Source organism: Sorex araneus, chromosome 6 (assembly GCF_027595985.1).
Source record: "Sorex araneus isolate mSorAra2 chromosome 6, mSorAra2.pri, whole genome shotgun sequence".
Taxonomy (NCBI): Eukaryota; Metazoa; Chordata; class Mammalia; order Eulipotyphla; family Soricidae; genus Sorex; species Sorex araneus.
In genome coordinates, this window is record NC_073307.1 from 116,458,622 (window position 1) to 116,601,952 (window position 143,331).

The 143,331-nt window shown below is 40.0% G+C and overlaps 1 protein-coding gene and 1 long non-coding RNA gene across 5 annotated transcripts; one reads left to right on the forward strand and one right to left on the reverse strand.

The window, feature by feature from the left end:
• Positions 1-1,137: 1,137 nt before the first annotated feature.
• On the reverse strand, positions 1,138-108,380 carry LOC101554146 (vitamin D 25-hydroxylase). 4 transcript variants are annotated; one of them, XM_055143409.1, is made up of 8 exons: positions 108,286-108,380; positions 107,706-107,797; positions 107,194-107,305; positions 103,152-103,248; positions 10,041-10,182; positions 6,259-6,891; positions 5,326-5,655; positions 1,138-4,069 (listed from the first exon to the last, which is right to left on the reverse strand). In XM_055143409.1, exons 4-8 carry the CDS (start codon positions 103,185-103,187, stop codon positions 3,894-3,896), a joined length of 1,317 nt encoding a protein of 438 aa, XP_054999384.1. In that variant the 5' UTR covers positions 103,188-103,248; positions 107,194-107,305; positions 107,706-107,797; positions 108,286-108,380; the 3' UTR covers positions 1,138-3,893. The 4 variants fall into 4 exon arrangements, with proteins under 4 accessions (XP_054999384.1, XP_054999386.1, XP_054999387.1 ...); XM_055143411.1 differs by lacking the exons at positions 107,194-107,305; positions 107,706-107,797; positions 108,286-108,380 and adding exons at positions 76,829-76,947; positions 79,340-79,453 and having other exon boundaries at positions 103,152-103,176; XM_055143412.1 differs by lacking the exons at positions 107,194-107,305; positions 107,706-107,797; positions 108,286-108,380 and adding an exon at positions 76,829-76,947 and having other exon boundaries at positions 103,152-103,183.
• LOC129405824 (uncharacterized) lies at positions 56,415-57,594 on the forward strand. Its single transcript, XR_008630779.1, has 3 exons — positions 56,415-56,520; positions 56,962-57,143; positions 57,402-57,594. It is a non-coding gene; the product is annotated as an uncharacterized LOC129405824 (long non-coding RNA).
• Positions 108,381-143,331: the final 34,951 nt, after the last annotated feature.

Here is a 143,331-nt window from a genome sequence, read left to right on the forward strand (position 1 = left end):
TGTCTGTCTCCTTTCTAAACACTGGGGCCAAGGGTGATCTAGGCATCCCCATTTTACCACAAAACATTTCCTCATCCAGTATTCTATATTACACAGATAAGTAAGATCATCCTGTCTTTCTTCTTCTGGCTTACTTCACTCAACATGGTATCGTCTAGTTACAACCACGTTGCTGCAAATTGCATGGTTTAATCATTTCTTGCAGCTGCATAGTATTCCATTGTGTATATGTACATCTCCTTTGAAAAATCTTCAGAGTGTTTCCGGAGTGGTTGCAACTGTTAATATTCCAACAACTGTGTAAAAATGCTCCCTTTTCCACATCCCTACCAACACTTAGCTGCTTTATTTTTGATAAGAGCCAAATAGGTGTAGGATGATATTGCATTGTTTTTATTTATATTTTCCTAATAACAAGGGGTAAGAAAAGTGATAAGGAACCTCTTTTCCATGTCTGTGCCTGTGTGCTTACCTGTGGAGATATATCTATGCAGATCCTTTCTTTTAAAATTAGGTTACTTGATTTTAGGGTGGGTTATTTTTTTTTTTTTGAGTGTGAGTGCTTTACATATTGTAAGTATTTAACACCCAAACACATTTTGGATGTCCCCTATTCAGAAGATTAACCGCTTTGTTTTGGGGGCCACAGCCAGGATGCTTAGGGCTCATTCCTGAAGGTAATAAAGGGACCTGCGTAGTAACAAGGATTTAAACTAGGGTTGGCCATGTGTAAGGAAAACACTTTACCCTCTATATTACCACTCTGGCCTGGTTTAACTTAACTTAGTTTTAAAATTTATTCAACTCCAATTGAGTTGAATCCACAAAGTCATCCATGACCCCTTGACACTGGGGTCAATGTCAAGGAGCTTACTGCCTGTGTCTTTCTTCTCTGTATGTAATAGTTTGAAACTGTATATCTAAGTCTTCATTCTGAATCAGTTTTTGCGCACAGTAGAACATAGGGATCCCATTTTATTAATCCGTTTGTGTCTGTCATGTAATCTCAAAACCATTTATTGAAGAGACTTTTCTTTCTCCGTTGCATCATCTTGGGTTCTTTCTTATAAACTGCATTTCAATGTATGTGTGGGTTTATTTTGGGACTCCCAATAATACAGGCCTGTATTACTGGTCTGTATTTTCATCTCTATGTCATTTTTATTTCAATAGCTATTATTTCATTTATCTCTCGTTTTGGGCCTCTTGGCTCTGTGCTCAAGTGTCCATATGAAGTGCCTAGGAACAAATGCAGATTATACAGCATGCAAACCTTCCCTGCTGTACTATCTCTCTAGCTCCAGGATTTTGATAAAAATTATTTCAATAAAGTATATTTCTAACTCAGGGACCTTACACTTCCATTTTTGTTCTTTCATTTTTCAGATTGGTTTGGCTATTTAAGATTTTTACCCTTCATGTTTATACTCTTAAATATGCATAAGCTTCTACTATTTGAATTTGTTTTATATTCCCTGCCTTCTGTTAAACATAATTTTTTCCTACATTTTACCCTTTATCACCTTACATTTTTTGTTGGATACTTTATTTCTGCATTCTCAGAGTACAAAATATTTAAATATTCTATCCCACTTATTCCATTTTGTTGTAATATTAGATCTAGTTAAACATATTCAGTTCTCTATACTACCCTTTCTGATATACCAAATCATCACTCCATTGATTGAAATCTATCCTTATACCTGACTAAGTTTAGATGACAGAGAACTTTAGGTTCAAATTCAGAACAAATGAATGGTTACCAATCCAGGTGCTCAGGCCTTACCCCTGACTCTGTGTCACAGATCATTTGTGGCAGGGCACAGGAGACCACATGTGGTGCTGGAAATCAAACCTGGATGAGCCACATGCAAGCCAAGTGTCCTCTCTGTTTTACTTACTCTCTCACCCTATAAGAGTATGAAATTTAAAACAATGTTTTTGTTGTGAACTATAGTCATCACTTTCCCTGTCTGGTTCCCTATTCTCTGGGCTGTAACATGAGCATACTAAGATGAAAGTTTTCCTGAAACAGTCTGAGTCTACATTTTAAAATTTTTGTCAGGTTGACATTAACTTAAGGAGGAAAAATACTTCCTTAGATACAAGGTAAATAAATAAATAGCATTTTCCCCAGTTTGCATAGGTTTGTGGAGTTCTTAATCATCCTAAAAGTTAGGTGTATTCCTGAACAAAATTAGGGCTTCCCATTTTTTACTATATTTTACGTGTCAAAATACATTATTTTGCTGAAAAAGACAACCGAACCTCTGGATAAGTCTACAGAATTCAACTTAGACATTTATAGGCAACATGGCAATAAGAAGGAGTTTTTCTGGATCTAAGAAAGAGTAAATATGAAGAAACAACTTCAATTTGTTGAGAGTCAAGGTGATAGATTAGATGGTCTTATCATTTGCTTACAGGAAGTGGTCAGGGGACAGTGAGACAAATACAGTAATGGGTCTTGTTGGGAGTTTCTCCTCTCTTTATAACAGTCCTTATTTTTGTTTAAGATAACTCCACCCCAATGGAGTACATACACTTTTGGGGAAGTAAATTACATCACTGTCACTATTAGAACTAGATGAACCATAATCCAATAGTATTAATGGATAGCATAGCATTTGGGAATATTTCAGATATGCAGAGTGTTGATTTAAAGAGCCTTGGTCAGAGTGTGGTATTGGAACCAATTTATGTATGAAACCTATCATTAACAGTATTGTAAGACACAGTGCTTAATTTTTTTAAGGTGCTGATTTATCCAAAGAAACTTGAAAATATTTAACAATGGAGTCAAATTAAGATCAAATCCATTATGTATATTTACTCCTGAGGCTGAAACTATTCATAAACTAAGTCGAAAGACCATGAACCTTTGATGTACAACTTCAGAGGCAACAGTGTAGAAGAAAATCTATAAATGGGCAAATATATTGACCAGTTTGCTCAGGGCAGTCACTGTTTATACTTGTTTTCCTAGCATTAATATTAATAGTACATCGTCTTGCTTAAGTATGCCAGCATATAGTTGCCCTGACACTAAAGCATATTGTTTTGAATAGTATTAGAGATAATAGAAATAACTAAAGATAGAAAAATAACAGTAATAAAAGGGTATGTCTAGAAATCTCTAGAAGATAAAATGATTCACTCTTGAAGCCCTATGACTGATTTGGGGGAAAGTAGAAATGTCTGTGTCTAAAAAATTAGCAATCTTGTGTCATTTTAATTTCAAATATATTATTATAATATTTTATTTACTATCTTTTGGAGGATAGATGCTCATGGGTCAAAGGGACTTTATTTATAGGAATAGTAACATAACTTTTATGACACAATAGACAATAGAAAGCCAGATTTGAAAGCTCCTGTAGGCTCACTTTAGATATTTTTTTCTATCATTACCACCATATCTAAATAATTTATTTGGGTCCAAATTATTTCACTTTTCTATTAAGGTGGATGAGTACCACACAATCTATTAGTGTTAATACCCAAACAGAGGGTGCTGGATATTAATAACTAGAACAGAATACCCAGGGCAGAAGCAAAATGCATGAAGGATCAAAAGGGTAAAGGATCAAAAAAGAGGCCAAAATGTCAGGCTCTGCTTAGGGCATTCATGGACCCTTTTTAATACCCTAAGCAACAGTTGTCATCTCTACCTTTGTTTTCTTTCAGACAATTCTACTTCAGAGGTCATAGAAAGTTGTGGGAAAGAGCACAGGCAATGCTTGTTATTGCTGTAGTCCTGTTTTTAAAGACACGTGTTCATTTGGCTGCATGAGTCTTGTGAGTTCAGTCTTAACACAAATATTAATTAGATTAAACAAGGTTCATGGGTAAGGCAAATATATAGCCTTAATTCACAAAATATCCATAAACTTTCATCGTCTTTCAACACAGATGAGGTAGGGCTGGGGTTGCAATGTCATGCCTAACCTGGGCTTCAGATTTGGAACCAGTTCATTAGGGAAATGCAAGTGAAATCGCTGAAGCAATGTTGTGAGAAACAAGAACATTTCCATCCGCGCAAGCTGTTCTCCAAGACAATGTCTTCTCCCTGAACAGGAAAATGCAGGCAGAATTGCTTTTTAAAATCCTTAACAGTTATCAAAATCAATGTCTTAGTAGAGGGTGCCACCTGGGAAACTTGAAACTTAAAAAATTTAGAGGAGGTGGGGTTTATTCAAGGCATTTCTAAAGCCCGAAAGATAAAAATCACAACAGCCCCCAGAACCCATTTCTTCACCTTTTGTCATATCATGTAATTTTGTAAGCTAAATTGTTGCTTCTCCATTTGTACACTACAAGAAAGTCTAAATTATATCTTCAAAGATATCATCTGAAATTTGAGGGTTTCTCTCTATAGACTTAGGAGTTCGTTTCAACAGACTGAATGGATAGCCTTCCCCCAAGAAAGGAAGTGTCCCATCTTCCATGAACCTTGCACTTTTTCAGAGAAATGAAAATATTTTTTGAAGAGGAAATAAAATAAACTGTAGGCCAAGATAGTTCGATTCCAGGGCTGCTGCAAATTATCATTTTATTCCCCTTTCTCAGAACTGATACAGCATTGATTATTACTGCTAGAAATCTTCCTATGAGTTTGATTAAATGCCTTAAAAAAAACCAAAAAACATGGGGCTGGAGCGATGCCTTGCACGCGGCCGACCTGGGTTCGATTCCCAGCATCCCATATGGTCCCCTGAGCACCACCAGGAGTAATTCATGAGTGCAGAGCCAGGAGTAACCCCTGTGCATTGCCAGGTGTGACCCAAAAAGCAAAAAAAAAAAAAAAAAAAGAAAAAGAAACCACATGATTTTGCTCCCGGGGTTTTGGCACCAAAAAATAAATATATAAAATAAGGAGAGAGAAAACACAACACAACAAAACAAAACCAATTAAGAAGCCAAAGCTTTAAAGTGCTGTAGTGACAGTACAGTGGTAGGGTATTTGCCTTGTTCGTGGCTGACCAGTTTTGATCCGCAGCATCCCATATGGTCTCGATTACCAGGAGTAATTCCGGACTGTAGAGCCGGGAGTAACCCTTTGTACCACTGGGGGTCTGGGCAAGGAAACCAAACCAAAAAAAAAAACCCAAAAAACAAAAAACAAAACAAAAAATCCAACGCTTCCAGGGTCAGAGAGATAACTCCAAGGGCTAGAGCACATGCTTTACTTCATTTAGTCCTGAGTTCAATCCCTACTATCACTACAAACAACTCCCAAGCACTGCCCTCTGCCCCTACACATATTTATAGAAGACGAATCTTAAACTCTGTTCTAAAATTAGGCCCCTGTGAAAGTTTTCTTACCTAGGGAAAAAGGTACCAAAGCTTCCTTTTTGGTAAAACATCCACTGCTGTTCAGAAATCGCTCAGGATAGAATATTTCTGGGTCTTTCCAGTATTTTTCATCAAAGTGTACAGCATAAAGATTTGTGATTACTGTTGTACCCTTAGGAATGGAATAACCACGAACAACTGCATCTTCAGAGGTTGCATGAAAAATACCTAGAGGCACTATATTACAGAATCTTAAAACTTCATGCAAAACTGCCTCAGTATAAGGCATTTTACATTTGTCGTCCCAGGAAGGCTTCCCACTTGGACCCATAATTAAATCAATCTCTTTCTGAACTTGTCCTGTCAGAGAAAAAGTGTTCAAATCACTACATAATTCTTAGAACTGTAAGTAATTTCCCTTTAAAACAAAGGAGAACCTATAACAAGTCAAAGGAACAAGTTTATCCGAATTTGGATTTTTTATTATCTGGAAATTTCATTTAAATAATTTAGATAATTTCATTTAAACTAAGTGCTATGTATGTTATAATTAGCCACAGCCAAAGCTCTGAGTGTCTTTGTTGTGAAAGACACATTAAAAATGGTAAAAATTAAACAAATGCCAAATTGGAATAATATCACTCTCAGTAAGAAAAATAGTGAGGTATAGATGTGAATTAGTAAGACTAGGGTTCAAGTTTCAGTTCTGGCCACCAGAACTTAGACAAGTTAATTACTCAGCCTTTTCCCTCATTCATAAAACTCATTAAGTTCTAATGCAGAAAATTTTTTTCACATAAATTAAAATAATATATTTGAAAACTCTTTACAAGTATAAGGCATTTTTTGTCTTGGTATTACAGCAAGAATTTCTAAATGAAACATTTAGTACATGCCATAGATTTTAAAAAATATGTAACCCCTAAATTTAAGGTGGGCCACTGAAGTTAAGAGACTCCTTACCTTGAATATTAGGATAAAGGGCCATGAAAAGAATTGCCCACCGCAGTACATTTGTTGTAGTTTCAGTTCCAGCAATGATGAGTTCACCCACAGAGAAAATTAGGTTTTCTTTGGAGAAAGTAGATGATGGGTCATTTTTACTTTGATCCATCTCATCTAAATAAGCATCAACAAAATGCTGAGGTAACTGAGGTTTTCGGTTGATAGACGCTTTTTCAATAAGTCCAGAGAGAAAATCATAGACAACAGCTGCATTTCTAAACAGCTGTTGATGTTTTCCAAAAGGTAAGATGCCAATCCACGGAAAGGCATTATACAGGAACACAGAGGCACTGGCAGCAAGTTCCACATTTTCACTAAATAACTCGATCATATGCTGAAAATCAGTGTCTTCATAACTGAATCGTTCACCAAAAAGAATCAGGTTGGTTATGTTTGAAACAGCACTGGTTATTAATTGCTTTAAGTCAAATGGTCTACCTTTGTATGTTTCAACAGCATCGATGAAAAATTTGGTTTCTTCTAAGATTTTAGATTCAAAAGACTTTTGACCATATCCAAAATAGCGAAAGCTATTTACAGCTAATCTTCGATGATCAACCCATCCTCGACCATACCTGGAATTGAGTAGGCCTAGAGGAAAAAATATACATTAAAAAATATTGTATTACAGACTGGAGAGATAGTACAGCAGATAAGGCACTTGCCTTACATAAAACCAACCTGGTTTTGATCTCCGGTACCCCATATGGTCCCCTGAGCACCACCAGAAATGATTCCTGAGCGCAGACAGAGCCAGAAGAACCCCTGAGCACTGGAGCATCACTAGGTGTGGCCCCCAAACCTCTCTCTCTCTCTCTCTCTCTATATATATATATATATATATATACACACACATACATATAAATATATATATATATATATATATATCACTATCACTATCATCCAGTTGCTCATTGATTTGCTCGAGTGGGCACCAGTAATGTCTCCATTATGAGACTTGTTGTTACTGATTTTGGCATATTGAATATGCCACGGGTAGCTTATCAGGCTCTCCAAGAAGGTTGGAAGAATTGAACCTGTGTCAGCTACGTGCAAGGCAGATGCTCTACCCGCTGTGCTATCGCTCTAGTCCACATACATATAAATATATATATAGAGAGAGAGAGAGAGAAAGAGAGACAGAAAGACTATATATATACAGAGAGAGAGAACTGAGAGGGGGAGGAAAGAGAGATGGGAAGAGAAGTAAACATGAAGTAATATGCACTATTTTGTTAAGTGAAATTATTTTTACTCACATTTTCACTAATACCTGGCACACTGGTGTACTTATAAAAATGTCATTTTCTCTTATATAAATGGGGTACCTGTGTAATTCACATTCCAACAGTTTTATTTGAGGGCCACACCCAGCAGTGCTCAGGGATTACTTCTGGTTCTGTGTTCAGGAATCACTCCTAACTGTGCTGGAGATCAAACCAGGGTTTGATCTAGTTGCAAGTTAGGCACCTATGCCCTGTACTATTTATCTGGCCCCCAACAACTTGATGTTGCTGTTTCGTTCAGGGCAACACCCGGCAATGCTCTGGTGCTACTTCTGGCTCTGCACTCAGAAAGCAGCTATCCAGAGAAAGATCACTAGTGGTAAAGGAAACAGAGCAAAAAGCTACTGAGAGAAGAGGAAATTTTACAGAAACATACAGAAAATACATACAAGAGAGAGTAATGGAATTTTGCAATAACCCTACACTGAACAAGTTGAATACCCAGACATGAGCTGAATTATGCACAAGGCAACCTTCCCCTAATCAAGCAATAGGCAAATAGTGGCTCCAATTTCTCAGTTCAGAGCACATAAATTTTCAAATGAACATTGTAGTTTTCTACCTATTTTTCTTTGGCCAATTTTTGGAAATTCAAAGTTTGATACTTTCTTATAAAGAGTCTTACAATTTACAGTTTTGAAAAAATGTGAATCCTTTACCCCCAGTATCATTCTGACCAATCATCTTTCATTTTCATAGGATCTTTATATATTGCAGTATAGTTTCTTCTTTATCTTATTAGTATTAATTAAAGGTCATTATTTATGAGATTTAAGATTTTTTTTTTGCTTTTTGGGTCACACCCAGCGATGCACAGGGATCACTCCTGGCTCATGCACTCAGGAATCACCCCTGGTGGTGCTCAGGGGACCATATGGGATGCTGGGATTCGAACCCGGGTCGGCCGCGTGCAAGGCAAACGCCCTACCCGCTGTGCTATCGCTCCAGCCCCAAGAGATTTAAGATTTTTTAGATTTACATTATTGAATTCAAGCATGATATACTCTCGCCTGAAAATGTAACCCTTAACTAGTGTTTTTTGTCCGTGGATTTAGTTTATAATTTGTAGTTCATTTTATTTTTTCTTACAAAACATCTTGAGTCTTTATAAGCAAGATATTTTAAGTTTTTACCTAAGCTTAAGTATGAGGGACTCATAAAAGTTAAGACTGTTAGAAATCATTTTGTGAAAATTTATACTAAGTATTAAAAGCAATATCTGATTTTAATATTCTTAGGTTTTATGTTGTTACTTTCTTCTTTGCACCTGTTCTGTTAATTTTCCCCTTTCTCCTCTGTTGAATATAGAATCATCCAATACTCAGCAACATTAAACCATATAGAATCCTAGACACAATACTTTATTTACAGTGTATATTGACTACATGAAACGTTAATATAAGTTAAAAGGAATTATACTTTGTTAAAAAAAACTTTAAAAGAGTTAAAAACTATAATATAAGTTAAAAGGACTGGGTAAGTTCTAAAGTTTATAAGCAAAATTATAGTAAAAATGTCACGAAGTTTTCAAAAAGGCCTTTAAAATGCACAATTGGAGCTGCCTTGTTAGCACGGAGCTGTGAGTTCAATCATCGAGGCTGCCCTAATTGCTGAGCGTGATCCTGATGCTCTGCTGTTCATATCTAGCATCTCAGTTGTTAGTTCTCCCCAAATTCCTTACAACCAGTGCCAACCACTGCAACTAAAGGGGGCAACCCCCAGCAAACACCACAACTAGAGATGTATAATCCCCATCGTCAGGAGTATGACACCCAACAAATATCTGTGTAACCACCACAATTCAAGCATGTGACCTCAGCAAGCACCACAGCACAGTGTACAACAATCTGATGAGACTTCACTAAGTACTCCAACTGCATGTTTAAGTACCACAGACATACATGTGTGCAAGTCCCAGCCATTGCAACGACAACATTAATAAGAGTGAAGGGATGTGGGGAAGGTAATTTTGGTTCAAGTATCTGCAGGGGCCAGAGTGATAGTAAAACAAGTAAGGTGCTTGCCGTACATGAGGCCAATCTGGGTTTGATCTCTGGCTGGACCATATACAGTCCTCCAAATCCTGTAAGGAGTAAGCCCTGAGCGTAGAGCCAGGTGTGACTCCAAAACAAAACACACAAACAAAAATCAAGGGTCTGTATACTTATAAAATTTCTTTGTTTCAGAAAAATTGCACATATTATCAAGTGATAATTATGCAAAACATTATTTACAATATTAAACAAAGTGGATTATAACATACAAATTAACATGTGTTAAGTTAACCTTGAGTGCAATGTGGCCAGAAAGGTTCCCATGCAATTGGTTCCGTAAGCTTACATAACATTTTTGTATTAATCAGTGTAACATAATCCAACTCTATGAATGAGGTTTGCATAAGAATGTTTTTAAAAATAATTTAATCAATCACAAAACAGAAGAAAATAAACATACCTCCCATTTTTGTCATCTTCACAAATAAAGGAAGACAGGGTCGATCTGCAAAAACTTCGCTTTGATAAACAAGGCATTCCTTCACTATATCATAGCCATTTAGAACCACAGTTGATATGCCGCCAAGATCTAAACTGAAAATCTTAGAGAAGAAAAGATAACAGTTAAATGACAAAAATCTATCAAGAAATATAACCGTGTAAATCAACATATACTAAATCTACCTTTCACAGTATTTATTTCCTTGAAAATGTAGGCATTTATCACTCAGTTGGCAATCTGTTAAGCATGCTTCTCTATAAATGACACATTAAATGCTATGATTTCATTACAATTTATTGCCAAAAGACCATAATTTTACACATAAGAAGTGTACCTGACTCAAGGGTCTTGGGGTTCCAATTTAAGCTTTGCCACTTAACCTAACATAGGACCATGGGCAGAATTTAGGACCATAGGACAATAGGTCCTATGGTCCTAAATTTGAAACCCACACGGTCCTTGAACCGTGTGGGTTTCAAATTTGCCATTAGAAAACTTATTTGATTTAGGTGCTCTTTATGTTCTTTCCAACAGAAAACACTCAATATATAGGAATCTTTATTTCTGAGATAAATGAGAAAACTGTACCATTTGTTAGTATATCATTAACCACATATCTAGTATCTTTTACTCTTCTGGCTTTAAATGTAGAAGGAGATTGCCAAATCCTCAGTGAGCGTGCCAAAGAATAAGCATATAGTAGGTAGGTTAATTTGGGTCCCTGAATTTCATGATGTGAACCAAGACTCTAAGGGAATCTGAATTTTGAGGAAACATAATTCACGGCGTAGGCTCCCTGGCTCTCCTCTCAGCTAAGGGGAAGGTAAAATAGAATCGCCAATCTAGCCTTGTTGGCGCTTACCTTGTGATTCACCTCAAGCTCATTACAGTGTCCTATCTCTTGTTGTCTATCCCAGCTAACCCCAAATAAAGGTCTAGTTTAGAGAGAGAACAATGCTGCTTTTTCAGTGGGATGCCAATATTGCTTATTCCCATGCTCTGGGGGAGTCATTGAGACTTCTAGAGTTAAAACACTCAGTCAAGTCTCATCTCCATGGATACAAGCAGAACTGATTTAGTCACAGTTTACACAACTTGAGAAAAACAACACAAGAAACAGGAGGTTTTTAGCAGGGAGCGTAAGTTCATCAGGAACAGTTACGACAAGCAAAGTGATGGAAATCTCAATGGAGTAACAGAATTAGCTAGATGTGCAATGGAGTATTTGGAGCACAGTGAACTCTACCAAATCCTAGATACAGCCAGGACTTTAGGTGAGAAGCATCAATTGTCAGATCCCAAGGCAGGCTGCCCAAAATGTGCCAAAGAAGTCATTGGCTGTTTTTTAAAGTCTTACTGTTCATTGATTTGCTTGAGCGGGGACACCAGTAACGTCTCCATTGTGAGATTTGTTGTTACTGCTTTTGGCGTATTGAGTACGCCACGGGTAGCTTGCTGGGCCCTCAGAGAGGGACAGAGGAATCGAACCCGGTTAGCATTGCTCAAGGCAAACGCCCTGCCCTACCCGCTGTGCTATTGCTCCAACTCTATTAAGCATAGTAGGAGCCCTATTTAGCATAGTAGTTATTTTAAATTAAAAAATTGGTGAATGAGGATATCCTAACTCTTTTCCATAAAAGCAGGTATTTTTGTTCTGTTTTGTTTGGGGGTCATGCCTAAGTTGTTCAGGGCTTATTCCTGGCTCCAGGCTCAGAGATCATTCCTATGGGGCTTGGGACATCACATGAGGAGGCAGGGACTGAACCCTGGTCACCTTGTCTATTATACTATTTATCTGGCTCCAACAAAAAGTAATTTCAAAACTCATTAAAAATTCTGAGCGCATTATCTGGAATTATGAAGTCAAATCATGGGAAATAAATTTCTATGTATAAAAAAGCCATAAACAAGGTTCTCCAGAGTTCCAAGATGTGCTGCCTCCCACATCCAAAGCAAGTATAATATTTAAACAACCTATACTAACTCTGAGTTAATGTAAGAATTGGGAAATACCTCTTACACAGGGAGACCTTCAGGTGTTTCACAACTTGTATAAAGATCAAAGGTCCAGCTGGGAATATAGCTCAAAGGGCTGGAGCACATTCTTTGTTTTAGGAGCCCTAGATTTCATTCCTAGCACTGCATGGATATCTGAGCGCCCAGTCAGGAATAATTTCTGATAATCCTCCACCAAAATGAACAAAACTTGGTTTTTCTTAAAGTGATGATGTCTGGTGATTTTCAGATTAAGCCTAAGGGTAGGCTCAAAACATATGCTCTTCAAGGCATACTTCATTCTAATTTTTGATATTTCTTTTTCCTCTGCTCTTCTTGCACCTAATATCACAGTTCAGCCTATTTTATCACCTTCAATAACAAGTCTCTTTGTACATGGTTGTAATGGAAATAAAACCAATGATTCATGCCAAATTCATATATAACTTACCACACCTACCAAACCCAAGATGACAGGGTCCAACATGTTTGTAACTTAATTTTTAAACTGTTTTGTTAGGACACTTAGGTTACCTACTTCCTGAAAAGTATGATCTCAGCATAGTTCTAATTCAGTTCAACACTTCCATATAAAAACTTAATTTCCATTAAGAAACCATTTCAAATAACTTAAAAGTATCTTTAATTTAAAGGCCTCATACATGGTCTTTAATAACCAGGAACATTTGAGTAGCACTTAACTATGCAGTTATTATTCTCCTTATGCATCACAAAATGATTCAGAGAAATAAAGGTCAAATTTTATCTGACTAATGAAAACTAACCTCCCACTTCTGTGCTTTTACATTTTATCACATCTCTAAATTATGATACTGGTACCAAATATACCAGAAAGCAAATATATATTAAATGGAAGTCATGGAAATACTTCCAAGAGAACAAGAAGTGAAAAGGTATACTTAATAATTATGTTTTCCTTACCTACATCCCTCTTACCTTTTGCAGTGCATAGTGAGCTACACAAATGTATGGTAATTCTGATAAAAGTGGGGCTACGTAAGGATGTACCTCCCACCTATAATACAATCCGCTGCCCTACTGTATGTTAGCTTCCAGCACCTACAGTTTTCAATTGATAATTAGATTAAGTCACTCTCTCTTCACCACCCGCTCTCTCTGGCCTACTTCCAATGCTTCCTCCCAGGCCATTGACAGAAGCCTGGCTGCTGAAGAGAACGGAACAGTGTCAAACTACAGGTGAATTGAGCCCATGCCAGTGCTCTAGAAACCTGGGCCACCGTCCCAGTCCAGGGCATGTTTCCCAGCACATGTGTTGTCCCCTGCCAGATTCTGCAGCAGCGGGTCTGTGCAGCCTTTCTGTTCCCTCCCTGTCAATGGGAAGACCCTGAGCACCCATCCCCATGCTAGCTGACTAGCAGAGGGGCCTTGTCCGGGTTGGCTAGGAGGAGCCCAGGGCCACTGCACCCATTTTCTTTCAGTTACTCATTCACTCTTCTCTTTCACAACCACTTTCCAGAATCCACTCCCCCACCAAACAGGTCCTTTTTTTTTTAAATTTTAAATCAGCGCTTTCTAACCCTTAAAAGGCTGGCTGAACCAAATGCAAACACCCAAGAATGTCCTATTAACCATTAACTTAGCTTCGAGCCTTCTGTCGCCCGCTTTTCTGCACAAGCCGTGAGCAGAACCTAATCCTACACAAGCCGGCTTGCGTGCTGTCGGCGGGAACCCTGAGACTCAGTCCCGGGTTCTCATCCCCTCGAAGGCAGCAGCATCCTTGGGCAGTGCTCCACGGGGACTCCGGGAGGCGGCAGGTAGAGTCGGGGCGCGGCGACGAGGGCGTTTCCCCACGCACTGGGAAACCGGGTTCCCTCCAAAGCGGCCGGCACACCCCGAGTGGAGACCCCCATCCCCGCATCCCCCTCGCCCCCAGCCCCCTGCCCGCGGCCCGTCGGGCTGTACCTCGCCATACACCTGGCTCTGCTTTCTCATGTAGACATGGGGGAGCTCGGCGGACGTGGCCAGGGAATAGATGTTGCCGATAAACGGCAGCCCCGTGGGCCCCGGGGGGAAGCCGGTGGGCCGCCTCTGCTTCAGCAGCTGGCGGACCCCCAGCGCAAGCAGCAGCAGGAGGCACAGGCCGCCCAGCGCCACTGCGCACGCTTCAGCTCCGCGAGGCTCCCACATGGCCCTGGGCTGCCCAAGGCCCTGCAGCTCGGGGACCCGGCCTGCTGGGCTGCCCCGCCGCACTTCCATTGGCCCGCACCCGGAGAGCCCGCCCCAGTTCCGAGCCTACTGGCTGGGTGCAGGGCCCCGGGGCACGCGGTCCACTAGACAGCAGCACCAGGGCTTTTTCTGTCCAGCTCAGAGTCCACCGAGAGGAGACAGAGGCGGCTGTTGGGGCTGGGTCTTGGTCGCCAGGCCTGGAAGCCTGTTCCAGGGCTTGCCCACACGGCCCATCCCCTGGACTAGGCCAATTCCGTATCGCAGGAGGCAAGTGATTTCCAGACTTTCTAACTAGGGACCGTTGGATCGGGAAGACTGCAGTCATTCTCAGCCCTGCAGGCTTTGGCTGGACTCGTTAGCCTCTGCTGCTCTCAAACAGGTGACTTCTTGGCAAGTGCTGAGGATTTTCTGGTTTGCAGTTGGTCAAGGGTAGTACTTACTCAAGCTTTCTGCAACTAATTATCTATGTGTCTATTTAACTGTTTCTGTTTATCCTCCTGTTAGCCATTGGGCAACTCCTTGCAACACAGGAGCTGTGGGGCATAGGAGCCTGCTAACAGAGGTCTTTCAATCGTTAATACAGCAGTAGCTAGACTGTTACTGTCCTCATTAGCTTACAATTTATTCATACAACATAATGTTTATTGAATGCCTAAAGCAAAGGAGATACAGAGGTGAATAAGCTACGGAAATCGAAGTCCTACCCTCCTAGGCCTTTCATTCCTGTGAGACTGAAGATCTTAAGTATGCGCGAGCGCTCGCGCACACACGCGCACATGCGCGCGCGCGCACACACACACACACACACACACACACACACACTTTCAATAATGATAAGCAGGTGAAAGTAAGTTAAAGAGAAGGACGGGGGATAGGGAGCTATCTTTTATATATGAAAGGTATCATGAAAAGACTTCTTAAATTACCTTTCACGTGAGAGAAAATAATGAGGGCTGTTAGTTTTTTAGTATACTGTAATAAATTATAGCAAATAATGGGTTAAAACACCGCAGATTCTTAGGTTTTGAGATCAGAAGTTCAAAGTGTATCTTTCTTGGATAAAGGCCAGGCCTTGACAAGGCGGCATTCCTTCTACGTATTCCAGAAGAGAATCAGTTCACTTTTTTTTTTTTTGGTGTTGTTGGTGGCGGTAGTGGTGGCGGGGGGTGGGGGGAGGGGGTTCTTTTCTTTTTCCACCTTTTAGAAGCTGCCCACATTTTTTTTTCACTCATGTTCCCATTCTTTCATCGTCAAAGGCAGCAGGATCAAGCTGAGTACTTTTGCACTGCCATCTTTATGATTTTCTCTTTTCATTTTTGCCCTCTTTCACAAATAACCTTTATGACTGCAATGGACCCACTTCAATAGTCCATGAACATGTCTCTATCTTAGAGCTAGCTACTTAACAATCTTAAGAGTATTTTTTGCCATGCATAGTCACAGGCTCTGATGTTAATTAAACATAGACATTTTGGAGAGGGGGTGGGGCATTACTCTTCCGATTCCAGTGGAGAAACATGAGTGAAATATGGAGGGAAGTATTTTTAAAAAAAGAATGTCTAGAATGAAGGACAACATTTATTAAGCATTTGTGATGGTATTGGAAACTGGGGAATGACAATATGCAGTGCCATGAATCTAATGGGGGCTGGCCATATGCAAGGCAAACATCTTAGTTCTTGTACTATATCTGACCCCAGAATGCACACTCCTAAAATTTCTTAAAATTCTCAGCACCAAAGTTTGTTTTAGTGAAGGTTTTCCACAGAAGCAGGACCAACCAACCAAATATTGTCAGGGTAAGGGGGAAATCTTTCACTCCTCTGGGTTTCTCAGCTAGGATGAGTAAAAGAATCAATGTCAGAGAGATCAGTAAAAGAAAAAGACCAAATTTAAGCATGGCAGTCATTTCTAAAGTAAACAGAACAGTGAGGTGTGGTAGAGGTTACATTCTTTCCTAAGAAAAGAAACAGAAGTCTGGAGTGATGAACAGATCAGACAGGCTCTCATGTATTAAGGAATGACTTCATATGACAAAATCCTGTCTCTAGAAATTGTGCCTTCACTTAAGATAGTTTTTTCTGGGCTGGAATGATAGTACAATGGGTAGGGCACTTGCTTCACATGTGACTGACTGGGATTTGATTGCTGGCATCCCATATGGTGTCCTGAGCACTGCCAGGAGTAATTCCTGAGTGCTCGGGGCACCATATGCTCAGTGCAGTACCAAGAATAACCCCTAAGCATAGCCAGTTATGTCCCCAAAAATACCTTTTGTGGCTAATGATTAGTTTTGAGTGCTGGAACGATAGGACAGCGGGTAGGGCGTTTGCCTTGCACGCAGCTGACCTGGGTTCCATTCCTCCATCCCTCTCAAAGAGCCTGGCAAGGTACCAAAAGTATCCCGCCCGCACGGCAGAGCCTGGCAAGCTACCCGAGGCATATTCGATATGCCAAAACGGTAACAACTAGTCTCACAATGGAGACGTGACTGGTGACCACTCGAGCAAATTGATGAGCAATGGGATGACGGTGATACAGTGATTATTTTTGAAGATGGCTCTAGATTAAGGTAATTTGTTCTTTAAAGCTATGGTAACATTTTTGCCCCATGGTTCAAAAGGTTTCAATTAATCTTGAGGACTTTTTTTTTTTGCAGGAGGGGGGGGAAGGAGGAGGTTGGAGGTTGGATCACACCTGGCAATGCTCAAGGGATACTCCTGGCTCTTTACTCAGGAATTATTATTGATGGTGCTCAAGGGACCATAAAGGATGATGGGGACCGAACCTGGGTTGGCTGAGTGCAAGGCAAATGGCCTACCTGCTGTACTATCACTCCAGCCCCAGTTTCAATTGATCTTACACCACATCAACGTGACACTGCAGAGCTATTCTGCAGAGCTGAAAAAGCCTATTCTGCAGAGCTGAAAAAATTCAATCCAAGGCCTAAGAACTGGAGGTCACAGGTGGATAAGGTGCATTAGGAGCTCAGTCAGACGGCTGGAGAAGCAGGCGCGCCGTCCAAGGCAGCTGATGATGACTGCCTCGGCCCAGTAAGAGATAACTTGGTCCTTCCTCTGCCCTCTTATTCTCTTCAAGCCTTCATTAATTTGGATGATACTGACTCAAATTAGTGAGGGTCAATTTCTTTTTTCTCTTTTGACTCACTAGATTCATCAATTTGCTCGAGCACCAGTAACGTCTCCATTGTGAGACTTTGTTGTTACTGTTTTTGGCATATCGAATACACCACGGGAAGCTTGCCAGGCTCTGCCGTGCGGGCGATACTCTCTCGGAAGCAAATCGATGAGCAATGGGATGTCAGTGACAGTGACAGTGACTCACTAGATTGAGAAAGGATACAATTTAAGTACAGCCAGACGGAAGTGCTGGACAGAGCAAGGTGTGGGTTAAGAGGAGGAGTGAGTACAACATTTCCTGGCACACCATCCTTCCCAAATGTCCACCAACTCCAGGAAGGTAATGTCAGAGTAGAGTTACATTGTGAAATACCCAAATGGTGTTCCAGAGAATTATTTAGTGGTGGTGTGGAGAACCCCACATGAGTTATCAGAGTATTATAACTGTGATAGCAGTGTAAGAGTAAATATAGCACTGTAGCACTGTCGTCCCATTGTTCATCGATTTGCTCGAGCGGGCACCAGTAACATCTCCATTGTGAGACTTGTTGTTACTGTTTTTAGCTTATCAAATATGCCACGGGTAGCTTGCCAGGCTCTGCCTTGTGGGCGGGATACTCTTGGTAGCTTGCCAGGCTCTCCAAGAGGGATGGAGGAACTGAACCCGGGTCGGCCATGTGCAAGGCAAACCCCTTACCCACCGTGCTATTGCTCCAGTACAAGAGTAAATATATGTGAAAATAATTACCTTTAAATTTTTTTTCTTTACTGAGGTTCTGTAATTTATAATACTGTCATTGCTGGATTCCTGTGTACATAATTCAAATACCACATCAATCCCCAAAGGGCTAAAGGCAACACAGTAACTGCCTTTTTCTTTCTCCCTTAACTTACACCTACACTGCCAATCATTAAGGAGAAATTCCTTATAGGTCCCCTGCTACCTTGGTTTCCTAGATACCTAAGGATAAATACATTGCTTTCTCTGAAAATATCCTAATATATAGCAGATGAGCAAGCATTTTATTTCTACTTTCTTTCACAATAGGCTTTGGAAGCCGGCTTTTGGCTCTCTCCTTTAAAAATTATAATCTTAGAGTAGTTTGGAAGAACACCCATTGAATATCTTCAGACTCTGCCAAGATAGAAGACATGCCAAGTTGGAAACAATATTATCTTGCTCATTCATGGATTGGTCCCAGAAGCAGTAATTCAATCCAAGCTCTGGAATATAGTTTTTTAGTAAATATTTCCTCGGGAGAAAAAATTTTGAAAATATATTTCAGCTACCTACCATGATTCAATTTCACAACTTGGTAATAAACTCTTAGTTATAAATTCAGGGACTGCCTGGAATTTGCAGATTTAAAGTCAAATTAAAACCACTTATTTTATATCAGTAAAATTGTGTATACACTTGCTCGATATGTCTGTGAATATGTGTTTCTGAGCCCGGCAGGCTACCAAGAGTATCCAGCCCGCATGGCAGAGCCTGGCAAGCTACCTGTGGCATATTCGATATGCCAAAAACAGTAACAACAAGTCTCACACTGGAGCCCGCTCAAGCAAATCAATGAGCAACAGGATGACAGTGATACAGTGATGGTAATGGTATTTATTTTCCAGAGAGAAATAAAATTTTGTTTTTATATAATTTACATTCTCAAACTGTTTTAGACTGTATTATAAAACAGACCTTCTATTTTATAACTAAAATTTGAGATTTGGCTGTTATTGCCTCAATAAAAATAAGGAAAATAATACATACCAAAGTACAGGTAAGAGAGTTACAAAGGCAATTCTTCACAATTGAAAATGCAAAGTACTTAAAAATGTCTAAGAGAACATTTAAAATTCCAAGAAATTATTAAACAAAGGTCATGAGTAACTATTTCTTATTAGAGAGGAATTACAAGGCAGGATAGGACAGCCAAAGATGTCTAAACAGGTCTTCCCATGCATATCATTTGGGTATAAGGTTTATTTTGAGCTAAGGTGAATCTAGGACCATTAAACGTCAAGAGAAAGTAAAAATAATTTTTTGGTGCCAGAGATTAAACCTAGGCCATGATACACGTGAGGAATGCACTCTATCAGTAAGTTCATCCCCTGGCCCCTTCAAGAAAAGCTTTTACCATTACCTTAACTACTTAGAAGAATGCAGACTGAGGAAGGTATGTTCACTATTTAGGGTTATGTCCAGAAATAACCTTTCTGTTAGAAAAAATGTATCTATAGTGGCAGGGCTAACATTTAGTTGAGAGCATCTGGCTTTTACTGTATGAGTCACCCTCTCCTCATCTGTGAGGAATCATGTGGGAATGCACTAAATGCCACCACTCCTCAAAAGTTATCTGATGATTTTGAATATTATCCCAAGGGCCATACAGTCTTAGAAGGCTTGTTTGGGGGTTGGGTGGGGCGGGGGCATTGGGGGTGGCTGTGGGCCATACCTGGCTATTCTCAAGGATCACTCCTGACGGGGTTCAGGGCACCAGATGGAGCGCCAGAGACTGAAGCTGGGCCAGCCAAGGCAAACACCTTATCTGCTGTATGATTTCTCTGGCCGCATTCTTGGAAGACTTTGAAGTCAGTAAGAGAACAGACCTGGTTCCCTGGCTGCAGAGCTGACAATGGGTTGGAAAGCAGTGTGGTGTTAATCTTGTAAAGCTTAATAAAATAAAGCTTCCTTTCTATCTTACATGATTGGGGTGTGGATTAAATAAGGCAACACATGTAATCCTCTTGGTCTGATGTTTGGCACATGACAATTTGGAAAGACGGTGACTTGTTCAGTCCAATAATTTTTATTCTTTTTCAGTCATTGTCATTTTTTCTTCCCTGATCATCTTTTGGGTGGAAAATTACCTTTAGTTTTTGTTTAATATATGGTAAAAAATAGATTACTATACTAGACACAGTGAACAAATATGAATTATACCTGGTCATTTCCTTAAGACATTTGCAACGAGTCCTAACAATGTCATAGGGAATACGTTAATGTGAACCAAAGGTCTCAGAGGCAAGCATGGCATCCTTATCTTCTCTGCTTAATGTCAGGGAAATATTGGCATAGAGGACCTGAACACTAAGTTCTTGATCAAATGATGCATGTTCCAGGAGCTGAGAGAATAGAGCAGGAAGCTTGGATGCACTCAAAGTTTCAGTCCTTAAGACTTCATACAGACCTCTAAGGACTGTGGCTTCCATTCTATATATTTCACTGGTACTGTTTGAGGCTACTGATAGTATGAGCTGTTTTATTTTTTGAACATTTAGTCAGAATGATTGTTTCATGACATATTCAAATAAAAACTTGACTATCATGAAATGTTGTAAAACATCAAAACATCAAACCTAAATCAAAATGTCTGGCTTAAGGATATTGAATTCTAATTATCTAGGGCATTGCCACCTGAATCACAGACAATATGAAGCAAACTTCATTTGCTACTTATGCATTCTGCCTCCGCTCACTTGCTCCCTATCCATATAACCTAACTTTTGCTGACGTATGTTTGTAAAATCAGAGTAATTTTACCTTTATCCTGAGCAATTTACCAGTAAAATGGTAATGAAAATCCTACTGTATATAACATCAAATAAATGAAAGTAGGATCATAACTAATATGATTCCTCATATTAACATATATACTTCTCTCAAATTTTATACTAATATGTTTAATTTCTGTAGCAAGTTGTAAAATGAAGTGAATAATTCTGTTGGCTGAGGGAACATAGAATTAATATGTGATGATTTAAAACTGCTTAATTTCTCAGTTTAGTTTCTCAGCTCCTTAGTTTTTTCTTCATTTTTTGGGGGAAAAGCACACCCAACTGTTCTCAGGGTTTACTCTTATCTCTGCACTCAAGGATCTCTCTTGACAGTGCTCTGCAAAAACCATATGGAGTCCTGGAATCAAACCCAAGGTATATGCAGCCCCTTCAGTTTCTTTTTTTGGGGGGTGGGGGTTATTTTTGTTTTGGGGGGCCATAAATGGTTGTGCTAAGGGCTCTTTCTGGTTCTGCACTCAAATGATCACTCCAGAGGACCAAATGGGATGCTGGGGATTGAATCCAAGTTCACTGTGTGCAAGGCAAAGCCATGCCCACCATCCTATTTCTCAAGCCCCTCTTACCCTCAGTTTCTTAAGGTGAAATTGAACTTGGTAACACTGATTTTTTTTTCTGGAAGATTATTTTCTATTCCATATGAATTCCATGGTTACCTGTTCTTAAACACAATGGAATTGGTGGGACCAGGTGTGATACCTGTCAATCACCAATATCAACTCCCAGATTCATTTACTATAGTACAGGTGCCCCTCAGATAAGAAACTTACACAAGAAAACTCAAAAAATAATTCTGATATTCTTTAGAAAAAACATTTTATTTTTATTAACTTGAAAGCATTTTTTAAAGCCTGCTCTTCATTTATGTTATTGCAACTAAAGGAAATAAAATAGTTTGAGCACTTAATATGCACCAGGCATTGTGGATTACTTAATAAAATTCTCCTATATAATATGGAAGTATTTTATTCTAAAACCCAAACTTGGGGTCAGAAACGATGGTATAGCAGGTAAAGAACTTTCCTTGTAGATGACATCCTGGTTCAACCACAGCAATAGAGAGAGGAAAGGAAGGATGGAGGGAGGAAGGGAAAGGAAGATCCAAAAATCTTTCTCCTACACAACTAGATAAATGAAGTATTTGTAGCACATTTTACCATAAGTGCTTGGATATACATTACACAAACCATAATCTTCATTTTACCTTTTTTTTTATACCCAGAGGCACTGCAATGAACATCCTTCAATATTTTATCCCCAAATATAACCAAATATACAAATTCCAACTGGGTGTTTTAGAACTGCTTTGAATAACATTTAAATGATATTAGGTGACTGAATACTGGGATTTTATATTTCAATTCTTTTGCTCTTCTGGTGAACTCAATATCTGATTCTATACGGAAACATAGCCTGTAATATTAAGATAAGAAGTAGGGCCCTGGGAGGGCTCAATGTATAGCAATCCACAACATTGGGAGGTGGTTGGGAGTAAGAAAAGGGAAGAAGAGAGGAAGGGAGGGAAAAAACAGACACACAAAATTTGTGAGAAAGTTAAAAAAAATCACAAACACTTTTATAGAAAGATTACCTTGTGAGGAAATTTTTTAAAAGGTACATTTTGAAGACTGATAGGTTAGAACTAGTTTTACAAAGTGGCTGTAGATTAGAATCACCTGAGAAGGGTAGTTACTAGTTAGTGCTCAGACCTAAACCCTGGAGACTCAAATACATCTGGCACAGAATGAGGCCTGGGAGATGTTTCGTATCAATATTCAGATGGTACGCTAGCTATACGCTTTCAGACTTTATTTCTTAAAAACAAATTTAAAGCACAGTTCACAAAGTATTTTTCTTTTTAAATTCTTTTTTTTTCTTTTTTTGGGTCACACCCAGCAGTGCACAGGGGTTACTCCTGGCTCTGCACTCAGGAATTACTCCTGGCGGTGCTGGGGGACCATGTGGGATGCTGGGAATCGAACCCAGGTCGACCGCGTGCAAGGCAAACGCCCTACCCGCTGTGCTATCGCTCCAGCCCCTCACAAAGTATTTTTTAAACTTCAGTCTTCCGTGTTTTTTTTTTCCCAAGCTTGATATCATTCTCTCATGTCAGATTTACTTTTACTTTTTCTCAAAACACCAGCATGACAGTGTTTTTTCTTTCATAGAAATAAAGGTTTTGACTCAAAACCTCTGTTGTTTGCATATTAGGTTAATGGTAGTATCTCTTCTACTGGACCAGATGAAACTCTATTCCTGCATCTTTATTTCTGTTTTGTTTATTTTGGAAGCAACCATGCATGATGGTGCCCAGGGGTCACCTCTGGCAGCGCTCAGAGCACCATACTCAGTGATGGAATTGAGCCCAGAGTCCTCAAACCAGGCAAGTATTACTTTATCTCTCTGACTTTAACAAAACTCTATTTCCTATTTCACTAGAATAAAAATTAAAGTAAAACTTCGAGTATGATTATGGGATAGTAGATCTATAAATAGGGGCTGGAGCAGTGGTACAGTGGGTAGATAGTTTGCCTTGCACATGGCCTGGCCTTGCCTTGCCTTGCAGGTGGCTGACCCAGCACCCACTATAGTCCCCTAAGCCTGCCAGGAGTGATCCCTGAGTGTGCAGAGCCAGGAGTGAGCACTGGGCACTGCTGGGTGTGGCCCCAGAACCAAAAAGTAAAAAAGTGAAAAATACATTGGGGCTGGAGCGATAGCACAGCGGGTAGGGCGTTTGCCTTGCACACGGCCGACCCGGGTTCAAATCCCAGCATCCCATATGGTCCCCTGAGCACGGCCAGGGGTAATTCCTGAGTGCAGAGCCAAGAGTAACCCCTGTGCATCGCCAGGTGTGACCCAAAAAGCAAAAAAAAAAAAAAAAAAAGAAAAACACATATATTAATATTTGTTTGTTTGTTTTAAATATCAAAGTTTGTTGTCACTGAATGAAACTAGTATAGTGTTTGGCTGATACTTCCTTCTTAGTTCAGAAATGGCTAACTTCTAAAAACAGCTTTTTTTTTCTTTCAATGTTTGCTACTATTTTGAAACGTGGATAAATAATACTTCAGTGAGTCACCAAAATAATTATTTCTCTGAAGAATCAGCTGTTGGTACTTGGTATTCATCAAAACTTTTGGTAAGTATCTAGAAGACTTTCAGTTCCTGCCTTCTGTAATTCAATTTACAAAGAGGAATTCCCCACAACTACTACTGAGAAGGTTTGTTTATTTTAGGGGGGGCACAACCAGTGGTAAATGGGACCGTGTGGTACTGGGTACTCAAACCCCAGCCTCCTGCATGCTAAACATGTGCTCCATCCAGCTCTTTCAGGTCTCTCCTTGACCCTATATTATGTGTTTTTCTATTAGGTTTCTTTTCTTTTTTTGTTTTTGTTTTTGCTTTTTGGGTCACACCCGGCAATGCACAGGGGTTACTCCTGGCTCTGCACTCAGAAATTACTCCTGGCGGTGCTCAGGGGACCATATGGGATGCTGGGAATCGAACCTGGGTTGGCCGTGTGCAAGGCAAACGCCCTACCTGCTGTGCTATTGCTCCAGCCCCGCTTTTCTTTTTTAATCTCAGTAAGAAAGTCATTTTCTTCGTTCACTCAATAGATTCTGAGCATACACTATATTTGAGGTCTTATAAATGCAAAGGTGAACAAGACTGATACTATTCCTGGTTTCCCCACTTCCACGTCCCCCTCACCCACCCCTGCCCCCAGTGCCCCACCCTACATTGGAGATCTCAGACCCTGGAGTTGGAATTTGCAGCTTTGTGCTGTCTGTGCAGGCACTTTAAGCCACTGTCATATTCTGGGTCCCTTCCTATGTCTCTTCTTTCTCTTTCTTTTTGTGTTGGGGCCGCATCCAGTGGTGCTCAGGGCTTGCTCCTGGCTCTGTGAAGAGGGATCATTCCTGGCGAGGCTTGGGTGACCATATGGGGGCAATGGGACTCAACCTGGGAGTGCAACGTGCAAGGCGATTGCCTTACTCACTGTATGTTCTCTCCCTCCCATCTTCCTGTTTCTTCTTCTTTTTTGCTTTTCGGGTCACACCCAGCAATGCACAGGGGTTACTCCTGGCTCTGTACTCAGGAATTACTCCTGGCGGTGCTGGTGGACCATATGAGATGCTGTGAATCAAACCCAGGTCGGCCACGTGCAAGGCAAACGCCCTAACCGCTGTGCTATCACTCCAGCCCCACATCTTCCTGTTTCTTAATGTTATAGTTTGATTTGAAAGAACACATCATTGAATAATCTGACATAGTAATTGCATCAGTATTCTATCGGTGATAAAGAAATCAAGGAATGCATAGACACGTTTACTTGTATGTATGCACATATAAGAGAGTTCATAGATAGGCATTATTAAAATTCGTTCACACACAGGGCTGAAGAGACAGCAGAGTGGGTAGGACATTGCCTTGCACACGCCTGACCCGGGTTCGATCCCTGGAATTCTGTGTGGTCCTCTGAGCACCATCAGGAGTAATTCTTGAGTACAGAGCTGGGAGTAACCCTTGAGCATCACCAGGTATAACCCCTCCCCACCAAAAAACTGGTTTACACAATTATGGGGAATGGTTAGTCAAGTCTAAAATTTCTTGGGCAAATGAGGAAAGGGAGCCTATATAGACTCTCAGATAGAAATTGACTCTGCAACTCACTGGTGAATATGGAATGGGTCTGCTCTAATATCAGAAGATGTACTTTATGTAAAGTCAACTGACTGCAGATACTGACTGAGCCTAAACTTCTTTCACAGTAACAGTTCAATTAGGGTCTGATCAAGTAATTCAGTCACCTGACCGAGTTGAGGCAGGGGACACGAGAGATGGCTATTAGATTTAAAGGAAGAGGGGCTGGAACGACAGTTCAGTGGGTAGGTCTTGCACAAGGCTGACTCAGGTTCGATCCCCAGCATCCCATTATGGTCCTCCAAGCACTGCCAGGAGTAATTCCAGAGTACAACACCAGGAGCAACCCCTGAGTATTGCTGGGTGTGACCCAAAAAGCAATAAAATTTTTTTCAAATAGATTAAAAGGAAGAGAAAATTTCTGGCTGTTGGAATAGTGTAAGCACAGTTCCAGAGACTTGAGAAAGAATGCTAGAGATGTAATCCTCTTGTTTTTAAAAATAGTGTTTTGGAGGGGTGGCAGGCAGAGAGATACTACAGCAGATAGGGCATCTGCTTTTCTCATGTCCAATGTAGATTCAATCCCAACACTGCATATGATCCCCTGAGCACTGCCAGCAGTGAGCCAGGAGGAAGCCCTGAGCACTGTTAGGTGTGGGCCCTGTCATCCTATTATCCTGTCATCCCATTGCTCATTAATTTGTTCAGGCGGGCACCAGTAACGTCTCCATTGTGAGATTTGTTGTTACTGTGTTTGGCATATCGGATACGCCACAGGTAGCTTGCCAGGCTCTGCAGCGTGGGCGAGATACTCTCGGTAGCTTGCTGGGCTCTCTGAGAGGGACAGAGAAATCGGACCAGGGTCTGCTGTGTGCAAGGCAAAAGCTCTACCACTGTGCTATTGCTCCAGCCCAAAATAAAAAAATAGGTGCGGACACAAATAAAAATAGGTGCGGGCCTAAAATAAAAATAAGTATTTTTATTTTTTAGTTGAAATAAATTTATCACCTAAGTTTCAGGTGTGAATCTTTATATAACAGATTTTTTTATACTGTTAGTTCACCAGTAACATAAAATCCTATTCCTCATCATTTAACTGACACCATTTACACATTTACCTGCCCTCCCACTCATCCTGCTTTTCTCTGGTAATCAAGTACAGATTTGTGCATAGCACTGCACTGTAGTACTGTCATCTCTGCTGTTCATCAATTTGCCAGAGCGGGTACCAGTAACATCTCCATCGTGAGACTTGTTACTGTTTTTGGCCTATCGAATATGCCATGGGTAGCTTGCCAGGCTCTGCCATGTGGGCGGGATACTCTTGGTAGCTTGCTGGGCTCTCTGAGAGGGACAGAGGAATCGAACCCGGGTCAGCCGTGTGCAAGGCAAATGCCCTAACCGCTGTGCTATTGCTCCAGTCCATTTGTACATATAAACTAAAAATTTATTTTCATTTATTTAGTTAGCCTGTAAGACAAGCACCCTAAATGCTGAACTAACTCTCCAGTTCTGATTTTCGTTATGTAACATATATGAACGAACTCATATGGTGTTTGTCTTAGAATTATTTCACTTACCCTAAGACCCTTTAGGTTCACTCATGTTGGAAATAGCAGCATTTCTTTTCTTTTTTTTTTTTTTTGCTTGCTTTTTCTCCCCTCCCTCTCTCCCTCCTTTCCTCCCTTCCTACTCCTGCCAAGGTTAGGACCTAGGGCCTCACACAAGTGAATTACTCTACTGCTGAGTGACATTCCTGGCCAGGGTTTCATCTTTTATTTTTTATAACTGAACATTACTTCATTGTGTGCATGTGTGTATGTTTGTGTGTGACCTATATATTTCAGACCTACTCATCTGTTGGTGGGCACTTAGGTTGTTCCCAACTCCTGTCTATTGTGAATAGTGCTTATGATAAACATGAGGGTGCATCACCTGTCCATATGCTAGAGTTTTAGTATTCTTCATTTAAATTCCCAGGTGTGGGTAATTCTCTCTTTTAATCAGATATTTTTCTTTTACTGGGGAGGGGGACGTGCTTATTCCCCCCGCCCCAATATCTAAGATGGTGATGGTGGGTAGGGCACTTGCCTTGCATGCGGCTGACCCAAGTTTGATTCCTCTGCCATTCTTGGAGAGCCGGGCAAGCTACTGAGAGTATCCCGCCCGCACGGCAGAGCCTGGCAAGATACCTGTGGCGTATTTGATATGCCAAAAACAGTAACAAGTCTCACAATGCAGACGTTACTGGTGCCAGCTCAAGCAAATTGATGAACAATGGGACGACAGTGCTACAGTGATGGTGTTCTCTAATAGATGTTATAAATTGATTCTTTTTAAAAAATATTCTGGCTTATTATGATGTCCTTCGGTCTGAAGCAGATAAAATTCTAATTCCCATTTTAATTCTTGCCAATAAGCAGTGAGATGAGACAAGTTTTTTTTTTTAATGTATACTTGACCTTTAGCTTTTTCCTCTGTAGATTACCTGTCTATAGCATTTGCACATTCTTTTATTGAGTACTTTCCTTTTTTCTTATTGGTTGCATCTGATTTGAAAGTCTATGTCTTTTAATGTATTGCAGATACATCTCCAAGAGATAGTTGAAATTGGGAGCAACTTTTTACCCTGTAGTTTGTAAGTGAGTAAAAGGTACAGTGAAGGTGAGTAGGGTGAGTAAAAGGTGAGTAGCACTGCAGCACTGTCATCCCATTGTTCATCGATTTGCTCAAGCGGGCACCAGTAACATCTCCATTGTGAGGCTTGTTGTTACTGTTTTTGGCATACCGAATACGCCACAGGGAGCTTGCCAGGCTCTGCCGTGCGGGCGGGATATTCTTGGTAGCTTGCCAGGCTCTCGGAGAGGGATGGAGGAATTCAACCCAGGTTGGCCGCGTGCAAGGCAAATGCCCAACCCGGTGAATAAGGTGAGTAAAATGTGTATCAGACATGTTAGGGTATTTTCAAATTCAGGACTCAAGTCTCACCTCTAAGACAGAACTCCCAGACTGAGGAGGAACACTGGGGACAAAGAATTAGAAAGGGAAGAGACCAGCACATATCATAAAACACAGAATTTATGAAAAATTCCAACAAGTGACAGAAGAGGGAGCACTAGAACCTTGAAGCTGGAAAGCGACAGGGCTCACCTAGTTGTTCAGGCTAACTCCACTAAAACATAACAGAAAAAGAAAAGTATTCAAACCGATTCAAGATGATTATCGGGGGGAAAAAAGCAAATAAGGAATAGTATAATATTCATTCAAGTAATGGAAACAAGCTTGAAAATCATGCTTCACAAATAAAGGAACACTCTCTTCTAATATTTTTGTTAGTTTTGTTTTGGGGGGCCATACCTTGGTGGTACTCAGGGCATTTTTCTGACTCTGGTCAGGAATCAATCCTAGCAGGGCTCAGGAGACAATGTGTGATGCTAAGGATTGAACCCGGGTCAGCCATAAAAAAAGGCAAAATGCTCTATTTTTTGCTGTATTACCTCTCCAGCCCTTCTACTCTAATGTTGTCAATAAGCAAGCTGGAAGAAATTATAAATACTAGAAACAATAGTAATAGTATTATGAAGTAGCAGAAATTATAAAACAATTTAAAATCAAAAACAAGAATAATATTATAGGAGAAAAATATTTGAAATGGATTTTGGAAAACCAAGAAGTAATAGAAAAAAAAACTGTTTCAGAAACAGACTAAACTAGAAGCATTACGTTAGCTATGAATTGTACATATATAAAACAGAAAATGGAAAGACCATCATAAGATCGGCATTTTGTGGGCAGTGTAAGGTGGCATCATGAGTGATAGTTTCCTTCACTTAGGCCACAACATCCATGGAATTATCTTAACATGACCTTCTAAGTCTCCACTTTGTGGTCATGAAAATGCTGCATTGCCCAGAACTACAAATATTAAGATATAACAATTCCAGGGATGACCATGATCCCGGAAGCCAGCTAAACTACTTTTGGTACCAGCAGCTTCTTGCAGAAATGTCTCTAGACTGTGAACTTAGCCACGGCCCCATGCCGCCCCAGGAGGGGAAAGGTTTTTCTCTCTCAGCTTTTCCTTTCTGGGTGGGGAAGGCGTGGCGACCGCCATCTTATAAGGACCACTAAAGAGAGGTAAGAGCTTGCAATGATGAAATTTCTGGCAGAAATTTCCCTAGACTTGGTTACTAATATACTAAAATACAGAAATCCAAAACCGTGCGGCCCCTATTCTGGCCACGCGACATCATATCTTTTCATTCTCAGCAATGGAAAACAAATTATCAAATGCTTCCTTTTCAGCGGGTCTGATTTTGGGGCGGAAACTTCAAACAATAATAGTGAGTTTTTTGTGGAAATATTAAATGTAATCGAAGTGAGGAGATAGTAAGGTGAAAACTATAAGCTACACAGGCGGGTGATGGGGGTGGGAGGGGAGGTATACTAGGGTTCTCGGTGGTGGAATATGTGCACTGGTAAAGGGATGGGGATTCGATCATTATATAACTGAGACTTAAGCCTGAATGCTTTGGAACTTTTCACATGGTGATTCAATAAAAAATATATATATATATATATATAGGGGCCGGAGCGATAGCACAGCGGGTAGGGCGTTTGCCTTGCACCCGGCCAATCTGGGTTCGATCCCCGGCATCCCATATGGTCCCCCAAGCACCGCCAGGAGTGGTTCCTGAATGCAAAGCCAGGAGTAACCCCTGAGCACCACTGGGTGTGACCCAAAAAGCAAATATATATATATATATATATATATATATATATATATATATATAACACACACACACACACAAGATATAACAATTCTATACATGAGCTTCATTCTGCTTTAAAAATGTGAGTTGTAACCACAAGGGGGGTGGAGTGGGACTGGATTTGCCTTGCACATGGCTGACCCAGTTCAAGTCCCTGCACCCCATGTGGTCCCTGATCCCCATCAGGAATGATTCTTGAGCGCAGAGCCAGGAATATCCCCTGAGCATCACTGCCTGCAGCCCCAAAACAAACAAACAAAAATTTTGGAGTGGATTCTATTTCTGAAAATAAATAGAACAGTCATATATCAATTTATTTTCCTGCTGAGGAGACTAAATGAAGCAATGTGAGGGAATAAAATTCATCATGAGGGAATGAACATCAAATAGTGGGGGGGAAACCAGTCTCATTTCATATTTGAATAAAAGACTTTCTTTGAATACTGCTTTTTTCTGAGCAACAAAAAAAATTATTATCAGTATCTCCTAACTTCTAAGTAAATCCCACAATATTCTTTAATTTTTATGTTTTCTAGATTTACATCTTTTGTTCTCCCCATTTTAAAAAATAAATGTATAAGACTAAACCAGAATTGATGGGAGAATTAAACAGATCTACATAAAGAAACGCTATGTGAACAGGGTAATTTGCTGCCTTAAACATTTATGTTTTAAAAAAAATCAAAGGTATTAACTTGCCAATTTAAGACACTTAAATACTAGAAAAAAAAACTAAACCAAATCTCTTAGATGAAAGAATATAATAATTTACCAAAGGTAAATGAACTAGAGAACAGAAACAAAAAGAAAATTAATGAAACCAATTTTGGGTCTTTAAAAAGTCAAGACTTTGGGTCAGAGAAATAAATAGTACAGGGATTAAGGTGCTTGCCTCGTATGTGGACAAACCCAGTTCAATCCCCAACACAACATATGGTTTCCCCAAGCACTGGGAGGCGTGACCCCTCAGCAGAGCCAGGACTTACACCTTGAGCACAAATGGATGTCTTGAGCCTCAAAATCAACCGCCCCCCAAATTTTTAAAAAATAAATTTAAAAAATTGACAGTTAAGAAAGGAAGACTCAAATTACTACATCAGAATTCAACAAGCAGGGGCATTACAACCAATTCTACAGAAATAAAAATAGTAAGAAAGAACTAGAAACACAAAACCTACCAAGACAAAATCATGAAGAAATAAAAAACCCAAATATAAGTAAACCAGTAAAGTGATTAAATCAGTAGTAGTAGTAATAATAACAATAAACAGTTCTAGTAAGTATCTAATGGTAGAGTTGAGGCTGAAGATTCATTCCCTGACACCACATACCAAGTGTGATCTGGTACTATTGCTGTTTGTTGGTCACCAGTGTCACAACAAACAGTGTTCAGTGTCTGGTACACCAAGACCAAATATCTGCAGGCATCTCAACTAAACTGTGTGAGTACCATCACAAAGTGTGAAATTCTGATCATCAGCTGTACCAACACCATAATAACAAGGGAAAGAAAGAGAGGAGAAGAGTTTTTAAATATATCTACAAAGAATAACTTGGGAATTAACGAGCTAGTTGCTTCAATAATGAATATTATCAAGTATTTCAAGAAAACTGATACAATCCTTTTTTCAACTGGAGAGGAACAAATTCTAATCTATCCAACCAGCACTGCTATCACTACAAAATCAAAGATACTCTAATAAAAAAAAAAGTGTAAAATTCCTCAATAAAATTCAAGGAAACAAGCAGAATATTAAAAATACTATAGGCTATGACCAAAGTGGAAGTAATTCCTGGGACGCAACAATGGAACAAAATGTAAGTATTTTTAGTATTTTATACCATTATAGCAGAATTAACCCCAAATGATCATCTTAGTGATACAGAAAATACACTGGACAAAACTTATACCTTTTTATTTCATAATGAACTCGTTTATCAAACAGTCATAGACAAAAATTATCTCAACATAGCCAAAGTCATATTTATAAACCAAGAGCAATATCTTAGTCAATGATGAAAAATTCAAAGCTTTTTTAAAAATTGATTTGAGATTCTGTGATTTACACTACTGTTAATGATAATTTCTCATGCACATAATTCCAACACCATACCCATCACCAGAGTACCCATCTCTCTACCCCAAGGACTCCCATCTCTTCTCCCTATTAGTTCTTCCTCCCAACAACTCAACTGGGTGGATTAGTTCTCCTGTTGTGTTGACTTTAGCCCTTTATTACTACCTTGATATATACTTTTGAGTCCCACACGAGAGTGAACATTCTGCATCTAACCCTTTCTTTCTAACTGAATTCACTCAGCATGGTATCTCTAGTTCTCTCTGTGTTCCTGCAAATTGCATGATTTTGTTCTTTCTTAGAGGTGCATAATATTCCATTCTGCAAAAATGCCACTTTTTGATCCATTTATCTGTAGATGGGCATTTCAGTTATTTTTTGGCTACTATACTAAGTTTGGCAATGAATGCAGGAAGGCATATATCCTTCTCAATTAATGATTTTGTGTTTTGGAGATCAATGCCAAGTAGTATTGTTGGATCATTTGGTATTTCTATTCCCAGGGAATTTGGAACAAAGCAACAGTAATTTAACTTTCTAGGAATGTTTTAGGTTTTACAATTAATTAGCTATCATTTTCTCCAATAGAGAGATTATTTGGATTTTTTAAAACTTGGAATTGAATTCTAAAAAATTATTCAAAAAACTTTTACCTTAAAATTTATGTTCACAGCACTTTTTAAAGACTGATTGTTCCACTACAGCAATATACTCAATCCCCAATGTGGGTAAAGCAAAAGTCTCGTTTTAATTTTGCCAGTTTTTTTTTCTTTTTGGGTCACACCCGGCAATGCACAGATGTTACTACTGGCTCTGCACTCAGGAGTCACCCCTGGCAGTGCTCAGGGGACCATATGGGATGCTGGGAATCGAACCCGGGTCGGCCGCGTGCAAGGCAAACGCCCTACCCGCTGTGCTATTGCTCCAGTCCCTGCCAGTTTTTTATAATAATAAATTTTGCCTTCTAACAGGGCATAAAGAATATATAAATATGAAGTAAGAATAGAAATAATGCATTTTGTTAAGTCATTCACAAAGTCATTCTTGTTCTTTGTGTTGATGTTGTACTGAGCCTGAGAACTGAGGATAACTGAAAATGTCGTGAACTGGGCTGATGAAAGGTGTGGGCCACTGAGAGGGAGTAGCACTCACTCATGGAAAGGTGGAAGCAACAGATAAGGGGAATAATGTTTTCAGTGGAAAGCAACCACTTGCTTATGAAGCCTCCGATAAACACGCATGCTCAAAAGGCCAGAGATCCTGTTGTGTGAGAATTCCTGCCTCAATTAATGTGAGCAGATGATCCTGATTTGAAACCTTGAAATATGGCACAAATTTGGATACCAAATTGGGCAAGGGCTTAGACACTTTCTGAACTCATACTGGGGGGGGTGGGTACTGAAACCTTCAGATGTTGGTTGGTAGGGGGTTCCCTGCTGCTCTCTGAAGGGACAGTTACAAGGCACTCTCCACTTGGAAGCAAACTTCTGTCCTTAGAGTTTGTCATCTCCCCGTCAGGGCCACTTGAGTAGTTTGTTTATATTGTGACAATGGGCACTTACTCCCCTCCAAATTGTGTCATTAATAATGATCGTCGTAATAGTGAAATTAAAATGACAACTGCTGAAAACCACCTCAGCACCCTCTGGGTAGAGACCCTGACTCCTAGCCCACTTTGCAGTCCCCTAGGATCTTCAACCCTCAGTGACTGCAGAGAGAGGAATGAATGTGGAAGACTGAAGCTTCAGATGGCAGCCAGGATGTGAGTCTATTTTTTATTTTGATATGGGGGCTTTACCCAGAGGTGCTCAGGGTTTATTCCTGACTATGAAGTTCAGGGATCAATCTTGGCAGGGTTTGGGGGAATCGCACAGGTGCCAGGGATTGAACCCAGGTCGGCAGCATACAAGACAAGCGTCCTGCACCCTGCACTGCCTTCCCAGCCCAGGAGGCTAGTTTTGAACCCACTGAGAACATGGCATTCATCTGCTCCCAAAATAATTTCTTAACTATTAGTACTGCTGAAAGATATGGAAGTCTCCTAAGAAAGTCTACAGACACACTTACAAATGATTCCAGAGAGACATTTTAATAGTTCAGGTTTTTTAGATGAAGTCACTTCCACTCGGCACCTGAGAGTGAAGACCCAGAGGCTCAAAAGGGCAGAGCCCAAACTGCTCTTCTCGTGTCCTGGCCCAGATTGACCTGCCAAGGCTGGTTAATCGGCCAACTGCCTGCAACTCCAGGTGGAATTCAAGCGGAGGCCATGGCTCAGCGCCCCAAACTGCCAAGCCCCAAAGTCCCAGACAGGGTCTGAGCAGCAGTGGGCTGGCCTTGAGGCTGCAGAACACTCTGAATCTGGTTCACCCTCCTGACTCTTTCGGTATTGTCTCTGCTCACCATTCATTGCTTTGTGCCTCATGTACGCTGCCCCACCAGTTCACTCTTTCTGAGAAAACCATCCCACAACATGGTCCCCAGTCCTGAGCTTTCATTCCTTCTCAGCAGAGAGTCCTGGGGGTTATGAAAGAGCAGGAACCTTAATAAGGGTTTTCCTGAGACTCAGATCCCGATCCTGGAGCTACCAGTGGGGGTCAGGGGCTGTGGAGGTGCCACAAGACCACGTGTCCCAGAAAGTACCACAGTAGCAATTGTTGGGTTGCTACTCTATGCCTGGGAGGATGCTGGTGGGGGTCCTCGCTGCTCCCCCCAACCTTTTCTCTCACTGTTAAAGCTTGCAGCCTTCATCCATGTAACACTGCCAGCATCTGTACAGGCTGCTATGGAGGGCCCTGTGCCCACCCCATAGATCCTGGGGCATATGACATCTTCTAGGTGCAACCGAAGCCCCAAATTCAGACCAATGGGGTCTTGACATGGATGTACAGAGTGTGTGTGGAGCATCAAATGGAGTGTACAAGTGGGGCTCAAAGAGCGCAGCATTAACATGCTGGGATGTACGGGAGCAAACAAGCCAGGCACATTTGGGGGGTTTTTGATGCTGACACCATCTTAGTATTTTTTTCCCTAACTCTACTTTTTGTCAGTCATGAAAGAGCACATGTTTGGAGACAACTGAATTTGTTTGTGGAAAACTGTGCCAGTGGTGATGGCCATGTAAGCAGCAACAACCACTTTTGTCTCAGCACCTTCAACCAGCCATGCTGTCCAGTGAGAACTCAAGTGGAGATGTGGGTGTTGCTGGAACACATGGCACCGGGACATCTTAGCAAACAGCAGCAGGAAGCAAAAGGCAGCTGGGTAAATGGCTGGAACAGGCAGTTAACAAGAGGTGATGGATGGAGGAGAAGAGGGGGAGGGTTAAAGGTATTCCTGGAGGCTTGGGAGGGATCAGCGCTTTAACCTCCCTGCGGGGGCTCAGCGGGCCATCAAGATCCTTCTTCCTACCAAGTTTCAGACCACCCAGCTCAAGGAGGGAGTATCACTAAGATGGGGAACCAAAACAGTCTGAACCCAAAGTCCTCTGGAATCCCCTGGGTGGGCCAAATAGCTCCTTTAGTTAGCAAACAGGCACACAGCAACTACTGACAACATTCCTTCAAGGAACATGAAGGGACATGGTTCCCACTGCAAAGACACGAGTACTGAACCTCAGAAGTTCAGGAGTCCATAATCCTAACCACTGGAGCTGGAGAACTGGATTGAGTTCTTTCCTTCAGCTCCTGCTTGCCACCAGCTGTCCAACGCCATGAAATTGTCACTCTGTAGATTTCCAGATCACCCCAACATGCATTAACCTTCCAAACACCAGGAGAATGGGTGTTTCGATTCAGACACGGGGTAGCAAAAGTTTCTGAGTCTGCAATCCAGACCCTACTTTTCAAGACGGAACTTCTGGGGAATGGAGTGGGGTACCCACTCAAAGCTCTCCAAAGAAAACTGTTGACATTCTCCAGGAGAACAACCTATATTCAAGTTTCTGTCCGCTTTCAGCTTTTTTTCTTGGTTCATACTGTCCACCTCCTGTCAATGATCTCAATGCAAACACGAGGAATGGTCCCACTGAATGCTCCACTTGTGGACATAAGTGGGTGACTCAGTCTGCGGGGAGCAGGATCTTAATCCTCATTGGCTGCCTGGAGCTCATGGACCACCTCAGCCCCGAGGAGGCAGGAATAAAAACTGCTGCCTGGTGCTGGGAGGCATCAGAGCCATCGCCAGGCTTCCAGCTGCAGCTGCTTCCTGTCACCTGAGCTGCCACCTTTGACTGCGCCTCTGCTCCCAATCACTGGCTGCCAGGTGCGTCACGGAGTTTTTGGTTAGGTGTGTGATTCTTTCACATCTTTCTCTCTCTTCCCTTTAGACTCTTTCCAGGTATTCACCTTGCCAGTCTCAGAGTCTCTGCTAACTTCTGTCCGGGTCTACTCATTCATTTCTACTAGTTTGATTCCATTCAGGCGCCTGCAGTTGACACTGGACAACCTCAGCCTGCGGGCTCCTGCTCCAGCCCTCCAGTGCTGAGGAGGCCCAGTTTCCCCATCTCTAGCTGTATGTCCGCTTTTTTCAGGTTTGGGATTCCTAAGTTCCTCTGAACATGCACTCCAACTGCATGTTCAGAGTGGTTTGCAGGTGTAAGTCTGCAGACTGCAGACTACGCACTTGCAGGAGTAGCTCTCCGCAAATGGTGCATTCCCAGATCTGATTCCTGCCAGTGGGACAACCATGGGAGATTGATTCTCTGGGAATAATGGAACTGAAGGCAGAGGCAGTACCGGAGCAGAGATCTGGGGGTAGTTAGGATTCAAATAGTGCAGGTGGTGACTTTATTCTTCCCTTACAGTAAGGTGCCATGGGATTCTGGAAGATCACCCCCTTTCTGGCTCTCAGCATTCTGGTCCTGATCCAGGTGGGGATCCTTCAGGCTGCACCTATCAGGTAAGAAAGAGAATCCACTCCCTTCCCACGGGCCCAATTATCTGCTAGGAATTGTGATGTGCTAACAATGAGATGAGGGCAGGAAATTGGGGGGCATGAGAGCTTTCCAGATAGAGATACGTTAGCTCAGAACTGACAGATAGTAATGCTATACAATGCTCTTTGATGGAAAACCAGTGAGACTCACTGGAATGCCTTTGTTATTTTTTAAAAACCAAACTCTTCTATCTGTGGCAAGCCTTGTTATCTAATTATTCATGATGTGAGAAATAAGTTGCATACTAATTGGCCTCCTATGTTGCAAATATATTTGTGGTCACTCATTTTGTTAATTAAACTGAAATCTATTTTATTATTCATCACTCATCTTTTAATTTTTAATTTCAAATGCAGTTAAAACCACAACGACCAATTTTTAAATCTATTCTTTCAACCTAAAAGGTCTACATCCTTTACATCACTGCTTTGAGATCACACCTTGTTTCCAATGAGTCAGGGGAGAAGTTTTTTTGCATTTTCTAGTAGGATCTGGCATGGCTTAAGCTCCTGAGAAACCCCAAGAACCCAGAGGGCTGTTTATTAGTCCTGAGGAACGGGTATATAGAGTGTCTGAGCACTGACTGGATTTCTTCTGCAGCACTGACACGGAGAGTCGCCACTACCCTGATCACTCCCCTAAAGAGGAATCACGACTTCAACTTGCTGATGTAGTAATGAAAATCTATGCTTTGAAGATGAAGGCTACTGGGCTGCCACAGAAGAAAGAAGTCACTCGGTGAGATTCCAAACCTTCAACAAGAATTGTTGGGATAACACCTGGCAGTGCTTAGAACTTACTCTTGGCTCTGTGCTCAGGGATCACTCCTGGCGGGGCTTAAAGGACTCCTGCCAGGATATGGGGGAAGGGGGGCAAGGACTGAACCCAACAGGCTGTGTGCAAGGTTAAACACCCTACCCAGTATACTATCTCTCCAGTCTCGGCTCCAAACCTTTCCAGCACTCAAATGTCTCCTTGCTCCTCCTCTTGACACTATAGAAAAGTATATCACAAGAGGTGGGAGAAACACAGGTTCTTCATATTAACCCTACCCTAGGGCCCAGGTATTTACACCTGGTGATGAGTTAGTTCATGTGGTGAGACTGTTTAATCTCCAAAAAGATCCATTTCTGAAAGCAATTAGGCAAGGTATGGAATTGCCACTCTGGAAAATGGGCAGGAGTTCTGAGGCGGCAGACCTTCCAGCAATGGAAGAGTTAATTCGCGAAAGAATCAAGCTACCAGATGGGCTCCACAAATAGCAAGAGACTGTAGAAGTGTAGTCCACCTGGGGGTCCTACATATGGCATCGCTAGACTCCTATTAGATTCCATCATTATACACTTGCAAGGGAAGCCATCGACTTGTAGAGGGTGGCCAGGTAGAGCGATCACACTCTGCTTTAGATGGAGGATCTGTGCATGTGCAGTGCATGTTGTCACAGGTGCAAGATGAACATCTGAGTTCCATATCCCTGTGCATCCGAGCTTAGAGCACACACACCAGCTCGGGCAGAGCAGCTGGTTGGAACTGCATCCAGAGATCTCTCCAGAGCATGAAGACTGAACAGCTTTGAAGAATCACAGTGGGGTCCCCCGCCTCACTGGTCCCCTGCCCTCACCTGTCTCAGTTCAGCCTGCCCCTCGCTCTCCTACTGCAGGATGTGGGAGTGGCCCACCTGCCAAACCTGCACCGTGTGCCCCCTCCCTGGCCTAAACAACTGCATGAAAATACAAGGGGGCAGACTTGGTGATCCGCATGGAATCATTTGGTATCTTTCTTTCCCTTGCAGCCTGGACGTCTCCAGAGAGAAGCGGTGCAGTAATCTGAGCACGTGTGTGCTGGGCACGTACACGCAGGACCTCAACAGGTTTCACACGTTCCCTCAAACTGCAGTTGGGGTTGGAGCACCTGGCAAGAAGAGATTCATGCCCAACCGCATAAAGAGAACCTGGGGCTCTCACACCGGCAGGCTCCAGAATGTCTATTAAGCCTTCCCTCTCCTCATCCATTTTGGCTTTCTCTGGATCTTGATGCATGCGGTCCTCTGGTTCTTTTTGGACAAGTCAATGGCTTTCTTAAGAGGCACTAAAGCCTCAGACGGGAGGAGGAAAAGGACTTAAGAGTCCAGAAGAGAATCACCCAGTTAAGAAAGTAGGGAGGGGAGCCCTATGAGTTCCCTAAGGATTTCACAGCAGAGCCTCATAGTCTTGTTTCTGAGTGTAGTGATCCCCGGGGAATAAAAAGATCTTTCTAAAATGTTCTTGCTATGGTGGTTATTGCTGTGGTTCACATCTTAGTCTTCATGGATTCAGGGGCGTCTCCTTAGAAGTGTCTAAACAGTGCAGCCCCTCATAGGGCATGGCAGGCAATCCCTGAGACCAACCTCAGTCTGCAAGAATAGTTGGGCGAGGAGCAGAACTCCATGCAACAAACTATATTCCTCTTCCAGTGATCCGGAGAATTTTTTTTTCTTAAGACTGAGTATTCAGGTATATGAGAGCATTTGGTACATGTGAACATTTTATTGACTCAGGAAAGGTAAAGACAAGATAACTGCAATGGATCCTTAGTATCCGGTATTCTCAGACCCTAGTGAAACACTGGCATTGGTATTAATCCTAAACACCAATCCCAGCCTTAGTGATTATGTGTACATTTCTTCTTGACTTTGGTTTCCCCTCCCAATCCCTTTCTTTCTCCCCATAAGCAACTCCCTCACAAGCACCTTTCTCCAATCTGCAAAGCCTTTGATAATAATGTGTCATGATTTTGAATAGGGTCATAGGCAGGCAGACAGACCTAGAAAGGCCATCAGTAATCATACAGTGCCAATATTTTTCTTTATCTGAGGTTCAGGGAAGCACCTTACTCATATCCTGCAATAACTTTCAAATATTTATTTCACAAAAACGTATGGGGTGTGTTTGACACTAAGCATGAGTCTAACTGCTGAGAATAGTATAGTTGACACAAGAGACATAGATCTCTGCTCTCTGGAGCTCACATTTTATGTGAGGGAAGTTGAGGTGATAAATGCTTGGATCATAGGTACTGGGACTGGGAATAAACCTGGGGTTTCATAGGGTTCAGTGCCTTATTTAGTGTAGGATTTTCTCAGCACCAGTATCCCTATATTCTGCTAATGACAAGTTGAGTATAATTTTGGGCTGGAGCGATAGCACAGTGGGTAGGGTGTTTGTCTTGCACGCAGTCGACCCGGGTTCGATACTGAGAGTATCTCGCCCACACAGCAGAGCCTGGCAAGCTACCTGTGGCGTACTGGATATGCCAAACACAGTAACAAGTCTCACAATGGAGATGGTACTGGTATCCGCTCAAGCAAATCGATGAACAAGGGGATAACAGTGCTACAGTGACAGAGTATAATTTGCAATAGGTTAACAGTAGTTTCACAAGAGATAGTTTACTGAGGTTATCTAATCATCCCATCATACCCACAGACCTTAATCATTTCTTAAGGAACACGTACCTTGTTCCCATTATGAGGTACCAAACTGTACTGTAAAAGGTAGATCAGACCATACCCACCTTCTGGCAAACTATCCCCATTGACTCTCATCTGATGAACTGAAACCTTAAAGTACTGCAAAACACCAAGTGACCCCTGAGCAAAATGCAGGGAGTGAGTCCTGAGCATCACCAGATGTACCCCTAAAACCGAAATAGGAAAGAAGGAAGGAACGAAGGGAGGGAAGGAGGAAAGAAAATGCAGTCACTCTGTTCTATGAATAGGGGTATGATTTCAGCAATACTAAGCAAAGGTAATGAAACTATCAAAATATAATTCAAGATTATAAGTCTATATGCATGTTTGTAAAAGATTATAAAACTTAGTTTTAGTGTGCTTTCATAAACATGAAAAGTTCAAGTGTTCCCTTATACTGTGTGTAAAATTTTAGAGAAAGTTAAGACTTCTTTCTGTGTCTAAATGTATATAATTATTTTTGTTTCTGCATGGATTTATTAAAACATCTGGCCCAGAAATAGTTATGTATTAAGATAATTGTAGCAAATAAAAACTAGTTTGAAAAAATTAATGGTTTAGTTTTAAAGTACACAGGTCTCTCTAGAGTCATGAATTCTAAAAAGAAAGGCAATGATTTGATCTTGCAAGATTTTTTGACTAATATGGAGTTAAAACGTAGTTTATACTAATGATTTTCAAGTCATGATAGGAGGTAAATGAGTAAACCAAAATGTTAAAATATCTAGGAATATTTGGTCTTGGAACCTTTTGGTTACTTAAATTTCTAGAGCTACTTAGCGATAGTTAATGGACAATTTCAGACACCACCATAGCAATCTGAAGTCACAGCCCTATACCTTGATAAAAGCTTAGAGGATTATTACAAATCTACACATAGTTTAAGTAAAATGGTTAATAAAGGAAAATCTTTGTCAACAAATATATACCAAGTATTACTATCAGAATCCCTGGAGGCTTTTCTGACCCTCCCATCCCTGATATGTGTCCAGCCCAGGGATCAATCTCTTATTTACTTATCATTCTGCCCTAATACTCAAGGAAAAATAAAAAAGCAACATTATAAAACACAAGTGATTAAAATATATCCTTTTTGGTACTTACTGAAAAAACTGAGTAGTCAGATTTTCCAACTAAACAATGTTATCATTAAAACTCAAGAAAACTCAGGCCAGAGAAATATTATAGCTGTTTCTTGCAGACAGCTGGCCCGGGTTCAATGCCCAGCACCCCATGTGGTCCTCTAGGCATCATCAGGAATGATCCATGAGTGGGCCTGAGTACAGTCAGGTGTGCCCCCCAAGCCCAAAAATACACACACACAAAATCTCAATATAAAGGGAGAATTAAATTACCAATCCAAAGGCACTCATAACTATTTTCTTATAAATAAACAATACAAATATAAAATCAGTCCTACTTGGTATGTTAAAGTATCATAGGAAATACTGTTGCTGAAAACGCTTACCTATGTATATACATCTAAAGACTCTTATATGCTCTGGTTGCTTCTGGGTATTTTAGAAGCTGCTTGTACCAATCTAACAAACTTACATAGGTCCCAATGTGTTATAAGGAGATCCCTAAATTTTAACTGCAGAATTGCTCTAATACTCTTATTCAACAAAGTCTATAAAAAAGATCTTTGATGCTCCAGAGTACAACAAACAAAACTGGAGAAAAAATAAGGCACGTACATGACAGAAGACCGAGATCTTCTATATGAAGCCAAATAAACTAAGCATATAATTTTTACTACTTGAACTGTGTCTGTACATTTTACTTTTCACTCTTTCCTCTGACCTATGACACGCAGTGAACAGGTAAATTGCATCGTATCATGAGTAAAAAGATAAAGCATTTGCTTTTCTCTCCTTGACATTTAGACTATAAATATAAATATATATATATATATATATATATCACACCAAAACTTTGTATGCATACATGGAGGAAAAACTGATTGTGTTATTAAAATTTTGCAAAGGGTTTGGGTCTAGTAACAGGACAACAAAATGGCCATATAGATAGATACTTGGAAGCCTCAAGTAAAAAGTGATAAACTCTAAAATACAGAGGTCATACCCAATGTCTATTGAGACAGAGAAGGAAAGAAATCAAGGGTGGGGGGAGATGAAGGGGAAGAACAGAACAGGAAGTAATAGGTTAACTAGCATCAGGGCTTCAGTTATACCAGTGATATGAGAGGTAGAGCCATATATCCAAAACACAGATTCAACAGAACTGAACATATGACATCTAAGTCTCAACCACAGAAACTGTGCGTTATGACTGTCAAGTTGACAGGCTGGGGTGGAGTGAGGGTTGGGGCTGGGATGGGGAAGGAATATGGGAACAATGGTGGAGGGATGTTGATGTTGATGGTGGGACTGGTACTGAATTATTGTTTGCCTAAAACCATCAGTAACTTTGTAAATCGGGGTGCTTTAATAAAAATTTAAAAACAAATAAAAGAAAATATAGAGGTCACAGATGGATCCAGTAGTAGTATTCCGGGCATTTGACTCTCAGTTGCCCTAGAGTTCTGGATTGTTTTATTCCTTAGCACCCATCACGGGTTCCACCAGGGGACTCAGATAGATCTGAACCAGGGAAAATGCCACTCCAGCAATGACAGCGAGAGCCCTAGGCCTCAAGATACACTGGTATGTATCGGTATACGGGCACTGTCTTAAAAGCCTCTGACCAAAAGAAAATGTACTTGTGCCTCCTTCAACACCTAGAAGAACTCTCTGGGATTAAGTGAACTAAAAGTGACTGGCCTGAGACCTAGAGTTGAAAAATGTGATCCAATTCTTCCTGGGAAAAGCTGCCTTGCTCTAATTCAATGAGGTCTAAAGTTATACATTACTACCGCTGTACTTTACTGCACCTATGCAAAATAACTAACGTGTTTACTGAAAACAAGCTTCATTTGTTACCATAATTATAAAGCTGGAGAAAAAAAATGCTTGTACGTAAAAAAACAAATTCTATGTAAAAAAGCAAACTTTATCCCCATAGATGGATAATACCTTTCTGTTAGAATCCAAGATAAAATCAGCTTGCTTTTATCCCTTTAAAATCATTCAGTAGGGTTGGTCCTAGGTACCCAGGTTTCAGTCAAGCTTTTAACAGTGGTCTTGTTTACCTACCTATAATTGCCTCGCTGGAAAGGACCTCTCCTTCTCAATACTGCCTCCCCATCCCTCACCTCCACCCCCGCCACTATCACAACCTCAGTCTGGGTCAGTTCTCTCCTTGCGTTGCCTTTGGCCCTTTGTTAGTACTTTGCCATCTAGCTTTCAGTCCCACATATGAGAAAGATCTTTCCACATGTATCCCTTTCTCTCTCCAAACAATTTCATTTAGCATGATGGCCTCTAGTTCTATCCAGGTTGGGGCAATCTGCATGATTTTGTCCTTTCTTAGAGTTGCATAATATTCCTTTGAGTAGATATACAGCAATTTATTGCTCCATTCAATTGGGCACTTTTGTTGTTCCCTTATCTTGGCTCTTGTGCTACATACTGTGATAAGATTAGAACATATCCTTTCAAATTAATGTTTCAGTTTGGGGGATAGATGCCAAGAAACTGTATCTTTAGGTTATTTCTATTTCTTGTTTTGGGTTTGGGGACATGCATGGTAGTTCTCTGGGCTAACTCCTGTTTTTGTGCTCAGCCATCACTTTTGGCACGGGGGAACCACATAGGGTGCTCAGGATCAACTGCCAGATGGCAATGTAGAAGGTAAGCACCCTGTCTGCTGTCCTATGTCTTTGTCCCCTGTCCTACTCCTAATATTTGGAGAAATTTCATTTTACTTTCTATACAGGCTGAACCAGAAGACATTCCCACCAACAGTGGATGGGGTCTCTTTCTCATCAACCTCGGCTACACCCGGTCATCTCCGGCCAACTAAGGCTTGACCCTTTTCCGAGCGCGCCCCCTGCTGCCCTTGCAGCCCGGAAGGCCCTGCTCGCTGGCACCTCCAAGTGAGCTCTGGGTCAGCTTGCAGGGTCACTACTGCCTGGTGGGGGAGCTGAGCCCCTGCTTTCACTCTGTCATCTTTGTTTTATATATATTTTTAATCTTTTTATTTTTTTGCTTTTGGGGTCACACCCAGCGATGGTATGGGGTCACTCCTGGCTCTGCACTCAGGAATTACCCCTGGCCGTGCTTGAGGGGACCATATGGGATGCTGGGAATCGAATCCGCATCAGCCGCGTGCAAGGCAAACGCCCTTACCCGCTGTGCTATCACTTCAGCCCCTCACTCTGTCATCTTTGGGGGAACAGAGCTCCCCTGGTAATTTGGGGGTGCCGAGGGTAGCACCATGTTGTAGGCAAGCGCCTCAAAAAACAATTCCCGGGGGCAGAATTACTGAGTGGGTAACTGAGAACTGCAGACTGGGGATAAATAAAAACCCCACCAACACCCAACCAAAGACTCCCCGCAGAATCTGGCACTCCCTGCCTCTAGTACTCCCTGCCCTCCCCTCTCTAAAAGCTGAGGCTTAAGTCAAAGCTTATACACACGGAAAATAATTTTTGTCTCCCGCTGCTCTCCACATTAGATAAGGGGTGCCTGCAGTTATCAGGGGCCCCCTTTGCAGGCCTTCTCACAAATGTGATTACCCTCTTCCTGTGTGTTCACAAAACACCATCTACCCACACTTTTCCAACCCCCCCCTCAACGTTTTGGTTTTTTTTTGCTTTCAATGAAATTTTATTTGAACACTGTGATTTACGAAGTTTTTCACAGTACACATACTGTACTGTGTATTCAGTAAGAATGCAGATATTCAGTATTCCAACACCAGCTTCACCACCACCAAAGTGCTCTTTCCTCCATCAATGTCCCCAGCTTCCCACACACCCCTCAATTTTGCTCCCTTAGCAGGCACAAAATCATTTATTTTATATTGCATGTTACGTGTATCTAGTAAAGGTGTTGCTAAAATCATGGTCTGAGAATTTATGGAGCTGCTAGGTGGTGCCCCGAGTTTTCTGTGTTGTCATTTTCACTCATTAAGCTTAGTACATTACAACTCAATTTTCCCAATTTTCATTGTGTGTTTGTTTCTAGGCCACATATGTGACCCTTCTGGCTCTGCACTTGGGAATTAATTCTGGTAGGCTTCAGGGAAGCTGGAGATTTTTCCCTGTATGGATGCATACAAGGCAAGCACCCTACGCACTGTACTATCTCTCTGGTCTGTCCCTTCTAATTTCCTGTGTTTCTGCTAGGCTGTGAAGTCTGGGAAATGTGGAGGTGTTGTGGGACCACATCCTTCAGCATCTTTGGAGCTGGAACAATCAGTTCTGTGTCTCTCTGGGATCTCTCAGAGGTCAGTCGTGAAGCTGAGCCATCCTTCTGGCAATGGTGGGAGCCAGGCGTGGGTGGGTGGAGCACTGAGACTTTGGCAGGTCTGGTCTGTCCCTAAGCCCCACTAAGGTTCTAGGAATCTGTATCCAGTGGTGGCCAGACCTACGTGATATAGCTCAGCTGTTGACATCTCTCCAAGATTAGTCTTGAAGCTGAGCCATTTCTCCCACCCCAGAATTTTACTAGCTCCCCCCTTCAGAGAGCATGCCCGCCACCTAATTGGAATATCTTAATTGGATGGTCATTTGTCACTTTGGGGCCTGTCTCTTCGTGGGGCAAGTTTCCCTAGATCTTATTCCTCAATGGGGACAAGGGGACAAACCCCACATCAAGTCCCTTGCCACCCTTGATGGGTCAGAGAAACAGTTTGAGTAAATCCATCGTTTGACAATGTGTGTGCGTATGTGTGAGTGGCCACCACTACGTGTGAAGTCAATTTACTTTGTCTGGAAGCCTGTGTCAAAGCCAAGTTAGGGTCTGGATTGGGAACCACCATACTCAGGTCTGTTTTCACTTCTAATCTACCAGACATCCTGTTCAAATCTATTTTTAACTTACAAAACAAGCTACATCATCATTAACTTATAAGACAAGGTACTGGGGATCAGAGCAATGTGCAATCTACAATTTAAAAAATCTAAGTGTCCCTGAGCTGGAAAAGTTGAGTTCTGCCCAACTTGTGACCCTCCTCCCATGACTCTGGGAGGGCAAGGTAGTTAAATTATTAATGGGGTTGTGTAGTATATAATGTGATTACAAGTTTGGGAAATTCATGTGTGGCATCTAGAATCTAATAATAAAATAACATCATAGGTCTATCAATATTCCTTGGCTCCAGGGAATATAAGGCCTACTTAAAACTGTTAAAATGTTCTTTTGTTTTGTCTTATGGTGTGTGACCTGAATCTTTTGAATAAAAACAAAAACAACAAATGTTTATTCATGTGTTTGTATAACTATTTAGAAGATTTCAAAACTTATTATGGAGTCCATAAAAGTAATGGAGCTTTTATTCTAAATTTCTCATAAGTGCTAAATGTAATAAAATAATGGTCTAAAAACTATTGAGTAAAAAACATTAAAAATAGCAGAGCTTTATCTTATAGGTGCAAACCCATTTCAATCAGAAATTAAGTTTGTTTCATGAAAAGAAGTATAATTTCAACAACATAAAGCAGAGGTATGAACTACGTAACTGAAATCTAAGAAACTTTTTGTGTCTCTTCATAAACATAAAATATCTCAAACGTTCCCTTGTACTGTATCTAAATTTTAGTGAAAAGTAAGAGACTTTTTATCTGTCCAACTATTATGACAAAAAACAGTAACAAGTATCATAATGGAGATGTTACTGGTGCCTGCGCAAGCAAATCGATGAGCAACGGGATGACAGTGATACAGTGATATTATATATTTATATCACTATCACTGCCATCCCGTTGTTAGTCAATTTACTTAAGTGGGCACCAGTAACGTCTCTATTACACTCAACCCTGAGATTTTAGCAGCTTCTCCTTACTTGTCGTTGGGGTCAGGGGAATGAGACCTGATTTTTGGTAACTGAACTTGTTATTGTTACTGTTTTTGGCATATCGAATACGCCATGGGTAGCTTGCCAGGCTCTGCCGTGCGGGCGGGATACTCTTGGTAGCTTGTCGGGCTCTCCGAGAGGTATGTATATATCTTTTACTGTATTTGAGATATGAATATGCCATGGGGAGCTTGCAAAGCTCTCCCATATGGGCAGGAAACTCTTGGTAGCTTGCCAGGTTCTCCCAAAGGCAGAACCAGGCTATAAGGTGTCCGGAAGCTTGGTCTTATAGTCTCTGGATGTTGGCCGTTGGTGGGATTACATTGCGCTGGAAACAGTTTGTAGGTGTGGCTGCCAAGCTACTAGAAAATGGGGGGTCTGGGTGGAGAAGGCCCAGTCCCAATCAGAGCAGGCTTGGAGATCTCAGCTCTGGGTCCCACATACCTGGGTTCCTCTGCCAGTCCCTTCATCCGAACGTGTGGAGAGTGGCCTTGAGCATGGCTGTGGCTGGGTTCCAGAGGTCTTCAACTGTTAAGGCTCTGCTTGGGACGGGGAGGGAAAGGCAACCCGTCCCCTCCAAGGGGCCCTGGTGAAGACAGCCAGACATGGGGGGCAAGAGACTCTGCGTCGCTCTCTTCCAGGAGCTTGGACTTATAAATATATAATATATAAAAATATATTTGCTAGTCTCTTGGTTTTCATTAATATACACACACATATATATCTTCTGAATGGTTTCATTAAAATAGCTGGCCAAACACTAGTTATGGCTGAAGATAATTGTGGTAAATAAAAACTGGTTTGAAAAAGTAATGGTTTAGTTTAAAACCTTCAGGTCTCTAGAGTAACAATTTCTAAATTGTTAGAAAAGGCAACTGATTTAATTTTGCAAGATTTTAGTTTGTACTAGTATTAAGGTAAAATGAAGTTGCTTTTACTAATAATTCTCAAGCAAGATTGAGAGGTAAAGGAATAATCTAAAATATTAAAATACAGAGGAATATCTGGTCTCTGAAAGATTTTTGGTAACTGAAATTTGTAGAGCTACTAGAAAGTTAATGGGTCATTTCAGACACCACTATGATAAACTGAAGCCATAGCACTATGTCTTGGTAAAAGCTTAGAGGATTAATCTAACTTAATGTATATTATTAGACACTCTGCTTTCTGCCTCCAGGTCTGTCTCCAGTACAGGTTCTTATGACCCTGTAAACACAGTTCTCACCCTATCTTTCTTCTCCCTTCAATTAAGCTGGTCACATTTTCTTCCTCTTCCAGGAAGGGAAATCTGACCGAAGGTTCAATTGTGTATGATGAGAACTCCATCTGTCCCTGCTGAAACCCCAGGCTAGCTGAGAGAGTCATCTCTCAAGCAGGTATTGCCCCTGGCAGTCCTTTCCTGTTCTGCTAGCGCATCGTCAGATATACTTCCAGCACAATGCTCCCCGCCTCTCCGGGAACAGCTAGCAAATGTGACCAGTGTCGCAGCCTACAAACTAAACCACTATGCCTCTGGCAATTGTGACCCATTCACTGACACCTGCGTGTGGCACAGAAAGCACACTTCTGAAGAAGTCGTGTGTACCAATATTGGACCTGGCTGACCGCCCCACATAGGGACCTAATTAATGACAGCAGGACTGGAACCACAAGCCTACAGCCCAAACACCTTCAAAATACTGAAATCCTGACTAGACAGATACCTCTGAACACTATGCTCATTGCAAATAGTGACAATGTAATTGCAAGATGGAAGCCTTGTTCCCATTGCATAGCTGGGAACTCTGAGGCATAGGGGTAACCGGCCATAATCCTACTGCCAAGAGCTGCAGAGCTGAATTGAGTTCTTCCCCTTCTTTTCCCTTCTCTTCTTCAGCTTCCACCAGCAGTCCAAAGCCTGAAAGTTTCACCTTGCTGGAGCTTTGCTCAGCCCACCCTGCATTAACATCCCCCCCCCCCCCCCCCCGCCTAAATCTCTGGAGGATGGAGGTCTAGGGTCAGACCTGGGGTAGGTCGCAAAAGTGCCTTGGATCCAGGACCCCACTCTACGAGAGAGCGCTACCGCGCAACAGGTGGGGGTCCGTCCAAAACACTGCAATCAATAGCTGAATTTTTCCAGCTAAATTCAGTTTCCCTCACATTTTCAGGTTCTTCCGCACTTTTGCGAGTCCGCATCGCCCCCCGCCCCTCCATCAATGACCTCAATGCAAATACAAGTGCTTTGGGCGCAAGTGGGTGACACAATCCCTGTGGCGCAGCATCTTCCCTCTCATTGGCTGCCGGGAGCCCCAGCCTCAGAGCGGCGGGAATAAGAGCAGCTGCCTGGTGCTGGGAGGCACCAGAAGCACTGCCCAGCGCCCAGCTGCTACTGCTTCCCCAGACACCTGAGACTCTGCCTCTGCCCCCATCTCTGCCTGCCAGGTGAGCTTCAGTATGCCCGCGTAGGCGTGCGATTCTGTTCTCCTGCCCGCCCTTCTCTCTCCCTTAGTCTCTTTCTAGGGTTCCAACTCGTCTGTCTGTCTTTATCCGCTGCCTGAGTCTCTGTATTCATCTGTGACTCTCAGAGTTTGTCTCCAGGTAATCCCGGACAGTCTCAACCTGGAGACTTATGCACTAAAATGAGGCGGTCTCACCGTCTCTTTCTCTCCCCGTATTTTTAGCAATGTCGGGACACGCAGGACTGCGCGCTCCGAGCACTGCGCGCTCAGACCGCGCGCTCCTACTGCGCGCTCAGAACAGGTTTCTCTGTAGAGTAAGTCCGCAGACTGTATGTGTGATCGGCAGTTTTCCGCAGATTTGTGCTCCCAGTGGGTCCCGCGAACGTAGTTCTCCAGGAACGACACAACCGTAGGCAGAGGCAAGACCCAAATCCAGGTCTGAGGGCACTTAGAATCTGAATGCGCAGGTACGGACTTTATTCTCTCTTTACAGAGAGGCGCGATGAGTTTCTGGAAGATCACCTCCTTCCTGATTCTCAGCATCCTGGCCCTGTACCATTTGGGCTTTCTGGATACCGATGATGGCAGGTAAGACAGCTTTTTGGACCATAGTCCCAGGGGTCAGACACTCTTTAAGAGAAGTATGGTGCGTTTGTTAAGGACTAACAGTGGGCTGGGTACAGGCAATTGGCAGTAAGGGGTCGGGTGGAGAAAATGTATGATTTCCTGATAAGATGTTACTTTATAATTGACTTGTGATGTACAATATTCTTTACTGTAAATTTTAGTGAGTCAAGAATGCCTTTTTTGACTGATTTTAATTTTTAAACCAAACTATACTATGCATAGTTCACTGTTTTTCTATTTTTTTCATAATGTGAGAAATGAGTTGAATGCTAAAGTTACTGCCATGCTGCAAATAAATCTGTGGTCATTAATTCTCATATGTGATCTGTTCATCTGTTTCTTAATCTCTTATAGATTACGTTTACTAAGTTGAAGTAAATGTCTGACCTCCGACACCCCATATAGTTCCTGAGCCCACAAAAGGTTATCCCTGAGTACAGAGCCAAGAGTCAGCCCTGCGCACTGCCAAAATGGGGAGGGGGGAAAAAAACTCAAGCCTTTCCTAAGCTTGCAAGATCTACATCCATTATACATTTCTCCTGAAGAATCAGGGAAAAGTCCTCTCTTGCTGTCTTGTGGGAATTGGCACAATAATATTCCCCTGAAAAACTGAAAAGCTGGCTGCTGTTCTTAGGGATGCGATGGATAGTGTCTTTAAAACTTGAATAAGATTTCTTCTTTTTGTAGCGCTGATGAGAACGGCCAACCTGAGGACGAGGAACCAATATACGTGGTGGAAGATGTCCGAGATCTTTTCTGAGGATGCAGGAGAAAGGGGTTTCCAGGTGAGATTCCCCACCTGTTCTAAATGAGACAGGATGAGACATCCCCATCTTTTTAGCACCATAGGAAAGTATTTCCTCAAGGGCAGGAGAAAATCAGTCAGGCTTGAGTGCACAGGTCGCACGGGTGACGGCTTCAAGTGGAGAGACTTTGTTTAGACCATGTGTAAAAAAATCCATTTATGAGAGCATCTGGGTAAGGTGTGGAACTTGGGAAAGGGGTGGCAGTTCTGAAAAGAAAATTGTCCCGTATTGGAGGAGTAAGACTGGGAAGAATTAATCCAGCAGGTGGAATCTGTTGATCACAGGATAGTGTAGAAATCTGGTCGACCTGTTATCCTACACAAGCCATTCTCACACACCTGTTACACGCCTGCGAGAAGTTTTTAACACTAAGGTCCCTGAGAAGGCTCGTGGCCTCAGCAATACTCTCACTGACAGGTCATGTTCTCTCCCCCCTGAACGTCAACATCGCTGCTCAGAGGAGATTTCACAGTAGTGCCATGTGCATGCTCCATGACCTGGGGGGAAGTGCTGAGCACATATGGGAAGGACATCAGGATATTGTTTGCCTCATAATTATATGTAACTAAATTTTGGATTCTTTTTTCTTCTCAGGTCCCCAAGAGGCTGAACTCTACTATCAATTAAAAATGACGGCAATTCATACAAAAGCATGCATGAAACAAATTTAACCTTAAAAGCAGCCTCCCTTTCTCTCTGAAATAAATAAAACTAAAGGCAGAATAAAAGTCATTGTGTGCCTCTTTTTTTTTTTATATATACTCGGTTCGGTATTGCATCAATATAATGACATGTCATAGCTCATCTGGTAGCAAATCTGGGTCCTGGCCCACCAACTCATGCCATGTTGGTGACGTTGGTAATCCTTAGCAAGAGAAATCACTGGCTGGGGGGGAATATGGGGACCTGTGGGATGTTGTTATGCCCACATCACTCTGTGGGGAAGTGTCAATACAGTCCTTTGTGGACTTCAGCTGGATGAAAAATAGATTTTGATACACAGGGTGTATCCTGTTGCTTGTCCTGTTCCGTGAGCACTGGGGACCACTGAGCACTGCTGACCAGGTGATTCAAATGAGCCAAAGCAGGTGCTTGGGATGGGATGTGTGTGTCCCATACCTTCCTATTCTGGTGATGGGATCCTTCCTGGAATTAACCCTGTGCAATTCACAGCCTCATTTTCATTCATTTTCTAAGTATCCAGGGTTTCAGCTGAGAGATTAGGGGTTTTACTTGCAAATTCATTCTATTCCTCTCCATAAAGCCCCCACTGAGTGTACCCAAACCATGCAAAGTTCTTCAGTACAATGTTTCGGGATTTAGAATAGGGCCACAGAGTGGCAGACCTGGAACGGTCATGAGTGCCACTTCTTGCACAGCTCCTGCAGTATTTATTTCACAAATACTTACAGGTTGTGTGCTGGGTACTGTGCACAATTCTAGCCACCAAGGATACTGCACTTCCCATAAGAGACACAGCTCCCTCTTTCTGGAGCTCATATCCTATGTGGCAGAGTTTGAGGTGACAAATGCTTGGGAATTATAGATGCTCACTTTGGTAAGGAATCTGGAATTTCATAGAGTCCAATCCTTCACTCAGTATAGAATTTCTCAGCAACCACCACCCGAGATTGTGCTGGAATTGCTACTGACAGCTGCTAACTTTAAATTTCAATGAGTTAGGCAGTAATTTCTCTGGAGCTACTTTATTAGGGTTATTTAGTGATTCCCCCCTTCCACCCATTACTAAATTCCACACCCCCCACCATTTAAAAAAAATTGTTCCTGACCCAGCCAACACCTGCCCTGTTTCTTCCTTTCGCCCTTATTATACTTGTCATACTTTGCTATTTGCTGATTACCTAAACAATCTCATAAACAAAACAATGGCAATTATTATTTGATATATTGATATATTGATCCTAGACATAACAGACTTCTCTGGCACCCCTTAAAAATATATATTTATTGAGTGAAGTTCTCTGATCAACGTTTAGGTTTTCTCGATGAAATATTTTTTCAGGCTAATTTTTTAAATTGTATCATCTGGGTGGTAAACTGCCCAAGTAACAAAGACTCCCTCAGTGTCTACTAATTACTCTGGTAATCACTGTCACCAGTGATCTGGTTTCTTGCCTCTAATCACTGTCACCAGTGATTTGGTTCCTTGCCTCCAAGTCTCCAGGAAGCTTTCTTACCTCTGAACACAGCTCTCACCCTATCTTTTCTCTCCCTGCACTTATCTGACTACATTTTCTTCACCGCCCAGGCAGAGAAAACAAATTATTTCAAAACCGAGAACAGGGTGCTTTCTAGGAGTGACGCCTGTGATTAGGAAAGTGACTTTAAATTTGGAAGGGGAACAGCAGATGTTAGTTTGGGGTCCAGGTGAGATTCACCGACAGTGACGGTAATATTGTTTGAAAGCCCACCTGTCCACTATGGACATTACTTAACTGATTCAGAGCTCATCAAGTAACAAGTAGGATTTATTTAAACCACTAGTCACAATATATGATGCAAGTACTCTGATCCACAAAGATAAGAATAAGGAGTGCATACGGCAATCAAACCACTACATGGAGAAAGAAAGAGCAGAAACAGATGGGAACACTGTCCCCATTGCAAAGGTGGGAAGACTGAGGCTCAGGGTACTAGTGTGGAATCCTACTGACTGGATCTGGATAGGTGAATTGAGGTATTTTTTCTCTTCCCATTACTGTTTACCGCCAGTCTTCCAGTTGCTCAAATAAGTCACCTTGCTGGTTTCCCCGGTCACCCTAACCAGCATTTACCTAGGTGGTGGCTGAATAGGTTCAAAATGGAACAAAGAATACTGCAGTCTAAATCGTGCTGTGGATCTAGTGAGGCACCAATGGAAACTATCAAAAGCAGAAAGTTTCCCCGAAGAACAAATAACTTCCACCCTGCATCACTGATTGTCTTGGCCCCTGTAACCCTTGGCGCGACAGGGTCCCGCTGTGTTTGACTGCTGGCCCTTTTGTCAGACAAACACTGGTTTCTGTGCGCCCTCCCCCCTAAAAGACAAAGAAACTATTTGAAAGTTTCTGCTCTCAATTTTAGGTTTTTGGGGGATTTTTTGGGTTTTTTTCTTTTTTTTTTTTTTTTGTTCCACCACCCTCCTTCCGTCAATGACCTCAATGCAAATACAAGTGTGATGGTCCCATTGGATTCTTTACTTGTGGACGCAAGTAGCTGACACAATCCGTGGGGCGCGAGATCTTTCCCCTCATTGGTTGCCTGGAGCTCCTAGACCACCCCAGCCCCGAGCGGCGGGAATAAGAGCAGCTGCCTGGTGCTGGGAAGCATCACAGGCACTGCCCAGCGCCCAGCTGCTGCTGCTTCCCCAGACACCTGAGCTGCCGCCTCTGACTGCGCCTCTGCTCCCAGCCTCGGGCTGCCAGGTGAGCGCCGGTATGCCGGTATTCCCCTTAAGGTGCTAACTGAGTTGGCTGTCTTTTCTCCCTCTTCCCTTCTCTCTCCCCCTAAGTCTCTCTTTCCAGACTTCGCTCACTTCAGTCGGATTTTTTCGCCGGGATTCCACGCAGACTCCTGCACAGGTAACACGGGGCGATCTCAGCCTAGGGTCTCTCCTAGCGCTGAGTCCCCCTGGTCTCGGTGCATGTGTGCCTTTTCTCCCCCTGATCTTGGGATGCGAGCTCCGGAGCAGGAGCCCCGCGCGCTCTAAGACCGCGCGCTCTCAGAGCACTTCCAGGAGTTAAGTCTGCAGACTGTGCGCTGTCATGACTAGTTCCCTCTGAAGGTGAACTCCAGGACGGCAGCTCCTGAAAGCGAGAAGCTCCTGGGGAAATAGGTTCTCTGGGAATTAAAGAATTTGCAGGTAGCGGCGGAACCAGAGTCCAAGTCGGGCGCTCTTAGAATTTGAATAGCACAGAGGGTGATTTTATTCTCCCCTTACAGAGAGGCACCATGGGGTTCTGGAAGATGACTCCCTTTCTGGCTCTTGGCATCCTGGTCCTGATCCATATGAGCCACCTCCAGGCTTCCCCTATCAGGTAAGAGAGCGTCAGGTAAGAGAGCGCTCGGGAACACTTTCCCCACTGCCTCTGAAAAAGAAAATGTCACGCTCCCCCAATAGTGTTCAGGGAACCTTAACAGTAAGAGTCTTCATAATCTTGATAGAATCTGGGTCGTATGTGCAAGGCAAGCATCTCATCCACTGTATTATCTCTCTGGACTGATATTTTTCTATGTAAACACGTTAGCTGACAACTGAATGTACTATTCAGTGAGTTTCAACAAAATGCCAATGCTGCTTTAAAATAAGGTTAGACTCTTAGGTCTCCTTCGATCAAATTCATTAGTTTGCCATGTGATGGACAAATCTATTTTTTCCACTCTTGCAGATCATATTAATAACAACGCCCTTTGATTTTAGCACTAATAATATTTTTTCATTTAATTTTTAATACAGACCGTACCTAAAGCTTAGGGTGACAAAAATTCTGGAAGCTTAACTTTTTAGAAGCCTTCAAGATCTATATGCATCACAACTGATGCATGCAGACTGCACATATCCTCCTGAGAAGCCGTAAGAACCTGCAGGCTATACCTAAGTCCTGCAGACGAGAAAGGCATCTGCAAATATTCTGAACCTTAAGTGGCTTTCCTTTATCTGCAGCACTGACATGGAGCCCACCCCCAATCCTGAGCTGGAGGAAAAGGTGCTGTCCCGGCTGGCCGAAAAGGTGAAAGCCTATGCTCTGATGGAGGAGGCTGAGGAGCTGCTCCAGGATGGAGAAGAGGACTCCAGGTGAGGCCCCAGACCTGCCTGGCACAGGGCGTCTCCTCATTCTTCCTCCTGACACCTTAGGAAGCTGTTAAGTGGTTATGAGGAGCTTAGAGTGCTTCTGCTCACCCTATGCAGGGGCACAGCCATGCACAGGTTCCACGGGTGACTATTCATGTGGAGAAACATGTTTAGTCACCTTGTAAAAAGGTCCATTTCTGAGATCCCTGAAAAAGGCATGCAATTTCCCACTCTGGAGAATGGGTGGGAATTCTGAGGAGGTCGACTTCCCAGCAATGAAGGAGTTAATTCTGATCAGAATATAGCCAGCAGAGGAGACCTAGAGATCTCAAGGTGTGGGGAGAGATTTAGACTGTCTCTGACCCAAGAGTGGTCTGGGCAGGTGTGGGCCCCTACATCCTCTCACTTAACAGCTGTTCTCTTTCTCTTCACCCTGCGCATCAGTGTCACTGTCCAGAAGAGAGCCTGCAACACTGCTACCTGCCTGCTCCACAGGATGGTGGAGACAGTGAGCGCCAACCAAAATGGGGGAAGGAACTACCTGCTGCCCTTCAACATGGGCTTCAGGGTGTTTGGTGGACGCCGCAAGTTCCGTAAGAACTGAGCAGTGACGTGACTCCAGGAAGGTCATTACCCTTGTACTCTGGGATAGGGAGGGGTGGGTGCAAGGTATTGTAAAGTACAATCTTTTCTCTCTGAGGCCCAGTAGGAAAAAGAAATCCTCAGGGGAGGGTGTTTGCTTTCCTTGAGATTCAGTTTCCCTATTTGTAAAATTGAGGCTAACAGTATTTTTAAGTTGGTATTAATATAAAAAATAATGTGTTAGAATATAATTTTTCTCATAATTAAATGTAACTAAATTCTTGATTCTTTTTTCTTCTCAGGTCCCCAACTGAAATCTACTTTCAATTTAAAACAACAGCATGCATGAAACTTAAATTCATCCTTCCTGGTATTGAAGCCTCCCTTTCTCTCTGAAATAAATAAAATCTAAAGGCAAAATAAAAGTGAATGCAATGATCTTGTGTGCCTCTCTCTTTTATATACTCGGTTCGGTATTGCGTCAGTATAATGACATGCCATAGCTCATCTGGTAGCAAATCTGGGTCCTGGCCCATTAACTCATGCCACACTGGTGACCTTGGTAATCCTGGGCAGCAAGAGGGATCACTGGCTGAGGGGGACATGGGGACCTGCGGGATGTTATTATGCCCACAACACAGTATCAGTACAGTCCTTTGTGGACTTCAGCTGGATGAAAGATGGATTTTAATACACAGCGTGTATTCTGTGGCTTGTCCTGTGAGAGCACTGGGGACCACTGAGCACTGCTCAGGTGATTCAAATGAGCCAAGGCAGGTGCCTGGGATGGGTTGTGTACATCTGTAACTTCCTATTGTGGTGATGGGATCCTTCCTGGAATTAACCCTGTGCAAGTCAGAGCCTCACTTTGATTCATTTTCCAAGTATCCAGGATTCCAACTTAAGAGATCAGGGGTACATTTCTCCTTGATTCTCGTTTTCCCTTCCAACACTCTCCTTTTCTCACCATAATCACCCTGGATGAGGCCCTGATGAATAAGGCGTTGGTCTGGGATAGGGCACAGAGTGGGAGGCCTGCAAAGGTCATCAGTAACCATCCAGAGCCACTTCTTTATTTTCTGCTTTGGTCTTGCAATAAATTTCAGAAATTTACTTCACAAATACTTAGGTGGTTTGTGCTGGATGCCAAGCAGGAATCTAGGCACCAATAATATTCCACATCACGCAAGGTATATAGATGACCACTCTCTGAAGCTCCTATTTTAAAGGGTTAATATGATAGATGTTTGAAGTCACAGGTGCTCGGTTTGGTAAGGAGCTGAGCTTTTATGTGACCTAATAGTGCCCTATTCACTATAGGAACTTCCCAGCACCAACATCCCCATATTCTGCAGTAACTACTGGTGACAAATTACTTACTGTAATTTGCAAGGAGTCGAACAGCAGTTTCACTGGAGTGAATTCATTTGGGGCTATTTAGTCATCTCCATTTCTATCCTCTGACAAGTTTTTCCTTGAAAAATTTCTATAGAATTTTTTTTCTTTTCTGGTGTTTGGGTCACACCCAGCTGTCCTTAGTGGCTATTTCTCACTGTTCAGTGCACAGTTCACTATTCTCTGGCAGTGCACACAAGACCATATGCAGTGCCAGAAATCTAAACCAAGTCTGCATGATACAAGGCAAATGCCTTAACCCCTCTATTATTTCTCCAGCTCAGGCACATAGAATTTCAACCATTGTTATTATCACGTGATGTTTAGTATAGGCGCTCGGGTGCTAAGTAAAGGGTAGCTCAGACGATGTCTGCCTCACTCACAGTCTACTGCCACTGATTCCCATCTCGTGGACAGAACGTCGGGGCTCCAAAGGCTTCCCATTTCCTCCTCTCCTCATCATCTTCATTTCCTGATGCCTCATCACTTACTTTTTTCTCAGACACTAACCTATTTTCTATTTTATGGTTCCTAGGCCTCAGCACTCAACCTCTAAAGTTTTTGTTCCCCATACTCCGGTGCAATATGTATACCCCATGACTCCATTTCCTCAGATCATTACTGAAATGCCACTGTCCCTTCCTTTCCAAAATTATACAAGGCCTTGTCAACATCCCTAGCCTCTTTTTCTCTTTACCACTTATTCTATAACCCTGATCATAGTGTGTGTATACATATGTATATATATGTTTATACATATAATTAGCTATGTATTTGTTCTCAAACGGTCAGATTTACATGAATAAAGATATGAATATCATACTAATTGTTAAGTCCCCTAGATCTAAAAATCTATCTGGAAATACTCAAAAGTATTTATGAAAGGAACAGTGTTAAGTGTTCTTCTGTTTTATATCTTTGATCAACTCATGGTTCCCCTTGGATTAATTTTTTTCAGTTTAATTGTCAAAAGATCTTAATATTCAGCACTGCTAACAGCTGGATAGATACCCTCCAGCTTGGAGTTTTCTGCAACATCCTACATTTATTGCAGCACTATTCACAACAGTGACAATCAGGACACAACCCACTAATTATCAGTAATTTTCTTCCCTTTGCACAGACGTCTCACCCTTATTTTCCTTCTCCCTTACATTCTGTGTTTTTGAACTCCCACCTGTGCTCAGGGATTAGTCCGGGCAGGCTCAGGGTACCTTACATGGTGCCAGGGATTGAAGCTGGGTTGGCCGCATGCAAGGCAAGCGGCCACCTACTATACTATCTCTCCAGCCCCCCTTCTCCCTTCAGTTAACAGACAAGCTTGTATTCTTCTCCCAGACAGTAAACAAGTAGACATTAGGGTAATTTCTAGGAGAGACACATGTGACTTGCATGGTACGTTCAAATTAGAAAGGGAAATAAGGAAATAGACTTTTAGTCTAGGACCCAGGTGAGAGTCACTGAGAATTAGAGCTAATATTGGATTATATGCCCATCTGGCACCTGTGGATATTACTAAATGCACTCAGAGCTCTTCAAGTAATGACTGCGATTAATTTGAACCATGAGCTACAAAATATGAGAGTCTGGCTCATATCCGTAAGGCAAAGTGTAGGGAGTGCACAGTAATTGAAATACAACATAGAGAAGCAGAGATTTTTGTTTAGCTGTAGCAGCATCTTAACTGTTAACAAAGCACTGGAGCACGGCACAAAGGAATACATTTAGTGCTAATTGAGATTCACCTGGACACTAAGATCACCAATATGTATACTGTGTCTGTCTGAACTGTTGCTTCCACTTCTTCACTATGGCATGTTCTTAAAAAATCCTTGTCATGGCCACATGAGAAGTGAAACTAAACCTATCCTTAGACAGTGGGTAATGGCAGATGACTAGATTTGGCCTATGGTTTGTGATCAGACAGCTATAGGCTGAACCCTGAAATCCCTGAAATCTGATTATGTGGGTGATATTTGTGCAACTACGCTTTTACCATCATACTTAAAATAACATGCTTTATGTATCCTTTGCCCCTATCTAAGTTACATAATGAGATTTGCAGTCATAAACCTGAAGCATAGTTGGGTTCCACATAGGCAACACCAACTGAAGGACCAGGAACCCTGGCAAAAAATGTAAATGTTTAATGTAGTAATATGATTTTCAAGTTGTTTTTATGTGGCAATGTTGCAACAAAAGTACACGGTATTACAAGTCTATTCTTTTGAAATCAAAACTGTCACTGTCATCCCACTGCTCATTGATTTGCTTGAGTGGGCACTGGTAACGTCTCCATTGTGAGACTTGTTGTTACTGTTTTTAGCATATCGTATACATCAACAAAATGATTCATTTGCATTTTTTTCTGGTGCATATAGAAGTATGTTCTGCTCCACAAGTCTCATAAGTCTATTATGTCTAAGAAAAATTATGTACAAATCTAGCATAAGTCAAAATACTAGATTTGTACAACAAGGAATAATGGTGTAGAAGTCCAGCAAATTCTCAGATAATGCCTTTCATAGCACCACTGTGAGATTTGGAAATTATCACAAATTGACTGTTATTGATCTAAGTTTTGATAATTTCAACTGCCTTTGTGTTGTAACAAATGAAATAAATTTGGCTGCTACCGGGCTGGGGTGGTAGTGGGGAAAAGCTGGGACACTGGTGGAGTGAAGGTCACACTGGTTGTGGGATTGATATTGGAATACTGAATGTCTGAAACAGCTGTGTTATAAACTGTAGCACTGTAGTCCCGTTGTTCATCTATTTGCTCAAGCGGGCACCAGTAACATCTCCATTGTGAAACTTGTTATTACTGCTTTGAGCATATCAAATATGCCACAGGTAGCTTGCCAGGCTCTGCTGTGCAGGCGGGATACTCTCAGTAGCTTGCCGGGCTCTCTGAGAGGGACAGAGGAATCAAATCCAGGTCGGCCGCATGCAAGGCAAATGCCCTACCCGCTGTGCTATCACTCCAGTTTGTGTTATAAACAACTTGGTAAATTGTGATGTTATAGTTATTTTTTTTAGTACAATGGTGTCAAAAGGAATTGTACTCAAGAAGATGTAAGAAGTTGACAACTAAATATCAGTTATTCTACTCTGAAAAACTGAAAAATCTTAGATGCATAGGTATTTCCACAGCAAAGAATAAAAAAGCAGTACCCAAATGAGAGTCAGAGACTGCTCTCTTCAAAGGATAAACTATAAAAAAAGAACTTAGACCCCATCTGAACACCATGCATAAAAGTAAAATAAAAATGGATTAAAGACCTTGAAATCACATGTAGGTCCATAAATTATCTTTTTTTTTCTTTTTGGGTCACACTCAGCGATGCACAGGGGGTCACTCCTGGCTCTGCACTCAGGAATTACTTCTGGCGGAGCTCAGGGGACCATATGGGATGCTGGAATCGAACCTGGGTTGGCCATGTGCAAGGCAAACGCCCTACCCGTTGTGCTCTCCATAAATTATCTTGAAAAGAAGATAGGCAGGATAATTTATGACACTGAAGCTCGTGATAACATCAATGATTCAATCCCACTGGCCAGCCAAATGGAAGCAAAGATGAACAAATGTGACTCCATCAAATTAACAAGTTTCTCCATTGCAAAAAAGAGAAAATTAAAAATGTTTTAAAAATGACCAGAATTTAAAAAGATAGTCCACAGACTGGGAAAAAATATTTTCTCACCATTCTCTGATAATAAATAATGGTAGAACTTATCAAGAAAACAAACAAATCCCTCAAAAAATTGAGGAAAAGCGATGAACAGAAACTTCATCAGGGAAAGCGTACCAACAGCAAAAAGATGTATTTTTTTTAAAAAATGTTCTTACCAGAAAAATCTTATTATCAGGGAAATGCAAATCAAAACTGCAATGAGATACCATCTCTCACCTGTGAGACTAGCACACATCACAAAGAACAAAAGCTGCCAGTGTTGTTGAGAATGTGGGGAAGCAAGGACCTTGTTTCACTGCTGGTGGGAATGTCAACTAATCCAACCATCTTGGAAAACAACATAAGCACTCTTCAAAAAATTAGGAAATGAGCTTCCATATGACCCAGCAATTTAACTTCTTGGACTCTGCCCCAAGGGCTCAAAACCTTCAGTAAAAAAAGACATTTGCACTCCTACATCTATTGTGGCACTATTCACAATAGCAACAATCAGGAAAACAACAACCCAACGTCCAAACACAAATGAATGAATAAAAAAATTGTGAGTACATTTACACAGTGGAATATTGTTGGAATGAAAATCATGTAATTGTGTAATATTATGTGTAAAATAATGTGACTAAATAATACACATAAGAAATCACGTAATATTACAGTTATATGAAAGCACATCATTGGGTACTATGAGGATTTGGTACTATGAGAGAAAAAGAAAAAGATACAGAACACCCCCCCCCCGCCATATGTGGAATATAAAGAAATATAGTAAGGAAATAACAAATATCCAAAGGCAACCGAAATTGAAAACTGGTCTTCAGTAGGAAGTTTACTACTAGAGGTATAGGAGAGGGAATAGGATGGGGAAACACTGTAACAATGGTGGAGGAAGTGGACACTGGTGGAGAATATGGTGCTGAGATGTTTTATGCGTGTAATTCTACCATTAACAGTACTGTAAATCAAGATGCCTAAAATAAAATTATAAAATTTTTAAAGGAGAAACTACTCCATTTTATGCAGTAGAGACTTACAACTGTGAAGAAATCACTAAGGTACAGAGCCCCAGCACTGACAACAAAGGGAAGTATTCATAAGAAGGACAAGGAAAAGTGGGGACTAAGAAATAACAATCCCCCCAAAAAAAAATTGGGACAGAAGATGTACAGACACTTCCCAAGAGAAGACATACAGATGGCTAGTAGACATATGAAAAATGTTCATCATCACTTATTATTAAGGAAATGGAAACAATAATAACATAATTTTATACCAGTGAGAATGGCATATATCAGGAAGACTGTAAACAACCAGTGCTGGTGTTGGGATAAAAAAGGAATCCTCATTTACTGTTGATAGGAACGTCACATTTGGTGTCTATGAAATGCAGTATAAAGCTTTCTCAAAATAGGACTACAACCATACAGCTCAGCAATCCAACTTTTTGCCATCTACCCCAGCAACACAAAAATATTCAAAGAGATATATGTATTCCTACATTCATTGAAGTGATTAGTGCAATAGCCAGGATGTGGAAACCATGAAATTTCAACTGACAGAAAAACAGATAAAGAAGTTTGGTAGATATACACAATGAAACTCTATACAGTTGTAAGATAAAAGTCTGAAGAAACATGGATGAAAGTGGAAGGAATCATGGCATGGAAAAAAATCAGATGGAAGAGAAATACCAGATGATCTCATTCACAGAATAAATTTTTAAAAAGAGGGGTGGGGGATGAAGAGTATTGAATAAAGACAAACTCTTGGCCTTATAGCAGAAGGCTGATCACCCGCAGGAGGAGAAGGGGGAAAAGATTTGATTAAAGGTGACAGAGGAACACCAATAGAGGGAGTGGGTACTTTGGTACAGGAATTTTTTACACCTATAAGCTATAATACTATTGTAAACTACCTAAACTTATAAAAGACTTATATACATATATAAAATATAAATATAAAAAAAAAGACTTTCAAAACTCCAAAGTGGGGAGGGAAGGAGGGAGAGAGAGAGAGTTGGAGGGCAGAGAGAGAGAGAGAGAGAGAGAGAAAGAGAGAATGACTGACTGAATGACTGTATGATTGAAATCCAGACATGAACATCTTTGTAACTGTATCTCACGGTAATTCAATTAAAAAATACAAATCATTACGTTTCACAACAACAAACAACAACAAAAAACCAGAATAAGTTCATTCATACGTGGTACTATAAAGAAATGAAGCAAGGGAATGGATAGTATTCAATGAAACCAACCTTTCTAAAATTTCTAAAATTGAGGTTACTAAATGGTAGATGTAGGGGTTTGATGGTGAAGAAAAAGGCAAACTACAAACAAAATCTGAAGAGTGGTGGAGAGTATTTGTAGTTTAGTGGTGATACTGGAGGACTAATTTTACAACAAAAGAATAAATAATAACATTATTGTAACTTCAACTGCAATTAAAAATGAATAATACAAATACCTGGCCATTTTATAAACTGGTAAGTTACCTTATTGACTTGTAGGAGATACTTTATATTCTAGATAATATACTTCTTTCTTTTAAAAAAATTTTATTTAGGGGCCAGAGCAATAGTACAGTGCGTAGGACATTTGCCGTGTGTGCAGTCAGACTCAATTTAGAGCCCCAGCATCCTACATGGTGTGGTCTTGGTGGTCCTAAAAATGTTTAGCTTTTCCTACTCCTCATCTTCAGTATGGTCACCACCATCCTACAGCTGCCAAATGTGCAGGGTCAGTAAAAACAAAGTCCTGCAGCAGAAATGTGGTATCAAGTCAAGGAGCCCGTCCTCGCTTTGATTAAAAATACTTCCTACGTCCCTCATATCTGAGCTCAAGCAGACAGTGCATTACCAGTTCTGGGGGAAATTAAGTCATACACAACATTTATTATTTATCAAATTTATTAAACCATTTAATATGAATGATTGCAAAACCCCTAACATTTTATATGCCTGTTCAGATGCTCACTTCTTTTTTTTTTTTTTTGGTAATGCACAAGTGGAGTTTATTAAGCCAGCTAGCTAGAGTCAAGCTTCTAGGTACGCAGGCCCAAGCGTCAGATGCTCACTTCTTAATCTATCTAAAGTGACACTTTCTCTTTGTGCGTGACCTCACTGGGAAAGCTCTAACGTTTTTTTGTTGTTGTTGTTCTTGTAATTTTTATTTATTTATTTATTTATTTTGGTTTTAAGGCCATACCCAGCAGTGCTTTAGGCTCACTCCTGGCTCTGTGCTCAGGGATTATTCCCCGTAGTGAGTAGGGGACCATACGTACCGTATGTCAGGAACTGAACCTGGGAAAGTCATGTCCAAGGCAAGAACCCTACCCACTGTACTTTCTCCAGACCTAAGCTTTTAGTTTTTTTGTCACTAAGTATGATGTTAGCCCTGTTTTTCTTATAGGCAATGATCCTGAGGTATGTTCTAACACTGATTTGAGTTTTTAATAAAGAATAGATGATGACTTAGATTTAGTCCTTTTGGGTCACACCTGGCGACGCAAAGGGGTTACTCCTCACTCTGCATTCAGGAATTATCAGGGGACCATATGGGATCCCAGGGAACAAACCCAGGTTGGCCATGTGCAAGGCCTAGCACAGTGTACTATTGCTCTAGCCCCTGGTAAATCTTTTAAAAAGTTTTCTCTGTACCTGCTTATAATCATGTCTTTGATTTTTCCTTTTGTTGTAGTTATTACATTAATTAATTTGCATATATTAAAACATCATTGCATCACTAAAATGAATCCTGCTTGATGATCATAGTATATGGTCTTTTTGATATATTATTGGATTTGTTTCACTAACATTCTTTGAAGATCTTCATATCAATGTTGTCAGGTTCCTGGACTGTAAATTTATTTCTATAGTGATATCTCTCTTTTTTCTATGAAGGTAATATTGGCGTGGACCTCAGAGATGTCTTCAATAAGCTGACTCCAGTGGCAAAGATAACAAAACAAAAGGGGCATGCCCATATTAACCTTGGCCCCAGAGTACAGGGAGGAGAAAAGACAGATGAGAAGCAAAGGGGGCCAGGTCTGGGGGCGGGGGGAATTCTGGTACAAAGGTGGTGTTAAGGAATGACAGCAAAATATCTGAACCACAGAGTCAACAACACTGAAATTAAGAGACCCAAACTTTAACAACTGAATTTAGAAAGGTGTTGGTCAAGAAGGCAACCTAGAGTGAGGGAGGGGGATATATGGGAGGGAACCTGGAAACACTGGTGGAGAGAAGTTGACATTGATAGTGGGACTGGGGCTGCAATACTGCATGTCTAAAATGAAATATAAATAACCTTCTAAATCATGGTGCTTTAATTAAAAAACATACTTTCTCACAATAGGTATGGAAAGGGAACATGGTAGCATGTACTGAGAACCATACTCATGCTCATTACTCAATCTGGTAATTTCATTCATGATTACACGGAGATGAAAAGGCAAAAGAGTTTATATGTAACAGTCACTCCATTATAACACTTTCTAAAATGGTAGACATTAAAAACACACTGAAGTTTCAACAATTAGAACGTGAAAATGGTAAACTGTGTTACATTAACTGGATGGAATATTGTGAAGTTTTCACAACCCTAACTATAAAGTCTAACGAATAAGGCAAAATGGTGCTCAACATACCAAAGACAATACCAAGCATACAGATGTATTGATAGATAAGAACAGTAGAGAGGAACATGGATTGAGCCTGCTCCTGTTTCCTGCCTTTAAAACATAAAGAGAGCACCACGGAGTCCCCCAAACCCCATCAGGAATGATCACTGAACAGAGAGCCAGGAGGACACTCTGAGCACTGCTAGGTGTTCCCCCCAAATACACAAACACACAACATACAAAGTTGGCAAAATTCTCCACAGTATCTATACATTCCTCTACTATATTTTTTCTCTTTTCCACTGCTCTCTCTTACTCTTTCATTTAATCTACTCAGTAAAGACTGCTTCAAACACCCATGTTAAGTCTTTTTATTTATTTTGGTTTGGGGGCCATACCCAGTGGTACTCAGGGCTTACTCCTGGCTCTGTGCTCAGGGATCACTCCTGTAGTACTCAGGGGACCATAACGAAATGCCGGGAATCAAACTAGGTCAGCTACATACAAGTGCCCTACCCACTGTACTCCAGCCATCCCACCCCCCATACTGTGTCTTTATGTGGCTATTTCTTATACAGCAAGTATATGTGTATATATATATATTTGATGTGTAACACATACATAACTTTATTTCCTACATAAGAGCAATGAGTATAGAACCTATTCCTAATCATTGAGGTAAGTTTATATACAGATAAAATCATTCCTTTCAGTACAATATAAAAGTACACAAAGAGATAAAAGAAAAAATGGTATTGGAATCAGAATTCTTATAAGCCAAATATTTTATATATTGTATGGGAATCTGAATTTTAAAAGTTGTAACTTTTGCTTATAATTTATAAAAGTCACAAAACTTATCAAAAGCCAAACAACCCCATCAAAAATGAGAAGAAAAGCTGAACAGAAGATATACAGAAGGTCAACAGATATATGAAAAAGTCCTGTTCATCACTTTTCATCAGGGAAATGCAAATATAAATGACAGTGAGATATCACTTCACACCACTGTTAATGGCACACATCAAAAAGAATATAAAGAACCAGTACTAATGGGGCTCTAGGGGAGGAACCCTCATCTACTGTTGGTGGGAATGTCATTTGGTTCAACTTCTATATGAAACCTAATGGAAACAACTTTTAAAAATTAAGAATTGAGCTCCCACTTCTTGACATTAAAGCCAACAACAACAACAGAAACCCCATTCATTCGAAAAGATATTTGCACTTCTATGTTCATGGCAGTGTTACTTATAATGATCAGATCTGAAAACAACGTAAGTGCCCAATAACAGATAAATATCTGAATTCAACAGAATACTACTCAGCTAGGAGAAAAGACGTAAGTCTTCGGTTCTCTGCAACTTGAATGGATCTGGAGGGCACATGATGAGGGAAGTGAGTTATAAACAGGACAAATACTGAATAATTTTTAATACATTTGTAATACAAAGAAACATAGTAAGGGATTCAATAACGGCCCATGATAATAGATCCTTAGAGTCTCTATATAAGTGGAAGAAAGGTTGGAGGTAAGAGGGGGCCCAGATATGGTAGTAGAGGAATGCAGATACTCTGGTGGTTGGTGTGAGACAACAGTGTATCACTAAAATACTGGTACTAACAGTAATCACTTTACTGTAGCACTGTAGTCCTGTTGTTCATCAATTTGCTCAAATGGGCACTAGTAACGTCTCCATTGTGAGACTTGCTGTTACTGTTTTTGGCATATCAAATATGCCAGGGGTAGCTTGCCAGGCTCTGCCATGTGGGCAGGATACTCTCAGTAGCTTGCCAGGCTCTCGGAGAGGGACGGAGGAATTGAACCCAGGTCGGCCGCATGCAAGGCAAACGCCCTACCCATTGTGCTATTGCTCCAGTCCAGTAATCACTTTATCTAAATTATTTTTAAAAGAGAAAAAGAAACTTTGTGTGTGTGTGTAATTACTCCACTTTTCTCCTTAACACATGCTTCCTTCTTACTGGCTACCCCCCTTAGTGTTACAAAAAATGCTTACATCAGCTGTTCTTCCATGTTCCAAGATCAAGCCCATGTTCTCTCTTGAAAGAGATGTACTTCATCTCTTTCTCTTCCCTCACATCTAAGTAAGTTTCAATAAAAACTATCTTGCTTCACAAAGAAAAAAAAAAGAACAAAAACTCCTACATGCAAAGAATTAAGTTTCGTTCAACCTCTATCTCTTACCTTCACTTGTTCAATGTTCTCCACTCTTTTCAGTCACAGAGGGGAACAGCAAGAGCTAGGTAAGAGATTTGGGTGGGAGACTTGGACAGGAGCCCTACCATGTGGGTCTATTTGTAGTTTATTCTAGGTGCACCAGGAAGCCCTGGAGGTAGAAATTTAACTCTGCCATTTCTTCTCTCCCCTCTATACAGTTTGTGTGGCATCTTCATGAACCTAATTCTTGCAGCAATAGGAGGAAATAAATATACTGGGAGATACATCCATTGTAAAGAAGAGGTGAATAAAACTTAGTTAAGGTCAAAGAGGAACAGAACAATTAATAAGAAAATAAATTGACTCAGGTAAAAGTTATGATTTTATCACAAATCCATGAGGTTTTTTCACCTATGCTCTGTAAGCTTCCTTCTAGCTGTCTATGATAAAATAATCAGTTTTTCTATTCATATACCGCTTCCCTAGCTGGGAAGGTTCCAACTTAATACCCAGGCCAGAAATATTTGAAAATGTATGAGGAGAGTATGGGGGGGGGGCGAGTAGGGGTTGGGGGTTGGGCTATACCTGGCAGTGCTCAGGGCTTACTCCTGGCTCTGCACTCAGGAGATTTTTACTCCCAGTAGTGCTCAGGGGACCATTTGGGATTAAACCTGGGTCATCTGCGCACAAAACAAGTGCCTTACCCACTGTACTATCGCTCTAGCCCCATGGGTATCAGCATTTTGAAAACAGTAGATTCCGATAATAATCCAATGTTGAAAATCAAATGGGTTGGAAGTCCCAACGGTCAGGTAGCAGGACCACCCAGATCTGCATTTCCCTGCCATACCTTCCTATTTTCAAACACCTGTCCCTCAAATATTTGTCTCTCCTATCCTAGGGCTGCTGCTAAAGGTATAATCAGGCCATAATTTTTAACTACATTCCAATTTTTATTTAGCTCCCAACCCTGTTATAATCCTGATGGAAGCTTCAGATTAAACAGTCCTGATTATCACCAACTGACCGAGGACTGACCTGTCAGACCATTGGAGAAGCCTTGCTTGTTCCAGGTATAATAGAATAATTTTTTGTTTGTAAAACCCTTTACTCCAGGAGCTCAGCTCCTCTGCCTTTTGAATACAGGAGCAGAAATAAGCTGTCCAAGCACAGGTTCTAACAGGAACAGTAGCCTTCTGACTTGAGACAGATATTTCAAACTTCTTTATGAAAACTAGTTACTCCTGGTAGGGTAGGTGCAGGACTGAGCGATAGTACAGCAGGTAGGGTGGTTGCCTTGCACGTGGCTGACCCGGGTTCGATTCCTCTGCACCTCTCGGAGAGCCTGGCAATACTGAGAGTATCTCGTCCACTAGGCAGAGCCTGGCAAGCTACCTGTGGCATATTTGTTATGACAAAAACAGTAACAAGTCTCAAAATGGAGACATTACTGGTGCTGAGTCGAGCAAATCGATGAACAACGGGACAACAGTGCTAAAGTGCTACATGGTAGGTGCAACTAAGACTTCTGCAGTAAAATGTTTCAGGATTGAAAGAAGGATTTTCAATGAGGAAAGGCCCCAAAGATGATGGAGGGTCCCTCTTGCCTGCACACTTCCTCCATTCTCTTTGTTCTTCCCTTCCCTTTACTTCCTCTCCCAACCCTTCACTCCTATTCTACAACTGATCTCTAAAAGGCACCTACTGGGTTTTAACCCTTTGGAGTTTAAAGGAATCTCTCAGACTTCTAAACTTGCCCTTTGGTTCATCAGAGATCTATGGAGTCTGGGGTGGTTGGAGTTCAAGATGATTGACATCAACGGGTACTGATGTCTTCCGGGATCAGTATTCTGAGAGAACAGTCACCCATCAGGGAACATCACACTGTCGCCCTTCCCCTGGCTGATGTCGAAAGACACTGGATGCTGGGACTGTTCTGTTCAACTTCACAAAGAAAGAAAAAGTCATGGCAATGAGAATGGTATCAGTACCTACAGAGAGCTGATCCCTGAGGACTTGAAGAGAAGAAATGTTGCTTCTGGGTATAACAGGCTCCTGGAAACAGGAAAATCCCAACCTAGCAGCATATGTGCACACTGAGGAAGTGAAAGAAGGTGTGTGTGAGTCTAACTCAGCTGCTATAAGACCCCTAACAGGGAACTCAGAGCCAAACCTCTCTTGCTCTGGAACAAGATATGAGTGGCTCACTATTCCCAAGAACTGTGAGTTACAGCCAAGGCAGCTCACTCCCAAGGGGGAAGAAGCAGAGAGGCCTCAAGTAAATATTACTTATGCCTAATCTTTAGGTTGCAATAAATACGCATGGTGACTCAACTTTTAAATGAGGTTTGTTTATGAGAATGCATCAGAGTCATTATGTTTTCAAAGAAAACATGGCAAGGCCCACAAGCTCAAAAGATAATAGTCTTACAGCCATGCACACATAGGGCCTCACAACTAAGCTGTATTGTTCTGTAAGCCTCCCGTCTGCCCCCATTTTATTTCTTCCCTAATGTAAGAGCTACGTGGTTTGGGTGAAATTGGTTTTTCTCCCCATCTCCAGCTATGAGGTCACAGTTTTTATGCTATCACAATTTCTTATAGTTCTTCCCATCAAGAGGAAAAGACTACGTTGATCAATATAATGTGACTTATGTGACACATCCCTCACATTTAGATGCCAAGAATCTTCCAGCTTCTATTTTCACCTTTAAAGAATGCTGTGTGCATAACAAGCCTTAGTTGGCTCACAGGAGAGGACACACACAAAATGTGGCGCTCAGACCACTAACAGACCTCTGGCTGACACCACCTTGGACCCACTGATCCTGGTCTACTTGCCAAGTAACCCAAAATGCATGAGTGAGTCCAGTCAGCAGTACTACTTTGAAGTCAGTATGCCATCTTAGCTGAGGTCTACCCAAATTCCAAACCCACCTAATATTGAGACTATAAATAGTTAAGATTGTTTTAGACATTAAAAGTGCTTTGTTATATAGCACAGAGTAATGTAAATCAATCAGAATGAATCCTTTCTTCATCCTGTCACAACTGGTCAAAATACAGGCCAAAATTATCAATGAGACTCATGGGCAGGAAATTGGTGAGAAACTCAAGATCTTAGATTGTTCTTCCCTACTCAGCACGATGGGCTATGAGTGGACAGTAAATCTGCTACCAAAACAGGAGCCAGCTGAGAAGGAAATTGTGGCCTGGGAACTCCACAGAAAACTGCAGAGAAATGGAGAAGGATCTCAACCAAAATATTTACCAAACTGCACTGAAGCCTCCATCACATCTTAACTTTCACAAGCTCAAGAGCCCTAAATTCTTAGTTGTTTGAGACGCTTGATCTAGTCTTATATTACTTTGAAGTATAAATATCCAACTTCTACTCTATACCTGTTATTTTCAAGATGTTTTCTACTCCTGAAATCTTCCTTCTCAAGAAAATCTTAAAGCAGGACAAAATAAAAGACAAAGTGACGAGAAGCCAAAAAGTCAAATAGTAAAACTCTTGAATTCCTTGCATAGATTCTAGAGCTGCTATAAGAAAGTACTGCAACAAAACCACTAAGTTTTTAAGTAAGAAATATTAGTCCAGACACTAAAACTCAGAAATCAGTGCCATGTTCTCTCTAAAACCTCCAGAGGAATGTTTTCTTGGCTCTTTCTAGCTTCTGCTGGTTTCTGACATCTTTGTGTTCTTTGGCTGATGGAGTCATCGCTCTAATCCTCTATCTTACTGGGGCTTTTCTCACTGAGTCTCTTTCCCTGGTTTTTGGTCTGTGCAAGTTGGTGTTGAAATTTCTACTTTTAAAAAGTATACTAGTTACACTGTAGCACTGTAGCACTATTGTCCTGCTGTGCATTGATTTGATTGAACGGGCACCAGGAACATCTCTATTGTGAGACTTGTTACTGTTTTTGGCATATCGACTATATCATGGGTAACTTGCCAGGCTCTGCTGAGGGTCCACAGTAAAACTCTAAAACTAATTTGATAATCTTTATAAAAGATCTTCTTTGCAAATAATGCCACATTCTGAAATGGGAGAATAGTTTAAGACATGAACACTATTCTCCCCAACTTCAGTATTATATATGAGGAAGGCCTGAAGGATACTGGCAAGGACTTTTCTGTTTGTTTAAGGAGGGAGGGCACACCAGCTGTCCTCAGAGATTACTTCTGGATCTGTGCTCTGGAATCACCTCTGATAGGACTCAAGAGATTATATAGGGTGCAGGGATTAAACCTACGTCAACCACTGCAAGGCAAGCACCCTATGCTCTGTACTACCTCTCAGCCAATGATAGTTTTATTCCTCTGTGTCACTTGACATTTTGAAGCCCTTCCCAAAATGTTTATCTTTCCTTTTCTCGCTCTCTTAGATTTCAAAGCACAGACTGATGACAGTTACTTTGATTACAATTCCAAAGAAATAAACTCCCTTTCTGTGTGTCTCAGAGAATTTTTCACAGCTCAAAATAAAACACAAGCAACACCTCAAAGGTTTGGTAGATTTGTGGGCCATTCTGCAGTGACTGTGGGTGTCCCTGATGGCAGGATTATCACCACGCCTCATCTCATGGCTGGTACAAGAAGATACTCAGTAAATGTTGGATAAATAAAATCAGGTGTTCTGACATCTTCTACTAATTGTGAGAAGAGATTATTTATTAAATAGGAAAAGCTCTTTTCCATACATCCTTCATAGGACATTGTCTTGATAAACACTCAGAATGTGAAGCTCCAGCTCTATTATATGCTCTTGGCTTTGTTGAAATTAGCTGTCCATATATGTGGTTTTATTTGAATCCTCAATTTTATCCTAGTGATCTTTGTGACTTTTTTATTCCAATACCATGCTGGTTTCCTTTTAGGAGTATGTTGGCACATCCAACAATGCTCCAAGGTCACTTTCAGTAGTGCTCAAGGGACCAGGTGTCAGGGATCAAACCTAGGAATCATGCATCAAAAGCACTTGTGCCAACGTTTTGAGTCAACCTTCTATGTCCCTAATAACACAATACTTTAATTACTATAATTTTGTAGTATAGTTCGAAGCCAGGGAGTATTATATGCCCATTTCTGTTCATTCTTTGTTATCTCTGGGGTATTTTTTGCTATTTGGGTCTTTTGTAGTTCCAAATAAATTTCATAATTTTTATTCTTTTCTGTGAAGAATTAGGCTCTTATTATTTATTCCCTATTTTCTTTGTTGCTTGACAGTATCCTATTCAATTTTTTTGAGCTGTGATGTTTTGGGGGAGTTTTTAAAACCAGAATTAGGATAGAATATAGCTTCCTGTGTTACTCAAAGTATACAACTGAATTCAAATTACAGTCTTCTAAATGTCACAAATATCTAGTGCACACCTATTTTACTAGATTCTATGTTAGGTTTTGTAATAGAGAGCAAAAATTGATGTGATCCTTGTGTGAGTGGAACTTTTAATCTAAGGTATGCAGGTATTAATGAACTATTCTCAATAAAACTATAAACTAAAGACTAAAATTTCGATTGGATAAAAAGTAGAAATCCATTATTTGAAATATGAGATAATAACTTAAGATATTATAACCTAATTTCAGTAGACAGTCATCTGGGAAGGTGTACCATAGGAAGGAATGCTTAACTGAGATAAATATATATATGTATATATATATACATACATAAATAAAGAATATATTGGGGATTCTTGAACAAAAGTATAGCACGCCAAAGTCCCTATGATGGTAAGAAAATGCAGATACTGACTAAGTGAAAGAATGCCAGCATAAATGGTGCTCAGATAGGATGGAGAGAACAGTAAGAACTGTGGCTGGAACAAAAGCCAGTACAACATATATAGTTTTGTGTACTGTAGTAGCAAGAAATTTGTACAGGGTCAGGCTACTATTGAAAGCACTAAACTACTCCTACAACCTTCCTAGTTCTAGTGATGAACTGAGCTTTCCAGAAAGTCTTGAAACTACCCCGCTTTATGGAAACAAACTTACCACACTGTCTTGGCAAGCCTGACTAGGAGAAATAAGGCCTTATTTACAGGGCACAGTCAGAGTCTACCAGAGAAAAGGGCAAGGCATTTGTCAGCTTAACTAATTATTTACATGAAGCAGCTGCTACAGGAATATTCGGACAATTTTACTAGGTACAGAAATAATCTGAGCATCCAATTAGAGACTTCTATCCTATCTGAGATACATCCTGAGACTGAATATGTAATTCTCTATGATGAATTCAGCTAATGAGATGACTCAGAAAAGTTCTGGGACCACATGTCCACCCACAGATTCTACATTCAAATACCCCAGACCCACCTCAGACACTGCTCTACCTATCTTTACCCTCTACAATTTATATGGCTTCATCTTGCAAATATATACTGAGGGCTACTCACAGATATTAAATAATAGTATATCAAAATATGCCTCTTTTTTTCTATAGCAAGGGCCTCTTAAAAAATGAATAGTAACCATACTCTACCTTAATATTCATTTCACACAATTCATTCCACTGCTACAATAAGAACCTCCTGTGCTCAAAATAAGAATTGCTGTTTCTTTCATTCCTAATATTCTCTGATAATAGAAAATCTTCACTTTTCCTTTAGCAATAGATAGAGCACTATCTTTCTGGAGCATGGGGACAGATGAGCACCAGACTGAGTTGAATAATGACAACATACAGCTTTAAACCCTGCTGTGTTTCTCCTATGTTTTGGGATAAATGTGTCTGGGCATGACAAGAAAGGATACCTGTGAATGATGGAGGAGATAGACTTACTTTGTTGAGTTCTGCTGTGTGTAGCAGCTCCAGTTCATTGATTTTTATCTTGCCACTGGTCTTTACCAATAAAGTTAAGAGGAATTAGTAATGGTACTCAGTGAGCACACTAGGACTTAGGAAGCTCTCTATGAAATCTGCAGAAGAGGAAACTCAATCTAAACAGGCTATAAGTCATGACCTGCCCCATCTTCCAGTTAAGCAACCAGGAGTCTAGGGCTTCCTCTGAGGTTTTAGCTGCCCAAGCTCCCAGCAAACGGGGCATGAACCCAGTTTCTTTTCACCACCGTGCTTCATTAAAAATAATCAATGATGCTAGCCCTAAGCAGCAGTTTGCTGGATGCAGATCTCACTGGACCATGAAAGGTTATATTCTTAGAGTGTAATACAGTTAAAATTTAAAAAATAAAATGATAAGATTTACAAATAGTGCTGAAGTTAAAAAAATGTAATTTTAATAAATAAGATGTGTGAGTTTAACAAATATAATTTGTGAAAAGTAAAGAAACAAACTAATGGCTCACATATCAGATTTAATAACTACAACGTTGTAATATAGGTACCAGATCAAGACTCAATTTATTTCTCAATCACAGATGAATTATTTGTAATACAGATAGAAGATTGAGACTCAATTCATTTATTGATCACAGTTAAATTAGATTAAATGGGCTGTTTGCAAAACTTTTTTCGTATCTAAAACAACTGACAAAAGTAACAAAAAATGCTCAGTGAGCTCTATGAAATTTATAATAAAGTGTATTCACTGTATCACTGTCGTCCTGTTGCTCATCGATTTGCTTGAGTGGGCACCAATAACGTCTCCACTGTGAAACTTGTTACTGTTTTTGGCATATTGAATACACCACGGGTAGCTTGCCAATAAAGTATATTCTATATTATTATTGTCTCTATGTGCTAACATCTTTATATTGGGGGGAAACATGCTTTCATGTTTTATATACCAGTTGTTAATCATATAGCACATTTCAGAGCACAGATCTGTCTGATGGGGTGGGGGGGGAAAGAGTGTGTTCCTTTAGAGCACTTACCTGATAGGACAGTCCGGAGGATCCCCACCTGGAACAGAGCCAAGATGCTGAGAGTCAGAAAGGGGGTGGTCTTCCAGAATCAAATAGTGCCTCTCTGCATGGGCATCACGATGTCATCCCTATAAAAGTTTAAAGTCTATGAGCTCAAGGACCTGAGCTTGGGTCCTGCCTCGGCCCAGTGTGGTGTTTAGCTTACCCCTGGTGATGTTTAGGGAATGTGTGTGGAAAAGGAATATTTCTGTGGATGGACCCTCTGAACAATGCTTAGAAGCACCACATTTTGGCAGAAGTCACCCTCTGATCAAAGTTAAGCAGAGCCTGAAAGCAGGACTGAAAGCAGGAGAAAAGTTTCACTGTAACTTCTAACAAACACTGTAACTTTTTAAAAAATTTTTTTATCTTTTGATGAATCACCTTGAGGTAGTTACAGACTTACAAACTTTCGTGCATAGTTCCAGCCATATAATGATCGAGTACCCATCCCTCTACCACAGTGCCTGTTCTCCACCACCAATGTTCCCAATAACCCCCCACCAATCCCCCCTCCACCTCTGTGGTAGGCACATTCCCTTTTACTCTCTCTCTCCTTTAGGGTGTTGTGGTCTGCAATGCAAGTGCTGAATAGCCATCATATTCAGTCTATAGTCTACTTTTGTCACGTATCTCCCATCCCGAGCAGGCCCTCAAAACCTCCTTTACTTGGTGGTCCCTTCTTTATCTAAGCTGCCTTTTCCCCCAGCATGATGCACTGTAACTTCTAAGAATACAGAACCACTAGGAGATGGAATCGGGGGATTCCACCATCCACTGAACACTACTAGTGCACACTTTACTGATTTACTTCAACACAGAGCTTCAAGCATGCAGACAGCACACAATGCCTAAAGAGCCTCAGAGGTGAGACCAGGATAAATCCGATACAGTGTAGGAGCAGGAGGCAGGAAGGGGTGATAATGGAACTAGAATAGCCTGAGCGACCAAGATAAACCCCGATCCAGTGTGGCGGTAGGAGTGGGGGCAGGCTGGTAATGGAACTAGAACAGCCTCAGCACTGGAAGACTGGAGCAGGAGTCCACACACTGAGACTGCTCTGTGTCACCTGTCCACTCAAGAGCCTGAGTGAAATTGCAGAGTAAAAGATGAAGAGACATGCGTGATGGAAAGAGACTAAGCAGAAGTTTGTTTTGTTTTGTTTTGTTTTGTTTTTTAATAAAAAAGGAAGGGCAGAGGAAACAACTGCAGACTGAAGCAGGAATACCTGCAGCCTGAGGTTGGGAGCAAAGGTGTAGTCAGAGGCAGAGGCAGGGGCTCCAGTGTCTGGGAAGTAGCACTGGGGGAGGGGTAGAGCTTCAAGGCCAGCAATTCCCACCAAACTCACCAACAAATCAAAGCAATGGCAAAGGATGCTATGCTCTGCTGGAGCTAGACTTCCTGGGTCCACACCAGGTGTGTATGTGAGGAGTGGGGAGGGGTTGGTTTTGTTCTTTAGGAAAATTTTCTACTTTCAATTCTCTGCAGTTTGGAACTGATGACTCATCGGATCCTCAGCGGGAGTAAGCAGGAGGTGGAGGAGGGGCAAGCACGCAAGACAATTCTCCAGCTCCAGGCAGCAGGATTATAGACTGTTCACTTCTAAACCTCATTGCACTCAGCTTCGCAATGGGCGCCATGATCCTTGAGGCTGAGGCGTGACCCCTCAGGTTTAGATCCTGAGGGGCAGGAATACAGGGTTGGTAAAACAACTCTCTACAGAGACGTTTCGTTAAAAGTAAAGGTTATTTGTTCTGGAATACGCTGGTCAGAGAGGGGACACAACTGAAAGATTCTAAAGAAGGAATTTTTCTTTACTACACTCTTGGGGCACCGTTTATTATCTCTCTTGAGGAAGTTTCATTGTAGGAATGTCGTAAGCGGGGAGCTTCACGGTTTAGTTTAGCCAGAAACTAAACAGGGAACCAGTGCCTGGGATTTCTTTGTTCCTTAAGATTTGGCCACCGTAAGCGAAAGGGATGGGGAATTTTGTTCATTTTGGTTTTGTTTGGTTTTGGGTCACACCAGCGGTGTTCAGGGCACTGGGTTCAGGGATCACTTCTGGTGGTGGTCGGCGGGGGTGGGGTGGGGGTGGGGGTGGGGTGGGGGGAGGGGCGGGCATGAAGGATGCCAGCAATAGAACCCGGGTCGGCCGTGTGCAAGGCAAACGCCCTCCCTACCCACTGTACAATCTCTCTGACCCCTGCCAGTGCAATTTTACTCCTTTTCAGAACAGCTTAAACGTAAGGGGCCAGATTCTAACAGCCTCCATCTTTGTGTGTACTGGAAATTTTCACAGGATCTGTGCCAAGCCATACGTGGAAACTGGGAATCTGATAACTTGATTCCCCATCTTGAAATTGTGGTGCCACGAATGCGGAGGTTTGGCGCAGCAGCCTTTTTCCGACCTCCGCCCATGGATTCCCCACCCCCACCCCCGCCCCATCAACCCGACAATTTAACCGAGTCCTTTTGGCTTACCTCCTCGGAGTAGGATGACGCGAGCTCGATGCACTGTGCAGCCCACAGGTATACCATCCCGGATGGCAAAACCTGTGGCGCTCTTGAAGCGTCTTCCCATGGAGAGCCTGGATTCTGGTTTTCGGCGTCCGGAAAGGGTACCAAACAGGATGCCATGATTACCAAGTGTAGGGGGCAGGGCCCTGGCGTGCATTCTTGCGCCGTGGCACTGACGTACACGCATGCGCCGTGGGTCTGCGCGTGCGCATGCGCAGTGGCTCCGGTGCGCGCATGCGTGCACTCGCGCAGTGACTCTGGCGCATGCGCGAGGCTCTGGCTAGGACGCGGTCCACCAGGATTCTTACAGCCGTTTTAACTGAGGCATCTGGCGGTTTGTAAATTTGCTGCTGGCCCTGAGTCTCCGGGACAGGTCGTACCAAAAAAATAAGTTAATCGCCCAGTCAACCCACAGCGTGACTTTGCAGGCCTCTGTAGAGATATTCAAACCGGAAGCTCTTAATTAAGCCTTTTGCCGAATGCTATACATTCCCTGTCCTGTCATTGATGCTCCCCCGGGCCTTACATCTGATGCCCAAACCCGGGAAGCACGTCCTCGGGTCCTGACTCCAAGTTACAACCAGGTAAATAGCGGGCAGCGGCAGCTCATCCCAGGCTTACTGCCTGCCTGATTCTACCTAGGTATTGTGGACCTGAGTCGATGGGCTGAACCAAGACCTCATCCGGACTCTTGCGGGGTCCGATGTCTCTATGAGCTATAAGTCCTGTCCAGAGACCCTTACTGGCTTCCAGCCTTCTCGGTACGCCCCAGGGATGAATCTAGCCTCTTCCGGGGGATCCATCCTGGTCAGCCACCGTCCGGGTGGTCTTGCTGCTTAACCACAGGCCCCGAGTCAAAGCCACACTCGCTGGGGCCTGGAACTACTGCAAGGACACGTTTTTCTTTCCGTTCCCCCCAATGCAGTCGGTGACGAAGGAATGCGGAGACGTGCCTTCCCTCTCACTCCTGTTTCTGGGTACTTGGAGACCCCTAGGGTGCTAGTCTTATGTCAGTTACCCTCTGGCGTGATTTGGAAACTATGTCAAGGGTAACCATTCTAAAATAGATCCATCCACCCCTTTAGGGTGCCTTCTAGTCTCTGAAGCATCTGGGACTTATCCCGGCTATCCATCCCCAAAACTTGGTCTATTATTATTGTAACGTTATCTGGCCCCAATATCAACTACACGATGGGGCTCCCTGGCCTGAGAAAGGCACATTTAACCATAGCACTTTTAACTACCCTTCTTGACCACTACAATGAAAGGCACAGGTATTTCACTCCCACCCCTCCCTACTTAAAGCCTGCCATACATTTCAAGTTCTTCTAGCCAGATACACTTCCACATTCCCAGCCCGTCTGAACAAGCACTGAACAATCTATGACCTAACTCTTCTGATTCCTCAACCAGTTCAAATCTTGTACATTGGAAGTGCAGTGAAGAAAACTAGGAGGGAGAGACTGAGTGCCTTTGGGGACTGAGTAACAGTACAAGGTGATGTGGTCCAGACCTATGTTGTCCTGTTCCCAACACAGGACAGAGATGAGGGAGGCTGAGGGGTGGTAAAGATGTGCTAGGGGAGGGGAATGTCATGTCCAAATTGGACATGCTAACAGCAGCTTTGGATAGAGATACAGAGGAAAAAAAAGAAATGGTCAGGTTGGGGTTTTAATGAGGAAACGTGATGGCCATTAGATGCTAGAAAATTAAGAAGGGTAGCACTACACTCCTGAGAGGTATGAAAATTAGGTTTACACAACAGCAAATCATCTACATATTGTAGGAGAATATTAGGATGTAGGTGGCATAAAAGTAAGTCTTTGTCCAGGGCTTGCCCAAACAGGTGGCTATCTCTAAAGCCTTGGCACTGCCATACCAGCCAAGTGTACTGCTTAAGGTGCATTCCAGGATCTTCCCAGATAAAGACAAAGAAGTGGTAGTACATTGGGTCCAAGGAAATAGTAAAGCATCATTCAGGTTCAAGTCCATGAAATGTGAGGTGGAGGGCAGGATCTGAGACAGGAGAATTATAAGGGTTGGAGACAACTGGGTGCAAGAGGATCACAGCTTAATAACTGGAGGTCCTGTAAGAGTTGGTGAGAACTGTTGTTTTTTTTCCACTGGTAAAATAGGAGTGTTACAGGAGAGTTAGTAGGAATTAGGAGACCCTGGACCAAAAGTCATTGGATAATTCACTTCGGACCACGATGATGAGTGACAAGTACAGGAAATTGGGATTCAGTGGGGAAAGGTGGTAGGATCTTCCAGTTGGATAAGAACTGGGGTGTGGTGAACAGCCAGTGAGGGAGTCCCACCCATAGGGTTAACTACTTCAGGAGGGAGAAGTGGCATGGTGGGAGATTGGTGATGGAACTGGGCCAAGGTCAAGATTAGGACTGGGTGAGCATCCACATCAGGTGACCAGGAAAGGACAACTCCCATTTTGGTGAGAAGGTCTTCTGTCAGGTTCAGAGCGGGACAGATAGGAATTACCAGAAAGGAATAGACAAAAACATCTTCCTCCCAAGAGGCAGGGTATGATTCCTGTGGACTAGCCTCCCATCTATCCCCTTCCCTGAGATCTGGAAAGTATATAGAGGGCCAGAAAAGGATGGAAAATCAGAGAAGGTAGCCCCACGTAGCCCTATTTTGCACCTTACGAATTCTTTATATAGATCTTAAGTTATAAAGAGAAGGGAAGGAAGGGGTAACTCGCCTCAACCTCTTGTTGACATTTATCTTGGGCTTAGTGGTTCGTGGTATAAGGTGGGAACCACCAGATAGTTGCAAGACCCAGCCACCATCTGTGTGGGCAGAAAGATGGGGTAGCAGGTTTTCTGAGAAAGAGAAGAATGGAGCATTCCTCAACTCATTTAGCCCCAGTTCTGAGAGAACAAATGAATGGAATATTTCTGAAATCATTAAGCCCCAGTTAGGTATGAACATGTGTGCTGCTCATATGGTAAAGGCAAGATACCTCTGTCTTCCCTCTCCTTGCAACCTAAGATCTATGTAGAGTACACCCAGTCTCCCCAGCAAGGTTCCTTTTTTCTAGAGGTGTCCCACCTGGAAGCCTTTACCTTTCAATAAGCTTCTCTAGCTTTTCTAGGAGTCCAGCCTGGCTTCTGGCAGTCTCGCCTAACACAAGAAACTTTCCATTCCTATTTATCTCAGAAAAATCTGTTAGCCCCATTCTTCTGCTGCACATGACGGTTGAGACGTGTAGCCATCTGGTGGTCCCACCCTATGCTCTTCTCATTCAAGACCTAGAAGAGCTCTCTGAGATTAAGTGAACTAATACAGACTAGCCCAAGATCCATATGTGAAGAATGTGCCCAAATCCAACTAAATCTTAAATCACAAACTATTACCTCAGTTTTTTAAGCACCTATGCAAAGTAATTACCACTTTTCCGAAAATAAAATTTACCCTGTTACCATAATTATAAAAAATTTTTTAAATGTGCTGAGGGAAAATTCTGATGACCCTAGATAAATATATGGACAAGTACAGAATTCTTCTTGGATTAATAGGCCTTTTAATAATAATAATTCTAATGATCTCACCTGCCTTGCTAAAGAACTCTTACCCAAAATAACAATAATAATTTCAAAACATTTTCTTTTTCATCTCCCTTACCTTTCTATCCCCCTGGAAGGACAATGGCATCCCTTCCTCTGGTCTCTGTCACAAAGTCAAAAATGGGAAATTAATCTAACTGCTTGGATTTACCTCACCATCCAAGGGATAAGAGGAAATTCCCCTCCTCACTCTTTTCTTGGCTACTGAAAAACTGTACCAAGCTTTAGCACCTATTTTGGAATATATGTTACCCTATTTAACAATACTGGTAACAGTCCTGTTTACCCCAGACCAATCTGGATGCTCTATGCAAAAATACTAAGAGCATTCCCCCTTTAGTAGTGGAAACCATATGGAAATTATTAGGCCCCCTTAATGTCTGCTTTGAAAATGCTTCCCCACAAGAAAAACCTCTCTTAGCATCTATACAAAGGTGGGTCAATAACTCTTACTGCAATTTTTTTCTTAACCCTTGAACTCTCCCTAACTCATACTGGATGAGAGTAGAGTGGAAAGGAGAAAGATGTTGATGTTAGAGTAGCTGACTCTACCCTCTTTTGGGGAGGACAAAAATAAAACCTCCAGATTTTATACAGTTCTAGAATATTGGATAATTTACATTTTGTACACAAAAAAATCGTGTATTATGGTGGATATATATGATAGGGCTATTATGTTTCACTTCCAATATCTCCTTTCCTTGGAACTCTGTCATCCAATTCTATCACAGTCTTTCATATCAAAACCCTTTATATCACCACAACAGACCAGAGCTTTTCTATAGTTCGTCATGTGTAGATGATTCCTTTTCTGAATCCAGGCTGGAGGTTAAGGTCCTTGGAGATTTGCTATAAATTATAAATGGGGTTTTAATTATTTCTGCAAAACATTTCATAGAGGTTTTTATGGAGAATACATTGAATTTATAGGTAGTTTTTAGCCGTATTTAACGTCTTTACAATATTAAGTCTTTCACCCCATGAACATAGAATTGTGTTTCTGTTCATTTATATGTTCTTAATTTCAACAATGTTTTATATTTTTATCATAAAAATCCTCCACCTGGGGCTGGAGCGATAGCATAGCGGGTAGGGCATTTGCCTTGCACGAGGCCGACCCAGGTTTGATTCCCAGCATCCCATATGGTCCCCCGCAAGCACAGCCTGGAGTAATTCCTGAGTGCAGAGCCAGGAGTAATCCCTGTGCATCGACAGGTATGACCCAAAAAGTAAAACACAAACAAACAAATAAATAAAATCCTCCACCTGACTCTCCCCAGGACAGTGAAGAGCCCAGTGGCAGCAACTGAACTGAGAGGCTAGCTTAGTACTCAAGATCACTATCTTGCTCCCCAGGTCAGGATTATCCTTGTCCACTAAGAGCACTTCACTACCACACATTTCTTCATCTTTCTATAACCAAGAGCATACAGAGGCATCGTAACTGTAGTCACTTAGCCACACAAAAACTCACAAGAAATAACTCTAACTGCAAACCCCACAATGCTAACACAATTCAGAACCCCACCACACTACAAGCAGTAGTAATTAAAACAGCATGGTATTGGGAAAAAAGACAGAATCCAAGATCAATGAAATAGACTTAAATATACTGAGACGGACTTTCAGGTATATGATAAGGTAATCTTTGATAAAGGAGAGAAAAAATATCAAGTGGAAGCCTCTTAAACAAGTGGAGTTGGGAAAACTGGTCAACTACATAAAAAAAAAAAACCCTCAGATCACTTTCCTATGCCAAGCACAAAAAGTCAAATCAAAATGGATTAAGGATTTAGATATCAGACCTGAACCATAAGGTGTATAGAGGAAAATGTAGACAGAACTCCTCATGACATTGAAGTTAAAGACATCTTCAAAGATGAAATTCCACTGACAAAGCACATGGAAGCTAAGGTAAATAAATGGCACTACAATAAAGTAAAAAGCACTGGTGCACATCAAAAAGAACAACTAGTTCTGACATTTATGCGGTCTCCGGAGAGACTCATTAATTTCTGGTAGAAATGAGAGAGGAAAAAAGAAAAGTGTCCACCATAGAGGCAGGCTGGAGGAAGGCAAGGGTCAGTGGGAAACTGGGGACATTGTTGGTGGGAAATATCCTAGTTAAAGGATGGATGTTGGAATACTATATGACTGAAACCCAATCACGAACAACTTTGTAACTATATCTTACCTTAATTCAATAAAAAGTGAAATTTTTTTAAAAAATCCTCCACTCTTCTAAGAAAATTGTCAATGTGCTAATTTTGCAGTGAATTGTTCCTTAATTTTTTTAGTTTTACCCTACACCTGTTCTCAGGGATCACTCCTGGCTCTGTGCTTAGGGACCACTCCTGGTGGTGCTCAAGGGACCATATGCAATGCCATGGATAGAACTAGGGCCAGCCATATGCAAGACAAGCATCTTAGTCTTTGTACTATCCTGTTCCCATGTTGACTTTTTAGCTTTCCATTTTATTTTAAAAAGTACTAGAAATAATAAACTAGTAGAGTCTTTAGGGATTTTGTCATTTGCACGAAAATAACTATCCTTCTTTTTCAGTGTGGATTCCTCATACACTGCTGCTTGGAGTGTAAACTGATTCCGTTTCTATGGGGAATACTATGGGAGTTCATTAAAATATTAAAAATTTCTGCATATCATCTAGTAACTTCTAGGGATCTACTGAATAACAAATACTAATATGAAAATATACATGTACTCCTATGATCATTGCAACTCTATTTACAATTGCTATATATTTATAAACCCAACTGTCCAATGCTAAGTCAATTATAATTTGGATATATGTACATATTTACATACACAATGATATACTACATAAGTAAATAAAAGATCTAAATAAAAGATAAAAATTTTCCTTTTGTGACAACATGGATGAAACTGGAGGGTGTTATAATAAATGAAATAAGTCAAGACACAAGTACTTATCTCACTCCTATGTGAAACAGAAAAAGGAAAAAACAAAAAACACAAAAAAGTAAAAGATAACAGGTAGTATAGTAAATAAATACAAAATAATTCACCATGAATTATCACACCTGTTATATAATAGCTATGTTTTTTTAAAAGATAAGAAATAATATTTTTCTGCTGGGCCAGCCTCTGATTCACAGAGTGAACTCAAAGAAGTTTAGTCAGGTGCTCAAACTGCTCCCAGCTATTTCTGTGACTTCTAAATTCAGGACTAAATAAAGCATGATCTAGCAAAAGTCTTGGATGTTTCTAGAATCTTAGGAGAGATGAGAACAAAGGTCAAAACTCCACCCTCACCTATGGATTGAAGATATATAGCAAGTACAGGAAATAATATCTCACTGGAGTGTAGATTCTCAGGGGAAGCGTGGGAACTCGTGCTGGAATAAGAGAACCTAAATTACAATGATGAATTGCTGGAGAATTCTGAAAGCTAAAAATTTTAGGGAGATTAGTGTGCAAATTTTTTATAATTTTGAAAGATTTACATCTTAGGATCTCAACTAGGTTGAGATCACAATAAATATCAAATATAATTCCCTAGTGCTTCTTTCTGCAGGAATTATTTAGAAATATCACCAGACCATTATTTTTCTTAATAAGGTTTGCCCTCAGCAGAAACTTGTTAACCAAAATCTAAATGCTAGAGTGTTATCAAAGCCTTACAGACTGGAGGGAAGAGAAATACCCAAATCCAGTCATATCCAATATTCTTTGTAGGAGAAGAAATATACCTAATCTCAGCTGAGTCCAAGGGAAAAATTGAGAACCACATGTGAAATTTACAGTTCAGAAGTATATATTAGTTCACTGAAAATCATGGCATTATAGAACTTTTCCTCTCCTCCTTATTCATAATTGCTACTGATTGTAAACAATCAACAGGTTCTTCAGTACATTCAAGAAAATACTATTCAGTGGTAAAAAGCTATCAAGCTATGAAAAGTTGTGGAGGGATTTTAAGTGCATAATATTGCATGAAAAAGTCAAAAGAGGCTATAGACTGTATCCTATGTAACATTTTGAAAAAAATTAAAGTAGTAAAAGTATCAGATTTGTTTTTTTTTAATTTAATTTTAAGTGTTTTAGTCAAACCCAGTGATGCTCAAGAATCACTGTTGGTTCTGTACTCAGTAATTACTCTTGTCAGTGCTCAGGGAACCATATGGGATGCTGGGGACTGAACCCTGGTTGACCACATGAAAGGCAAGCGCCTTACCCACTGTACAATCTCTCCAGCCCCTGCCTGGGTTGTTGAGGGTGGATAAATTATAGGTAGATCATACATAGAGTATTTTTAGTACAGTGAAAATATTCTGTCTGACAATAATGATGTTTAAAAATATTTTGTATGATAATGATTCTATTGTCTTGATAGTAAATTATCACTATATAGTGATAGTAAACAATGCCAATGTCCTTACTTATGCTTCCTTGGCTGTAAGTCTGATGTTCAAAATAGCTTCCATCCTACTAAAATGTTGACAAATCTATGTCCTTTCAGGAAGGTCTGAAGGATAACTCACCTTGTTTCCATTTCTAGGTTCTAATAGCACTGTGTTTTGGCTCTAGATCCCTTCTACTATATTAAAAACTAGTGATGGCAAGCCAGTTCTTCTTACAATCCATCTAACGACTTTTTCCCTCTTCCTTTTGGAAGGACATATGATTTTACTGGATTCACCTGGATAGATAAGGGACCTTTCTCCAGCTCAGTATCCTCAGCAGATCCCATCTTTATAGTCTTTTTTTCTGTATGTAGTAATGTATTTGCAGTTTCCAAGTTTTACCATATGGACATCTTTGAGTTGGGGGGCCATTATTCTGTCTATCATAAGTTAAAGCTAGGGTAATTGGCAAGAACTGTTAAGTGTTCTTGTGTGTGAAGAGGCGGCTGTCAGCTGGAGCACTGAAGAAGAATCCTAAAGAATATGAAATAGAGCCTGACGATGGCTAGAGAGAGAGAGTGGGAGTGATAGAACCCTGGAAAGGAGTGTGTATCTACTGGTGTATTGGTAGGGTGTAAGGAGACAACTCATAACTCATATTCCATCTTCTGTTTGAAAGGATGCACTCATGAATCCTATTCTGTGTCTGTTTCAGTCTATTGATAACTAATGTGTCTGGATTATTCATTGTATTTCATTCTATTATGCCAGCAACAATATCAGGAAATTAAAAAAAAGTTTATTATTAGAAGTCATGAAAATAATACAGTACACCTATAATCACACAGTGAGGCTTTAAGAGAGAGGGACAGAAAGAGAAAAGCAAGTACACATAGGTTTGGGATTTTGCTTTCACTAAAATTCCAGGTGGGGAATGAGTTTCCAAGCCATACTACTGGCATGTTTAAAATACAGGAACAAATACTGGGATCCTTGGTGGTGGAGAATGGGCACTGGTGGAGGGATGAATTCTCAAGTATTGTATGACTGAAACACAAGCACAAAAATATGTAAATCTGTAACTGTACCCTCACGGTGATTCACTAATAAAATTTTTTTAAATAAATGAAATAATTTACACTATTTTATTTTATTTATTTATTACACTAAATAAATGAGATAATTAAAATAATTTTTAAATATAAAAAATAAAATATAGGAGCAAGAACTTAAAGTCTGGTAAGAAAAAGAGAAAAAGAAAAGGTTAAAAAAGAGCAATGTGTGGTCCCAAGTGACTAAATCAGCCAAGAAACTGGCATACAGAACAAAGGAACCTCAGTGGAGAGAGACCATTTATTTATCAGTTCTGTGACCTCCTATGTATTTACTTTAACTATCTCTCTTTAGAGTCGATGCCTTCATATCAGAGCTTACGAGTCAATGGTCCTGGTTTATATAAGGTTCATACATAATAGCTGTGTTCCTCTACAAGCTGTGTCTAGAAATCTCAAGTTTAACATGCTCCTCCTTTAACAATGTTCATTTTAAAATTTATGTATGTCTATCATTATTACAATTTAGATATTGGAAAAAGAGTTAAACTGTACAGAAAGATAGTATAAGTGAATAAACTGTAACCAGTTTGGTTCAATGTTAGTAGAGTTAGGAGTTTCTTTAATGTCACATAACTCCAGGCATTCACAGGAGTTGCTACTGACCCCTAAAGTTGAGGCTTGCACTTTGAACTTCCATGTTTTAAACATTTTCTGCTAGACTTCATTTACAATAACCAAATAGAGGGTTTTAATTTGTCAAAACTGGATTAAAACACATCTGCAAAAATAATCCACTTGAAAATAATTTGTATTCATTATTTATACTGCACTCAGGTTGGATAGGCAATAGGAAATTGTTATAACATGAAAGTCACAAATGAGTCCCTGACTTTTTATCTCCCAAGCTTAGGGAAATTTTTGCATGTTGCAGCTCCCCTGAAAGGATATGATTATTTATAAATCATGGGGATTTGACTTATAGTTTCTCACCTGTCAGTGGGGTACAAAAATTTCTATCAAAGCTAAGAACCAAGGCTAGGGCACCAGTGGATACTGGCATAGAGAAGAAATAAGAAAGGCACCTATGTCAGAAGAAATAAATAGGATACATGCCCATGGGTGGTTCTGGTCTATCATTCATGAAAGATGAGAGGAGCTATTAAACTTTCCTGCAGAGTGGAGAAGGTTTGCCCTAGGAGACACTTTGCCCAGTGCTAGAAGGACCTTCTTTTCTATTGGGACCAGAAGAGGTTCTTTCCAAAATCCACAGAATTTTTACAAGTGTGTTCTCAGCTGCTAAGGAAAATGCTAAATGTAGTTGAGGAAGGCAAGGCTGGTTGCTCCACATGGTGAGTGAACTCAGATGTTGATAATAAAGAATTAATTTGGAGGCTTTCTCTTTAGATGGTGAAAATTCTCTAACAATTCAAATTCAGATGGGCTTCCTTCTGTATGTCTGAGAATGGTGTTCTCTAGAGAAGAGGGATAGAAACAAGGATGTTTCCATATTACAACTAAACTCCACAGAAATGGCTCCCCAAGGACACTGTTTAATTTCTATCAAAGGGAATTTCCTACAATGGGAGTCACCTGGGTTTGGTAAGACTGAGTTTGGAGTCTTGCATAACTAGATTTAAGCTGACTCTACCATTTGCTCTGGTGTTTAAGTAGATAATAAATTCCTTGAGTTAGTTTCCCAATGTCTTCTGCTCTAGGTAAGAACTGGAGATGATGTCTTGAGGCAGATTGATATATTACTGTTTTTTCTTTTCCATGTTAATAAGAGGTTTATCACTGTCATCCCATTGCTCATCGATTTGCTTGAGCGGGCACCAGTAATGTCTCCATTGTGAGACTTGTTGTTACTGTTTTTGGCATATCGAATACGCCACGGGTAGCTTGCCAGGCTCTGCTGTGCGGGCAAGATACTCTCGGTAGCTTGCCGGGCTCTCTGAGAAGGAAAGAGAACAATTCAATAGAAAAGGGGGCTTATAGGCAACAAAACAATTTGAATTGGGAAGGATTCCCACCAGCAAGGAGTAGAGTACAGCTTCAGTGAGTGTGAGCACAGGATCTGCTTTTATGCCCAACAGAGATAAAATGATGCAACAGCTTAAATATATTCTACCATACAACCACAAAACACAATTAAGGAATGTGCAAAAAATATGTCACATATACATAAAATGTTGGAGAAATATCATTAGTGGTGTAATTACTTAGTTTAATAGTGAAGGCCAAGGAAGCTATCAGCTGAAGAGGACTCTACCATACAGTTTCTACTAGCAGTATGAAGTATGTTCTTAAAGTTCGCTTTGGTCTAATCATAACCAACAGAATACATCCAGGGAGAGACTGTCATTTCTCCAAAGTACAAACCTCAGGAGAATCCTTTTAATTTTTCTTAATTCCAGAGAGTCTTACATTTTCAGGGGCAGAAGTCAGAGAAATAGCACAGGCTTCAAGGCCTTGCATGTTACCAATCCTGCTTTAGTCCTGAGCACTGCCAGGAGTGATCCCTGAGCACCATAGGGTGGGGCCCAAACCCCTACCTCAATTTGGGGGTGGGAAAAGAGAAGGAGCAAAGTCACAAAAATTCTTAACAGTATAAAAGGATTAGAAAATAGGAATTTATGGGTTCCAAAATAGATGACAGATGTAGACACACTAGACTGGTCAATGAAGTAAAACAAAGTTCATACAAAGGGATCAGAAAACTGGAGAAGTAATACATGAGCAGGATGAGGCAGCAGGAGACTGTGAAGAGGGCTTGAATAAATAAGATCCCCCAGGGTACCTTCACAATACAGTGACTTGCAAAAAGAAAGGGACTGTGACCCAGAGCCAAGAAAAAAATGGAAAGTCTATCTTCCAGAGAGCAGGGGAACATGGGGGTAGAGTTCTGTAACTGAATGCTAGGGAAGTGGGTATGTTTAGGCACCTGAAGATGCTATGTAGTAGGGAAGTATCCTGGGTGCATAATTTAAAAAGGGAAATACTTTGTGCCCTATTACTAGAGGTGACTATGGCCATCATGGGGTTCTTGCAATGACCTAAATGGCTCATATCAAACTTAGCCAGTGACTTACAGATGCAGGGAGCAGGAGTTAAAGTCAAATGAGTAGATAATAAAGTTATGGTATATAAACACATTGAAATACTATGCAGCTGCAATTTGCCTGAAACTGGAGGATATCATGTTAAATAAAGTAAATCACAGAAAGAAGAACAAATACTGGATGAACTCACTTTTCTGTCATATATGGAATAGCAGGACAAGAGAATGGACAGTATCAAGGGGGATATGCCTATAATTCTCTTGACCCTAAATGATAGAAATAAGGGCAGGAAAGAAAAAAATTGGAGAGAAAAATAAGAAAAGGCAGATGGGAAGGGGTTAGGGGCTTTGGTGCTTTATAGAGGTGTAGTATATCTATATTATAAACCACAGAACTAACAATATTGTGAATATAAGGCCCAGATTAAAATAATGAAACTTCAAAATGTGTTTCTTAAGGTGGCATACTGGGTGGGAGGAAATCTGGGGTATTGGAGGAGGGGAGCTGACACTGGTAGTGGGATTGATGTTGGAACATCATGTGCCTAAAACTTTGTTATGAACAAACTTGTTAATTGTGGTGCCTTTGTAAAATAATTAAAAGTTGCTTTAAAAGCCTAGTGTAAGGGCTGGAGCAATAGCACAGCGGGTAGGGCATTTATCTTGCGTGTGACTGACCCGGGTTCGATTCCCAGCATCCCATATGGTCCCCTGAGCACCACCGGGGGTAATTCCTGAGTACAGAGCCAAGAGTAACCCCTGTGCATCACTGGGTGTGACCCTAAAACCAAAAAAAAATCTGGCATAGTGTAGTTATAGAGATGATGGTTGGAAAGTAAATGAAACCCACTTGTGTCCTCCTCATAAGCAGGTCACCTCCATGTGTCTGGTCTTGGGTTATTAGAGTACCTGTGCTATCTATACTTGGAGCTGACTGTGTTTACCTAGGCTGCCCTTATCCTAGTAAAATCCTTGAGCACCTTAACAAAATTAGGACAATAACATGCTTTGAGAATCATCTCTGTATCACTGATTCAGACTCAAGTCCCAACATGCAGCTCCTCCTACCTCCACCCATCTGAAGGATGTGGGTGGCAGAACCTAGAAATCAGGACAAGACTACAGTTGAGGGATAACTAATAACCCAAGATCATTGGGGAGGTACATACTATAGAACTGCAATAGAAGGAAGGAAGGATACATATTTTCAAATGAGAATGCTCTATCCTTTCAGATTATCATTTAGGGAAGAAAGAAGGATAAACAGTTTTACAGATAAATTAAAACAATTTATCACCACCAAATTAGCCCTGCAAAAATATGAACCAAAGCAATTTCACCTAGAAATAGTAAGATATTAAACTTATACAATGTAGGCATTGGGTGGTAGGGAAAAGAGAAAAATTGGGCCTTTAATATGAATATAATGTTTAGTAGACCAAAGTATATAACTCTATGCAAATCTCAGGACAAACTTTTTTAAAAAGGTATTTACAATAAACCACAAAAATGGGAGAAGACTCAAATAATAAGAATGATATAAAAGAGAAGAACTACGTGAAAAAGAACAATGATAAAGATCAAAATAATAAAATGGCAATAAATACTTGAATTTTAATAATTAGCATAAATGTTAATGATATGTTGGGGAAAACTGTTCCCCAACAAAGGTATAAATTCAATAATTGAAAGGCATAGTGGGACAGAATAATAATAAAAAAATTCAAACAGGGGATGTCACCTAAGTGGTAAAGTATATGCTGGACATGTTCAAGGACCTGAGTTTGCTTCCAGTATCATGTGAACCCTGATTACACCACTGCTAGCTCAAGTATTGCATGACAAAACAAATCCTATTGTTTTGCAATTTATAGAAAAATCTATCTCAACTTTCAAAATAAATACAGGCTCAAAAACTTAAAAATATTACATACAGAAGACATTATATAAGTAATGGCAACTTTAAAAAGGCAGGTATAGGATCAGAGAGATAGTACAGGGTATGAGGTGCTTTTCCTTACATACTGATCCAGATTTATTCCCTGGCACTACATATGAGTTCCCTGAGTCACACCATAAGTAGTACCTGAATACAGACAGAGTCAGGAGTAAACCCTGAGTGCTGCTAAGAACAAAGAAAAAAAATGTATGCCTAAGTGTGTCATAAAACATAAATCTCCAACTAAAAAAGATAGTGATATATAGAGGTGAATATTATAAAGTGATTCAGTTTTTAATATAACATACAACAGAAACATTTTATACTGGCATATATAAAAACAAATGTATTATGTATGTGCACCAAATAAAGGAGCAACAAAATATATTCAGAAATTATTCAAAGATAAAATGAACGGCAGTAGCTATAGATGCAGGGAGAGTATTTGACAAGATTCAGTATCCATTTATAATTTAAAAAAACTCAAGGAAATGAAGACAGAAGGAAGATATCTCAGCATAATAGACACCATTTAGAATAAATCCATATTTAATATACCCAGTGATAAAAAAAAACTGAAAGTTAAAAAATAAACAGGAACAAGAGTACGGGGCAAACTTGATCAAATAGAGGAAACTTTCTCCCATGATCATGACAAATTTACACCAAAAACTGGTTTAAATTCACATTCATACAGAGATCTAAACTCCAACATCCAAAGTTTCCACTGTAAGGGAAGAAAGATGCTATTCTGATGGATGTGAAAGAGAGTGATACTCTTATCAATAAAGAAGTCTTATTGCTAGGCAGCAAGTTGGAATCAGGCAAAAATTTCTAAGGTACAAAAATCCTGTTGAGGAAGAGATTTACACTGAAAACCTGGGTACCTCCTTGACTCACTAATTTTTTAAATCAAAGTAAAAGATAAGTAAGAAAAGTTCTTATACTCATAGTATAGAGTGTGCTTATCTGGAGACTTAGGATAGAATGTGTAATTTTACTTATAAAGTTTGGGATTAGGCTTAAGTAAAAATTAAAGTGTGGGAAAGAAACCAATATTAAAGAAGATAGTGGCATTACTAACCAACAAACTTAGGAGAGAATCTGATAGAGGAGGCAACCAAGCCTAGAAAATGAAAAGCAACACTACAAAACTGTCAGTTTCTAGCAGGGAGCAGGCATCGTAAGTCAAGTGTTGTCTCATAATTACTGATAATGGTATCTTAGCTTTGGTAAAGATCAGTGACTTAGGTTATTATAGTTCTTTCTTCTAAGTTTGTTCTCGCTACAGGAATTAAGAGACAAAGAAAGGGCATTAATTAAGTGTATACTTAGGTCAACAGTAGATTATTTAAATACTTTGTAGTTTTTAATTCTCTCAGAAGTTAATGAGGAGGCATTATTGTCACTAATTTCAGTTGAGAATGAGACAAAGAAAGCTATTCATGTGTTACAAAAATCTGTATAACAATTAGGACTCAACTCATATTTGATGCTTTGGCAAATCTCTAGCTGTAGGTGGTAGGTGCAGAGTAAGTGCCCTCTCAGCACGAATGTGTTTTTTTTTAATTTGCAAACTTGACTTAATGCTGGGCCCAGACACTTTGGCTGATGCTGACTCCACCCTCGGCATCACATGATTCAGGAGCAATGTGTCTATGCTTTTGTCCGAGATTTTGGTGAAGAAACGTCTAGGTTAGCAAATTTGGGCCAAAAGGCATAAAGATATTTTGCTGGGAACATCTGGGAAATGTCTCCTACTCTTCTTAGGGGATTTAGAGACATTCTTTCCTCCCTTCCAGAAAGAGGGAGTTTTGTCACAGGAAAGTAGAGTCAGCCTTGTGCCCTAGAACAGATGACTGGTTGAAGAAACTTTGGTACATCTATACAATGGAATACTATGCAGCTGTTAGAAAAAATGAGGTCATGAAGTTTGCATATAAGTAGATCAGCATGGAAAGTATCATGCTAAGTGAAATGAGTCAGAGAGAGACAGACATAGAAAGATTGCACTCATCTGTGGAATATAGAATAATAGACAAGGAGACTAACACCCAAGAATAGTAGAAATAAGTACCAGGAGGTTGACTCCATGGCTTGGAGGCTGGTCTCTCATTCTGGGCAACTCAGAGAAGGGAACACCAAGTAAAATGTGGCCGGAGGTCATGCGGGGGAAGGGTGATGCATGCTGAATGTAGACTAGAGACTGAACACAATGGCCACTCAACACCTTTATTGCAAACCACAACACCTAATCAGAGAGAGAGAGAACAAAAGGGAATACCCTGCCATAGTGGCAGTGTGGGGTGGGGAGGAGACGGGACTGGGGAGGGTGGGAGAGATGCTGGGTTTACTGGTGGTAGAGAATGGGCACTGGTGAAGGGATGGGTTATCAAACTTTGTATGGGGGAAACATGAGCACAATAATGTATAATTCATTTCAATTCTTAATGTAATTTTATTAGATCAATAAAGTCCAGATGACAAAATTAAAAAATAAAGGATGACAATAATAGCTAGAAATGATCATGCTGGACAAGCACTGAGTATTAAAGTAGGTAAAGGGATATACCAGATAACCTTTCAGTATCTGTACTGCAGACCACAAAGCCCAAAAGGAAAAAGAGAGAGAGGAGAGAGAAAGTGAAAGAGAGAAAAAAACACCTGCCACAGAGGCAGGCAGTGGGAGGGTGGAGGTGATGGGAGGGAAACTAGGGCCAGTGATACTGGGAACTGTACACTGGTGGAGGGGGTGGGTGTTGGAATACTATATGACCGAAACCAAATTATGAACAACTTTGTAAAGATCTGTCTCACAGTGATTCAATAATAAAATCTTAAGAAAAAAAGAAAGAAAGTAGAGTCAGCCTTTGAGGAAAGTGACATTTGGATTAGGCCTTTAGTTAATGATTTGATTCCCCCCTTTTTTTATTTTAGTGAATCACCGTGAGATAGTTACAAGCTTTCATGTTTGGTTACAATCTCACAATGATCAAACACCCATCCTTCCACCAGTGCACATTCCCCACCACCAATATCCCCGGTATACCCCCCCCTTCCCACCCTTCCCCTGCCTCCATGGCAGACAACATTCTCCATATTCTCTCTCTACTTTTGGGCACTATGGTTGCAACACAGACACTGAGAGGTCATCATGTTTGTTACATTATCTAATTTCGGCATGCATCTCGCATCCCAACTGGTTCCTCCAGCCATCATTTTCTTAGTGGTCCCTTCTCTATTCCATCTTCCTTCTTCCCTCCACTCGTGAAGCAGTCTTCCAGCTATGGGGCAATCCTCCTGGCCCTTGTATCTACTGTCCTTGGGTGTCAGCCTCATGTGATGTTATTCTATACTCCATAAATAAGTGCAGTTTTTCTATGTCTGTTTCTCTCTTTCTGACTCATTTCACTTAGCATGATACTCTCTGTGTCTATCCATTTATAAGCAAATTTCATTACTTCATCTCTCCTAACAGCTGCATAGTATTCCACTGTGTAGATGTACCAAAGTTTCTTTAACCAACCATCTGATAAGGGATTAATATCAGGATATGCAAGACACTAGTGGAATTTTATAAGAAAAAACCTCCAACCCCATCAAAAAATGGGGAGAAGAAATGAACAGAAGTTTCCTCAAAAAAATACAAATGGCCAAAAGGCACATGAAAAAATGCTCCACATTGTTAGTCATCAGGGAGATGCAAATCAAAACAAAAATGAGATATCATCTCACACCACAGATACTGGCACACATTCAAAAGAACAAAAGCAACCAGTGCTGGCATGGATGTGAAGAAAAAGGGATGCTCTTTCACTGTTGGTGGGAATGCTGACTGGTCCAGCCTTTCTGGAAAACAATATGGACAGTCCTTCAAAAACTAGAAATTGAACTTCCATATGACCCCGCAATACCACTTCTGGGAATATATCCCGAGGATGCAAAAAAGCACAGTAGAAATGACATCTGTACCTTTATATTCATTGCAGCATTGTTCACAATAGCCAAAATCTGGAAACAACCCGAGTGCCCTAAAACAGATGACTGGTTAAAGGATTGATTCCCTTTTAATTTAGTCTAGTTTCAGTTGGTTTTGCACTTATTTATGAAAAAAGTTCTTCTAAACTAACTTTCATGAACATTAGCCAGTAAGTAGGGCAATCATCATCATCATCATCATCATCATCATCATCATCATCATCATTATCATGCTGTTGATCGTGGAGTTTCTCGAGCGGTCTCAGTAATGTCTCCATTTGTCCTAGCCCTGAGATTTTAGAAGCCTCTCTCTACTCGTCCTTCCCAAAGAGCATTGGAGGCTATTTCAGGGCAGGGGAATGAGACCCAGCTTGTTACTGGTTAATATGGTTTAAGTATTAGTAGGGTAATAATATAACCTACTGTATAATGTATTGGTCAAATCAAGACTTTTGAGAGAGTAGTAGGAGATATTAATAACTACACAGGAGACACAGGTATGAACTAGAACTGTCTTGAGCAAAAAATAAAATAAAAATAAACTTAAGAAAAAGACATGCTGACTACAGACCTCAGCAAAATAAGCCCTGTGGCTTGGGCAACAAATTTTTGATGTGAGTTTTTTAAATGTGAAGAATATGACATTCTCTGAATCTATGTGGTTTCTTCATAGTCTGTAGTCTCTTAAGGCTTTCTCTAGAAAGGTAAACTGAGGGCAAACAATAATAACCATGGACCTGGATTTGACTCACTGATAGAGCACTTACTTTATGCATGTGAGGTTTTCATTTAATTCCCAGCACCATAAAAAAATCCCCAAATAATAATAACAATCATAACCCCTCTAGTAGTCAGTTATTATAGAGATGCTGTGCAAATATCACTATGGTTTACAATGTTGATCTTTCTTACTGATGCATCTATGGATAAGTTGAAGTTTTGCTGATAACAGCTGGACTTGCTTGGGTAGGCTAAAATTTTGACTTGTATTCAGTACCCGTGCTGAATGAATACTGATATAACTACTTGGGATAAGAATCCTATAGGCATAGGGTGGAAGCTGTAAGAGTCAGGGAAATAATCAAATAGTCAAATATAATTAAAACCTTTAACTTAAGTTGTATCTTTCACATTCACTTGGCTAAAGTAAAGCATATGACCTTGTTCAATACATTGGTGTTGGAACACACATTCCACTTTAAGAAGTAAATTCTAAAAAGTCAATAAGAAATAGAAAAACAGTGTTTCCCTAAATCCCTTGTCAGTGTTCTGCATTGTTTACTCATGTACTGCTTTGGGCTAGGAATTACTATTGATTGAACTGTGTCTCTTCCAAAGGTCATGTTGAAGTCTGACACCATCGTATGAATTATGTTTGCAAATAGCATCTTTACAGTAGTAATAATGTTTAACATAGACTGTTATTGGGATCTCTAAGAATTTGTGGTAGCAAAAATCTTTGACACTCACCACCCTACAGCCAAGGGAGGGACAACCAAATTATGTACATCACATAGACCTTAAATATAATGAGTATTAGGGAAAAAATAAATGAGGCAGGAAATGAGCCTAAAAGGTTGATTGACGTTAGTGTTTGGGATTATCTATGTACGTATTACAACATGAACTATATTTTAGGATTTAGAACTTGCAATTCTCACCATATTTTCTTCTACAAAATAATTAATGATTCTGATGCATTCTCATTAGCAAACCTCATTTAAAAGTGAGTCACTATGGATGTTTTTCTCAACCTAAAGATTAAGCATGACTAATGTTTTGCAGAGGCCTCTCTGCTCCTTCCTCTTGGGGAGTGGGCTGCCTTGGCTATAACTCACAGTTCTTGGGAATAGTGAGCCACTCATATCTTGTTCCAGAGTGTAAAAGAGATTTGGCTCTGAGCTTCCCCGTTAAGGGGTCTTACAGCAGCTGAGTTAGACTCACACACACCTTCCTTTACTTCCTTCACTGTACACATATGCTGTCAGGTTGGGATTTTCCTGTTTCCAGCAGCCCATTATACACATTTTTTCTTCTGTCCAAGTCCTCAGGGATCAGCTTTCACACACCATTCCCATTGTCATGATTTTCATTATGAAGTTGACCAGAACAGTCCCAGTATCCAATGTCTTTCAACATCAACCAAGGGAAGGACCACAGTTTACTCCTCTTTTCTTCCAGAAGTCTCCTACAAGCCTACTGCCACTGATATGGTCTCCAATGACCATATGAACATGAACTTGAGAATATTGATAAAAGAGGATATTTCTGTGGCATCAGAACTGCAGCTAGTGGGTGTCTAGCACAAACACAATTATCTTTGCTGCCGGGCTATACACAACTTATCAAAGAAACAGGATTTACCTTTTTGTAGTGGAACTTAATATCAGTAGAATAAATGAATTTGCAAAAGACAAACATCATAGTCCTGTGCATAATTTCTCTAGAAAGAAAAATTTAGTGAGCTGAAAATGTCCCCTTGAGATTGTGTCTGTTCACTCAGAATCCTGATCCCAGGGATCAGGATACCTATTGAGGTCACTTATCTTGAACTCCAATCCTCCCAGACTGATGGAGGATACCGTAACCAAAGGGCAAGTTTGGCAGCAAGAAAAATTCCTTTCTAAACTCCATGAAGATAAGATTCAGAAGTTGCCTTTCAGAGATTAGTGTAGAATAGGAGTATGGAAGAGGGAGAAGGGAAAAGGAAGGATATAAGAAGTGAACAGGCAAGAGGGAACCCCTCCCGTCAGGCTAAATGTGTTTCTTAAAGTCATGCATTACTGTTGCTGTTAGAAACTCTGCTCTATAGGACAGATCATTTCTGTGCTTGTATCTCTTTAGAGTCAGCCTTTTCTCATCTCTGTTTAGTTTAGGAGCAGGACTACTGGGGAAAAGAAGCCTCCTCCCCTCCCTCCCTCCATCCATCCCTGTTGAAGGAGCTTTAGAAATAAATGTTGGTATAATCTGGAACTCTGCCCTTAGTAGGACTTATGTGTTAACAATGTATCCTGTGAAGATTTAAATGACCACTCTCTGAAGCTTTGTATTGCTCTGTCATCTAGCTTCTATGCCCAGAACAACTGGTTCTAGAGAAGACTCTAATGGGCTCATGTAGATGACCTCATTTACCAGCATACCAACATGTGCTTGTTGCTTTGAGCCTTAAGGATAGGTCTGTTTTCTTCCAATCCCTTTATTATGAAGCAGGAAAAACAAATTAGAGATGATTAATTTTGGAAGCCAGAAAGCCCACAAGAGAATATATTGTTAGCAGTCACAGATACCAAGTTGACAGAAGAGATGTTCAGGATCATGGAGCCAGCATGGTTGTGTAGCTTCAGAAGAGATAGGATGTATAAGAAATAGAAGAGATTAGAAATGACAGGAAAAAAGTCATCAAACTCTGGGCAAATTCCTCCTAGGCTGAAACAAGCGAGCTCTCAAAGCCTTCGTGAAGGTGAGACTGCACGGGAACTCAAGGAAGGAGTCAAAGACCATGGAAGCACATCCTTTGCTATCCTTAAATTATTGGTCAGGGCTACAGGTTCTGCTCTATCTTATGCAGCAGCATTTATTACGTCAAAATAGCAAGGAGATCTTTGAACTGGGCCCAGGGCGTCCAGAATCCCCAGCACTACACTTCCTATCTTTTCTTCTCACTTTCCCCAGGACTGGCTTTATCCTCTGCAGGACTATGGTAACTTCAAAGGACTGTCAAGGCAACTCAGAGGAGTTTGCAAACTGATGGATATATTCTGAATTACTGGGAAATTAGCAGTATCTCTGTTTCATAAGATGGTGAAGGGTGCCTACAGACTTGAGGTGTCTGCAAGGCTGTTACCTTTGCTATCAGTCAGGAAAATTGCCTAGTGTGTCAGAGCCTTGAAAATAGTTATCTTCTCTTTCTACATGCCATCCTCTGCAGAAAGGATAGCATCAATTTGTATGGATGCCAAGTGTTAGAACTTAAAACCATTTGATTTCAGGCTAGAGCAATAGTACAGTGAGTAGGGCACATGTCTTGCATGTGGCTGAAGCAGATTTGATCCCCAGTACCTCATATAGCCTGTGAGCCCCATCAGGAGTGATTCCTAGTGGGGCTCACAGGCTATAGTGGTGCTCGGAGGACCATATGGGATAGTATGGATTCACAGTCAGGAGTAAGTCCTGAGTACCCCCAGATGTGGTCCCAAAACAAACAAGCAAGCAAACAAACAAAATATTCCCATGATTTCAGACCAGAAGGTAAAAAAAAATCCAGTTTCTGTTGAATCTTGCTGAATGTGACTGTCAGCCTAAACAAATACAGTTTGATCTTAGGGAAATCTCTTTTGTGACTCTTGCTACTATTAGTCATGGGATTCTACTTTTGACCTCTGGACTTCTGTCTTCTAGCCTGTTAAGCGAAGCATTAGAACTAGAGCAATCTAGATTTCTTGTTGTCCCAAGATTCTGAGAACACATTTCTTACTCTCCTGCCTTCTTTGTGCCCTGCCTTTGTCTCCACTGTGTCCAAGATGTTACTTCTTCACATTTTTTTTGCCTTTTTGGGTCATACCTGGCAATGCTCAGGGCTTATTCCTGGCTCTGCACTCAGGCATTACTCCTGGTGGTGCTCAAGGACCAAATGGGATAGTATGGATCAAACCTGGGTCAGCTACATGCAAGACAAACACTCTACCTGCTGTACTATTGCTCCAGTCCCAACTTCTTCACACTATTGCGCATGACTTTTCTTCTCCTTTTTCTTCACTGAGACACATAGCTCATGTTTACTAAATTCAGGATTCAGTCTCAGTCTGTCTGTCTGTCTGTCTGTCTCTCTCTGTCTCTCTCTCTCTCTCTCTCATCTTTTTTTGTGTTTTTTTAGGGAGGTCCCACACCCAACAATACTCAGGACTTAATCCTGGCTCTGAGCTCAAGGATCGCTCCTGGCAAAGCTCTGGGTGCTGGGGATAGAAACCGGGACAGCAGTGTACAAGGCAAGTGCTCTATCTGCTGTACCATCTCTACTGTTCCTCTTTAAAACAAAACAAAACAAACAAAAACACAACTCATTTAGCTGTTAACTCTTTTAGTTATTAACTAAAGTATTCAATATGATTTCCAAAGTTATTCATAATTTGTAAAGTCCCGTCACAGACATTCTTTCATTAATCCTTTCCAAAAATGTGACCCACAGAAACTCCAAAGAGCTTCAGTCTCCAAGAGGTTCACCCAGGTCCGTGAACCTAAAAGCTATCTTTTCTGGAGTTTGGTTTTCTTCTTATCATTTGACATGTCTATTTATGCTGAACTACTTTCAAATAAAACCTTGTTTCCACCAGAGATTTTTAGAAATAACACTTTTTTTTACCCCACAGGTATTTATTAAATCTTTCCTGCCACTATTTAAGCTGCAAACTGATTTATGTCCTACTGGTTCAGGGCTTTACAAACAGACAGGAAATAAGAAATGAAATGGAGTTATTGGAGTCTGGATAACTAAAGCAGAGTCAGGAAGCTATTGTGAATTAGGGAACACATAAGTCATACCCAGGTATACTCAGGCATATGCACACCTGGAAGGAACCAAGACAAAGTTAACCCTAAGCTTCCAGACTCAAAAAAGGACAGACCACCCAGAGAAGGAACTTGAACCAATCATGACTTGACCAATTTGTCACCTAATTTGTGTATTGCTGCAACAATCACAATTCTTGAAAGCTTGTCACAAAAAAAAAATAAACTATTATTGAGGCCAAATAGATACCACAGAAGGTAAGATATTTACCTTGCAGATGACTGATCCAGATTTGATCCCTGGCATCCTATATGGTCCCCAGAGCCTGTAGGAGTGATTCCCAAGTGCAGAGTCTGGTGGGCCCTCACTAAAGAAAAAAAAAACAATTTTTAAAAAAGAAAGAAAACAAAAGAAAGGAAAAAGACTATTATGAAATCTATGTTACAGAATTTCAACTCGTTTATGTAGTGGATCTAAGCAAGTGATATCAACCCTGCCTTTTCCTTTTATTATAAGTTTTATCCCATCCATAGTCAATGAAGAACACAATTTCCTTTTTCCAGGACTTCTTGAGTCTGTTTCTCTGGGAACATAATCCTAAGACAACCCTAAAAAAATGCTTGTATTTTGCCTGAACCAGGTCTCATTCATTCTTTGATAACTATAACAACAACAACAAAAGGAGACTATAATTACATGACCCTCTCTTAGTTCCATACAAGAGGAGAGGTCCAGACTGACTGAACTTTAGGCCTGTCATGCTCTGAGTAATTTTCCTCCCCAAGGCCCACGGACATGTTTCTTGTTCCCAACTCCATAACCAGGAGATTTCCAGGAGAATGCAGTGAATGACAAATAAAGTTACCACAATGTATTAATCAAGCAGAGAGACAACCCACTGTAGAACAGGTCCCAAAATGTTTGTGGCCCAAAATATCAAATACCAATAATCAGACAAGCATGTCTAGTATCCACCCTCGGTGAGTGCTCTCTGACTTCTTGTCTGTCTTCTGCTGCTTCATAGAAAAGTTGCCCACAGCCACTTTTTCTACTTCCTTAACTCTGGTCTCTCTCCAACCCACTCCAAATAGATCAGTGACAATCTTCTCATTGCCAAATCCAGAGGTTATATTTCTGAACTCATCTTACTTGTTATGTTCAGTGTTATTAATATATCTGAGCACTTGCTTTTTATTCAAACTCTATCATGCCTTTTGTGATTCCATTTCCACCTCATTTTCTTCTCACCTTCCTGGTCACTTTTCTTAATTTTCTCTACTGATTATAGTCCATTTTTAATAGTTTTCTCCTGATTCCTCTTTGTTTTCCAAACCTTCTACATTTTCTAATTTTTAATTAGTTAGCTAATAATCAATTTTTTTTGCTATTCCAGGGATCAGACATATGAAATATATACTGTATCCATCCTGGGCATGTTCTACATGTCAGACCTTTGATTCCCCTTTACTTTCTCTGAGTCTTTCTAGTTTGATGCTTTATTTATTTATTTATTTTTATTTATGTATTTATTTTTGCCATCAATTACTTTGATGCTTTAAACATGCTGATGACACCTAGGTTTTGTTACCCAGTGAGCTTCTGATTTACATATTAAATTATTAATTTGACATTTCCATTTAATAGTTGGTCTGACAAAAAGTAGATTTCTACTCCTTTGGGTAGTTAACAAAAAATTATTTTCCTTCCTGCATCTAAATCTGTTTTCCACACTATCTCAGTTTTACTAATAACCTCAAGAGGGTAAAAAGGTTAATTATGGTCCTAAGTGACATTGATTATAAAAATGACCCATTTAATAATCAAACCCGAAATGAGGGAAAATGGAACAGAGTCATAAGTACCTGGTGGAAAAGCATGCTGTGTGCTTTCTCCAAGGGTGCTGACATTGGAATAAAACACAATTCTATTCAGTTAATGTATTGGATTTTACATCACTATTTTTACCATCTTTATAGTTAAACAAAAGCTCATTGTCCATTTCTGCTATATCTGAAAATGCTATAGTGAAGAGCCTCAAACATTGAGATTTGCTTTCCTTTTGCATTATTATTCCTCCAGTCTAAATTACAATGAATAAAACCACAGATCAAAGGGCATGGACACAAGTGTGGTTCTCAAAACATACTGCTGTGTGTCCTTTTTTATCCACTATCACAAAGGTATTTCTCCATTTCGCTGTAAATAATAATGGTATTGTTGTCATTTCTTCCTACCCAAATTAATATGTATAAAAGCATACATTATGTTTAATTTGAATTCATTATAGATTGAACATTTCCCTCATGTTTTATCATTGACATTTTGTTCTGTTTATGTCACTGCCATTAAAGTGGTGCTTATTATACTTTTATGAATCTATACCCTACACCAAAGTGTCTGCTTCCCTCCACCATTGTCCCACTGCCTCCCACATCCTACCCCATCCTCAACCCCACCATTGACATGGTAAACTCATTTCTATAGACCAGACTTTTCCATTATAAGTTCTTTTGATGATATTTAACTATAATTAAAATAAACATATAAAAATTAATTCTTTTTTTTGCAATTTACAGAAAGTTTTGGTAATTTATTACAAGTTAATACATTTGTGATTTTAAACTATAGATGTAATTTGTATTTTCCAAGATTATTTTCTAATGGTGTCTTTGAGTATTTATGTGAGAAACATGGAGTAATCTTGTTAAAAGGGAAGAAAATATGTCTTGTCTTGAAATAGTACTTCTATGTCAAGAGCAATGATAATACTGTAACAGCATGTTAAATAATTTTATGATGGTAGTGACAATGGTGAAGTTATGAATAGAAAAAAGTGAAAGTTCTTTGGACAGGGAGCTATTATGACTATAGAGGACTTGAGATACCTGTATCATTATGGACTCCTTTCTCTAAATAAAAAGATAATTATTTTTTGGAACAGTTTTGCTAGAAAGATAGGCATAATTTAGTCTGGGTAAATTATTTTATAATTATCATCATTAGTATAACCTCTTTAATTTTAAAAAACTTTAAAATTAAAAGTCTTTTTACTTTTACAGTTTCTTTTTTTTACAATTCTTTTACAATGCTGTTCTTCGTTTAAAAAAATGTTTTTTTTTAGGCATGGTGATTTACAAGCTGATGATAACAGTTTCAGACATTCAATGTTAAAACTGAAATATTTTTATGGTCTTTATTGTGTCTAAAAATGCATAACTTCTGTCCCATAATCATTCTTTAGCATCAATTACAGGAATTAATTTTCTTTTTCAATCTTTCAATAACTGGGTCTTCTTAGTTTCATTCAATACCTCAGGTACATATTTCTATCTGTATAAAAATTATACAGATAATTTTTGTTTTATAATACATCTTAATAGTTGTCACAAATTATCTAATGCTTCCTTTTCAGCAGGTCTGACTTTAGGGGAGAGACTCTCCAAACAATAATAGTGAGTTTTGTTGAAATATTGTATGCAATCAAAGTGAAAGTAAAGTGAAATTTATTAGTTACACAGGCGGGGGGGGCTAAGGGGGGGGCTAGGGACGTGGGGGGGGTTAGGGGTGTGGGGGGGCGGGGTGGAGCTATACTGGGATTCTTGGTGGTGGAATATGAGCACTGGTGAAGGGATGGGTATTCGAGCATTGTATTACTGAGATTTAAACCTGAAAACTTTGTAACTTTCCACATGGTGACTCAATAAAAAATTTAAAAAAAAAATAGTTGTCAGAACTGATCTATTGCCCAGTTTTTCTCTTATGCACCTAAACTATATATTTTCCAAGTAAACTTTATAACTCATGTTTACTATAATATAAAAATCCTGTCATGTTGAAGTTACACTGGACTGGTCAGTTATTTCAAGGTGATACATGATCCTTATAAAGATATTAGTATTTTATATTCTATTTCAAAACGAGTGTACCATGACTGCTCTAGAGAAAGTTCAAGAAGAATGGAGACAGGAGCAGGAACAGGAAAGAGAGAATCTACACTCTATTATGGTGAACTTCCAATTAGGGGTGCTCAATGAGGCTGGGGCACAATCTCCCAGGAGTCAACAGTTCCTGAAGAAGGTTGTAAGCCAGCTGGAGAAAGAGAATGCCCTTAAAGAGACTGAAGCTTACCCTTTAACCAAATCTACCTTTCCCGATCTGGCATTCTAAAGTGGTAATAGCTTGGTAGATCTCAATATATTACTTATGAGCAAGTTAGCATAAAAAATATTGTTTTTCATGTAGGTACCTGTGAAGCCAATGACTAATGACTATGTTGTGTAATAGGAAAAAGAGATTAGGTACTAGGGTCTACCTGTCTGGGGTCCATTTGGATCATTGTTTACAATCACCAGAGAAGAGAAGTAGTGGGGTCCAAGAATCAGTACAGTTGATCCTGAAACAGCCTTCAACTTACTAAATATAATCTGAAAGAGATAAAGAAATAAAGTAACAGATCACATAGGAGAATTAATAACCACAGACTTATTTGCAACATGGGAAAACTTTAGCATGCAACTCATTTCTCACATCATGAATAGAATAGAAAAACAGTGGGCTCTGCCTAATTTAGTTTGGTTCAAATACTTAAAAATTATAATCAGTCAAAAGGCATTCTTGAGACTCACTAAAATTTGCAATAAAGAATATTGTACATCATTACTATATGTCAGTTGTAAAGTAACATCTTTATGTAGAAAATCGTACACTCCCCCCACCCTCCACCCCCTCCCGCCAATGACCCGCACCAGGCCCACTGTTAATTCTTCACAACGTTTCTTACCGAAAATGTCTGCTCCTGGGGCCGTGCCCGAAAAGCTGCCTTACCTGCCATCGTCAGTGTCAAGAAGGCCCATATGGCCCATAAGGATGTCGAGAATCAGGAAAGAAGCGATCTTCCAGAAACCCCTCATGCCTCTCTGTAAAGGGAGAACAGAGTCGGTACCTGCACATTCAGATTCTAAGTGCCCTGAGACCTGGGCTTTGGTTTTGCCTCTGCCTACGGTTCTGTCGTTCCTGGAGAACCACGTTCCCAGGACCCACTTGCAGGAGACAGACTGGGAGCATAAATTGCAGAATGCTGCCGAGCACGCACAGAGACTGCAGAATTACTCGGTAAAGAAATCTGCTCTGCGCGCGCAGTAGGAGCGCGCGGTCTGAGCACACAGTGCTTCATGTCCCAAGAGACCCTGAGACCAGAGTCGCCTCATCTCAGTGCACGAGTCTCCAGGCTGAGACTGTCCGGGATTACCTGGAGACAAACCCTGAGAGTCACAGATGAATGCAGAGACCCAGGCAGCGGATAGAGACAGACAGGCGAGCTGGAACCCTAGAAAGAGACAAAGGGAGAGAGAAGGGCGGGCAGGAGAACAGAATCGCACGCCTACGCGGGCATACTGAAGCTCACCTGGCTGGCAGAGGTGGGGACAGAGTCTCGGGTGTCTGGGGAAGCAGTAGCAGCTGGGCGCTGGGCAGTGCTTCTGATGCCTCCCAGCACCAGGCAGCTGCTCCTATTTCCGCTGTTCTGGGGCTGGGTCTTCCGGCAGCCAATGAGGGGGAAGATGCTGCGCCACGGGGATTGTGTCACCCACTTGCGCCCATAGCTCTTGTATTCGCATGGAAGCCAAGATGGAAGGCGTGCAGAAGAACCTGAGAATGTGAAGGCAACTGAAGAGAGTTGGAAATTTTCAGCTCTCGACTTGCAGTGTTTTGAACGGAAGCCCCCCACCTGTTGCGCAATAACACCATCCACTCCCCGTTATCTATGCAATGGGAACAGCGTTCCCATCTTCCGGTTACATTGTCATTATTTGCCATGAACACACTGTTCAGCGATAGCACAGCGGGTAGGGCATTTGCCTTGCACACTGACGACCCGGGTTCGATTCCTCTGCCCCTCTCGGAGAGCCTGGCAAGCTACGGGGAGTATCTCGCCTGCATGGCAGAGCCTGGCAAGCTGTCCGTGGCATATTTGATATGCCAAAAACAGTAACAAGTCTCACAATGAAGACGTTACTGGTGCCTGCTCAGTGATACGTTGTGCAGAGGTGTTTGTCCAGTCAGGATTCCGGTGTTTTGAAGGTTGTTTGGGTTGTAGGCTCGTGGGCCCAATTCTGCTGTCACTAATTAGGACCTGCTGGAGAGATGACACTCTCTGCTAGTCTGGGTTTTCAGCAGGGACAGATGGAGCTCTCATCAGACAGAACTGGCCCTAAGTCAGGCGTTCTTAGCTGGATGAGGAAGAAAATGTGACCAGCTTAATTGAGGGGAGAAGAGAGATAGGGTAAGAACTGTGTTTAAAGGGTCATAAGAACCTGTACTGGAGGAGATAACCTGGATGCAGGAAGCAGAGTGTTTAATAATATACATTAATAATGCTCTAAACTTTTACCAAAAGCACAGTGCTATGGTATCATGGTGTTTGATATGAACCATTGACTTTCTAGTAGCTCTACAAATTCAAGTTACCAAAAATCTCTCAGGAACTAAATATTCCTTGCTATTTTAACATTTTGGTTTACTCCTTTACTTCTCAATAATCTTGCTTTAGAATTATTAGTAAACACAACTTCATTTTACCCTTATACTAGTAAAAACTAAAATCTTGAAAGATCAAATCAGTTGCCTTTCTGCTTAGAAATTATTACTCTAGAGACCTGTAGGTTTTAAACCAAAACATTACTTTTTCAAACCAGATTTTATTTACCACAATTATCTTAAGCTATAATTATTTCTGGACCACATATTTTAACAAAACCATTCAAAAGTGATACAGTACAAGGGAACATTTGAGACTTTTTTATGTTTATGAAAATACACTCACTAAAAAACTTTCTTAGATTTCATTATGGTAGATTTATACCTCTGCTTTTTGTTATGACAATTACACCCCTGTTCATGAACAGACTAATTTCTCATTGAAATTGGTTTATACCTCTAAGATAAAGTTTGGCTATTTTTAAGTCTCTACCTCTCTGTAAATGTTAGGCCATAATTACACTATAGCTAGCACTTATGGGAAATTTAGCATAAACGCTCAATTTTTTTATGTATTCCATAAATAATTTTGAAATCTTGTAAATATTGATACAAACACCTGAGGAAGATTTTGTTGTTGCTATTGTTATTCAGAAGGCTCAGGTAACCCACCATAAGAAAGAACAAGAGGAAAAAAAACATTATAACCGATTTAACTAGGTCTTGTATTTCTTGGAACCAAAAACTGTTGATTGACCTAGGATATTATTTTATTATTAAATTCTAGATGCCACACATGAATTTCTCAAACTCAAACTCACAGTACATAATAATGCACCTCCCTGGCCCCTCTCAAAGTGGGAGGAGCATCACCACAAGTTGGGTAGAACTCAACTTTTCCAACTCAGGGACACTTGGATTTTTTAAGTTGTAGATTACACATTGCTCTGATCCCCAGTACCTTGTCTGATAAGTTAATGATGATGCAGCTTGTTTTGTAAGTTAAAAATAGATTTGAATAGGATGTCTAGTAGATTAAAAATGGTGTGTAGCTTGTCTCGCAAGTGAAAACAGATCTGAGTATGATGGTTCCCAATCCAGACCCTAACATGCTTTGACACAGTCTTCCAGACAAAGTAAGTTGACTGCACACATAGTGGTAGCCACGTACATGGTCAAGTGATGGATTTATGCAAGCTGTTTCTCTGACCCATCAAGAGTGGCAGGGGGTGCAGTTGATGTGGGGTCACTCCCCTTGTTCCCACTCAGGGATGATATCTAGGCAAACTTGTCCCATGAAGAGAGAGGCCCCCAAAGTGACAAATGACCATCCAATTAAAATATTCCAATTAGGTGGTGGCATGCTCTCCAAAGGGGGAAGCTAATAAAATTCTGGGAGGGAGAAATGGCTCAGCTTCAGGACCAACCTTGGAGAGATGTCAACAGCTGAGCTATATCACGTAGGCCTGGCCACCACTGGTCTCAGATCCCTGGAACCTCAGTGGGGCTTGGGGACAGACCAGACCTGCCAAAGGCTCATGCTCCATCCCCAACACCTGGCTCCCACCATTGCCAGAAAGATGGCTCAGCTTCACGACTGACCTCTGAGAGATCCGAGAGTCACAGAACTAATTGTTCCAGCTCCAAAGCTGCTGAAGGATGTGGTCCCACAACACCTCCACATTTCCCAGACTTCACAGCCTAGCAGAAACACCGGAAATTAGAAGGGACAGGACAAAGATATAGTACAGTGGGTAGGGCACTTGCCTTGCATGCATCCACACGGGGACTGATCCCCAGCTTTCTGGGAGCCCACCAGAAGTGATTCCTGAATGCAAGGCAAGGAACTCTACAAATGTGGCCTAGAAACAAACAAAAAAATGAAAATTGGATGGGAAAATTGAGTCATAGCACACTAAGCTTAATGAGTGAAAATGACAACACAGAAAACTCAGCTCACATCTAACAGCTCCATAAATTTTTAGCAACACCATCACTACATACATGTTTTAACAAGCAATATAAAATGAGCTGTTTTGTGCCTGGTAAGGGAGCAAAATTGAGGGATTGGTGGGAAACGGGGCACATGTGGAGAAAAGACCACTTTTGTGGTGGAGCTGGTATTGGAATACTGAATATCTGAAACAACATGTGTATAGTGAAAAACTTTTTAAATCACAGTGTTTAAATAAAATTTCATCCAAGGTCACTGTCATCCCGTTGCTCACCAATTTGTTTGAGCGGGCACCAGTAACGTTTCTCATTGTGAGACTTATTATTACTGGTTTTTGGCATATCGGATACACCACGGGTAGCTTGCCAGGCTCTGCCCGTGCCCATACTCTCGGTAGCTTGCCGGGTTCTCCGAGAGGGGTGGAGGAGTCGAACACGGGTCGGCCGCCTGAAAGGCCAACGCCTTACTGGTGTGCTATCGCTCCAGCCCTTTCAAGGTTTTAAAAAAAAAACCAATCGGGGGGTTGGAAAAGTGTGGGAAGACGTTTCATGAACATGAAGGAAGAGGGTAATCCACTTGAGAAAAGACCTGCAAAGGAGGGCCTCTAATAACTGTAGTCACCCCTTACCATGTAATGGGGAAGGTGGTCAGAGACTAAAATTAGTTTCCATGTCCATAAGCTTTGACTTAAGCCTCAGCTTTTAGAGAGGGGAGGAAAGGGAGTACCAAGGCAGGGAGTGTCAGATTGCTGGGGAGCTTTTGGTTGAGTTTTGGTGGGGTTTTTGTTTATCTCCTGTCTGCAGTTCTCAATTCCCCACTCAGATATTCTGTCCTGGGAAATAGTTTTCGGAGGAAATTGCCTACAACATGGTGCTACTCTCGGCACCCCCAAATTACCAGGGGAGCGCTGTTCCCGCAAAGCTGGCAGAGTAAAAGCAGAGGTTCAGATCCCCACAAGTAGTGACCCTACAAGCTGGCCGGGAGCTCACCTGGACTTCCGGCTGGAAGGGCAGCAGGGGGCGCGCTCGGAAAAGGGATGAGCCTCCAGCTGGCCGGCGATGACCGGGTAGAGCCGAGGTTCGCCGAGGTTTGCCGAGGTTCGCCGAAGTGGCGAGGTTCATCTTTGTTTCGAAACTTTGACTGTTTTTAATTTTTAAAAATAGTTTTGCCAGTTGTCCAAGTCCCTGGTCTTCCCCGACTCCAGCTTAAGGACCACTTGGGGGACGTGTCGGAAGCCACGGGCCCGACTGCCGGGGGATCCAAGGTGGACGTGGCTGCGCTGCCCTCCACCTGCCGGGCCCCTGGTCTGTCTGTCCCGCGGGCCTGGCCTTCTCCTTCTAGCGTCCTCTAAACTTTTTGTGTTATTGATTGAGAAAAATATAGTACTTTTAATAGAACACTATTAATATTGGTTTCTCGTGCCCGTAATTCCAACACCACAGTCCTCTCCAAGTTACCCCTCCCCTCTTCCAAGGACCACAACCCCCCCCCCCCAAGGGGATCGTCTCGACTGAGACAAGACAGCGGAAGTTTGGCACCAGAGCGATGGTATAGCAGGTCGGGTTCTTGCCTTGCACGCACTCAACTGGAGTTCTATCCCGGGCATCCCTCAGGGTCCCCCGCAAGTAGTGACCCAGCAAGCTAACCCGGAGCTCAGGAGTAATTCCTGAGTGCAGCGCCAGGTGTCACCATTGAGTATCTCAAGGTTTGACCCAAAAAATGTAACAAAAAATAATCCATCCTATGGTATCGGAGAAAGTATTTATTTGCATCAAAAAATCAAATAGAAGAGTAATAACCAGAATAATGCACTCACAAACATCAGAAACCATCCAGGACCCCATCCAAAAATAGGCAGAGGTGATCAGCATATACCTCCCCGGCACCCCAGCAACTGCAATGCCAACAAGAAAACTTGATGAGAGATCCTGAACTTCTTTTGGGGGGTACTACTTTTGTATAGAGAAAATTGAGTGGGTGGGGCGGAAGGGCGAGGAAACGGACCACGAATCCATCTGGAGGAAAGAAAACTACTCAAAGCTTACAGAATTCAGTGATCTGGTAGTATCTTCTTAGAGAGTTTGCAAAAGCTTTTACCAATAATAAAGGACCAGCTCAGGATGGGAGATGCATGCTGAAAGTAGACTATAGATTGAACATGATGGCCACTCAATACCTCTATTGCAAACCACAATACCCAACAGGAGAGAGAGAACAAAATGGAATGCCCTGCCACAGAGGAGGGGTGGGGTAGAGGGATGGGATTGGGGGGTGGGAGGAATACTGGGATCATGGGGGGGGGTGGAGAATGGATGGGCACTGGTAGAGGGATGGGTTCTGGAGCATTGTATGACTAAAATGCAAGCACTAAAACATGCAAATCTGTAACTGTACCCCCACAGTGATTCACTAATAAAAAATAATAAATTCAAAAACAAAAAACAAATAATAATAATAATATTTAGAACTAGCCTCCAAGCAATGGTTCCCCCTAACCCTGCCAAGAGTGCTCACTGAGCACAGAGTCAGGAGTTAACCCTGAGCACCATTGGGCGTGTCGCAAAACCCGAAACAAAAAAATAGAAATAGAGTTTCCATATGACCCAAAGATACTGCTTCTTGGAATCTAAACCCAAAACTAAAACATTAATTTGAAAGAACATGCGCACACCTCTGTTCATCACAGCACCAGGCACAGGAGCCAAGATATGAAAACACAGAAGTATGCAATTGAATGAATCAAGAAGTTACAGTATATATACACAATCGAACATCGTGCAACTCTAAGAAAGGACAAAATCACGCAGATTGCCCTAAACTGGATAGAACTAGAGGCCATCGTGCTGAATGAAATTGGTCAGAGAGAGAAAGGGATACATATGGAATGATCTTTCTAATATGTGCGATTGAAAGCTAGACAGTAAGGTAGGGCCAAAGGCAACACAACGAGAGAACTGATCCACACTGAGGTTGTGGAATTGTTGTGTTGGGGCAGAGGCAGTGTTGAAAAGGAGAGGTCCTTTTCAGTGAGGCAATAATAGATACGCAAAGGTCCCTGTTAAAACTTTAACTGAAACCTGGGTGCCTAGGACCAAACCCATTGAATGATTTTAAAGTGTAGAACTGATTTTATGTTGGATTCTAACTCAAAGATATTATCCATCTCTGGAACTCAAATTTGTTTTATTATGTAGAGAGTTCTCTCCTTAAGAATAAGCATGTTTTTTCTCTCCAGCTTTATAATTATGGTAACAAATGAATCTTGCTTTTAGTAAACAAATTAGTTATTTTGCATAGGTGCAGTAAAGTACAGCGATAGTAATGTATAACTTTAGACTTCATTGATTTAGAGTAAGGCAGCTTTTCCCAGGAAGAATTTGATCATATTTTTCAACTCTGGGTCTCAAACCAGTCAATTTTAGTTCACTTGACCCCAGAGAGTTCTTCTAGGTGTTGAAGGAGGCACAGGTACATTTTCTTCTAGTTAAAAGCTTTTAAGATGGTGCCCTTATACCAATATATACCAGTGTATCTTGAGGCCTAGGTCTCTCACTGTCATTGTTGGAGTGGCATTTTCCTTTACTCAGATCTATCTGAGTCCCTTGGTGGAACCTGTGATAGGTGTTAAGGAATAAAACAAAATTGAATTCTAGGGCAACTGAGGGCTGAAGTTCAAAGTTAGTATGACAAATGCCTGGAATATTACTATCAGATCTATCTGTTATATCTATACATTTTAGTTTATCACCTTTTTTGGGGGGGGTGATTAGGGATGGGCATACTCAATAATTTTCAGGGCTTACTCCTGACTGTACACTCAGGAATTACTCCTGATAGTGCTTGAGGAATCATATGGGATGCCATATGGTTCAACATGTGCAAGGTAAACACCCTCCCTGCTGTTCTATCACTCCAAACCCAGAGTTTATCACTATTTGAAGCTTCTAAGTATCTAAATGGCTGTTTTGTTGCCCTTTTAGTAGACCCAAGCCCTTTACAAAATTTTAGTAACACAACCAGTATTTCCTGCATCTATGCAAATAAGATATTGACATGATATCTTTTAAAAATGCTATAGATGTTAAGGAGAGAAAAGCAAATGTTTCATTTTTGTACTCGTGATAGGATGCAATTTACTATATGGTATTTTTTCATAAGTCAGAGGGAATAATAAAAAGTAAAGCATACATACAGTTCAAGCTGTAAGATTTATTTGCTTAGTCTACTTATGTTCATATAGAAGATCTCAATCTCCTGTAATTTAAATGTCCTAGCATTCTAAAGTTTTGTCCTTGATAGTCTAGAGCATCTAAGACCCACCTTTTTATTGACCTTTTATTGACCTCTAAAAGTATTAGAGCAATTCTGCAGTTATAATTTAGGGTTCTCATAGTACATTGGTGAGTAAGTCTATTGAATTGGGACATACAATTTCTGAAATGCCCAGAAACAATCAGGGTCAGCCACATGCCAGGAAGGAGCCCTACCTGATATATTATCTCTCTGGCTCCCTAGTTAAGGTTTTTATTAGTGACCACATGTATCTGTAATTATCTAATTAAAAAGACACTTCTTCTAAGTAATGATTGATGCCAATTCTTTTTCTCTCTTCACTTTTCAGTTCCCCTAAAAGAGCATTTTTACCCCCTTTCCTCCTCTCTAAGTCACCTGACTAAAAGAGATAAATTCTCTAAGTATTGGGTCTTTTCATTTTTTACCCATAGTAGACTTTTATTTCCATTATTTGGCCCATGTCTTCTAAATGCATTGATGAAACTTGTCTTTTCTCTCCTAGAGTCCTTTAAATTATAGGTGCTGATGCAGCCTAAAATGTATATTCCACCTGACTTCTGAAGAAAGCCAATGGACAAACCCTTTTGAAGGGGCTTCACCTGTGACCTATACCTCCGACCATTTTTCAGAAAGAAGTAATCAATCAACCTCTTTATTCATCCCCTCTGCAGCTGGAATGACTTGCTAGAGTGGCGAGGGGTGATATCACTATATAGGGATAGAAGTGAAATAGGATGAGATTAGAAATGTCCCCAGAGAAAAAATTCACGTATAAAACAAACAAAATGAGAGTGGAGTGGCAGTACAGTGGATAGGCCATTTGCCTTGCTTGTGACTGACCTGGGTTCAGTTCAATCCCAGGCACCCTATATGGTCCCCTGAGCTTGAAGCCAGGAGTAAGCCCTGAGCACCTTTGGGTGTGGCCCCCAAAACCAAAAAAAAATAATAACCAACAGTATAATTATATGGAAATAAAGAGCCTATAGACATTAAATGAAATTCCATAAAAATTGGCTAATATCCTGGAGAAATAGTATAGCAGGGAGGGCGTTTGCCTTGCATTCAGCCAACCTGGCTAGATCCCAGGTATTACATATGGTCTCCTAATCATTTCCTGGTGTGATCCCTGAGCACAGAGCCAGGAGTAAAGCCTGAACACAGCTGTCTGTGACCACCCACAAAAAAAAAAGTTTAGAATGCTACAAATAATCTTTTTGGTGTTCTGTCCAATTTATATGGTTTTGGTTTAAATTTCCCAAATAATTAGTAAAGTTGAACGACTTTCCATTTATTTACATGGTGTTTATATATCTTATTTTTAAAAAATCTAGATTTTTATACCCATTTTTCTTTGAGGTTTTGAGATCTTAATATATATTAGGTAATAACCTTTTAGTGGGCTGGAGCGATAGCACAGCGGGTAAGGCGCTTGCCTTGCACCGACCTTGAACCTACCTGGGTTCGATTCCTCTGCCCTTCTCGGAGAGCCCGGCAAGCTACCAAGATTATCTCACTGGCACTGCAGAGCCTGGCAAGCTACCCGTGGGGTACTCGATATGCCAAAAACAGTAACAACAAGTCTCACAATGGAGATGTTACTGGTGCCCGCTTGAGCAAATCGATGATCAATGGGATGACAGTGACAGTGAACCTTTTAGTGTATATATATATATATATATATATATATATATGACTTGCAAATATTTAATCTCACCAAACAGGTTGCTATTTCATTTTCTTTACATTTTCCTTAATTGGGCAGAAGTCTTTTAGTTTAAAGTTATCACATGTTTTGTTTGTTGTTAAGATCCAGACCAAGAGGAACTCAGGGCTTACTCCTGGCTCAGTGCTCAGGGATCACTCCTGGCAGGGCCCATGGGATCATACATGGTGCCATAGTTTTTAAAAACTCTTCATTAGATCAATATAAAGGAAACTGCTGTGCTGTTTTCCTCTGGGAATGTCATGGTTTCAAGTCTGATATTCACACTGTTAGGGTTTGTCGGAGACCCACATTTAAACTTCTTGAGCTCTCATGCAAAGACTCCTTTAATGCTACACAACTTGTGCATAATATAAACTCAACAACAACAATACATGATAACATGTGGCAGCAGTAGCAACCACAACACAAATACTCCGTACAGTCAAATTAACTAGAGAATTTCTGCTGAAAATTATTTGTATTGGTTCCAAATGTAAATATCTTAGAAGTTGCCACTCTGTCCAGACAACAATTAAAAATGTAAATACACTTTAAAAAGACAACTTTTAGAGGATCCTTACGAGAGGTAAATGGGAGAAAACCTTTGTTCCAAAGTTTGGATGAAGAGAAAAGTGCTGAGAGGAATTCAAACTGGAGTGGAGACTTCCAAGAGAAATTTAAGCAGGACTGATCTCGTAGGAAAACTGGGACTGTTACCTACTACTATAGATGCAAATGTGGGTAGTATGGGGAAATCAAAGCGGCAGGGAAACCCAATCATATGTCATCTTCCTCTCCCCAACACATCCATATTTGCGTGAGTTTTACCTCTAGGAGCTTGATCAGGTCCTCACAGAATATCTGGAAGAAAATATACCCTCTTGTGTTTGGCCTCCAGCAGCAACAGAATGAAAATCTCCTTGTTCTTGAGAGAGTGAGAGAGAAAGGAACCATTTTGAAGTGCACTCAGTTGGGTACCGGTGAGGCTGATCCTCAGGAAAGGCCAGATCCTAAATCCACTGGGCTTTTAACTAGGGCTTCACCGGTGTGTGGAGGAAGATTCTTAATTACAGTCAGCTTTGCTCTTTTAACTGCTTAAGGCCTAGAATCAAGGCCTAGACAGTGGATTTTAGAATAAACACAGAATCAGAAAGGCATATGTGCAGAAGGAAGGAATGGACAGTGACAGGGGTTGTCCTGGCCTCTCATTCCTGGGAATGCTGATTTCCTTGCAGTCTAGTATGGATGTGCTCTGGGAACTTCTCTTCCCACAGTCACCTTCTTTATTGTAGGCACCGGGAGGTTTTTGCTTTTTTAATTTTTTGTAAGGTCCAGAGGCTATTTTTAGAGGGACATCAGCTGCCAGGGAAAATGCACAGTATGGAAGTGAATGAGTCACTCTGAAGACTCAGAAGGTGACATCAAAGAATTGCTCTTAGATGAATCCTCTAGAATGATTAAAAATTTTTTGTTGCTGTTAATGCTATTTACTGTTTTATTTAATTTTTCATTAAATGAGATTTCCATGGTTTACAATACTACTAATAGTGGTTTCTCATGTACATAATTCCAACACCACACCCATAATCTGTGTACTCAGCCTACTCTCCTACTGACCCCAACTTCCCTCCCTCTCACACTCCCTGCCCCCTACTCAATTGTGTGGCTCAGTTCTCCTATTCTCCTATTATGTTAAATGCACTGTTGTTACAGTCAGAGACTCTGGAATACCTAAAAACTGATCCGTAAAGAAGAGAAATACAAATTAGAACCATATTGTCCCATTAGCTCCACAGACAACTCCCTTTGGACGCTAATATGATTTATCAGGGTATGACACATTCCATTTCTGGTTGAAAATTTTCATATTTCTATGGGATACAAAGAGTTGTACCTAAAGTCTCACTCCTTTAAATCTATACAACAGTGGTTTTCAATAGTTGGTACATGGACCTGTGCCTACCTAAAGCAATTTTCTGTCAGTCTTTGAAAAAACTTTTGCCTCTTAACACATAGTACATTTGGATCATGTAGAAATGCTGCTTGATACAATTTATCTTTTTCGTTTGGTGGAGTGGATTTTTGGGCCATGCCTAACCAAATTTGGGGCTATTTTTTATTTTGTGTTTAGGAGAAACCCCTGGTGATACTCAAGGGACAAGATGGAATGCTGCGTACTGAACCATGGTCAGCAGCTTGTAAGACAAGTGCATTATCTCTCTGTAAACAATCATTAAAAATAATGTTTTTATACCTGCCTTAGTAATTCACAAGGTATTTATCATATTTTAATCCATCTGAAGTATTAAAATGTTGAAAATTACTGCTATAAATATATGTATTATACAAACTTTGACATATATTTAATTGTATATAATAAAATATATACAGTAGATAAATTTAATAACAATTTGATAATAAATTTAATAATAAAATGGATATTATATATAATTTGTAAATTTAAAGTAGTTTGAACTAAATAAAATAAAGACACAACATATCAAGATTCAAGTATATCACATTCTGTAAAAAGCACAACTATGGAAAAAGTAAAATGATTAGTGATTTGGTTTGGGATATGGAAAGGAAAATAAATGCAGAAAAATTTCCTAAGAAGTCTTTTAAATGAGTGGATGTAAATATTGAAAATGGGACATCAGTGTTTAATTTATAACCTAGATATAGGAGAGCTTGACAAGCTACTGAGAGTATCCCACCCACAGAGCAGAGCCTGGCAAGCTACCCGTGGCGCATTCGATATGCCAAAAACAGTAACAACAAGTTTCACAAGGGAGACATTACTGCTGCCTGCTCGAGCAAATCGATGAACAACAGGATGACAGTGACACAGATGTAGTATTACTTAAATAAATCACATGTTGTATATGAAAAACAAAAATAAATAAATTTCATAACTAGCATCAGTTGAGTTCCAACTGTGTATCAGACACAAAGTACATATCTCATACTCAATAGCTTAGTAAAGTGGGTATTATTATTTTTGCTTTACAGTAAAAAGAATTTTAAGAAAATTTGGCTTGATTTAATTTGATTTCTCAAGTTTTATGGAGACTATGGGATACCAGAATCTGACTTATTTCTCTTCCAAATCTGAACAGACTTCTGTCCCTCTGGCACTCACTTAGAAGATGTAAAAATGTCTGCCCACGGTAGGGTTAGTGTGATTTGGAGTGAGAAGCTCAATATAGACACAAGTCATTTATAGTTACTGGTCCAACAGTTGGGAGACTGACAATTTCACAGTAAGAAGATAAATATTGGTTCTGTCACTTAAGGCAGGTAAATTTACCAGGAATAAAATAAAAATTAATTTAAAACAACACTTATAAAATAAACATTTTAAACATGTCAGTGCTCAAATAAACATCCCAGATGACTAGACTTCCTGTAACTTTGGATTACGTGTTGTTTCACCTTTTTTGAAATAATTGATGTGTAGAAATTTTTTGTTATGTTTGTAAATGCTGTGGGAAAAGAGGCAGAAGTAGAAAAGATTCTGGAAGTCAGGAGATACTGTTCTAATTCCTACCACTAAATCAAAGTGTTTGGCTTTGAGAAAATCATTTGGGTCTATATTTCATTTTTACCCACAGAATTTATTGGATAGAGAGAATCCTAAATTCCTTCCCAATTCTGATATTCTACAAATGTGCCTTACACTTCGTGCTGTGTTCATACAACTTTTGTAACACCAAGACACTCACTATTTGACTTCTTCCACTTATTATGGAGGGCAATCTGATCCACTTAAAATAAATGTTTGATCATTTCTGCTAACCAGAAACCCATATTTGAAGTGTCTAGGGATTAGGAAGTGAAAATGTTTCAAGGTTAGGAGGGGGTGACTACTATTCTGTTATAATAATTTAGGGCTTGAATATCCAGGACTGCAGGTGCTGGTCACTTGTAGAAAGAGACTGCTGATTGGAGCCCAGGGTCATTCTCTTGGAATAAGGAAGGTCAGAACCAAAATGGCTAATAGGAGGGACATCCTTAAGTTTCTGATAAGAGATTTCAACTGCTGGAATGTGGGGTGACAGGTGAGAGGACAGGAGATCTCTTTATGTCAGGAGTCATTCTCTATGGTCTTCTGTTGGGAAGGGGATCATCATGAATAAGACCACTATGGATAGGTGAGTCATGCCCTGGCAGGTTGTGTGTAAGCTTAAGTGTAAAATGTTCCACCTTAGAAATTTCAAATGTGTTGCATGTTCTTATTATTCTGCTTGTATGTAATAGGAGAATAGAGATGTAAACCAACTAATGTAACATTTGATGAAATATTAAGGATAGAAAGGGGGAAAGGAATGTTTTACTATCACATAATTCTGTACTCGGACAGGGTAATAATAATATTAAACCACATTAGGGCTTCCACTAATGAGTTCCATGCCTTGCATACTTATTGTCATTTGATAATAACCAACTATTAGGGTTTTTAATTTATTTCATATTAGATTAAAACTAATTAAAAACTCATTTTTTAAAAAACCCATATCTAATATTTAGATTACATTGAGGTGAGGTCAGCAGTAAAACCTTGTTAAAACATTGAAGGTGCACATGAGCACTTGACTTTTTAACTCCCAAGCATGGATAGTTTTCTATCAGTCCCTGCTTCCAATAGGATTTGTGGAGTCAGTCAGAATCCCTCAGTGGGAATCACCAACTGCCATAGACCCCAGAACTAAGGATACTGTATCAGTGGATGGTAGGGCAGATAAGGAATCAAAGAGACATTTATGGTTGAAGGAATCTGGGGGACTTGTCCATGGGTTCTTTCATTCTTAGGAAATGAAAGTTCCTGGGGCCAGAGTGATAGTACAGTGGGTAGGGCATTTGCTTTCCACGTGGCCAACCCAAGTTTGATTTCTGGCATCCCATGTGGTCCGCTGAGCATTGCCAGGAGGCCAGGAGTAATTTCGGAGTGCAGAGACAGATCCAGGAGTAACCCTTGGCATGGCCTGGTATGACCCCAAAAAAAGTAAGAGAAAGGAAGAAAGGAAGAAAAAATGAAAGATGAAAGTTCCTGGCAGACTTTCATGTGGAGTGTAGTTACCTTGTTCCCAAGCACACCATCACTTGTTTTTTGCTGTAGGCAACAGGAGATGTTTCTTTTGAGGTCCAGGGGGTTAGTGGTTTTTGTTTGTTTGTTAGTTTGTTAGTTTTAAGGTGGCTTCAGCTTTCAGGGAAGATTCTTAATGGAGGAAGGCCAGGTGGATCAATCTCAGAAGTAAACAGACTCTGGATTCAATTATTTTGAATGCTTCTTCTTGATTAAAATTCTCTTTGGCTCAGACTTACCATATCCAGAATGTCTTTCCTCTCCCTCTTGAAAACAATGTTCTGTGGAGGAGAGGGATAGAAATATAAGTTTTCCCATGGAACCAGCAAGCTCTTTGGAAAGGTAACTATCTTAGGACACTGTCCAGAAATCATATGGTGCATTCAAGAGAACTTCCTGTAACTGGGGTGGCCTAGAATTATAAAGAGTTTAGCTTCAGTGTCTTGTACAACTAAATTTGAGACTTGGCTCTATGATTTATCCATGATACTTGAGCAGATAATATTCTTCCTGAAGTACAGTTTTTCAACATGTAAAACAGGGATGATAAAGCTTACCTGGTATGGAAAAAGGTATTTATGTTAAATACCTGCTATATTGCTTGTCATGGAGCACATATTTGAGTGATGCTATTATTATTATTATTATTATTATTAAAAAGGAATATCTCTTAATATGCCAAATTACTGTAGCTAAATCTGGTTAATTAATTGAAATATTAATTTTTCCTCTCAAGTTTTCTTTAGAAGGCAATCTAAGACTTTAATTCTCAAAATCAAATCAATCATTAAGGTCACTATGGAATAAATACGCCTTCCTTAAACCTCGGAGGTCCTTGACTGGTTATGTTGCAGTGTCATTGCTCAGCGGGACTAATGAAAATTTATATTAAACAACTGGCACATTGCCTGGAAAATGGCAGACACAATTTGAGTGGTGTCTATTACTGTTGTTACAATAAAGCTTACCCCTTAAAGTACCAAGTTATATCACTTGTATAAGAAATTAGATAATAAGCATTGCATGTTCTTCTATGTTCTTAAAAAGAATATTCTAAATACACCTAAAATTCTTTTCTGGGAATTTATTAATACAATAAATGTATCACTTCATATGCTGGGAATTAATGCTCGCTGTTTTCAGTTGCTCTGAGACATGTATGGCCAGTACCCTGAAACAAAATGGTATCATTCTTTCCTTTGACTTCTAAAATTAATATAATTTTTCTGGTTATTCTATTTCACTCCTCATTAGGTTGTCAATGATTACTTCTCCATGAAATTGTAACTGTCTTTCATGAAAATTTACACACTCCTATTTTAATTAGGTATATTGTGAAATTAACAACAAAAACCAAGTTGACAGAATGACATGAGAAAAAGTCTATGTAGATATTGAGTGCAGATCTGTAAGTATTGAACCATAAACACCAGTTTAAAAGTACAAATGAAACAGTCTTTTGGATATATGAGAGAGCAGATACAAAGTTGATCAAAGTTAAGTGTAAACACAAATTATACATGTAGGTGTGTATACATACATATATGTATATGTATGTATATGTATACATACATGTATGTATATAATATATGTCGGCGGGCTGGAGCGATAGCACAGCAATAGGGCATTCGCATTGCACGCAGCTGACCCAGGTTTGATTCCTCCGCCCCTCTCGGAGAGCCCGGCAAGCTACCGAGAGTATCTCACCTACACGGCAGAGCCTGGCAAGCTACCCGTGGTGCATTTGTTATGCCAAAAACAGTAACACCAAGTCTCAAAATGGAGATGTTACTGGTGCCCGCTCGAGCAAATCAATGAGCAACGGGATGACAGTGACAGTGATATGTCGGCAGGGTGACACCATTTCAGTGAAACTCTCTTCAGTGCCACCCTTGAGAACATCATGTGATGACTGGAATGGGAAGGAATGGGAGTGAAGATAGATGGTAGGCAACTACACCACCTTCCCTTCACTGATGACGTTGTTCTAATTACACCAAATATCAGCCAAGCAGCACGAATGCTGGCCGACTTCGACTGTGAGTGTGGAAAAGTCAGACTGCAGCTGAATCTCACAAAGACAATGTTCATGAGAAACGGACTAGTTCCTGATGTTCCATTTGCTCTCAACGGAACAAACATCTCCTAATGCAGCAGTTATGTGTACGTAGGTCGAGAACTCGACATGATGAACGACCTGGCACCTGAACTGCGCAGGAGGAAGAGAGCAGCAGAGCATAGAACGCCTTCAAGAGCATCAAAGAAGTGGTTAAGAGGACAAAGAACCTCCAGCTCCAGGCAGGCACATCTTTTTGACTCCACCGTTCTTCCTGCACTAACATATGCCTCAGAGACCTGGGCCCTACGAAAACAGGATGAGAACACTATTGGGTATCCCAAAGAGGAATCAAAAGAGCTATGCTTGGAGTATCATGTTTCACTCAAGCGAGAGAAGGAATCCAGAGTTCCAACCTCCTTTGATGATCAAGAATCAGGTATTGCTGGGTCAAATGGGAGCTCAATTTCTAATTTTTTGATAATTTTCATATTGTTTTCCAAAAGGGCTAAACCAGTCGGCATTCCCACCAGCAGTGAAGGAGAGTCCCTTTTTTCCCACATTTGAGACAACACCAGTTGCTTTTGTGTTTTTTTCTTCTTTTTTTGGATGTGGGCCAGTCTCTGTGGTGTGAGATGATATCTCATTGTTGTTTTGATCTGCATCTCCCTGATGATTAGTGAGATAGAGAAGGGAACACCTAGTAGAGAATGTTGGGAAGACCCACTCGGGTTGAAAGCTGTGTGCCGAAAGTAAATTATAGACCAAACATGATGGCCACTCAATACCTCTATTGCAAACTACAACATCCAACAGGAGAGAGAACAAAAGGGAATGCCCTGCCGCAGAGGCAGGGTGGGGTGGTGGGGGTGGGGGTGGGGGTGGTGGGAGGGATACTGGGAACTTTGGTGGAAGAGAATGGGCACTGGTGGAGGAATGTAAACCAAATGCAAACATGAAAGTTCATAAGTTTGTAACTACCTCACGGTGATTCACTAATAAAAATTAAATTAAAAAATAACAGAATCAGGGACGCTGTCTCGTTTGCCAAGACATTGAAAATCAGATGGGCTGGACACGTAATGCGATTTAGAGACGACCACTGGACTAGAGCTGTTACTGATTGGATTCCACAGGACATCAAAAGACTACATGGCCTCTCACCTACAAAATGGTTAGACTTCTTCGTCCATGAACGATTTGAGGCTCTTCGTGTTCCTGGAGTGAGCAGATGCCATTGGGCTACACCAGTATGCCACAGGGATGAATGGAGACATTACTGGCGCCCACTCAAACAAATTGATGAAAAACGGGATGACAAGTGATACAAGTGTATATATATATATATATATATATATATACATGTATATATATATATATATATGTAGGTGTTTTTTTTTTAAATTTCTCTCTCCCATCCCTTTTCTGCTTTTATTGCAATGACTTAGAATTACATGTGTTGTTGGTTGTGGTACTGCATATTGGTTGTGGTGCTCACCAGGATTGGCACACCTGATTGTTGTATGTGCAGTTCTTACCAGGAGTTGCACATTTAGATATACTTCTAATGTACATTCTAGTTATATTGTCACTGGGTGTTCACACATGCACTTATTGGGAATTGCATGTCTGACTATGGTTTTCGTACAGCTTAAGTTGTGGTGTTCACATATACCTGGCTGTGGTGCTCTAGAGATTATCAGATCTATTTGGTACCAGAGATCTGGGACCTCACTTGGTGCATATGAATGGCATTTGGGATCAAACTCATGGTCTCATGTGCAAGGCCTGCACTTTTGCCACTGAGCCATCACCAGAGCCCTGTAAAACAGATTAAGTTCTTGCCATATAAAGGCCAAGGAAATGTTTCAAATAACTGGACACATGCGGAGCACACAGGAGGCCTGGGTTCCATCCCTGGCATCACATGGTCCTCTAAACACCACTGGAAACAAGTTCTACTCACTACACTGGGAGTGGTCCCCAGAATTTCCAGATGTGCCCACTACCCAAATAAAAATAAAACAAAGAAATAAATAGGTTATACATGAGCATTTATCAGTAATGTTCAGGAATTTTGTGGTCCTTTGTGACATTAGCTTCAACTAACATGCTCAGGAAAGCAAGAGAATACAGCTAAACAAATTATAGCTGTGTGTGAGTGAAGTGCATACAAACATTAACAAGAGCCTAGGAAAGGTCAGGATGCCTATAATGGATTGTTGTATCTCCAATTTTAGTAGACTTATTTTCTTGGTCTTTTCTCAACTTTGACTTAGTTTGAGTCATCAGGAAGAGATACCTGATAAATGGGGGGGGGGGTTTGCTTCTTTTAGGAGGTACACTCATGATGAAGACTCTGAGGGAAGGGCTGGGTCATCCAGCCTACCATCTTGTCAGGTGTCTGTCTTTGGATAATTGGATTTGGATGTCATGAGGAAAATTTGAGTTACCATCTCCAGACATATATCTATATTTGCTTCTAAAGGTATTGATACACATAAATATGCGTTGATTTTAGAGTTGATATGAAATAAATTATGTATCTGATCAAAACCACTCATCAACATCACAACTCAAGAGGATCTTAAAGGCCCTCTAGAAACCCTCATCCCTGGATTTGTTGTCCCTAGCACACTTTAAGAAGTATTCAAGAGGCCAAAGAGGTAATATTGTGGGTAGGGCACTTGCCTTCTATGCAGTCAACCCTGACTCGATCTTGGGCATCCCATATGGTTTCTCGAGACCACCAAGAGTTACTTCTAAGTGCAGAGCCAATAATAGCCCCTAAGCAACACCAGCTATAACCCAGAAACAAACATATCTCCAACACTGCCAAGCTTTACTTCAGCACTAGTAAACATCATGCACGGAAAATCTCTAGTTAAAGTGAGAATGTGTTAGTGTGCTAATATGTGTAGAACAGTACTGTGTGCATGTCACAGTGATTGTATATGATGTACTTGGACTTGCCTGAGGATTTATTGGGCTTTAAGATTAATAATACATCAGAGCTGATAATGGATATCATTTGGTGCCTATATTGGAATACTTTTATCTATCTTCTCTCATTTTGTTTATCAAACACCAAATATGATAAATCAAAAACTTCTGGTTTCTTAAACATTAAAGTAAACAGAGGTCAGTCAATATTAGTATATTATAAAAAGGGGACTCCCATGTCCTGATATGACTGAGAACATAGAATTTAATTTCCTGTCGACTAAAAATAAAATACAGAAATCCACACAGAAAAGATTTCAAGGCATTCTCAGTCAAATTCACTGGGTAGAGGGCAAGTATCATTTAAAACAATGTTTTAAAATCAAGAAAATGACAGAAATTTATTATATTTTCTAACATCTTTTCTTCAAAAGAAGATGTACAATATTCCTGGCACAGAAATTTGCCCTTTAGAACCATCAAACATTGTGTATATAATTATAGGTTTATTTTAAAATGCGAAATATCTTTCTCACAAATTATAGTTTCTTGTTATTATTTTAAATAAAGTTTCTTGTCTGTTTTATTTTTAATGACACCAATGTACATCAAAATTTCTTGCCATCATTTTATTTAATTCTCTTTGTAATCATTTATTTAAATACAAAATAAGGAGTTGCAATTTGGGTAAAGTAAAAAAAGGGATTTAAGAACTTTCTTATAAATTCATATATATTGACATTTGACTTAGAATCATGCCCAATAGTCTGTTGGGGACTGCTCAGGACCCTGAACTAAAGAGGACCCCGAAACCTTTACCCTGGACAAACCAGAAAATTCCATTACCAGCTTTGCATGACCTGAGGCAAAGTTGCCCTTGTGACAAAGGAAATAGCCAAACTCAAGAGGTAAAAGTAGCCCAGGGCAGTTAACTAAGAGACGCCATAAAGCCCTAAAGTAGAATGCTCCTGCCAGATAAACCCTTGCCTTCCTCTCCCCACTATTTCTCAATCTACTCTTGAAGAATGTTGTAAGCCCACCTAATACACCCCAAACCTTTCCTTATTTGGTCTGAGTAGACACTTCCCTGATGATTGACAACTTATGTACCAACCCCCTGCTAAGAAAAGTATAAAACCAGCGTGGCAGTTAATAAAGTTGCCCTTGATCGGCATGTGTCGTCTTGGGCCCCCTATTTATTATCCTCACTAGTTTTATTTCAGGTCGGAACCGCTCACAGAACCCACCCAATTAGGAGCGCTTTCCACTGTTGTCTCTCCGCGGGCCGGAGAGATCTCCGGGGGAACGCGCAATAGTCCTCTCCATTTTTATGGAAGAGAAATTACAAAACTACTAGTAGTTTTTTCCACACCATAATAGTAATTCCACATTGTGGGAAGGTAGATAAAATCACCTTCATCTCATTTAGGTGTTGGAACATGAGGTGACTCATTTCTATGTTGTTTCAGTTAAATGAATCTTTAAATATAAATATAACATATATGTGTATAGGACTGGAGAAATAGCACAGCGGGTAAGGCGTTTGCCTTGCATGCGGCCAACCTAGGTTCAATTCCTCTGCTCCTCTCGGAGAGCCCAGCAAGCTACTGAGAGTATCTTGCCCGAATGGCAGAACCTGGCAAGCTACCCGTGGTGTATTCGATATGCCAAAAACAGTAACAACAAGTCTCACAACGGAGACACTACTGATGCCCACTCGAGCAAATTGATAAGCAACAGGATGACAGTGATACGGTGATATGTGTATATATGTAGGATAACATTGCTTTGTCCTTTCCACCTTGCCACAAGGAGTTTAGCTTTATTGGGTTGCTCCCATCATAGTGCTTCCGTTCCCTGAGCACCACCAGGGATGATCCTTGAATGTGTAGTCAGAAGTAAGCCCTGGGCATTGACAGGGCTCATATACATTCCCAAAACAAACAAACAAACAAAACAAAACAAATAACAAAATAAAAATTCAATCTAAAAGAAAATATAAAAAATAAGAAACAATATTCAAGAAGTGCATGTATTAAAAGAGAGGTTAAAAAAACAACCATATCAACAATAGCACAAAATAGTTCAGACCTCCAATTAAAAGGCAGAGGTGACCAAAGAGTATAAAAGAATTAATAGTTTAAAAGACTAAAAATATGCTGGGGGCTGGAGCAATAGCACAGCCGATAGGGTGTTTGCTTTGCACACGGCTGACCCAGGTTCGATTCCCAGCATCCCATATGGTCCCCTGAGCACCACCAGGGGTAATTCCTGAGTGCAGAGCCAGGAGTAACCCCTGTGCATTGCCAGGTGTGACCCAAAAAAGCAAAAAAAAAAAAAAAGACTAAAAATATGCTGTGAAAATTCTGTAAAGATAGACTGTTAGATAAAGATTTTATCACTGTCACTGTCATCCTGTTGCTCATCGATTTGCTTGAGCGGTAACGTCTCCATTGTGAGACTTGTTGTTACTGTTTTTGGCATATCGAATATGCCGTGGGTAGCTTGCCAGGCTCTGCTGAGTGGGCGAGATACTCTCAGTAGCTTGCCGGGCTATCCAAGAGGGGTGGCGGAGGAATCGAACCCGTGTCGGCCGCGTGCAAGTTGAATGCCCTACCCTCTGTACTATCACTCCAGCTGGGCTGGCTAAAGATTTTATAGCAAAAAGAGTTACTAAACATAAAAAATAAAAGCATTTTTTAATGATAAAGTCAACATAGTCAGGAAAACATAGCTATATTATCTGTTGATTCCCAGTAGCAGAAGTTGAAAATGTAAGAGTCAGCACCTAGACAGTACTGTATAGAAAGATAGAGGAGTCAATAATTACAGCTGAAAAAAATCTCTATACTCCTTTCTAATATAATTGGTGAAGAAGTAGATAAAAAGAAAGTAGGGTTAGAAAAGATTTAAAAAGTACTAACAATATTTACATTTGAAGATTTCACCACTGAAAAGAATACTTACTGTTTATAAAAGTACAGTTATTAAATAAAAGAGATATACTAGGTCTTAAAATAATTACAAATAAAATTAAAATCACATGGTGTATGCTCCTTTATATTTAATGAATTCATACATAAAAATTAGAAACACAAGCTAAGGACAAAAATAAATTGAAATTCCTAATAGATTGTTGGACAACTGACAAATATTGAAAATTATCACTGTATCTCTGTATCACTGTCATCCCGTTGTTCATTGATTTACTTGAGCAGGTGCCAGTAACGTCTTTTTTTACTTATTTTTCCCCGCCATTGGAGGCTCTTTTCAGGGTCAGGGGAATGAGATTTGTTATTGTCACTGTATTTGGCATATCTAATACACCATGGGGTGCTTGACAGGCTCTTTTGTGTGGGATTGGAAATTATACTGAATTTTAAAACTACACAGACTCAAATAGAGTATTATAGAACAAACAGAAAATATTTTGAGTTGAACTAAAACTTTAAAAAAATCACAAATTCATTGTGAGAGATGTGCAGATGTGAAAGTTTGTATTTGAATTCTAAAATCAGTCATATAAGATTCTATCTTAGGAATCTACAAAAAGAGGAAAAAATGAGCCTAAGGTAAAAAAAGAAAGTAAATAATAGGTAGAAAAATAGAAACCAATATAATTCAAAAAAATAAAGTGATTGTAAAGTCAAGGAACGCAGTTAGATTTTTTAGTATATATGTGTATACACACAACTTGTAAATTTGTGAAATTGATCAGAAGAAGAAATATTTGGAATAAATATTGGGAATATTAAACAACTATCTTTGTTTCAGATTATTAAAAACATTATAACCAAATTTCTCTTAATAAATTCAAAATTTGAATGTCCATATTCTTTCTGAGAAACAAAAAAGTTGAAGCAGCCTAGAAAAACAAACATTAACTTTCTAAAATGCCAGAGAGCCTAGAGAGATGAGGATAGTACAGTGGGTAACACACTTGTCTTGCACTCAGCCAATCTGGGTTTGATTCCCTGCACTTTATACGGTACTTCCAGTGCTGCCAGGAGTGATTCTTGAGCGCAGATCCAGGAACAAACCCTAAGCATCACAAGGTGTGACTGCTACCCAGCCCCCCAAATTGGCCAGAAATAACAAAGTTTATCACCAGGTGAAAATAATTCAAACATACTGCTATGTACATAGCTAGACAAAAAATATGGCTTATAGGTGGAGGGTAACTACTAAATAAAAATTGTTTTACCACCTACGATAATACTATATCTACCTTTTATGAATATAACACATTATTTGTCATACTTAAACTTACTAGAAAAATAAGAGGAAAAGATTACAAATATTCTATAATATAATCATAACCATTACACCATGGGACCCGCTAACCTGAACTGGAGTGATTGCACAAACGGTTAGGGCATTTGCTTTGCACGCGGCCAACCTGAGTTCGATTTCTCCGTTCCTCTTGGAGAGCCCAGCAAGCTACCGAGAGTATCCCGCCCACACAGTAGAGCCTGGCAAGCTACCCATGGCATATTCAATATGCCCCAAACAGTAACAAGTCTCACAATAGAGACGTTACTGGTGCCTGCTCAAGCAAATAGATGAATAATGGGATGACAGTGACAGTGATGGTCATAACCATTATTAATTAAAATGTCATATTTCAATTAATAATTTATTTTATTGAGGTTTAATTTATATAAAGAAATATCTACCCTTTTAAAATAGAGAATTCTGTTAACTTTCTTGGTTTTTTTTTTTTGGTGGGGTCATACCTAGTTACACCTGGCTCGGAACTGAGGCATTAACTCCTGCCATTGCTCAGGGGACCATGTGAGACACTGGGGATCAAATCCAGATGGAATGCGTGCAAGGCAAGTGCCCTTCCTACAGTGCTATCATTTTAGCCCCTTTAAATTTTTTAAATTGAATTAACATTGGTTTATAATATTATATAGGTTAGGTCTCCATCTGTTGGCTTATATATCATATCAACATTTGTATTTATTACATTATGTTCGTCACCAAAAGTCTAGTTTTCATCCATCTCATACCGTTGATCCTTTTTGCTCAACTTACCCCACCTGTCCCCCCAGTTTGTCTTATAACTATTAGAATGTTCTTGTATTTTATTTTAATTTATTAACTATTAGAATGTTCTTGTATTTTATTTTAATTTATTTGGTTTGTACAAATGACAATCTTATCTGTCTTTTTATTTATTTAGTTGTTCACAATAATTTTTTGTATTTTGTATTTGTACAAACCAAAATAAATTAAAATAAAATACAAGAACATTCTAATAGTTATAAGACCCTCGTGGTTCTCAGTGCTTAATTCTGGCTCTGTGCTCAGGGTTCACTCCTGGTGGTGCCTGGGCGACCATAAGCAGTGACAGGGATTTAACTGGGATCAGCTGGGTGTGTGCAAGGCAGAAGTATTCTCTCTTCTGCATCCTCTCTGATCCCTATTCTTGTAGCTTATGAATCTACTTTTCTCTTGTTTTGTCCCTTTTTTTGGTTTATCAATCATATGAGTAAAATAATCTGATATATGTCTTCACCTAACTGACAGCATATTTGGTCCAACCGCAAATGGAAAGATTTTATTAAAAATCCTGAAAATTAAGATTTAGAGACATTTTAGGTTTACAACAAAATAGTGAGGAAAGAACAGAAAGTCCCCATACCTTCTGCTCCCCTACATGCATATATAACCTTTCGCATTATCAACACCCTTCACCAGGGTGGCACATTTTCTATTTACAATGAACCTACGCTGCTGTATCTGACATCGTTTGGTGTTAACAAAAGTCTATAGGTCACCTAACAGTTTTTCTTGTCGGTACTAGCTTCAGGGGTTTGGATAAAAGTATAATGACACACGTTATATTCTTATATCATAATTTTATGCACTGTCCTAAAATTTGAAAATAGACTTCTCCTTTTCAGTGTATCTTTCCCTTTTAGATCAGATGGGATTTTTCTCTGTTATAAAAACTATTATAAAAGTAGCTCCCAGGGGCTGGAGTGATAGCACAGCGGGTAGGGCGTTTGCCTTGCACGCAGCCAAGCCGGGTTTGATTCCTAGCATCCCATATGGTCCCCTGAGCACCGCCAAGGGTAATTCCTGAGTGCAGAGCCAGGAGTGACCCCTGTGCATCGCCAGGTGTGACCCAAAAAGCAAAAAAAAAAAAAATAGTTCCCATAATATATCTTCTCAATTTCATGACATATTACCTTAATTTTATCAGAACACAAAGTAATTTTTGTAGTAACACAGGAATAAATAACAAAAAGTTAAAACACATTTTAAAAGTCTTTATAAAATGTATAACATTTTAGAAAGAGTTATATTGAGAAAAAAATGACAATCTTATCTGTCTTTTTATTTATTTAGTTGTTCACAATAATTTTTTGTATTCAATATTCCAACACCAATTCCACCACCATTACAACTTTCTACCACTATTATTTTGAATTTTCCCACCACCAACTAAAACTGACCCAAAGGCAGATCCTAAATAATTTACTTTGTATTGCTTGTTATAACTTGCATGTTATAACATGCTTGTTATGTTTAAAATTTAATTGACTAAAATGATCAAAAAAAGTTTTCTTAGAGAAAAGAGTGCAAAAATTGTTGCATCTCACCTTAGAGCCATTAAATCCTTGTATAAGAGATTACTAACATATTGTTACAGGTTGAGCACTGTGTACTAATATATATTATATATATATCAGTCAAATATATATGTATATATATTTGATTGAGATCAGTTGTCGTCTACTTTACACCCCATCAAATGTGGTGTGCTACTCTTGGTACATCAGTGTCAGAGTATGAGATTTTGCTCCAGAAATTCTAAATTTTTTAATAGGGTGATAGAGTTGGAGTTAAATTTCTAACTGGATGGTGACTTTGGGGTCCAGAGGCATCTCTGCAGCTTGTGGCTCTCTTCTGAGATTTATTTGTGAATCTCTGGATCATGGCTGTTAATACACTTATATGGTGCCAGAGGCAGATTGTGAGAGTGACTGCCAGGCATGTGGAAGCACAGGGAGATGCGGGGAGGTAGCCCATTCCCAACTCCATGAGAGCCTGGAGATTTCGGTCACAAAACCCACACACCTGACTTTTTAAGCAGATTCATTCTCATGCATGAGGGGCTCATTCCGAGTCTGTGGAGATGGGCTGTGAGCATGGTGACATTTGGGTTCTGGAGGTTTTCGGTTGCCGGGGCTCTGTTGGGACAAGTGCTGAGCTCACCAGTCCCCCTCCAAGGTACCTCTGATGAATTCAGCCTAGCAAGGGGTGTGGGGGCATCTCTGCAGTATGTGGCTCTCTTTCAAGATTTATTAGTGAATCTCTTACCTGGTTTTTAACATTTGCTTGGAATCTAATTCACATGAAATTAAATGAATCCATTTAAAATATATAATTTTATGAGATTTGATAAATAATAAATACATATAATATCACTATATTTCAGATATACAATGTTTCTATCACCCCCCCACATTACTTTTTTCTCTCTTCCCAACCATTCTAGACCACACTGATGGGCTATTTGACATTGATTAGGTTAGTATTCTAGTCTCCAGTGAATGTAAACACATATGGTATGTATTCCTTATTTTTCCGTCCCAGGGGATTTATCTAAGTTGTATCAGTATTTTCTTTCATTCTGTTGCTGAATTCATTGTATGACTGTATCACATTGTGTTTATTCTTTGACTTACTGATAGACTTTTAATTTCTTACTAAGGTAATGTTTAGCATCGTAGCACTGTCATTTTAGTGTTCCTTGATTTGCTCTAGCGGGCACCAGTAACGTCTCCATTGTGAGACTTGTTGCTATTTTTGGCATATTGAATATGCCACGGGTAGCTTGCCATGCGGGCAGAATATTCTCGGTAGCTTGCCAGGCTCTCTGAGAAAGACGGAGGAATCGAACCCGGGTTGGCTGTATGCAAGACAAATGCCCTACCCACTGTACAATTGCTCCAGTTCGAGGTAATGTTTAAAAATTGTAAATGTTTAAGGGATACAATTTCACACCTCTTCAAAACATATGTTTTAATATCACGCACACCACTGAAGTATCAATATTCATCACACAATCCTTTGAACTCCCTCACCCTTCAATACCCTCCCCTTCCCTATTTAGTAATTTTAGTGGCGTGGTCATATTTTATTCTCCTTTATCTCTTGTTTTACTTCTTTGCATCTGTGTGTGAGAGATCATTTATTATCCATAGTTGGTAAGTTCCTATTTATTTACTCCCTCATGATTGTAAGCACAGGTCATAGCATTTTGTATCACTGTATCACTGTCGTCCCTTTGTTCATTGATTTTCTTGAGTGGGCACCAGTAACATCTCCATTGTGAGACTTGTTACTGTTTTTGGCATATTGAATATGCCACAGGTAGCTTGCCAGGCTCTGCCGTGTGGGTGGGATGCTCTCAATAGCTTGCTGAGATCTCCGAGAGGGACAGAGGAATCGGGACAGAGGAATCAAATCCGGGTCGGCTGCATGCAAGGCAAACACCTTGCCTGCTGTACTACTGTGCCAGTAGTCTTATGAAATATTTTCCTTTTTTAATTATTAAGTTTATCCATAATTTTTTTCCTCTTTAAGTTTTTAATTTTGTTTCAGGTTAGCTAATTTTATCAATTGGAAGTGTTTTTTTTCTTTTCTTTCCTTTTTGTCTTTTTTGGTGGGATTATTATTACATATGTGTCCAGTGAATTTTTATTTTTAGAATGCATCTCTTAGGCTTTTTCTTGGATGACAACTTAAATGGGCTTTATGTTTGTGAGACACATCCATTTCCTCATGTAATTTATAGACATTTCTCAATTGTCTTTTGTCATTGAGTGCTGCAGGGATAACAGTATTATTGCATTTTTAAACTTATTTTTTATTTTTGTTCACATGTCTGAAGGCTTCTAACTAAAATCCTGTATCCTTACAGTTCTTTAATGGTCACGTTCTATCTTAAATGCCCTGCATATATTTTTTTGGTATGTAGTACATTGTTTTAATCTACAAAGTTTGACCTGCTGATTAATTTTTTTGTTGTTTCAGGGATTTAAATTTTTTTCATCTTAAATAAACACAAATGTATTTTTGATTATTTTTATTGAGTTCATTTTTTTTTCAGGACCTACTCTGATTTATTAGAATGTGTACTTTTTGACAGTTTGAAAAAGAAAGCTTTTTACATCTTTGAAGTAATTAGCATTCCCTCCACACCCGCAACCTTGTGAAGCTCTATTTATGTCATCAAGGTTGATTTTTGTTTGTATTTTGCTTTTGTTTTTGAATTTTTTTTTGTTGTTGCATTAAGTGGTATCACCTTATAACTAGCTCTTAACCTGGTGAATTAAGAGCAATTACTGTGAAACTTTCAAATAATCTTTTTAAAATGTAAAGACTTTATGTAGATAATTTAGATTGCTTGGAGTATGATTAAATGTCATTAGAAAATAATGGTTTTCATGGCTAGACTGGCATGTCTTTTAAAGCTCTTACTAAATGCTAACTAACCACTTCATTACCACTAGTAAGTAGTATTCTCAGAACATCATAAAAAAGCTAATCAAAAGGACAAAGATTGATACTTGAAGCAAAATCTAAAGCTCTTTTTAGGCTCCTATCTAAAAATAGATGATTATATTACTTTAGTCTTCAAGTCTATGCCATATAAATTTAAATTCTGAAGATTGCTATCTACATCTTTTTCAGATTCAATGCACATATATATATACACCTCCCTATATACAGCTGTATAATTCATATTTATGTTGTGCTTGTAGTAATTAGGAAAACCTAAAGAACTATGGGTCAGATTAAGTATCTTGGGAATTTATATGTTTGAGGAAAAGGCATAAAATATTTTTAGTGATTTATTTATATTAATCTTAAAAATTAGGAAACAAAAATTAAAGAATTATTAGTTGATTCCAATTTAAATAAATTATTTCAAAATCCCAACTATCCAACTAACTGTATTAAAGGGTCCAGAATATTCAACAAAAAAATAAAATCACTTGGAAACAAATAACATATTTCATTTGCTATACTTTTTCTCTCTTTTTCTTTTCTTTCTTTTTTTTTTTTTTGCTTTTTCGGGTCACATCCGGTGATTCACAGGGGTTACTCCTGGCTCATGCACTCAGGAATTACTCCTGGCAGTGCTTGGTGGACCATATGGGATGTTGGGAATTGAACTCGGGTTGGCCGTGCTCAAGGCAAACGCCCTACCCGCTGTGCTATCGCTCCAGCCCCCTATACTCTTTCTCTTACAGTGTTAAAACCTTTGTCAAAAAAAGTTGTTGGAGCTTTTGGTGAGTCAATCTCTGAAGATTGGGTTAGAACTCTTTGGCAAGCCAAATTGTTTCCCATTATTTGTTTTTAACAAAATTGATTAAAGATCTAATCAAGATGTCATATTATAGATCATTGCAATTATTTTTGAAGCAATATATTAGTTGCCTTCTGGGATTCAATTAAGAGTTAGTTCAAAGAATTATGAAATTGCTATGATAAAACTTCTTTTATTCCCAGCCTCATTTTTTATATGAATGGGTTGTCTCAGCTCATATATCTATTAAAGCAACAACTACAAAAACTGGCAGAGAGTCACTATTGAGTTCCTTTTTAAAAATTTTATTAATGAGTAAGAATTATTTGTGGATACTGGAACTAATTTAAAAATATCTCTCCATCTTAAGAGAGTTATATTTCCAGTAAAAATTTACTTTAGTATTTAATAATTATTTAATGAAATCTGTAAGAAAATTATAATGTATGATCAATCCTGTTAGAATATTCTAAGATTTGAGTATTATAGATACAGAAAACAGAAAACACAGTCATCTCTTTTTCAGAAAAGATTATAATGGAATAAAAAAAACTCTTACAGATGAAATGTAATACATTATAGCAAAATTCAAGGGAAAACAATGTAAAATTTTTGACAGTTAAAGATGAGCTTGTTCTTTTATTTTTAAATGGATGTCATTATTCATCATTATGGAATTTATATTCTAATGGTATATTTAAAAGAGCAATGTAATAGCTTAAATGTCAATATTTATAATATACTGGAAACTACACATTTATAATTATTAGGTTTATGAGAAACATCTTAGATATCACCCAAAGTACAAAAAATGAAAAAGCGATTGTGTAGAATTATAGCAATCTTCTACAATTTCCAATCTGGAAAAGAAAATGTAATTTTACTAGCTTTATATGGTATCTCTGCTAAATAGTAATTGCAAGTATCCTTGCATGAGATAATTTTTTGCAAATATTAGCTTTGGTCATTCTCATTTTCAAATGAAGAAACCAGATAGAATTAGCAAGATGGAAAAAAATCTCACAATTCATGAGGAGTTTGACCCAGGCAGTTCCCCTAAGATTTAGCTCTGAGAACCAATAAGATTTAACATTCACTTGTCCTCCATGATCACATTCAATAAAGTGATGTCTTTTAAATGGGTGTGCAAGTACTGCCCTGCCCATCCCCACTTTAATGCATTGCAGAAGGATTAAAAACAAAAATTCAAGCTCCAAATTTCTTCTCAGAAGGAATTTAACTGTGTGTTTTCCCAACTTCTGCGTGAGAGTCAACCTGCCTTTGAGGGACAGACTGACATCCTCCCTAAAGTTTGAAAAAGCATGTAACAAAATTCCCCAAATACACTAAGATACATTATGATTAAATTGTCAAAAGTGAGAAGACAAAAAGATTTTTGGAAGAAATAAGAGAAATGTGTTATTATAAGGACACTATTACCCAATGATTATCTGTGGATTTTTATACCACAATACTATAATTTATGACTTTCAGTATATTTTTCAGCAGAAACATTGTGGATTATAAATTAGTAGGAGGGATATATTTAAAAAACTTGAAAAAAAAAAGTCAACCAAACAACAACCAAAAATAACCCTGTCAACCAAGGATACCCAGCAAAAAAATCCTTCAGAATTGAAAGAGCATTGGTTTTCAGAACCACTTGAAAGGCCTATGAAAAAAATTAAAAGGAGTTCTTTCAGTTGAAATTAATAGATGCTAATTAGTAATATGAAAACATATGAGTACAAAACTAACTGATGGAATTAAATATATAGGTAAATTAAAAATACTTTAATAGTATTATGATGATGTATAAATCACTTTTTAAGTCTAGGATATAGGTTAAAAGGCAAAAGTGTTAAAGTAATTGTAGCTGTAGTAACTTGTCAATTTATATGCACTAGAAAAAGTATATAAGTATTGACTTCCCCCAAATGTGAAAGAGCATAAGACTTTGGAGATTTTGTATGAAATCAAATCAGGTTGTCAGGGGCCCAAGATGTAGCTCATTAGTAAAGTGCAGGTCATACATGTATAAGACCATGAGTATCCCCTATACCCTAATCCACCCCTCCCAAAAGAAACCTGGGTAGTTACCAATTCAAAATAGACTTAAAAGATTTTTTGACTGCAATTATTTGGCAACTACAATGCAAAAACTTAAAGTATATTTAAAAGATATTTTTAAAAACAAGAGTTGACAGACATCAAAAAACAAAAGAAGACAGCAATGTAAAAACTATAAACATTTACAAAATGACAAAATAGCAACAGCAAGCCATTGACAATGAATAATCACTTTAAGTGTAAATGTTCTAAATTTTCCAGCCAAAAGACATGGAGTGGGGGCTGGAGCGATAATACAGCGGGTAGGGTATTTGCCTTGCACGCAGCCAACCTGGGTTTGATCCCCAGCATCCCATATGGTCCCCCAAGCACCGCCAGGAAGTAATTCCTGAGTGCAAAGCCAGGAGTAACCTCTGAGCATCACTGGGTATGACCCAAAAAGCTAAAAAGCAAAAAAGACATTGATTGAATAGATAAAAAGTGAGCCTTAACTATGATCTACTTGGAAGAAGCTCATTACCACTTTAAGGACACACATAAAAATGCCTAGTATGTTACAAGGTCTTGAATTTAATACCCAGTTTCACATAACCCTCTCAGCATCATCGTACATAGTACTGGTGACCTCCAAACACCACTACGATGACTCAAGTGGCCCTTGAGCGCTTTATGGGAGTAGCCTGTATTAAAATGTACTATGGAATGAAAAAAAATTTCTTAGGGAAATGAAAAACACATTTTATAATCATGCACATACTTATATTAGACAAGATAAACTTTAAATTAAAAGACAAATTCATTATACAATGATTGTGTTAATTACTCAAGATAGCTGTGGATATAACTGGTAAATATTTATGAACTCAAGATTAGAAAACTAAAATATTAAAGTAAATAATACAGATATGAAAGGAGAAATATACAGTAACACAATAATTATAGAGGGCTTCAATATCCCACTTCCAACATGGATATATCATCCAGATGGAAAAATCAATAAATAAGTATTGAAACTGTACTAATAGAAAAATTAACCTAAATGGCCTAATAGACATGTGTAGGGCATTTCATTAAGTAGGGTCAGAGTAAACCTTCTTCTGAAGTACACATGCATCAAATTTCAGAAGCTTGAAATTGTTTTTGTATTTTATGCAATTGCAATAGTATGGCACTAGAAGTCAATTAACAAAGGGTAACTGGAAATTTATAAGCACATGGAGATTAAACAACATCTTACTGAATGAGTCTAAAAGAAGGCAAAAGGGCAATAAAAATACCCAAATAAATGAAAATATGAACACATTACACCAAACTTAAAAGATGGAGCAAAGCAGTTTTAAGAGAGAAATTCATAGCCATAAGTGCCTATGTTAAGAAAAAATAGAGTCTCAATAAGCAATTTAGGGGCTGTCGTGATAGCATAGCAGGTAGGATGTTTGCCTTGCACGAGGCCAATCTGGTTCAGTTCCAGCATCCCATATGGTCCCTGGCCACCGCAAGGAGTAACTCCTGAGTGCAGAGCCAGGCGTAATCCCTGTGCATCTCCGGGTGTGACCCAAAAAGAAAAAAAAAAAGCAATTTAACATTATACTTAGATTATAGATTAATAATCAGTTACTCTAGACTAGAGAAAGAAAAACAGGTTAAAATTAATAGAAAGAAAGAAATAACACAGATCCAAGGAAAAATAGAGACTAAAAGATAATAGAAAAGCTCAATGGGACTGTTTTAAAAAAAATAAAAAACATGCAAACATTTACTTTGATTGACTAAAAGAATTATGAGTGAAATAAACATAATCACATATGAAAGAAATTATATGAACAATTATATGAATACAAATGGATCACATAGATGTAATAAACAAATTCCTAGAAATATATAATTTAACAAGACCAAATTATGAAGGAATAAAAATTATGAACAAACCAGTGATTGAAGAGAATAGTAAAAAATAAAAAAATTGCTCTAAAAAGAAAAATTCAGATGGCATCCCTAGTGAATTCTACCAAAGAGTTAAAGGATTAATATTAATCTTTGTGAAACTCATCCCAAAATTTAAAGAAGGGGAGACTTGTAAATAATTTTATGAAATAAGCTTTATCCTGATAATAAGACCAATCAAGTGTATGCACTATGAAAAGACATTACAAACCAATAACTCATGATGATAAATGTGGAAAAACAAATATAGCAGTTTTCTACTATAAGGAGTCAACACTATGATAAATTCAATTATGGGACAGGATAAAATATTTACCAATCATGTAGTTGAAAAGAGGTTGATAAAAAATATACATATAAAATATATAAAAAAATTTACCATGCAATAAATAGAATTAAATATACCAATTAAAAATTGACCGAGTTCCTGTGTAGACATTCCATGTTCCAGAAGATATACAAATGGTTCGTATGTACATAAAAGATTCTCAACATTACTTATTGTTCAGAAAAGGCTATAACATAGGAGATAGAAATAGTTCACTAACAAAAGCTAATGAGATTGCCTCATACTGTTTAGGGTGTTTTTACCAAACGGACAAAGGATAAAATGTCAATAAAGTTATGTTGACAAGGGAAACTTTGCATACTATTGGTGGGAATTAAATTGGGATAGTCATTATGGAAAATTACGGAATTCACTTAAAAACAACAACAACAACAACAACAGCAAAAAACAACCATTTAATTCTACAATCCCAGTTCTTGCTATACATACAAAGGAAATTAAATTGATATTTCAAAAGGATAGTTACGTGTTCATTACCTGATTCACAATAATCAAGACATAAAGATAAACCTGAGTTACCACTAACTGATAAATTGATCAAGGAAATATGATACACACATATACATACACATATAATAATATATATGTTCACATATCCTTCAATATGTGAACTAATGGATGATGCTATGGATTGTTATTTAAAGTAACCAAATACAAATACTGCCTGGTAACATTTATATGTAGTATCTACAAGGAAAAATCAAAATAAGGAGAAGAATTCAGAGAAACAGAGAAGAATGGTGGTTTAGGACTAAGGTGAGGGGAAAGGACATGGGTTGATGTTGGCAAAATAGTCCAAAATTTATATTAAAACATTAATAAGTTCTTAGGATTTAATACACAGAATGGTGACTGGTTGATAGTATACTATATACTGGAAATTTATTGAATAAATTTTAATTATTCTTACCATAAAAAAGTAGTTATGTGGAGATATATTAATTAATTTGATTTTAGTGATCATATCACTAAAATATGTATATATAGTGTATATATAAATCATTAAGTTGTGCACTTTAGATATATATTTTTGTCAATTGTTTGTCAGTAAAATTGGAAATTAAACATTGCTTATTGCATTCACATGAAATGAGGTTGAGAGTCATAAATTAAGGTATAGACCAGCAGTACTGTTACTATGACTGGAATACCAATCTATAAAGAGAGTAGAATTTCTGTAGACAATCAGAAATATGGTGCCTATTCATTCTGTTTTCTACGACTAGACACCCCCAAGAAGGGT

Coding starts and splice junctions, on each gene's coding strand:
- LOC101554146 (XM_055143409.1), bottom strand. CDS start 103,187: ATGCCAGGGATCAAATCTGGATCAGTCATCTGCAAG. Junction 6,892..10,040: donor GAAGATGACAAAAATGGGAG/GTATGTTTATTT, acceptor TTTTTCCTCTAG/GCCTACTCAATTCCAGGTAT. Junction 4,070..5,325: donor TTTGGTACCTTTTTCCCTAG/GTAAGAAAACTT, acceptor TTTCCTGTTCAG/GGAGAAGACATTGTCTTGGA.